This window comes from Chiloscyllium plagiosum, unplaced genomic scaffold (genome assembly GCF_037043375.1).
Source record: "Chiloscyllium plagiosum isolate Xiang-an unplaced genomic scaffold, Cpla_swu_hap1 HiC_scaffold_52, whole genome shotgun sequence".
Lineage (NCBI taxonomy): Eukaryota > Metazoa > Chordata > Chondrichthyes > Orectolobiformes > Hemiscylliidae > Chiloscyllium > Chiloscyllium plagiosum.
The window spans coordinates 15,119,574-15,263,752 of record NW_028270190.1 but is presented as its reverse complement, the minus strand read 5'-3'; the positions used below and the strand labels follow the sequence as shown (position 1 = coordinate 15,263,752).

Sequence of the window (144,179 nt, the reverse complement as noted above, 5' to 3'; positions counted from 1 at the left end):
GAGCTCTTCAACAGATTTGACAGGCAAGGCGGAAAGTGAAGTTCCTGTTGATGTTATGGATCTGGATTTCGAGAAGGCATTTGACAAGGCGATGCATGTAAGGTTAATCCATGATGTATATTAAAATACATTTAGAAGATACTTAGATCGAGACTTGGGTAAACAACAAAATGCAGACAGAACGAATAATTGGTTTCATAAATGTCACAGGGTGATAGAGTCATCGAGATGTCTAGCACAGAAATAAACCGTTCGGTTCAACTTGGCCATGCTGGCCAGCTATTCCAACCCAGCTAGTCCTACCTGCCAGCACCCGGAACATATCCCTCCAATTCCTTCCTAGTCATAGACCCATCCAGATGCCTTTCAAATGTTGCAATTGTACCAGCCTCCACCAACTCCTCTGGCAGCTCATTCCATACACATTCCTCTCCGTGAGAAAGGTTGCCCGTTAGGCCTCTTTCACATCTTTTTCCTCTCACCCTAAACCTATGCCCTCTAGTTCTGAACTCCCCCAACCCAGGGAAGACGCCTTATCTATTTATCCTATCCATATCCCTCATGATTTTATAAACCTCTATAAGGTCACCCCCTCAGCCTCTGATGCTACGAGGAAAACAGCATCAGCCCATTCAACCTCTCCCTGTACGTCAAACCCTCCAACCCCAGCAATATCATTGTTAATCTTCTATGAACCTTTTCAAGTTCCACAACTTCTTTCCGATAGAATGGGTACCAGGATTGCATGCAGTATTTCAAAAGTGGCCAAAGCAATGTCCTGTACAGCCGCACCATGACCTCGCAACTCCTTTAACCAATACTCTGACCTATCGAGGAAGGCATACCAAAAGCCTTCTTCACTGTGTGGAAGATGTAACGAGTAAGGCACCACAGGGTTTCAGTCTTGGAGTCCCCAACCGTTTGCAGTCTATATTCATGACTTAGAGACGGGATAGAAAATCATTTTGACAAATTATGATGAGACCGAATTTGGGGACATGGTAAGTTACAATGAAGAAACAAGACATATGGAAATTAATATATTTTTAATTAATTGAAATAATTATATAATTAATATGTATCAAAAGTTGTTTGACGACATAAACGTGAATAAGTATGAGATCATCCATGTTTGTCAGAGTCATAGAAGGAGGAGAAAGTGAGGACTACAGATGCTGGCAATCAGAGCTGAAACATCTGTTGCTGGAAAGGCGCAGCAGGTCAGGCAGCATCGAAGGAGCAGGAGAATCGACGTTTCGGGCATAAGCCCTTCTTCAGGAATGAGTTATAGAAGGTCAACTCATTATCGAAATGGAGAGAAATTTCAGACTGCTTCATTAGAAAGGGTTTTCGGTTCTGGATTAGTGGTGCTGGAAAAGCACAGCAGTTCAGACAGCATCCGAGGTGCAGTAAAATCGACGTTTCGGGCAAAAGCCGTTCCTCAGGAATACAGGCAGATTGCCTGAAGGGTGAAGAGATAAATAAGAGGAGTGTGGTGTGTGGAGAAAGGAGCATAGAGTACAATAGGTGAGTTGGGGAGAGGATGAAGGTGATAGGTCAGGGGGAGGGTGGAGTGGATAGGTGGAAAAGAAGATAGACAGGTAGGACAAGTCAAGGAGACAGTGCTGAGCTGGACGTTTGAGACTGGGGTGAGGTGGGGAAGGGGAAATGAGGAAACTGTTGAAGTCCACATTGATTCCCTGGTGTTGAAGAGTTCCGAGGCAGAAGATGAAGCGTTCTTCCTCCAGGCGTTGGGTGGTGAGGGAGCGGCGGTGAAGGAGGCCCAGGATCTCCATGTCCTCGGCTGAGTGGGAGGGGGAGTTGAAATGTTGGGTCACAGGGCGGTGTGGTTGATTGGTGCGGGTGTCCCAGAGATGTTCCATAAAGCGCAATACTAGGAGGCATCCAGTCTCCCCAATATAGAGGAGACTGCATTGGGAGCAACAGATACAATAAATGATATTGGTGCATGTTCAGGTAAAGCTTTGATGGAGGTGGAAGGCTCCTTTGGGGCCTTGGATGGAGGTGAGGGAGGAGGAGTGGACGAAGGTATTGCAATTCCTGCGGTGGCAGGGGAAGATGCCAGGACGGGAGGGTGGGTTGTAGGGGTGCGTGGACCTGGCCAGATAGTCACGGAGGAAACGGTCTTTGCCGAAAGCAGAAAGGGATGGTGAGGGAAATATATCTCTGGTGGTGGGGTCTTTTTGGAAATGTCGGCGGATGATTTGGTTTATGCGAAGGTTGGTAGGGTGGAAGGTGAGCACCAGAGGCATTTTTCCTTGTTACGGTTGGAGGGCTGGGCTCTGAGGGTGGAGGTGCAGGATGTGGACGAGATGCGTTGGAGGGCATTGTTAACCACGTGAGAAGGGAATTTGCGGTCTTTTCAGAAGGAGGCCATCTGGTGTGTTGTGTGGTGGAACTGGTCCTCCTGGGAGCAGATACGGCTGAGGCGAATGAATTGGGAATACGTGATGACATTTTTGCAGGAGGTAGGGTGGGATGAGGTGAAATCCAGGTAGCTGTGGGAGTCCGTGGGTTTGTAAAAAATGTTAGTGTCAAGTCGGTCGTCATTAATGGAGATGGAGAGGTCCAGGAAGGGGAGAGAGGTGTCAGAGATGGCCCATGTAAATGTAAGGTCAGGGTGTAATGTGTTGGTGAAGTTGATGAATTGCTCAACCTCCTCATAGGAGGTGGTGCTCATGCAGTCATCAATGTAGTGGAGAAAGAGGTGGGCAGTGGTGCCGATGTAATTACGCAAGATGGACTGTTCTAAGCAGCCAACAGAGAGACAGGCATAGCTGGGTCCCATACGGGCTCCCATGGCTACCCCTTTGGTCTGGAGGAAGTGGCAGGATTCGAAGGAGAAATTGCTAAGGGTAAGGGTGAGGACCAGTTCTGCCAAACAATGAGAGTTTTGGGTTTCCTCGTGTATGAATCACAGAAGACAAGTATGTAGATCTTGCAGATATTAGAGAAGGCGACTGGAATCCTTGCATTTATTATAAAAGGAATACGGGACAACAGTAAGGTGTTCCTGCCACAAATACACATTTGTGAAACGAAAACTGGAGCATCGTGTATTTTGATCGCTCACTTGAGTAGGGTTGAGTTGCATTGGAAACAGTTCACAAGATGTTCAGTCAAATCTGCCTTGTGAAGAGAGATTGAGTAGATCAAGCCTGCACTCTCTGCAGTATCGAAGAACGGGAGAAGATCTAATTTAGAAATTATAAAGTTGTAAAGGGCATTGACAAACTCGAAGTCAGGAGACTGTTTCCATGTATGGAGCAATCGAAAGCAGAGATCAAAGCCTGTGAATAAAGGGTAGCTGATTTTTTAAAACAAAGAGATGGTTTGCGAATTGGTACAATTCATTGCCACAGAGTGCAGTGCATTCGGGGACATTGAACAACTAAAGGATGATTTAGAGCAGGGAGTAAAGTGGAACTGAAGCAGGCATGACATCAGCCATGTTCGCCTTTATTGGTGGAGCAAGCTGGAGAGGCTGAATTGTTGTTGCATGCTCCTGGTTCTTAAGTGTTCATGTAACACAGAGCCCAACAAATGTGCCACAGAAGACTGAATGGTTACCAAACTGGAAGCAGATATTGGGAAAATCAATCTTGCTACGTTTGACGGCATAAGCCATCGTCCTAACATCGTGATCAGTGTTTGGTCCTCAAATATTTACAATCAACATCCAAGATCTTGATGAGTGGAACAAATGTAATGTAACAACATTTGGCAATGGCATCAAGAAATTAAGTTATTAAGAGGAAGTGGAAAGATTGCACATGAATATAAAGAGCTCATGCTCTGATTTACAGGAAATGGGGTTCGCAGAAAGTTATGGGGCCACTATAACTACATTGCACGAGGACAAAGGTACAGGTTCAGAGAGAGTGAGAGAAAGTTTGTGTGCGTTTGTCGGGGAGTATGGGTGGAGGGGACGTTGGTGGTGGTAGGTGTTGAAAGATGTTGATAGATGTTGTTTGAAAGAGAAGATACTGGGAGGAAACGAGTTTTAGTATGTAGAACTGCCAGAGGTTTGGAAAGAGAGACTGATGGAGGTTTCATAGACAGATGTGATGACGTGCTTGAGAATATTAAAATAAAGGCATCGCAAGACCCAGTTACAGGACTGAAATTAGCAGAACTGCACATGTTGTAACTCAGAAACAAAAACACAATTTTCGAGAAAAGCTCAGCACATCTGGCAACATCTATGGAAAGAAATCTGAGTTAAGGTCTCGGGCCGAATGTACAATCCTGGAATACCAATATAGATCAGTGCACACAGGAATAATGAATCGATGGGATTTTGGTCTGAGTTCAGATACGAGCTGTGGAATATCGACTCAGATTTACTTCTGCAGGTAGGAAGCTTGGAGAGTCAGTAGCAGATTATTAGTGTCATTAAGACTGCATTTGGTAGCTCAAGGATCAAATAGCAGATATTACCAGGCAGTGAATACTGTTCTGGATATATCAGTAGGTAAAATTAGGAATGGTTGGGTGTGATGTCAGGAGTACGGATCACCTTTTGGTTTCAACCTTTGTTAATGGCCCTGGAACGGAATAGAGTTAGAGGAAGAAAATGGAGTTTGTAACCAGAACAGAAGAGAGTGACCTCCATGCTCCTAATATTTAAATGACAAGGGGAACGATGCAATAAATCAAGGTTCTATGCGAAAGCTGAGTTGTTCAAAATTTAGATTCACGGGGGACACTGCCAGAAGTAAAGATGAAGAGAGTGAAAATTACGCTGATGCAGTTAGTAGTGGCTTCGAGAGTGAATATCTGGATTCAGAGCCTCAGCAGGCACAATTTCAGCCACAAGAACTAGAGAGCAAATCATTTAAAAAGTAATATAATTATACATGGTTTAAAGGAATAATAACGGGACAATGATACTTACCAGGGACACCAATGATACCCAGGATTGGATAATAAAAATGTTGAATAATGGAAAGTGCAACGAGGATCCGCGTTGATATTGACAATTGATCATAATACGTCGAAAACACCCACAAATTCCAAGATAAACTCCTGTGCATTGTTGTAACATTTGCATCGATGTTTCTCAGAATCGGACCCATTGTTAGAACATTCAAGTCCGTTACTCTGCGGATTGTTCTTTTGTTGGAATATTACCATGCAATTTCGTCAGACTCTGATCTCTCTTATTCCCTCACTTGAGCTGTTGATCCTTGTTAGTGTTGGTGCTCCCGCTCGTATTGTGGCAAAAAAACAAACTGAATGGAGCCCATTTATCATGAAAATATAGAAAGCTTCACTGGGGAATATGAGTCCATGGAAACTGACATTTATCACACTCACCGAACAAACAAGTTCAACTAACCCCTTCATTGCATCGACTTTTGGATGGAATGTATGAGAGTTGCTGAGGGATGAACGCTAAACTTTCATTTTTTAAAACCTTACTTGCTTGCGTATGGGAGTAATGCCAGAACACTACGGCATTATGTTTCACATTGTTTAGAAAAGGAGACATGAATTAAGTAACTGACCAGCTGCAAAATAAAAAGATTGGCAGCAATCTTTCTGGAGACCATAAAGCATGATAACGAGATATGTTTCGCGCTCTGACTTTGTGTAATGCTGCTCCTAAGACGAAGTGACCTGTTACCAAATCCTTGAATCTTGTTGAGACATCATTAAGATTGCTGCTCAGGAACTGAATGAAGTAAGTCTATCCTCATGTGACTGTTACAGTCGGACTGGAGGAGACCATGCATTCCAGACTAATGCACGACCACTTGAAGAGGTCGAGGCTTAAAGTTGCCTCATTTGGTAAAGGGAATCACTGAAAACATTAAAACAAAAAGTGACTGCAGTTGCACGAGATCTCACTGAGGGGACACAAAAAAATAGAGAATAATGAAAATTCCAGTACAGGAACAGGCCCTTTGGACGTCCATGCCTGCGCTGATCTCGATCTTCTATCTAACCCTGTCACCTACTTTTTAAGGGTCTGTATCCCTCTGCTCCATGCTTATTCATGTATCTGTCTGGATACATCTTAAATGACGCTATCATGCCCACCTCTACCACCTCCACTGGCAATGCGTTCCAGGCACCCATCAACCTCTGCATCAAGATTTTTCCATGTATTTCTCCACAAAACCTTTTCGCTCTCAATTTCAATTCGTGACCCCGAGTAATTGAGTCGTAATTTTGTCCGGAACGTGGACATGCCGCAACCCAAAGGACTAGCCACACATAGGAGCATTTCAGAACTGACAGCCAGACTACTGCGACCACTAGGACTTATAACAGCACACAAACCAACAACCACCCTCAGACAACAACTCACTAGAACGAAGGACCCGATACCCAGCATGAGCAAAACTAATGTAGTGTACAAAATCCCATGCAAGGACTGGACAAAACACTATATAAGACAAAAAAGGAAGACAGCTAACGATCCGCATCCATGAACATCAACTAGCCACGGAACGCCACAACCAGCTATCCTTAGTAGCCACACACGCGGACGACAAGCAACATGAATTCGACTGGAACAACTCTACCATTATAGGGCAGGCCAAACAAAGAACAGCCAGGGAATTCCTAGAAGCATGGCACTCATCCACACACTCCATCAACAAACACATCGTTTTGGACCCAATATACCGGCCACTATAGCGGACAGCTGAAACTGACAACCTGAAGCGGCAGGGACAGGCCACTATAAATGTCGGAGGAAACACCACAGAAGCGCTTCACAGGAGGCTCCCAAGCACTGAGAACGTCACCTAGACAGGGGATGAAACGTTTGCAACAAAAATTTCCAGCTCGGCGAACAGAACCACAACAAGCACCTGAGCTACAAATCTTCACCCAAACTTTAAATCAATAGATATTTGTGTGAGACATGTGTTCTTGACTGGGCCAGAGCACTCAAAACAGTCTTAAGCAAGCAGGCCCAGACCATAATTTTGCAAATTACCCGGAATAAGTTATCTCGTCGACCCATCCATTATTGTTAATAAATGGTTATTCTCTCTTTTTGTATGTGGAATGGGCCTACGCAATCAATCAAGTCTCTTGTGAAAGTTTCCTCAAATGTAGGAATAGGTGTTAAAGAGGCAGCTTTTATGGATCAGTTCATAAACACCAACCACTTCAGCTGTTAACCTTACTGTTTATCTCACTGCTCTTCCACATGAGTTCACACCACTTCCTTGCGAAGGATACCTTCAGCTTTTAACTCCAGTCTTTTAAGGTGTCTTTCCTATTTCAATGTCAGTTTCTCAAGTTAAAAAGCTCTCTCTTTTGCTTTCTCTACTGCTGCTCTCCGTGTTCCTCTCTGTTCTGCTGCTCTTGTGTTTTCCTTGTCTTCTGTTGCTGTCTCTTTTTCTCTCTCTTCTGCTTTTAATCGCGACTCAGAAAGTTTCATTTCTGCTTCCCTTTGCTCATCTCTCACTTTTCCATCAAGCCACTTCATTTGCCATTGAGTTCTTGCCATCTCTATAGATTTTGAAGGTTTCCCCAGAAAGTTTAACTGCTGACGTCCTGATGTAATTATATCTCCTTTCCTCACAAAAGCAGGCAGTTCCAACCCCAGCTTCTCTGCTAATTCATGCAAGTTAGTTTTAGTCACCTTTTGCAAAACGTCCAATGTCACCGCATCCAAATCTAGAAACCTTTGGCGATTCAAAGAACCATTACTATCCTATGCTATGTCTACCCAACCAAACTAACACCAGAAATAAAGACGCTAGCACCTACCACTCGCTGTTTAATATCCCGCAACGAGCTGCCAATCTGTTATGGACAAGGCCAGACCACTCAGAACATTCACGAGCAGGTAAGTCCAGATCATAACTTTGTAATTTGTTTTGGTAAGTGGACTATGAAAATTACCTGGAATAAGATAGCTAGGTTGACCTCTAGATTTCTTAGCAGACAAAAAGAAAATTCGCAAAATTTCACAATGAACCACAAAAAACAGAATAAGGAATCCCTATCGAACTCAATCTATCCAAACTGTAATTAAATTATGTTGTTCTGAATATGCACAACACTCCCAATAAGCAACCCCCTCAAAAACAGAGACAATGGGCCATATACTTACAAGGTAAAGTTAGAAGGACAGAAGGAGAGAGAGAGAGTCTTGCAGTCTGTTCCCATACAGCTGAACTGCTAACTAGATGTGCACTGAACTGCTCAGTTAGTGAGCCGACCACTCCCCTTTCATTATACAGGTCAATTCTAAAACATGGCCCATTTGTGCTGAAGTCTCATCTGTTCACGTATAAACAAAAAGGCCACTCAATACCTTTTAATCTTTGTAACAAACTAATCTAGTAAGAACCAGAAAGGTTTTATGACCCCTCTGAAAAAAGTCAAAGACACAGTATCCTTGAGAAAAGGAACAGCTTTTAGAAAAAAAACGGAACCAGATTTGTCACACTTCCTTGCTAACATTTTGCCTTTAAGAACATAATAAGACAGGAATACGCCCTTCAGCCAAGCAAGCCTGTACTGTCACATCTTGCCTTTCTAAAGTTAAAAAGAAAGCTTTGGCTTCTATGTATTCCCTACATACCCAACGCTGTGTGAAGACACCTTTCAAAAGTAACTTTTTTTAAATCTTCACCTCTGTCAGAAATTCCATGCACTTTCACATTCTGTCTGGAACAAAAACTTGCCTATCATATCTCACTTTAACCCTCTCCATTTTAACTAATGCTTCTGGCTCCTAGTCATTGATATTTATACTCTGGGAAAAGAAAAGCCTCTAACTTTACTTTATCTATGCTTCTGATAATTTTGAAAATGTATATCTGGTAACTCCTCACACATCATTCTCTTGGTGTGGCAACCATTACTATACACATGTTCCAAATGTGCCTGAACTACATTTTTATACGGCTGAAATATGGCCTGCCAACTTTTACATTGTATGTTCATATGGCTGTCCGCAAGTTTTCCATAAGTCTTCTTGACCACCCTATCAGCCCGTGTTGCCACTTTCAGGGAAATGTGGAGCTGTACACGGAGATCCCGTTGACTAATTGTTTTTCCATCTACTTTATACTTCACTGCTGCATTAGACCTTCTGAACTGCATCATATCACAACTGTCCAGATTAAACTGCATCTGCGTTTTCTCTGTCCAAGTCGCCAGCCAACATATATTCTTCTGTATCCTCTGGCCATCACCCTAATGATCCCAATCTATTAACTGATCTCCAATGACAAAAGCTCTCTTCCACTACTACTGTGTCTTCTATGACCAAGCATTTGTCTCTCCACCTTACCGACTCACTCTAATCCCATTTGACTTCACCTTCTGTTTGAACCAGCCTGAAGGATTCAAATCAAAGGCCTTACGAAAGTCCATATTGAGAAATTCCAGCTCCAGGCTCTCATGAATCACCTTTGTGACTTGTTCAAAATATTCAATCAAGTTTGTGAGATTTGATCTTGCCCACACAAAGCCATGTTGCCGTTTGCTAGTATGTCGATATGTTTCCAAATATGAGTCAGTTCTATCGATAAGAATCTCCAATACTTTTCCTGCCACTGATACATGAGTCACGACCTGAAATCACTTGTAATAACCCTTCTTCAACAGGGAAACAACATTACCTTTTCTCCAATTCTCTGGAACCTCTCCTGTGACTGAAGAGCATTCGACTAGTGTGCAAAATGCCTCAACAATTTACTCCCATCTTCCCTCAGTATTCTGGGACTGATCCTATGATATCCTGAAGACCTGTCCGCCTTCTTCCTGTTCAAAAAGCCCAGTGCATCCTCCATTGTTTTTTTTAATAACTAAAAACTCTGGAATATTAACATCACCTTCTATGGACTCATCATCCACCATGTCCTTCTCCTTTATGAATACCAACGCAAAGTGGAATTAGTTAAGGACGTCATCCAGTTCCTTCAGCTCCACGTATAAATTCCCACCTTTGTCATTGAGTAGACCGAGTCTTTCCTTGGCTAAATTCTTAATCCTGATAAACCGACTTGGAATTTTCCTTAATCCTGTTTGCCAAAGACATTTCCTGATGCCTTTTCGCCCTAACTCCTTGTTTACATTTTCCCTGTTTAGTTTTTGTGTTTTTAAGGCATTCCAATGCCACAAGTTTCTTACATGTACATCCTTTTTCGCTTTGACTGAGCTCACAATTACTCTTGTCATCAAAGGTTCCCAAAACATTCAATCATTACTACCTTCGAATATGTGGCGCTGGAAAAGCACAGCAGGTCAGGTAACATTCGAGCAGCAGGAGATTCGACGTCTTGGGCATAAGCCCTTCGTCAGGAAACGCCGAAAAAATTGATTCCCCTGCTCTTCGAATGCTACCTCACCTGCTGCGCTTTTCCAGCACCTCACTCGCTCCTCTGATCTCCAGCATCCGCAATCCTGACTTTCTCCATCGTTACCACCCTGTCTCGGCGACTAGATCTCATATTCTTAAATTCAGTAACATTGAGAATGGTCTGATGGGCTTCTCAGACAGTTCTCCCCAGATTCATCAAAATAAGCCAGACTGTTGAGCTCCCTTTCAGTTTCAATCCAAATGCAGAACCAAAACAAATTTGGACGTGTGGTTTCTCTTGTTTGCCTTTTATATTCCGAACACGTTTTCATTCTTTGTGTTGAAAAACAATCTGCTAAAGATCGCCTGATATTTCTCGCCATCATCATTTCACACATACTCTTTGCTTTCTAATTCCATTTTCAGTCTCACCCCTTCACAGACCACACTCCTATCAGGTTTCTGTAGTATTGAATTGGCACTGTCTGATGTCACCTTTCCTGTTCTGTGTGTTCCTAGATTTCCAGGAGTTATGCATTTAACACCTTTTTTTTACTTTTGGGAATATGTTTCGTCTGAGCCATAATAATCTCCCTCAGAATATCTATCACTCCTCAGATTCCGACTAATGTTGTCATTATTGTCTCCTATTCAATTAAATGAATCTCTTCTCAGCTTAATGAAACAAGACAGGGTCATACAAAGACTCCAGCTCTTAGTCTAATTGTCTCTTTACAAAACGCTTATTCGAATCAAATGAATTATGATCAATATTCCCTAAGTGCTGCTCTTTTCCTTCCAGATTGAATTGAATTGCAATTATTTTTACGTGTGCCAAGGCACAGTGAAAAGCTTTGTCTTGCGAGTAATACAGGCAGATCGCAAGATTAAGTAGTGTAGACAAGTAAATAATAGGTAAACAGCCGCAAAACAAAATATAGGTACAGGCGAAAGTTAATAGTTTGTGAGTCAATCAGTGCTGTAAAACAGTAGAGTTGCGACTGTTTCAAAACCGACAGGTGCGTGTGTTCAGTACTTCCTCCCCGATGATAGAGGTTGTAGAAAAACATTTCCAGGGCGGGATGGATCTTTGAGAATGCAGCAGCCTTTCCTTGACGGATAGGATTTATATATCTGATTGTCTGGGCTGAGTTCACCACTCTCTGTAACCATCTCCAATCTCCATCTCCAATGGTAATGAGTGTGGTAATGAGGGTGGAAGGTGCTGTCTAAGGAGTGCCATTCTCAAACCTTTTTACTGAGTGTCGGTCCTGGAGGGGGAGAGTGATTGTGGATTGGGATCATTCAAGTGGGCTGCTTCGTCTTTAATCGTGTCAAACTCTTTGAGTACTGTTGGAGCTGCAATTATTCATAAAAGTGGGGATTATTCCATCATATTTAAGTTGAACCTCAGAGATAGTAGACAGTCTATCGAAAGACAGGAGAAATGTCACTAGCAACAGAATACCTAACTTCTGACCTGATGTTGCAACCATCGCAGCTCCATGTTCTTAGAGAAACCTGATAATGTTGTTGCCAATGGACTCATCAATGGTGATGTGTTTGGATGTTGAATAGCGATGAGATAGCTGATGATGGCCCTAGTCTGATATTGGTGTGCCACGAATGTTACTTACCACTTTTCAGCCCCCGAGATTGGCTGTTGTCCAGGTCTTGCTACACTTGGACCGATTTTGTGATCTGAAGTGTTGAGAATTGTGAACTCATGAGCAAACGTCATCACTTCTGACCATATAAAGAAGCCAGTTCGTAAATTTTCCAAAGTACCTGCCTGTCTGTTCTTCTCGATGCAGTTGGTTTTGATGGTGGTGCCTGCTAAGACAGCAGTGAATCTTGTAGATGGTATACACTGCTACTGCTGAGGAGAAAGTGAGGTCTGCAGATGCTGGAGATCAAAGTTGAAACTTTATTGCTGGAACAGCACAGCAGGTCAGGCAGCATCCAGGGAACAGGAGACTCGACGTTTCGGGCACAGGCCCTTCTTCAGGAATGAGCAGAGAGTGTTCAGCAGGAGAAGATAAAAGGTAGGGAGGAGGGACTTGGAGGAGGGGCGTTGGAAATGTGATTGGTGGAACGAGGTCAAGGTGAGGGTGATAGGTCGGAGTAGGATGGAGGCGGAGAGGTCAAGAAGAAGACTGCAGGTCAGGAAGGCGGTGCCGGGCTGGAGGGATTCGGCTGAGACAACGTGGGGGGAGGGGGGATGAAGAAACTGGTGAAGTCCAAGTTCATCCCCTGTGGTTGGAGGGTTCCCAGTCGGAAGATAAGACGCTCCTCCTCCGACCGTCGCGTTGTTGTGGTTTGGCGGTGGATGAGTCCAATGACCTGCATATCCTCGGTGGAGTGGGAGGGGGAGTTGAAATGCTGTGCTACAAGGTGGTTGGGTTGGTTTTTCCGGGTGGCCCAGAGGTGCTCTCTGAATCGCTCCGCAAGTAGGCGGCCTGTCTCCCCAATATAGAGGAGGCCACACCGGCTGCAGCGGATGCAGTAGATGATGTGGGTGGAGGTGCAGGTGAATCTGTGGCGGATATGGAAGTTTCCTTTGGGGCCTTGGAGAGAAGTGCCCCTCACTTCTCTCCAAGGCCCCAAAGGAAACTTCCATATCCGCCACAGATTCACCTGCACCTCCACCCACATCATCTACTGCATCCGCTGCAGCCGGTGTGGCCTCCTCTATATTGGGGAGACAGGCCGCCTACTTGCGGAGCGATTCAGAGAGCACCTCTGGGCCACCCGGACGAACCAACCCAACCACCCTGTAGCACAGCATTTCAACTCCCCCTCCCACTCCACCGAGGATATGCAGGTCAGTGGACTCATCCACCGCCAAACCACAACAACGCGACGGTCGGAGGAGGAGCGTCTTATCTTCCGACTAGGAACCCTCCAACCACAGGGGATGAACTTGGACTTCACCAGTTTCTTCATCCCCCCTCCCCCCACCTTGTCTCAGCCGAATCCCTCCAGCCCGGCACCGCCTTCCTGACCTGCAGTCTTCTTCTTGACCTCTCCGCCTCCATCCTACTCCGACCTATCACCCTCACCTTGACCTCTTTCCACCAATCACATTTCCAACGCCCCTCCTCCAAGTCCCTCCTCCCTACCTTTTATCTTCTCCTGCTGAACACTCTCTGCTTATTCCTGAAGAAGGGCCTGTGCCCGAAACGTCGAGTCTCCTGTTCCCTGGATGCTGCCTGACCTGCTGTGCTGTTCCAGCAATAAAATTTCAACTGCTACTGCTGAGCATCAGTGATGGAGGAGATGGATATCCGTGGAAGTGATAACAATTAAATGGGCTCGTTTTGTCCTGGCTTATTCCTGGGATGCAATCCATCACAGGCTTTGGGGAATCAGCAGGTGAGTTAATGACTGCAGAATCCCTCGCCTCTGAACTGCTCTTGATGACAGTGTTGCAAATGTAGCCTGACCAGGGAAATGTTTGGTCAACGAGAGCACCAAGCATGCTGATGAACACCGTGCTGGGACATCCTGACAGTCATGCTATTTAAAATCAAAGAAGGATGTTTTAATTCTTCAGTCTTATTTGTCGAATATTTATGTGGCGTGAACATTACTTGCCATTTGTAAGACTGAGCTGGCAATGTGATCAGAAGCTGTGTGAGGTTGACAGGACACTAACTGCACATCCCTTAATAGGTTATTGCTGATTGATTACATTACTGCTGACAAATGTCCTTGTTGTATTTGAATATGGACTCTTTCAGAAATGGTATAATCAGTGAACATTCACACGTCTGACCTGATGATTGAACGAAGGCCATTGCAGCACCTGGAAAAGATTGAGCGTTGAACATTCTCGATCCTGAGAAATAGTTGCAGAGTTCTCCTGGAGTTCCAATTACAGACACTGACAAAAATCATATTTTTTCCGATGATAATTCCAAACAGGACAGTACCTCCCCTATATTCTAAATCATTAAAATTTTATTCGGGATACAACTGTCACACACTGTTAAATGGTTCCTCGATGTTAAGAGTAATTACTCCCACAACTGCTTTGTAATTCCTTTATTTCGAACTGAGCTGGCAATGTGGTCAGTAGCTATGTGAGCTTTGCGGGACACTAACTGAACTCCCCTGAGTAGGTTATTGATGATTGATTACATTACTGCTAACACCTTGCTTCTCATTAACATGGTCGAACATACACCGATGTGTCAGTGACTGGCTGCAATGCAAGGCGTCCTGCTTTTATTTACAGGACATAGTTGGGCCGTTTATCAAACTGTTGATAGGTGTCAGTGTTCTTGATGGAATGGAACAGCTTGGCTAGAGATGTGGCAATCTATGGAATTCAGTCACAGTTTCCAGTGTCTCGAGTCATTTCTTGATTTCGAATGGAGTGAACCGATTTGTCTGAGGATTGTGGTCTCTGACGCTGGGTCCTACTGCATGAGAGCGAAATGGATTACCTGCTCAGTCCTCCTGGCTGACGATTGAGTTTTTTTTCTTTCATTCATGGCTAGGCAGCATTTCTTGCCCATCGCTAATTGCCCAGTGAAAGAGTCAACCACCTTGCTGTGTGCCTGAGGTCACATGTAGGCCGAACAGGGAGGGATGGCAATTTTCTTCCCTAAAGGAAGAAAGGACATTCGTGGCCCAGATGGTATTTTTCTGACAATAACAATGGTCCATTTTAGACTCTTAATGCCAGATTCTTATTGAATTCAAAGTCCATCATCTGCCCAGGTGGGATTCAAAACTGCATCCCCAGAACATTCGTGGGGCCTCTGGATGAATAGTCTCTGGATGATAATACCGCGAGGTTATCACCGCCCCATGTTGTAAATACAACAATTTTATTTGTTCCCTGACGTCCCCCCATAAGCGGAGATTCCATTGTTGGAGAGAAGCCTCCTCCTCCAATGTCCATTATATTTTACGACTACATGAGGCAGGAACACAGATCTGAACCATTGTATGTGGGATCATTGAGCTCTGCCCAACACTTGCTGCTTATGCTTTTTAGCATGCATGTCGGCCTATTTTGTAGGTGAAGACAATAAGAGTTTCTCCAGTTTTACCCCACATTTCAAGGTCTGGCTGGCGCTGCTCCCGACATGTCCTTCTGAATTCTTCACTGACCCACAGTGGAACACTGCCTTAACGGTTGCCGCAGAGCGGGAGGTATGCTGAACCGTGAGGTTGCAGACTGTATGAGTTGTGCAGAGCACGATTTAGCTGCTGGCAAAAACGCACTTGCACCTCATGGACGCCTCGTCATTAGTTGCCCAATCTGGTTAAAGTCTGTCCATTCAGCATATATGTTGCTACATGGCATGGTGGGGAGGATCGACAAAATGTGAAGGTGGACCTTCCTACCCACAAGGTCTATACAGTGGCTAGTCTTGGCGATATATCAAATAGAGAGTTGTACCTACAGCAGTCCAATTGGTTATGATGAGGTCAAATATATGTTTCCCTTTTACTGATGCCCCCATAATCTGCCTCAGAACAGTCCAGCAGCCACAAGATCCAACATCAATGCTGAGCACCTCATTGACTATGTACCAAAGAGCTGCCTCCCTCTGCCTGGCTGCGTCTTGTCAGTGGGACAAACCCGACCAGAGAGGGTGGTGATGTTGTCTGGTATATATTCCTGCTCAGAGAATCCTGCATTACACACAATGTCTGACTGTTGTTTGATTGGTCTGTGGGAAATATATGGCAGGTCACTTTTACACTTGAAGAGATAATATCACATTATTTCTTATGTATTTTTTAAAAAATCAAACATCATTATTTTCGGACAAAATTGGTTGAAATGTAAAATAATTAAATTACCAGAATACACAGCTCGCTATGACACAATTCGTACTATTACACAACTCAGTGACTGTCGTAAACAGCTGATTCATGTTCAGATCAGTGAACACATCATCTTGCAGTCAGCAAAGTTGTTGAAAACGGCATTGATGAGAGCATCAATTAAGACACAGTGCCACTGAGCTTCACCACGATTTCTATGTGACCATCTACAAAATCTGTCCAAACAGCTTTCAAACTGGAGCTGGACAGTTATTCACACAATCCCTCAATACGTTTTATGACCATAATATGATGAAAGCCGTGTACAAATCACAGTAAGGGCCTTTCAAATGATGGGTCTCGTTATCACACCCAAGACTAAATTATTCTTAAGTGCAAGGACTTTGAAAATATACGAACATTTTGCTTGTACTAATATTGTGTGTTAATAGTCACACAAACATATTCACAGAACAGCAACACTGTGTGTTTGAACATTCTACAGTCGCATACGAATACATTTTCAAACGATTCTATCCATTTCACAACTCAGTGACATTAGATTAGATTACCTACAGTGTGGAAACAAGCCCTTTAGTCCAAAGAGTCCACACCGACTCTCCGAAGAGCAACCCAGCCAGGCCCATCTCCCTCTGACCAATGCAGAAACACGATGGGCAATTTAGCATGGCCAATTCACCTGACCTGCACATCTTTGGACTTTGGGAGGAAACCCACAGACACAGGACGAATGTGCAAAGTCCACACAAACAGTCCCCAAGGCAGGAATTGAACCTGGGACACTGGTGCTGTGAGGCAGCAGTGCTCACCACTGAGCCACCATGCCAGTCAATATGACATGTGAATGTCAGAGTCTGTGTGATTCTTAGTATGCAAGCCATGCCTCTGAACAATTGACAGATTGTTTCAAACAGAATATCACTTTAGCAATTCACAACAGGCAAGACACTGACTGGAACAAACCATCCTCCTCTCACAAAAAAACAAAACTCAGTGTCCAGTATTGATCATGTTTAGGCAACATTTTCCATTCTGATTTATTCATGGAAGGTCATTGGGCCAGTATTTACTACTTGTCCCTTGTTGCCCCTGAGAAAGTGGGGTTGAGATGACACGTTGAGCCGCTGGATGTGCTGTCGGTCATGAGTGAGTGAAGTTGAAAGAACAGCAGTGTATTTCCCAATCAGGGTTGGAATGGAACTTCTATATATCTGTTGCCCTTGTCCAATTATGATGGTCGTGGTTTCAGAGGGACTTTGTAAGGAGCCTTGTTAAATTTCTGCAGATTACCACGGAGATGGCAGGCACTGCTGCTACTGTGTGTCAGTGGATGAGGGGTGAACCTGCATTCAGCCAGACAAATGGGGGAATTGTGTATTAACACACATATTCAACTTGTGTCTTATAGATAGTGGACAGGCTTTTGAAAATCATGATGCAAGTTATTCCGGCCGAATTCCTAGCCCCTGACATTTTGTTGTTATCAATGAATGTATATAGGTCAAAATGTGGCGGGCTGGAAAAGCACAGCAGGTCAGACAGCATCCAAGGTGCAGGAGAGTCGACGTTTCAGAGATAAACCCTTCACAGACATGGAGAATTAGTTCATCTTGTCAGTCCAGTTCTGGTTAACATTAATCCCCGGGATATTGGTAGTGGATGATGGTTCAGTTCTGTATCGTGTGTAATGCAGATGTCACTTGTCACTTTTGTGCACACGCTTGCACGTTTTGCATACATGCATAATCGCGAACATTGTCAAATCGTGATCATTGTGCAATCATTGGCGAACACCCACACTTGTGAGTTTATGGTAGATGGATGGCTATTTATGAAGCACTTGAAAACTGCTAGGCCAAGGACATAGGGCACTCTTACATCTCACTGATAGTGTCACCCCATCAAATCTGGGAAGCTTTTTTTTTAAGATTCCCTACAGTGTGGAAACAGGCCCTTTGGCCCAACAAGTCCACACCGACCCTCCGAAGAGTAACCCATCCAGACTCATGTCCTTCTGACTAATGCACCTAACACTATGGGCAATTTAGCATGCCAATACACCTAACCTGCACATCTTTGGACTGTGGGAGGAAACTGGAGCACCCAGAGGAATCCCACGTAGAAACGGGGAGAATGTGCAAACTCCACACAGACAGTCGTCCGAGGCTGGGAGCGAACCCGGTTCCCTGGTGCTGTGTGGCGGCAGGGCTAACCACTGAGACACCGTGCTTGCTTCATGTTCAGTCTGCTCCAAAGCTGTGTAAAAGCATTACTAAAAAGATTAATATTCAAATATCTACCCGAAGGAGCTTCGTGGGGACTTGGTTAGCTCAATTCAGGTGGATGTCTAGTTTATCTTACAGGTTAATGCAAACAGTGTGAGTTCAATTCCAGCATTAACTGAGATAACTATAAGGAAAGTCCGAAATAACCTTTCCCTTACTTGAGGCATGATGACTATCCAGTTAAACTGCCACCAGAGGTCTCTGTCAAACGAAAGAACAACCCGATCAATCCTGAAGAGTATGGTGCCTTACTTTTCCATTTCCCAAACCCACCAAATCCTAACACCTTCTTTTGTACAAAGTATATCTTAAACCGGTGCAGCGTTTTCTCTGTATTCCCATTTGCTCTTAATCCTTGATGCCACAGGTTTTCAAAGGCAAGTATGATGATGTTAAGTGCAGTGACTCTTGCCTCACCTCTAGAATACAGCTGTGTGTTTTCTTGTTGTCTGTCTTTAAATCAAGGCTTCAATGAGGTCACAGGATGAGTGGCCCTGGCAGAACACACACTGCGCTTCAGTGAGTAGGTTAGTAATGAGAAGTTGCTGATGACGCCACTGTAGATGACATCTTCCATCAGTTTATGAATATGGATGAGGATAGGGCAGTTGACGTGGTATACATGGTAGGTTGTTGTAGAAAATGCAGAGACATGGAATTGAGGGTAATTTAGCAGTTTGGATTAGAATCTGGCTTTCTGAAAGAAGGCAGTAAGTGGTGGTTGATGGAAAATATTCGGTCAGTAGTCCAGTTACTAATGGTGAGCCACAAGGATCTGTTTTGGGACCACTGCTGCTTGTCATTTTTATAAATTGCTTAGACGCAGGCAAAGGTGGATGGATTAGTAAATTTGCAGACGACACTAAAGTCGGTGGAGTAGTGGACAGTTTGGAAGAATGTTATAGGTTGCAGGGGGAGTTGGATCAACTGCAGAATTGAGCTGAGAGGTGGCAAATTGAGTTCAATGCAGCTAATTTTGAGGTAATGCACTTTGGGAAGAATAACAGGAAGGCAGAGTACTGGGTATATGGAAAGATTCTTGGAAGTGTGGATGTGCAGAGGGATCTTGGAGTCCATGTGCATAGATCCCTGAAAGTTGCCACCCAGGTGGATAGTGCTGTTAAGAAGGCATATGGTGTGTTAGGTTTCATTGGTAGAGGGATTAAGTTCCGGAACCGCAATATCACGCTGCAACTGTACAAAACGTTGGTTCGGCCACACTTGGAATATTGTGTACGGTTCTGGTTGCCCCATTACATTAAGGATGTGGAAGCATTGGAAAAGGTGCAGAGGAGATTTACCAAGATGTTGTCTGGTCTGGAGGGAAGGTCTTATGAGGAAAAGCTGAGAGACTTGGGTCTATTCTCATTGGAAAGAAGAAGGCTAAGTGGGGATTTGACAGAGACATGCAAGATGATCGGAGGATTAGATAAGGGAGACAGTGAAAGGCTTTTTTCCTAGGATGGAGACATCAGCTTGTACGAGATGGCATAACTGCAAATTGAGGGGTGATAGATTTAAGACAGATGTCAGAGACAGGTTCTATACGCAGAGAGTGGTAAATGCGTAGAATGCCCTATCTGCTAATGTAGTCAACTCAGCCACATTAGGGTGATTTAAACAATCCTTATATAAGCACATGGATGATTTTGGCATAGAGTGGAGGGGGAGTAAGCTGAGAATAGTTCACAGATCGGCGCAATATCGAGGGCCGAAGGGCGTGTTCTGTACTGTATTGCTCTATGTTATTTGTTCTAAACCAATGTGACAATCATTGATTGTCTGATGTTCTGTCTCTGTGTGTCCAGTTTCCCAACATTGTCACGAAGGTGCCAGTGCTGAAGTCGAGCAAGAACAGCTTGAATGGAATGTTTTGAGGGCCCAGAGCCTTTGCATTCTCCAATCTCTCCAACCGCATGCCGATACCATGCAAAAATGAATCGATTCAGCTGAAGACTGTCATCTGCAGGAGACTAACATAGGTAATTGCATCGACACTTCTGTCTGAACATTTTTGTGAATGTTTCAGTTTTTTTTTCTAATGTTGTGCTGGTCTCTTCCACCATTGAGGATGGCAATATTTGTGGATCCACTTCCACGAATGAGTTGTTTGATTGTTCGCTACTGTTCACCTGACTGCATGTGACAGGATTGCAGACATTAGGTGTGATTCATTGGCTAAATCTTTGTATCACTTGCAGTTTACGCGATTTGGTGAGTATGCGGTCCTGTTTGGTAAATTCACCTCATTTTTAGGTGTACCGGGTACTGCTCTTGTCAGGTGCTGCTGTATTCTCCATTGAGCAAGGGTGAATGCACTCGCTAAAAGGTCAGTGTAAAGTGCAGCATATGCTAGGCAGTGATGGTCAAAATTGTGCTGGAGCCCAAATCTGCTGCTGTTGGTACTGTCCCGAATCATCACATACAGCCAAGAGTTGAGTTACTAGATCTATTCGAAATCTGCCCCGTTCAGCACAGTGAAAGTGTCACACAATGACAGAGGGTATTTACAATGTCAAAGTGGGACTTTGTCTCTACAAATGCTGTATGCGGTAGTCACTGTTATCAATAAGATCACTGAACAATTTGTCTGCAGCTGGTAGATTGAGGTCAAAGATGTCACCCCCCCCACCCCCCCACCCCCCCCCCCCCGCCTACCTTTGTCGCTCTCTCCCCATCCAGCAGGTAAAAACAATGACTGCATCGAGATTAGAGTGGTGCTGGAAAAGCACAGCAGTTCAGGCAGCATCCAAGGAGCAGTACAATCGACGTTTTGGGCAAAAGATGAAGGGCTTTTCCCCGAAACGTCGATTTTATTGCTCCTCGGATGCTGCCTGAACTGCTGTGCTTTTCCAGCACCACTCTAATCTAGAACCTCCCCATCCAGTGCAGACTCAATCTAACAGCTATGTCCTTTGGACCGACCATTTCGATGAGCAATACTGCTGCTGAGCACCTCTTGGTGGTGGTTTTGAAATGGCCAACCCAGCATACAGTTTCCACTTTCGCTACTCTCTCAGTGCTTCCTGTAAGTGTTTTTCAATATGGAGGAATACTGATCCTTCAGTTGAGGGAGGGGAGATAGCAAGAGTTTCTGTGTCGCTGTTTGATCTGAAACCTTGAAGCTGAGTGAGGGGAGTCAGCAGGAGATTTATGTGTCAGTGTTTGATCTGACAACGTGAGGCTGAGGGAGGGGAGTCAACAGGAGGTTTCCATGTCAGTGTTTGATCTGACATCGTGAGGCTGACGGAAGGGAGTGAGCAGCAGGTTTCTGTGTCAGTGTTTGATTTGACCCCGTGAGGCGAAGTGAGGCAAATCAGCAAAAGGTTCCCGTGTCAATGTTTAATTTGGCACCATGAGGCTCAGGGAGGGGAGTCAGCTGGAGGTTTCCGTGTCAGTGCTTGATCTAACACCAGAATGGTGATGGAGGTGAGTCAGCAGGAGGTTTCCATGTTCGTGTTTGATCTGACACCATGAGGCTGAGGGAGAGGGTTTACGAAGAGGTTTCCATGTCAGTGTTTGATCTGATGACAAGAGGCTGAGGGAAGGGAGTCAGCTGGAGGTTTTCGTGTCAGTGTTTAATCTGACACCATGAGGCTGAGGGAGGGGAGTCAGCAGGAGGTCTCCATGTGAGTGTTTCGTCTGACACCATGGGACTGAAGGAGAGGGGTTACCAAGAGGTTTCCGGGTCAGTGTTTGACCTGCCGCCATGAGGTTGAGGGAGAGGAGTCAGGAGGATGTTTCCATGTAAGTGTTTGATCTGAAACAATGAGGCTTCCTGAAGTCACACTGTTGCTTGAACAGTCTGTCAGGCAGCTCTCCCAATTCTGGCCCGAGCACACAGACGTTAGAAAGGAGGGCTTTGCGGTGTAGAAACGGCTTTTTACTTTTTACTTTAACTGAATGGACTCGCCTGTGCCGTGTGACATTGACTCTATGACTCTTGTGATTGGACCCTCTTTCAGTTACTTACAGTCCCTTGTCTGTTGAACAGATTCCTACGATTTGTTCTTCATTGACTCATTGTGGAATTCTATTTTCAAGCTGCCAATCTGGCCATCTGTATCTTTGCTTGCCATTGCCACCAGCGGTTATATCCATCTCTATCTCAGCAACCCAACTTATCTCCATAATATTCATCGTCTATCCCAGAACTATCGATCATCGAAAATTCCTCCAAAATTTACACTCTTCCCTAAATCTCCTCCTACCACCCTGGTGTTGAAGTCTTTCATGTCTTTCTAACTTCCTCCAATCCCTTTACCACTTACATCTCTCTGACACCCTCAGGCCTTCCCTACCTTTCTAACAACCTTCAGGCCCTACAACTCTCCCAATCTCTGCCACAGCTTCCAGACCCTAAACCTCTCCCTATTTACGTCATATCCTCCAGCCACTGCACCCATCGCTATCTCATTAAACTCTTTCCTGCCCTTCCATTTCTCCTTTTTCTCTGTCACCTCTTAGAGGCTCCACAACCCTCCCTATCTCTGTAACCTCTGCCATCTACTATGCCACTCACGATGCACAAATTCCTTCAAGGCGGACCTCCTCCAGGTCCTACAAGCCTGCCTACCTGTGTCACTTCCTTCAGCTCCGACACCAATCCCTATCCCTTTCTGTCACATTTACAAGTCCCTACACTCATACCTATCTCTCTCACATCCTTCCTATCTCTTTCAGCTTTTCCAGCACCTACACTACTCCCTATCTCTCTCACCTCCATGCCAGCTATGTCACTTTTCCAGCCCCTAAAACACTCCATATCTCTCTCACTTCCTCCCTGTCTCTGTCAGCTTTTCCAGCCCCTGCACCATTCCCTAGCTGTTTAACTTCTCACCGGTAAACTCCCTCTGAATCATTGTCACCTCTTCCAGCCAGTACACCCCCCTTTTTAACTCAGTAAACTCTATTACCTACACCCCTCCTTTTCTCTGTAACCAACTCCGACCCTTACAGCCTTTCCCTTCCTCCATAACCCATCCATCCACGACACCTCCTCCCTATCTCCGTAAACTCCGCCAGCCTTTACATCCTCTCCTTATCTCTGCTAACCCTTTCAACCCCGACACACCCTCACTTTCACTAACCCCCTCCAGCTCCAAGACCCCCGACCAATCTCTGTAACCCCCTCCAGCACCGTCACCCACTCCCTATCTCTTTAAGCTCCTCCAGCCCCGAAACATCCTCGCTATCTCGCATCCCCCTCCAGTCCCTCCACTACCTAGCTGTATCTCTGTAACCCCCTCAAGTCCCCACATCCCCTCTCAATCTCTGCAACTCCTTGCCGCCATCACACCACCGGTCTCTATAACTTCCTGCAGCCCGCACGCCCCCGCCATATCGCTATAACTTCCTCCAGCTCCTACACTGCTCCCTATCTCTGTAACCCCCTTCAGCCCCTGCACCCCCTCTCTATCTCTGTAACTTCGAACCTCTAACACCCCTCCTGTTCTCTGAAACCTCGAGCCCCTACACCCCACTCCCTCCCATTTCTCTAACGTTTTCGGTTCATTTTCAAAAAGGTGGTCCCTTTTTTTCTATAAGCTGTTCCCTTTCTGACAGAAACAGTGTCCTCGATGTTTTTCCTGGTGTCGTTTATAAAGTTCCAGCTTCGAAATGACTGATTTGAAACGGAGATCGAAGGGTTTACTGAGATGCCTTTTTGTTTATATGTGAACCGATGAATGAAAGGGGAGTGGTCAGTCCGAAAAGCTGAAGTCTTGTTTGAGTTAGTTCAGCAATGGAGCTGTGTGAAAACACGCTGGGAGACTCTCACTCTCCTTCTCCCTTTCTAACTTTGACTGGGAGTCTTTGCATTATTTTAACTTTGTGTTTAAGGGGGTTTGTTTTTTGGAGTGTTGTGTATTTTAGGAACAGCATAATTAAGTCTCGTTTGGAAAGAAACTGTTCTTTAAACTGTTCTTTATGTTTCATTCCGTAATTTTGTGAATAACGTTTTATCTGTTTAAAACCTAATGTGAGGAAAGATTAGATGATTTCAGCAGTAGTTCAGAATTTAACTTTGCTTCAAACACCATCAGCAAATGTAGAGATGGCAAGAATTCAACTGCAAATAAAGCAGTTTGAGTTAGAGCGAGAGAGAAGGAAACGGCAGCAGAAAACAAACGTTTGAGTGACGGTTAAAAGCAGAAGAGAAAGAAAAACAACTAAGAGATTTCGCAGAAGAGAAACAAAAAGAGAGGAACTTTGAACTTCAAAAACTGACGCTTCGAAAGGAAAATGCGCTTCAAAATATTGAGAATAAGACTGAAGGCAACTCTAGTGAGGAAGAGAGTGGGGCTCAGCAAATTCATGGTGGCCGAAAACCTGATGGGAAACTGTTTATGTGTGTTCAATCACTGCGTAAATTTGATGGGAAGGATGTCGAAGCCTATTTCATCTTATTTGAAAGAATGGCGAAGCAAATGCAGTGGACAGTGACCACGTGGGTTTTGTTGATCCAAACAACACATGTAGATCGTGTTCATGAGGTCTTCGCATTGCGATCAGACGATGCATCTGGCGAGTTTGAACAGGTGGAAAAGGCCATTTAAAGTACGTATTAGCTTGTACTAGAAGCCTATCGGCAACGTTTCAGGAATCTAAGGAAAGTCTCTGGACAAACCTCTTCTGAGTTTGAAAGGATGGGTCATACTAATTTCAAGAGATGGATTAGAGCTTTAAAAATAGAGCAAACCTATGATGCCCTTGGAGAAGTAATTATTTTGGAGGAATTCAAAAAATTCACTGCCTGAAAAGCGTGAACTCATGTGGAAGAGCAAACAGTTAAAATAGCAAGGTTAGCAGCGGAAGTGCTGATGATTATGAACTGGTCCATAAAACACGGTTTGGCTTCCAGAATCAATTTTAGTCCATGAGGGACAGAAACTGGGGTAAAGAGAAATCCTCAGGTGGAAAAGGAAAGGTTGATCTCAGTGAAGATCATAAGGATAAATTACCACAGGGTAAAAATTAAACGATTGAATAGGATAAAGAACGTAAAGAGCTCTGGTGTTTTTATTGCAATAAAGTGGGTCACACGAAATCACAGTGTTGGTTGGGTAGGATTAAGTCAAATGTCAGAAAATCAAACAGACTGGAAGTTTTGTTGGACTAGTACCAAAAAGCACAAGGGAAGTTAAACAACTGCGTCAGAGTGTACAGGCTGATCAGAGGTTGATGAAGGACGAAGTGTCAGATCTGCTCGAAATATACATGCAAGTGTCGTGTTTTTTTTTCGCATCGGCCAGGAGCAGTAGGTAAGGAGGTTACAACATGAAGAGACAAATGATCCTCTCACTCTGTAATGTTGAAGAACGAAAAGATACTTAGCCCTGAATGATTATTGCCAGAAAAGATATTGGTAAGTGGAATTCATGGTGAGACATAAAGCGCTCAATTATGAGAAGTGAGGCCAGAGAATCTAGAGAAGAGTGGAAAATTTGAGGTAGGAGTACTGGAAAAGTTCTCAGATCTAGGAATACAATTTGTCCTTGCAAATGATAAAACGGATTCCCAGTAGGTGTGATGCCTCCTCTCATTGAAAAGTCAGTGGTGATGCAGGCAAGTGAAAACCTGGAAAGTTTTTATCCAGGAATCTTTTCTGACTGCGTGATCACAGATCACAGAGGCATAAATTGAAGCAGGAGGGTTCAAAAGGCACAAATAAATAAACTGACTTCGTGTTATCCAAAACCTGTTTTGATCACTAAAGTGGAATAGAGAAGGAGCAAACCGGTTAACATGCACGCATCTTTTGCTTTACTAAGCTGATTGAATTACAGCAGCAAGTTGCAGAGTTAGAACACTTATATCAAAGCGCATTTACCGAGAGAGAAAATGAATGCATTCCTGTCTGCTATTACTTATAATATGATATCTTAATGAGGAAATGCAGACAATCATGCATTCAAGCAAATGATAATAGTCAGACATTTATCAAATCGTTTTGCCAGTCGGGTATAGAAAGGAGGTGCTGCTAGTGCTGCATGCGCTACCACTTGAGGAAAACACAGGCTAAAATACAATGACATTTATACTGGCCTGCACTACACAAGGATGTAGTTGCATTTTGCCAAGTGTTTCATCCTTGTCAGATAAACGGAATACCACAGGCAGAAATAAAATCTGAACGTTTAAAATTTGTTCCAGCATTTGAGGAACCTTTCACACAGTCTTGTTTGAGTTTTTTGAAGAAATCATAAAGAGGATTGATGAGGGCAAAGCAGTAGACGTGATCATTATGGGGTTCAGTAAGGCGTTGACAATATTCCCATTGGGAGACTGTTTAGCAAGATTAGATCTCACAGAATGCAGGGAGAACTAGCCATTTGGATACAGACCTGGCTTAAAGATAGAAGACAGAGAGTGGTGATGAAAGGTTGTTTTTCAGACAGGAGGCCTGTGACCAGTGGCGTGCCACAAGGATCGCTGCGGGGTCCTCAACTTTTTGTCATTTGAATAAATAATTCCGATGCGAGCAAAAGAGGTATGGTACGTAAGTTTGCAGATGACACCAACATTGGAGGTGTGGTGGACAGCGAAGGCGGATATCACAGGTTAAAACGGGGACTTGATCAAATGGGCCAAAGGGGTGAGAAGTGGCAGATGGTGTTTAATTCAGATAAATGAGAGGTGCTGCATTTTGGGAAAGCAAATCTTAGCAAGACGCCTACGCTTAATTTTAATGTCCCCGGGAGCGTTGCAGAACAAAGAGACCTTGGAGTGCAGGTTGAAAGCTTCTTGAAAGTGGACCTGCAGGTAGATAGGATAGTGAAGTAGGCGTTTGGTATGCTTTCTTTTATTGGTCAGAGTCTTGAGCTCTGGAGTTCGGAAGTCATGTTAAGCACATCGGTTCGGCCACGTCTGGAATATTGCATGCAATTCTGGTCTCCTTTCTTTTCTGAAGATGATGGGAAACTTGAAACGGTTCGGAAAAGATTTACAAGGATGTTGCCAGGGTTGGAGGATTTGAGTTATAGGGAGAGGCTGAACAGGCTGGGATTGTTTGCCCTTGCCCATCGGAGGCTGAGGAGTGACCTGATAGAGGTTTACAAAATTATGAGGGGCGTGGATATGATAAATAGACAAAGTTCTTTCCCTGGGATTGGGGAGACCAGAACTGGAGAGTGTAGGTTTCGGGTGTGAGCAGAAAGATATAAAGAAGACTTAAGGGGCAACGTTTTCACGCAGAGCGTGGTACAAGCATGGAATGATCTGCCAGAGGATGTGGTGGAGGCGAGTACAATTGCAAAACCTAAATGGCGCCTGGGCGGGTATATGAATAGGAAGGGTTTGGAGAACTATGGGCTGGGTGCTGGTTGGTGGAAGTAGATCGGGTTAGGATATTAGTCGACATGGACCGAAGGGTCTGTTTCCATGCTATACATCTCTATGACTCTATGGCCTCCCGTTCCAGCTGACAGTTCCTAAAGCTCGCATTCTCTCTCGTTCTATCTCCCTGTCTCTATCTATTTCTAATCATCACATGTGGCATGTGGCATCAAGCAGAGCATCAGGTAAAGGAGCTTAAAATGAAGCTACAGCAAGTTATCCAGAATGCTCGTGGCATTCTCTGATTCATTGCTGGAGGATTTGTACAAAAATAAGTAACATTGTTCTAACCTCTGTCACTATACCCGGATTCTCTCTTGAAACCCCTCGCTGATCCCATAATTTACGACAACACTGGGATAGAGATACAAAGTGAAGCAACACTGACCTTCCCATGAATGAATTTGAAATGTGAATTATTGTTCTTTCCCGATGTCTCTAATATGTCTCTAAGTAACACATCTCAAGCTGGGCCCACTGACACTGGACAGAGAATGTTTCACCCAAAGTCCATTCCCTGACTCGCACCCTGAATTTGCCCCTTTCAGTTTCTGCATGATGACTGGGCACCGGGCGTCTGATTATGGGAGAGGACGTTTCACCTTCCTGTTGGCTTTACCTGCTTCCCAGTGCAGAAAGACGAACTGAGATGTAGAGCTGAACTCCCGCATATCAAGACACGTTTTTATTACCTGCGATGTGAACATTTTCCTGAACCAACCAGGTGGAAATGACCTCGCTGTCTTCCCGAACAGCGGCAGTCATTGCCCAGAAAGTAAATTGCTGAACCGCGCCCAGATCAACGGGAACCGCACCGTGGCTCAGCTTTTCCAAACTTTACTGAATAACACAACCCAGCACAATAACCAGCCAGTGGTCTGTATCATTCTCTTCACCACCTACAGCCCATGTCTAGATCACTGTTTCAGTAACACGGGGAATTGTGAGTTCATCCCTGCCATGCAATGGTCCCCATTTCGGGACATATGGAATGAACCAGACATTAACAAGTATTTTGTCTTCAGTAAAATATTTGCACATGATGCGGATCAGAGCTGACATTAGGAAATCGGGAAAGCGGGCTGCAGTGGAGAATACCGAGTTTCATGTCAGAAGGTGTGATGTGGAATACCCAATCAGATGTAGAGAATGCTCCGCTCCAGAATACTGCATTGGACAGGCTCCAAGAATTGATTTAACATGTTAAGGGATCTGGGAATTTCTGCAAATGGGTGCCGTGCCTGTTCAAATACATCTATCATATTTCACTTCCGTGAAAGAAAATTACTAACATACATTGATATTGTTTCTACTGATCGGTAGTAGATGGCATCGGAGAAATAAAAGTCCGTTATCAACTCAATGCATTCAAGAATCCCTCACAATCAAAATCAATTCCATTCACAACCTTGCTTTCCCGTCAATCAACGCATCTGCAAGTGCAACCCAATACTGGCCTCACATTCTCAGTCTCAATCTTACAAAGAGAGATAGAGCATAGATGCAGAATGTTTGAGAGATCGAACTAGCTGAAAAAGATAGGGTGTGTTAGTACATAAAACAACACAGTGCAGTACAGGCTCTTCGGCCTTCGATATTGTGCTGACCTGTGAAATCAATCTGAAGCCCATCTATCCTACGCTATTCTATTATCATCCATATGTTTATCCAGTGACCATTTAAATGCCCTTTAATTTAGTGAATCCTCTACTGATGCAGGCAGGATATTCCACGCCCTTCCTAATCTCTGAGTAAAGAATCTATCTCTGATATCTGTCCTATATGCATCGCCCCTCAGTTTAAACTATGCCCCTTCGTGCTAGCAATCTCCGTCCGAGGAAAAAAGGTTCTCACTGCCTGCCCTGTCTATTCCTCTGATCATCTTGTGTGCCTCTGTTAAATCACTCTGTACCCTTCTTCTCTCTAAGGAAAACAGCATTAAGTCCCTCAGGTTTCTTCATAAGACCTTCTCTCCATACCAGACAACATCCTGGTAAATCTCCACTGCACCGTTTCCAAAGCTTCCAAATCCTTCTGATAATGGGGTGACCAGAACTGTGCGCAATCCTCCAAGCGCGGCCACACCAGTGTTCTGTACAGCTGCAATCTGACCTCATGGCTCCAAAAAGCAATGCTCCTCAATAAAAGTTAATACACTGCATGCCATCTTAACAGCCCTTCAACCTGGGTGAAATCTTTCAGGGCTCTAACATGGACACTGAGATCTCTGCTCATCCACCTACCAAGAAACTTACAGTTGGTTCAGTACTCTGTATTACTGTTATTCCTTCTATAGTGTGTCACCTCACACAATTCCACATTAAACACGATTTTTCACCTCTCAGCCCAGCTCTGCAGCTTATTTATGCCCCTCTGTACCTGTAACATCATTCAGCACTGTCCACAACTCCACCGACTTTACTGTCATTCACAAATTTACTAACCATCATTCTACGCTCTTCTCCAGGTAATTCATAAAAATGACAAACAGCAGCGGCCGAAATCAGATCTTGTGGTACATCACAAGTTCCAGGATGAATAATTTCCATGAACCACCACCTTTCAGCTTTCAGCGTTCAGTCTTCTTTCAGCTCGCCAATTTCTGATATAAACAGCCAAATTACCCTCAGTCCCATGCTTCTGTACTTTCTGCAATAACCTACCATGCAGAACATTATCAAACGCTTTACTGAAACTGAGCTGTGTGACAACCATGATCGAATGGTTTCACAAACGTTTTTCAAGGATGTTGCCAGCTTTACGGGGTTTGAGCTATCAGGAGAGGCTGAATAGACTATATTCCATGTGATCTCACCTGGATAACCAGCTTCCCATGAGGAACCTTTGCAAATGCCTTACTGAAGTCTATCCAGATCACATCCACCACTGTTAAAAACCATTTGGATGGGTATATGAATAGGAAAGATTCTGAGGAATATGGGCCAAATGCTGCAAATGGGACTAAATTTATTTCGATATCTGGTTGCCATGGACGCTTTGGACCGAACATTCTGTTTCTGTGCTGGAACGCTGTATGACTCTCTGACTGTGACTCTAACAGGAAGGATACGCAGTAACTTTCAAACCCAGTGCTGGAGATGCATGTGAAATAACTGCACAAAGGCTGGTTTACTTCTCCAAGTCACCCTTTATTTAAACATGAACCGTCCTTGAATATATTGCTGCCTCATTCAGAGACCGCATCTCTGACACTGACCCTTCTTATCTGTCAGCCAAGTCTCCCTACTTGGTCCAGATTAGCAGTCCCAATCAGGGAACTCATATTAGATTAGATTAGATTCACGTACAGAGTGGAAACAGGATCTTCGGCCCATCAAGTCCACAACGAACCTCTGAACAGCAACCCACCCAGACCCATTCCCCTACATTCACCCCCGACTAATGCACCTACGACGACTGGCAATTTTAGCATGTCCAATTCACCTAACCTGCACATCGTTGGACTGTGGGAGGAAACCGGAGCACCCAGAGGAAACCCACTCTGACACAGGGAGATGTGAAAACTCCACACAGATAATTGCCCGAGGTGGGAATTGAACCCGCCTCCCTTCCACGTATACTCAATAATGTCAAGCTGGCTGTTCTGGTCACAACCACCGCAGTATTTCCCCTGGAAATAAAGCACACGCTAAAAAGAAACAATTACATACCCGGGGTAAGGAAGGCATCAGGCCATGCTGGGATGGAAAGGGAGCTATACACTTTGGGTGACCCAGAGAACGTAAGAAAATCGAATGGGAAGGAGTCCAGTAAAGAATGATGAAGACAGATTTAATCGCCTAAATGAAGCGTTCCATTTGTGAAATGGTTTAATAGTTTGGGTGCAGAGCATGTCGTCAGTTTCCCCTTAACTGACCTACACTTTGTGCATCATTTCCAAATGGTCTCTATCCAATGTTGTACTTTTGGAATGATTTGAACAGCAGATAATTCATTTCTTTGCACAGTTGAATTCAGTGAAATGAGTTCCATGTAATATTTCTGCTTCTATTATATACATGTAAAATAAAGTTAACAGCACATTTCAACGGTAATCTCCTTACAGATGTATGATTTCTCTCATTCACCTGCCATCAATTACTGTCGCTGAGTCGTGTTTCTGTTTTGTGAAGAAATATGAATGAGTTGGAGAAGAAATGGCAGTGGCCATGGTGGGGATTCTCCAACACTGCAGCTAGATGGTGGTTTCAGGGAGGGGGGTGGGGGTCACAAGAACTATTCTGGAGGGAAAGGCAGAGACTCATGGTGTACGGGGGAGCACCAACGCAGTGAGTAGAATGAAATGCGGCCTGGAGAGATCTCTGGCTACAATCTCAAAGACAGGATCTAAATGGAAGAGGATAAAAAGGGTGACTCACAGGATCAGGCTAGGCTGACTGTGAAATAGGCAAGAGATATTGAGAAGTTACAGGGAGGAGTGTGAACAATTCAAGCTCACTGTGAGACTGTTAATAATCACCATATAGTTACTGGGAGGTATGCAGATGAGAGCAGGCTCACATACAGCAATGCCACTCTGAGACAAATTATCTTGGACGCCCCGGGGGAAGGGGTAAAACGTGAGAGGTTAGCCATCCTGCAGCATCTTCCACTGCTGCTGGCAACCTCCAGGCCGGTCGTTCTGGCCAAAGTGTTCAACTGCATCATCGATGTGGATGGACCATCCGGAGAGGCTGACAGCGAACTGGACTCCGGTCAGATTCCTGCTGAAACAGGTAGAGTCACCAAACTGCACGATATCTTCAGGACTCCCTGCAGGCGCAGCGCAACGTCGATACACCTGGTCACAACCAGCTGGGTCTATCCGCTCAAGGATAGATTTCCTGTTTGTGTACCACCCATTCTCGGTCAGATCCATTGACGTCAACTGGTGCTCTTCACTGACCACTGCCTCTTGCTGGCTCACTGTTACCTGCAGGACGACCGGGGGCTGGCAAGGGAACGTGAAATTTGAACATGAAACTGCTGACCCCAGAAAATGTTGAGACGAAGAGGGATTATACGGGTTGGACAACCGTGAAGCGCATATGTAAGACGCAAGTGGACTGCTGGAAAACAGTCAAAGGGGACATCTGGAGGTGTTTTATCATTAAAAGGTTTCAGAAGGTGGAGCCGAGCCGGGCAAGACTATCCAAATTCCAGAAAACCAAGCAGAACTCACTGCTGCTGTAGACAATTGGGGTCGATGTCACCGATGTGATGTGTCAGCAAGTCTCGCTCTTTACTTCGGAGTCCTTGAAGCTAATCTTCTGGGCAAGATTCCCACCAATGGAGCAAGATGAGACATGCTGGCGTTTCTTCTTCCCGAAGGTGCACAAGGAGAGCTCTGTGCTCAGCAGCTTGAAAGAAGATAATGGCTCAGTAACATCATCTCAGTCTGACATTCTGATGATCAGCAAATCCTTTGATCCCAGTCTCTTTGACACTAAGATCAGAGACAGTGCTCCCAATCGTTCCTGTCCGCTGCCACGGAGGTCTTTGACTGCAGCATGCAGGAGAGACTGGACCAGCTGTTATCTCTGGATGGGCTGACAAAGGCCCTCTCGTCATTAGAAAAGAATGATGCTCCTGGAACCAACGCCTAAAATGCTGATCTGTATTCGGTTCAGTGGGCAGTGATTGGCCAGGACATGCTAGAGGTGTACGACAGTATGCTTCTGACAGGTACAATAAGCAACTCCATGAGGAAAGGTAACATCTCCTTCATCGACAAACGGAAGATGGAGAAGGAGGAAATTAGAAATTGGCGACCAATGTAGACTGTAAAATACTGGCTCAGGTTATCGCCAAGCGAGTCAGGTATGTGTGCTGCACCAGACAGGGCCATCTCTGGGAGTCTCACACTCTTCCAGGATGCAATCGCCTGACGTTGAGTCTGCCTTTCGTTTTAATTTCAAAATATACTTTATTCATACAAAATCACATTGTGAAGATTGTGACAGAAACATTTTGGTTCTGTACAGGTGCATATCAAGCTACATTAGTTTTAAAACAGTGATATAAAAGCACACACCGTATCTAAAATGTAAAGTTTTAAATTGGAGGTAAGCCAGGTTTGATGGTATTTGGCAAGAACCGCCAAATGTTGATTGGGAGGCGGATATTTGCAGGTAAAGGGATGGCTGGATAATGGAAAGCCTTCAAAAATGAGATGACGAGAATGCACAGGTGGCATGCTACTGTTAGAGTGAACAGCAAGTCTGGTAAGTGTAGGGAATGCTAGATGACTACACAAATTGTTGTTTTAGTCAAAATAGTAAGGTATATGAAAGGGAAATACATTTGAGATTGCGTGAATGAGAAGCCTATGAAGGCAACACTTAAGAGGAAATTCAGGATGGCAAAAAGGGGGCATGCAATATCTTTGGCAAACAGGGTTGAGGAGAACCGAAATGGATTCAACAAATACATTAAGGACGAAATGGTAACTAAGGAGAGAATAGGGCTCATCAAAAATCAGTCATGTGTGTGACTTTATGACGTGGGTTAGTTACTACTTAGATTTAATTACTTACACTGTGGATATTCCGCCACAAAGTCACCAGCACCTCCACACACATCATTTATTGCAACCGCTGCACCCGATGTAGCCTCCTCGAAATTGAGGAGACAGGCCGCCTACTTGCGGAACGTTTCAGAGAACACCTCTGGGACACCCGGGCCAACCAACCCAACCACCCCGTGGCTCAACACTTCAACTCCCCCTCCCATTCCACCAAGGACATGCAGGTCTTTGGACTCCTCCATCGCCAGACCATAACAACACGACGGTTGGAGAAAGAAAGCCTCATCTTCCGCCCAGGAACACTCCAACCACAAGGGATAAACTCAGATTTCTCCAGTTTCCTCATTTCCCCTCTCCCCACCTTGTCTCAGTCAAATCCCTCGAACTCAGCACCTCCTTCCTAACCTGCAATATTCTTCCTGACCTCTCCGCCCCGCCCCCATTCTGGCCTATCACCCTCACCTTGACCTCCTTCCATTTCCAAAGCCATTCCCAAGTCCCGCCTCCCTACCTTTTATCTTCGCCTGTTGGAAACACTTTCCTCATTCCTGAAGAAGGGTTCATGCCAGAAACGTCGATTCTCCTGCTCCTTGGATGCTGCCTGACCTGCTGCGCTTTTCCAGCAACACATTTTCAGCTAAAGAAGGATACAGACAGAGCAAAGTTTGTAGAGTTGAGATGAGACGACAGAGGTAATCATATTGTCATGGGAGCAGTTTACAATGATCATGAGGGTCGTGAGAGATGATAACATTTTTGAGAAAGAGAATTTTGTAGGGACTGGGGAGAAGGTTACCGTCAAAGGGAGATTTGTACAAGTTAGGTGAGTTTACAGAGATAGGGACAGTTGGAGAAGTTTGAGGGGGTAACAGTGATGGGGAGTGTGGTAATGAATGGCGAATGTTAGTCAGTAAGTTCTTTCGGAATGGGAATAAATTGCCGTCATATGGATTATTGCAAGGAACGGAGAAGATTGCATTAACAAGGTGATTTTAGGGATTGTACAATTTACAGAGAGAATGTGGGGAGGATGGCCTCGGCCAAGTGAAAGAGAGTCGGATGACAGGACCAGAAGAAGATTAATTTAATTACGTTTTTTTAGAAAATACTTCAAAATACATTCATTGTGGTAGTGCAGTTTATGTAGTTGAAATGGACATAAGACCTTAGACAAGGTTCCATATTGAAGGCTGGTACAGAAGATAAGGGCCCAGGGGATCCAACGCAAGTTGACAAACTGGATTCGAAATTGCCTTGCAAAGGTGAGGAAAAGGTTGATGGTGGAGGGTTGTCTTAGGAACTTGAAACATGTGATCAGCAGTGTACCACATTGTTCAGTACTAGGACTCTTGGTGTTTGATATTTATATTAATGACTTGGGTGTGAATGTAGAAGTTTGCTGATGGCACTAAAATTGTTGGGGCTCTTCACAGCCAGGAGGATGGTCCCAGTCTGATATTGATCAGCTGATAAATTGGGTGGAATAATGGTAGAGTGAAATTAGGGATATACACAATGAATGTCCAAATCCTGGGGAGTATTTAAGGGACCTGATGTACAAGTCTGTACATCCATAAAGGGGTAAGTGAAGGTAGACAGGTTGAGAAAGCTGACATCCAGGATGCTTGACTTCATTACCAGAGATTTGAATGCGTGAATGAGCAAGCTTCTGAAAACATTGGTGAGACAACATCTGCAATACTGTGTGCAGTTCTGTTTGTTAATAAAAAGTAATTGCACTGGAGAGGGTGAAAAATAAGTTTCACCAGGATGTGGTCTGGGATGATAATGTTCATTTGAGAGGGGAGACTTAAATGTTGAGTCTGGTTTCGTTGGATCAGAGGAGGCTGTGAGAGGGATGTGACTGATGTACACAAAATTATGGGAGGTATAGACAAAGTAGATCATGAGAATCTCTTCCCCATCGTGAGGAGCAAGTGAATTGGAGGAGATTGAGAAAGAAGCTTTTTTTTGAACCCAGAGGGTGGTAGATAGTTGGAACGCGCTCTCTGAGAGGGTGTGGAGAGAGATACTCTCAGAATATTGAAGAAGCCTCTGCATGAATACGTAAAATACCAGGACATGGTAGACTATGGACCAAATGCCAGGAAAGGAGCTCAATGTAATTTACTGTTTGTTGTCTGCAGATACATGGTGGGGTGAAAGGCCTGTTTCTATGCAGTATGACACGAAGATACAAAGGTACAGATTGGATGAGGTAACATAGTTCACAACGGTGCAGGAACAGGAGGATGAAGCAGAAATATTATGTAGTGTAGAAGGAGCTTAATTAAATAGTGTTTTTTTGGAAAGATGGAAGAAGGTTGCAACAACGCAGATGTTTCAAGTGATTAGAAATATAGTAGTGGTTGCCGACGGGATGAGGTTAGTGATACTGAAGGTTGTGGACACTGGGCGAGTTTACACAGATAGAAATGGTTCGTCGGACTGAAGGAGGTTTCAACGAGACAGCTGTAGGGAATGCAGGTGGTTACATCAATCAAGAAAATGTTACAAGGACATGCATAGTTTTAGCTGCTGGAGCAGATTACAGCGTTAGGAAGCCTAAGAGTGGCTGGAGAAAGGAGAGAGAAGAAGCATTTCAGTAATTGGAGGAGGTCAGAGAGAGAGAAGGTTGTAGAGACTGGAGGAGGTAACAGATATGAGGAGGGTCAAAGTGACTTAAGAGGTTCACACAAATAGACAGGGAGGTACAGACTGGAGCAGGTTACACGGGAAGGGAAAGCTGTAGCCACTGGACACCTTTAAGCGGTTAGGGAGATTTGTATGAACAGTAGGAGATTACAGAGATTGTGCATTGTTGTTGAAGGGAGGAAGCCGAGTTGCAGGGACCGGAGGAGGATGTGCAGATGGGGAGGGTTTGCGGTATTGGAAGAGGTTTCCAGACACTGGTGAAGATGATAGAGATAGTGACTATGACAGTGACTGGACATCGAGATTGCTGTCATAAAGCATGCTGTAGAGACTGGAGCAAGTTACAAAGAAAGAAATTGCGGGTTTGGTTAGGAAGCAGATGGCAGGTATCGGCAGGAGTGGCCGAGTGAATTCTTAGAAAAGTATAAAGACAGTAGGAGTAAACTTAAGAGGGAAATCAGGAGGGCAAAAATGGGACAAGAAATAGCTTTGGCAAATAAAATTAAGGAGAATCCAAATAAACGAATGACAAAAAGGTAACTAGGGAGAGAATAGGGCCCTTCAAAGACCAGCAAGGCAGCCTTGTATGTCGCCACAGAAAACAGGGCAGGTACTAAACGAGTATTTTGCATCATTTTTTTACTGTGGAAAAGGACATGGAAGATAAGGACTGTCGGGAAATAAATGGTGACATTTTGCAAACTGTTCGTATTACAGAGAAGGAAGTGCTGGTTAAAAGTGGATATATCCATAGGACCTGACCAGGTGTAACCTAGAACTCTGTGGGAAGTTAGGGAAGTGATTGTTTAGCCTCTTCCTGTGATATTTATATCATCGATACTAACAAGTGAGGTGCCAGAAGACTGGAGGTTGGCTAACGTGGTACCACTGTTTAAGAAGAGTGGTAAGGACAAGCCAGGGAACTCTCGACCAGTGAATCTGACGTCTGTGATGGGCAATTTGTTGGAGGGAATCCTGAGGGACAGTATGTACATGTGTTTGGAAAGGCAACGACTGCTTCGGGGTACTCAACATGGCTTTGTGTGTGGGAAGTCATGCATCACAAACTTGATTGAGTTTTTTGAAGAAGTAACAAAGATGATTAATGAGGGCAGAGAGGTAGATGTGATCTATGTGGACTTCGGTAAGGCGTTCGACAAGGTTCCCTATGGGAGACTGGTGAGCAAATTTTTATCTCATGGAATACAGGGATAACTCGCCATTTGGATACAGAACTGGCTCAAAGGTAGAAGGCAGAGGGTGGTGGTGGAGCCTGTGACCAGTAGAGTGCCACGACGATCGTTGCTGGGTCCACTACTTTTCATCATTTATATAAATAATTTGGTTGCGAGCATCAGAGGTACAGTTAGTAAGTTTGCAGATGACATTAAAATTTGAGGTGTAGTGGAAAACAAAGAAGGTCACCTTATATTTCAACGAGATCTTGTCCAGATGGGCCAATGGGCTGAGAAGTGACAGATGGAGTTTAATCAAAATAAATGTGAGGTGCTGCATTTTGGGAAAGCAAATCAGGGCAGGACTTATACACTTAGTGGTAAGGTCCTCAGGACTGTTGCTGAACAAAGAGACCTTGAAGTGGAGGCTCATAGCTCGTTGAAAGTGGAGTCACACGGAGATAGGATAGTGAAGAAAGCGTTTGGTATGCTTTCATTTATTGGTCAGAGTATTGAGTCCAGGCGTTGGGAGGCCATGTTGCGGCTTTACAGGACATTGGTTACAGGCCACCTCTGCAATATTGTGTGCGATTCTGATCTCCTTTCTATCAGAAAGATGTTGTGATTCTTCACAGGGTTCAGAAAAGATTGTCAAGGATGTTGTCAGGGTTGAAAGATTTGATCTATAGGGAGAGATTGAACAGGCTGGGGCTGTTTTCTCTGGAGTGTCGGAGGCTGACGGGTGACCTTATAGAGCTTTATAATATCATGAGGGGCAGGGATAGCATAAGTATTTTCCCTGGGTTGGGGGAGTGCAGAACTAGAGGGCATAGGTTTAGTGTGAGAGCGGAAATGTATAAACGAGACCGAAGGGCAACTGTTTCACTCAGAGGGTGGTGAATGTATGGAATGAGTTTCCAGGGGAAGCGGTGGAGGCTCGTACAATTGCAACATTTGAGTGGGAGATGGATGGATATGTTTGTGGGCCTATAGCTTTGAGCTCTCTCATTTATCTCCCGCATTATCCAATATGAGTTACCTTCCCTGCAGGATTTATTAAATGCTGTAGGTTAGATTATGTTCCCTACAGTGTGGAAACAGACCCTTTGACCTAACAAGTCCATGCAGCATCCAAGGAGCAGGAGAATCGACGTTTCGGGCATAAGCCCTTCCTCATTCCTGAAGAAAGGCTTATGCCCGAAACGTCGATTCTCCTTCTCCTTTGATGCTGCCTGACCTGCTGCGCTTTTCCAGCAACACATTTTTCAGCTCTGATCTCCAGCATCTGCAGTCCTCACTTTCTCCTAACAAGTCTCAGAAGAGCCTCAGAAGAGTAACCCAACCCTCTCCGACTAATGCACCTAACACCTTGAACAATTTAGTGTGACAATTCATCTTTGGATCTCACTGTCTTTCTTTTTTCTGGCTGGTTGACTGTCTTCAATGTGGTACTGTATGATAAATGAGATGGGAATTCTGTTCCATCAAGAACTCCAAGTAGGTACAGGAGACACAGAAATAGGCAGACACAGAAAGGAAATTCATATAGTAATGATTACACATTTAGAATGGTACTGAGACTCTGCCAGATCTACAATACCTCCGTCTCCATTCCTGGCCTGTGCAACATCATCTCTCTGCTCTTCTGTCGAGAGTGGAGAATTTTGTTGGCTCAGGATCTAAAAGTAGTTACAACGGAAAATAGCAGCTACACCCACACAGTGATGAATACCACATGCAACGATACTGAGCGATATCACCAGAGTGCAGGAAAATCGCACATTCGAACAATGGTGTAAAAAGATTCAATAGAAGTGCAGCTGGAGAAGCACAGCAGGTCAGACAGCCTGGGAGGAGCAGGAAAGTCGACGATTCGAGCCGAGCAAGGAGTGGTTTTGATTCATGGAGCATTTGCATCATTACTCAGGAAAAGTGGGGTATTCCATTGTGATGGATTACATGGGAACTGTGCGGGGACCAATGTCACGGCCAAACATATGAATATAATTTTGGACAGTGGTTTAAACTAAAGTGAGGCAGGAGCAAGGTTCAAGTGAAAGGATATTTTCAAATACAAACACAAAGTTTGAAACATGAAAGAAGCATGAGAATGAGGTTGAAGAAAAGGGGAAAGGAACACGAAGGGACAAGTATAATTTAAGTGTACATTGTTCAGTTAATTTGCGACAGGAAGTAGTCATTAAAATGTAATTTATGTGTTCTTTATTTCAATGGACAAAGTATCTGCAAGAAGTCATATGGACATAAAGAAGTGAATGCCTTTGATCTAATCACCAGTCAGACTTGGTTATTATGAACAAAAGATGGGACATGAATATTTGAGATTCCTCACTTTTCCAGACTGGAATGCAAAGAGGAGGAACCTGTTAGCTAGAGATAACAAAATTAAGACTGTCGAATTATTTACCCTCAGATCATGAAAGCAATTTGGAAAGATGATGTGCCCGGAAATGCAAGTGGGAGAACAGTTTCTAGCCTGCCTAACAGCACTGTATTAAGCAAGAAATTACAGGAATTTATAAAAACACAAAATAATAATTGTGGGGGTCTTCAATCTTCATGTAGTCGAGTCAATTGCATTTGCAAGAGTGGTCCTGAAGCGGAGTTTGTAGAATGTTTTTGTCAGTGTGTGTTGGAACAACGCCATTATGCAATGACTGAGGATGTACCAGTTTCAGAAGCTGCATCATGAAGCTGCATCATGAAGCTGATTGAATGAGCCATGGCACAGTCTGAGATCCTCCAGCAAATTGGGAATAAGGTGAAATTCAAAGGTTTGATAAAGTTTTAAATTGATCCCCATAAATGACAAACAATAACTGGGGACCAGAAACAGATTGCCATGTATTGAGTCTGAGAGGGAGCACGACCCGAGATAAACAGGGAAACAGTGACATGTCTGGCTGCAAATGATCAGGGACAAACATGGGAAGGAACAGCCTCAAATATACAACAAAAAGGCACATTCTTCAGCTCTGGGCACTCTCACCATCTGTTCCCTCGGTCTACAACGCAAAGCCCAGAATTTTAGAGCATCTCCTTCCAGTTCTGACCAAGAGTTAGATCAGACTCTCGGCACAAACTTTTTCTCTCGCCACACAACATTCCTCAGCCATTCATTTTCCGCAGCACGCACTGTGTGGACTGCATGATCCGTGCAGCCCTTGTAGCCAGCGCCTGCGCAGTAAGGGCCGGCTACTTTGGTTTCCACAGGCTTGCATCGGGTTGCCTGATGGGATTTGTAGGTCTGACAAGCACTCACGAGCTCCTCGGCGCTGAACAACCAACGGCCGGGAGTTCGAAACCAGAGTCGAGATCAGAGTGGTGCTGGAAAACCACAGCATGTCAGGCAGCATCCGAGGAGCAGGAAAATCGACGTTTCGAGCAAAAACCCTTCATCAGGAATGCAGGCATGGAGGCTCCAGGGTGGAGAGATAAAAACATGGTAAAAAAAATTGTGGTTACATTGTATCTTACTGGAAATGGGTATAGCCTGGCATCTGTGTGGCAGGAATGTTACTTGCCACTATTCAGTATGAGTTTGGATATTGTCCAGATCTTGCTAAATTTAACATGGTCTGCTTCAGTATCTGAGAAGTTGTGAATTGTGCTGAATACTGTGTCATCATCGTTGAACATCCACACTTCTGGCCTTATCATGAAAGGAAGGTCATCGACGAATTAGCTGGAAATGTTTATGCCTAGGACACTACCGTTGGAAATTGAGCTCTTGTGGTACAGTGGTATTGTCTCTACCTTTGGTCAAGAAGATTTGTGTTCAAGCCCCACATGCTACAGGGGTGCATAATAACATCTCTGGATATGTTGATTAAAAATACTGACAATGAATCTGCTCCTGCAGAGTTTTCCTGGAGCTAAGATTACGGACATGCAATATACACAACCATTTTCATCTGCATCATCCTCCCTACCTGTACTGATACAAGTGAGAACATGTATGACAAAGGTGCCTTGATTCTCAAAGGGTTTTACAGCATGAATATTGTTTAAAAAGCCACACCCAACCCAACAAATGAAATATTCACTGGTTTGATCTGCACAGATGCAGCCAGATTTGCAGAGTGTATCCAACAGACAGTCTGTGATTTTCCTAAATTTATTTCAAACTCAGATCACGAGAAATGTAACATTAAATCATTTTGGCTCATTGTACATATGTGGTAGCCCACGAGGATAAAAGAAAACAGAAGCAGGAGTTGGCCATTCAGCCCAACAATGCCTGCTCAGCTATTTCATGTGATCATGGCTGATCATCCAACACAGTTCCCGTTCTACATTTACAACATCCGTTTCGCCCCAAGAATTGTATCTGTCTCTGTTCTGAAAGCTTTCAGTGCTATGGCCTCATCTATTTTCTGTGTCAGTGAATATCACAGGCTCAGTGCTCACTGGGTGAAGAGATTTCGCCTCATCTCAATCCTAATTGATCCAGCCTGTACCCTTAGATTGTGATCTCTGCTTCTGGGTTGCCTGGTCATCAGGAACATCCTTCCTGTGTTTACACTGTCTCGTCAGGTTGGAAATTTGCAGGTCATGAGATCCAACTTCATTCTTCTCAACAGCAATGAATATCGTCCTATCCAATATAATCTCTCTTCATAAAAATCCGTGCCATCCCAGGCTTCAATCTGGTAAACCGTTGTGCTCCCTCAGTAGCTAGAGCATCCTTTCCCAAATAAAGGAAAACAACACTGTACATAATACTACTCCACGGGGGTGATCTCAGCAATGCCCTGTACAACACCAGCAAACCCTCCCTGCTCCTGTGCCTGAATCCTCTCGCTATGCCGGCGAACATACCGTTTGCCTTCTTCTCCGCCCGCTGCCCCTGCCTGTGACATTCACCGAATGGTGTACAAGGACAGTCAGCTCTGACTGAAACACCCTCCTGTTCCCTGTCGAGCATCATTCAGTCAATAAATTGCCTTCCTAAAGGGGACACACATTTAACCACGTCTTCAGTCCCTGCTGCTCCTTCATGCTTACTTTCCCTGACAGGTGCACGAGGACACCTGGGTCTTTTTGTGCCTCACCATTTCTCAATCTCTCACCATTCTGTGAATAATCCACTTTCCTGTTCTTGCTCCCAAAGTGGACAAACTGATATTTACCTCCTCTCTACATCACCTGCCATGCATTTACCCACTCACACAACTTGTCCCAGTCAGACTGAAGCATCTCTGTCCGTTCCTCATAGCTCACCCTCCCACTCCGCATTGTGGAACCTGCCAATTTGGAGGTTTTTACATCTAATTCCGTCCTCTTAAATCGTGAACATATATTGTGATTAGCTGGGGCCCAAGCACTGATACCCACTGGCTGCCATTCAGAAAAAGACCCGTTCATTCCTACACTTTGTTTCCTGGCTGACAACCAGTTTTCTCTCCGTGTCAGTACACTACACCAATTTCATCTACTTTAATTTTCCTTTCTAAACTCTGACATGGGTCCTCATTAGCCTTCTGAAAATCCAAGTAAACCACATCCACTCGCGCCCCGACCAGTTCAATGTGAGAAATCCCAGGGTATTGCAGTAGTCTTGTCAAGCATGATTTCTCTTTTGTAAATCCATGCTGACAGTGTCCAGTTCTCGCACTGTGTTCCAGTTGTTCTGCTGTTATATCTTATATGATCGATTCCAGTATTTTTCCCACTTCTGATGTCAGACGAACCGGTTTGTCATTCTGTTCACTCCTTGCTTCAGTTACGAAAGCAGTAGGATTCTGTAGCTGCCCGCCAATCCATGAGAACGTTTGAGAGTCGACAGTCTTGATAGATGACCACAAATATATCCAATACTTCTCGGACCACTTCCATATGTAATGCAGCACTGGAAAAGCACAGCAGGTCAGGAAACATCCGAGGAAAAGGAGAGTCGACATTTCTGGCAAAAGGAATGTGGAGTTGGAAGGGACCTGAGAGATAAATAGAGGTTGGATCTGGGATGAAGGTGACAGGTGTGTGCAGGTTGGAGGTAATTCTGATCGGTGAGTGGCGATGGTGCAGCGGATAGGTGGGAAGGAAGATGCACAGGTATGACCATGTCAAGTGGGCGGTGCCGAGTTGGAAAGTTTGATCTAGGATTAGGTGTGGGCGAGGAGAGATTTGGAAACGATTGAAGTTACTGTTGATGCTGTGTGGCTGGAAGGTCCCAAGGCGCAAAGATGAGGTGTTCTTCCTCCAGTTATTAGGTGGCTTTGATGTGGCGGTGGAGGAGGCCCAGAGCTTGCATGTCCTTGGCAGAATGGGAGGGGGAATTGAAATGTTCGGCGACATGGCGGTGGGGTTGTGTGGTGCATTTGTCCCAAAGATGTTCCGTGAAACGTTCCACGAGTTGGCATCCTGTCTCCAAGATAGAGAGGAGATCACATTGAGAGCAACTGACACAGTAGGTGAGGTGTGCAGGAAAATCTGTGCCAATGTGAAAAGATCTTTTGGTGTCTTGGATGTGAGGTGAGAGTGGAGATGTGGGCGCAGGTTTTACACCTCTTGCGACGGCATGGCAAGGTGCCAGAAGTGGAGGGTGGGTTGATGGGTAGCATGGACTTAACGACGGTGTCACGGAAGGGACAGTGTCTGTGGAACGCCGATAGGGATAGGGAGGGAAATATATGTTTGGTGATAGGGTCTGATTATAGGTGGTGAAAATGGCAGAGGATAATCCTCTAACCGGAGATTACTGGGATGGAAGCTGGGGACCAGTGGGGTTCTATCCTTGCTGCAGTTGGAAGGATGAGTTTAGAGAGGAGGGAAATTGCGTCCTTTACCATGTGATCAACAATGCCCTCCAGCATATCGCCTTCACTTCCTGCATCTCTGCCCTTGAACCCCATCCACCCACCTCATCTATTGAGTCCAATGCTCTCGATGTGGTGTCCTCTATATCGGGGAGACAGGACGCTAACTCGCAGAGCATTTCAGGGAACATCTCTTGGATACACGCACCAAACAACCCCACCGCCATGTAGGCAACCACTTCAACTCCTCCTCCCACTCCCCCAAGGACATGTAAGTCCTGGGCTCCTCCACCACCAAACCAAAGCCACCCGAGAACTGGAGGAAGAATACCTCATCTTCTGCCTCGGGACCCTTCACCCACCCAGCATCAACATCGACTTCACCAGTTTCGAATTATTCACCCCTCCCCACCTCATCCCAGATCATACCCTGCAACTCGGAACCGCCCTCTTGTCCGGTTTATCTTCCTTCCCACCTATCTGCTCCGCCCTCCCTACCGACCCACCACCTTCACCCCCCCACTTGCATCCACCTTCCCACCCACCTTACCCCACCCCACTCCCAACCTCCTCTATTTATCTCTCAGATCCCTTCCTCTCCAGATTCCTGATGAAAGGCCTATGTCCGAAACATTGACTCCCCTACTCCTCGGCTGTTGCCTGAGCTGCTGTGCTTTTCCAGCGCCATATATTTCGACACTGACTCTCCAGCATTTGCAGTCCTCACTTTCTCCCACTGCCATAAGTGCCTTGCAAAGATCAGGATACGTATCCCAGCTCAAAGGAAGACTCAGTGAGAAAGAGATAGGGATCATTGGGACAGCATATTCAGAGTTTATTCAAGCTCCATCTTACAGCTAGACATTTATTCTTTATTTCCTGAGCTGTATCATTTCGGTTTTATTCAAGGGTACCGTTTCCAGATCTGTAAGGGTGAGTGACGAGGTGCTGCTGAGTGGAGATTGCTCTTTGACCCAGGATGAGGAGCTCCTGGAGGAGAAGCTGAGCTGCTGCATTGCCATCATGGTTGGAATCATGCAACTTTACGGGGGATTGGAGATAACTCATTCCATCTCACAATCATAGAATGATCCATACAGGAGAGGGGGCATTCCACCTTATCGTGACTGGGCTGGGCTTTGAGGGAGTTTTCCAGTTCTCCTCATTTTATGGTTTTGTTCCTAAATCCAATTGTTTTCAGGAAGTTGCTATTGGACCTGTTTCCAATTCACTCTCTTGCAGTGCTTGATGGGTGACAAGAGCTCACTGTGTAAAATATTGCTCTTCTTTAGGAGTTTGAATTCTGCCAGTAAATCTTTCTCTATTCTAAACAGAGCACCCTGATATTCCCTGAATTCCCAAATCCCTGAAACCGTTCTCATCAATATGTTCTTAACCTCCTCATGAATCGTGATGTCTTTCCTCATAACCGGGAAGGAATTAAAATTCCCCAGAATGGGCTGTAATCAGTATTTTATGCAATTATACAGCTAATTGTATGTATTTGACCCGTCCTACCTGTTTCATGTTTTGTTCGAACAAGTGAAGGAATTGAGTTTTGCTGAATTGGCCTTTGCAAAGGGTGTATTTCTCGGATGCTGTTACACTGGAACAGTTCTGAATAGCAGTTAAATCACACGTTATTTTGGGAATTCCCCTTTGTTTGCATTTGAAATGCAGTGTCAGGAAAGGCTGACAGCTCAGTCCTTTAACCAATCAAATCACATCTGGGACGCAGTACCTGACACTTGCTTTGAAATAAAAAAAACGGTAGAGTCCAGACTGACTCCTTGAAATGTTTTGAGGGGGTTTCATCTGGTTCATAACAAACGTTTTCAACTCGGCCTAACATTCTCTGAGAGGTGTACTCATCCTGTCAAGTCTCCCTAATGCTGCATTCACTTTGTTGTTGTTTCATTGACTTTCAATTCAATTATCAAACTCGAGAGTGTAGTGCTGGAAACGTACAGCAGGTCAGGCAGCATCCGAGGAGCAGGAGAGTCGACGTTTCAGGCCTAAGACCTTCACGAGGTCTGGAACATCGATTTTCCTGCTCCTCGGATGCTGCCTCATCTGCTGCACTTTTCCAACACCACACTTCCGACTCTGAACTCCAACATCTGCAGTCCTCACCTTCTCCTACTCAGTCATCAAACAGCCTGATTAACAAAGCATACAATAGGTCGAGAACTCTGAGACACTTTAACCTCTCACCTCGGGTTCAATTATCAACACTCAGTTCCCTGGATTTGGAAACTAGATTCGGCTCCTGTTCAGCGTGGCACAGTGTCTCATTGGTCAGCACCTCCTGCCTCACAGTGTTAGGGACCCGGGTTCGATTCCAGCCTCAGGTGACTGTGTGGAGTTTGCACGTTTTCCCCGTGTTTGTGTGGGTTTCCTCTGGGTCCTCCGCTTTCCTCCCACAATCCAAAGATGTGCGGCTTTGGTGAATCGGCCATGCTAAATTGCCCATCGTGTCCAGAGTTGTGCAGGCGAGTTGGATTAACCACGGGAAATCTGGATTACCGGGAAATGCTGGGGGGAATGTTTCTGGGTGGGATCTTTTTCGAAGGGTCAGTGTGAACTGGGATGGACCAAATGACGTACTCCCACACCATAGGGATTCTGTGAAAATAAGCATTGAAGAAATGGCTTAGAAAATGGTGACCTAATCTGAGCTCAGTTTTTCTTGATCTGGCAAACAGACAATAATTTCTAGGTAGGATTGCTGGGACAGTGTCAGTTCACTGTTTGCTACACACACTGATATAACCTCACTGTCTCATCTTCGTACTTGTATCTGAAAGTGCTGCTAACTTCTGGGAGAAATATTTCAGGCCTGCGTGATTCCACCAGACCGCAGAAATGTTCATAATCTAACAGGCGTTCAACAAATTAAAAGGAAGGTGAGAGGATGAAGGAGGGTGGAGTAGAAAATGGGACCATAAAACAACACTGGGGGAAACATTAATGCAGCACAGCTCACAATTCCTTTGCATCCTAATAAACAGGTTCTCAATAAATCCCTTTTCGAGCAATGACTACCCAAATGATAAAGAAAAATTTGTAAATATGAGGAGCATGCAATTTGTAAATGCTCTCAACGGGCTGTGTCACAGGGTATTCATATCAGACAGGGAAAGGTTATTCTAAAAGTCACAGTTATCATTTGAATATGATGAATTGAACGAAAACCACCATGGTGCAGCTCCAATGATTGGAGAAGTTAAACTGCTGGGCACTGCCTCGGGCCAGTCAATAACTGAGCAGCTCAGACATTGCTCTGGAAATCCCAAGGGAATTTTCTGGAAAGCTGTGACTCCGGCTCACCTGTCCATCCTCCAATCCTCAGATGCAATGTGGCAGCCTCTCGATTGGAGAATGTTGGATATTTCACAAACGGTTTTGTCAATGTGCAGGCACTGAGATGGAGACCTCGGTGTCTTTCCTGGTCAAGCAGCTGAGTTTGGATCTGCTAAAGCGACTGGTTAAAGAGACACAATGGAAAATAATTATTCCCCAGCCCTTTGTGAACCTGCAGCTGGTTATCCCACCACATACTGTGAGGAAGTGCATTCCACACCAGCTCCTGCGTTGTAATATCATTCTGTCTATGCACGGGGAGAGACACAAGGGAGTTTCTGGAAAATACCTCCTTTTTGTAAACCAGCAGTGCAGGTGCAGAAAAAGTAAAGTACCTAAGATAATGCAGACTGGGAGATTGTTCAGGAGCATGAAGATAAGTCAAGATAATGCACACTTCTTAAAAATAAAAGATAAATAATTAAACTCCCACCTCGAAAATGAGCAGAACTGATCATTCTGCTTTTCTACTGAACCGCTCACTTCCCTGAATCCCAGCCTGCGTGCTGTACATGAGCTGCTCAGAGTCTCTCCTCTGAAGGAGAAAGGTCACACTCTATGGAAACATACGGTCTGCATCTTCCTGTGTTGCCTCATACCAAAGGCTGCGCAAAATAACCCATCTGTCCTTCCCTGGGTTGGAAGTTCCAGAATACCCCTCTCTTCTTGCTGTAGGAGACCGAGATTGAGAACAAGTCACATGGTTTCCCTCCAGGCAAGACTCCAGCCCTGTCGTGGTCCCTATCTATTCACATGCTTCTTTAGGGCAATGTCCTACCCAACACAGGTCAGATTTTTATTATCTATAATTTTCAAAAAGATCATTTTGGACACTTCGTTGCAGCATTAACTTCACCTTCCCGATGGCCCCTAAGCCACTTAGCTGGTAATACCTTCAGTGAGCCATTCTTCCCTGCTCTCTTGGGAAGAGAATTCCACAGCCCCACAACCCTGCATGGGAAGGAATTGAGGTAGTATGGGCTGAGGTTCGAAACAGGAAAGGAGAGGTCACCCTGTTGGGAGTTTTCTATAGCCCTCCAAATAGTTCCAGAAATGTCGAGGAAAGGACAGCAAAGATGATTTTGGATAGGAGCAAGAGTAATAGGGTAGTTTTTACGGGTGACTTAACTTTCCAAATATTGACTGGAAATACAATAGTTCGAGTACTTTAGATGGGTCAGTTTTTGTCCAATGCATGCAGGATGGTTTCCTGCTACAGTATATAGAGAAACTAACAAGGGGCAAAGCCATATTGGCTTTGGTACTAGGTAATGAACCAGACCAGGTTTCAGATTTGGCGGTAGGTGAGCACTTTGTTGATAGTGAGAACAATTTGGCTATGTTTGGTTTAGCAATGGAAAGGGATAGGTAAAGAACGCAGGGCAAGAGAAATTGCTGGGTAAAAGGCAATGATGATGTAATTAGGCAACAGTTAGGATGCATAGGATGGGAAAGGAAACTGTAGAGGATGGTCACAATTGAAATGTGTAGCTTATTCAAGGAACAGCAATTGCGTGCCCTTGATAAGTATGCACCTGTCAGAGAGTGAGGAAGTAGTTGAGTGAGGGATCCGTGGATTAAAAATGAAGATGAATCTCTTTTCAAGAGGAAGGAGAAGGTTTATGTTAGCATGAGACGTGATGGCTCAGTTGGGGAACTTCAGAGAGATTAGCCAGGAATGAACTGAAGAGCTAAGTAGAGCCAGGAAGGCACAAGAGAAGTCGTTGGCAGCTAGGATCAAATAAAACCTTAAGGCTTTCTACAGGTTTATCAGGAATAAAAGAATGACAAGAGAAAGATTCGGGGCATAGTAGTGGGAAGTTGTGCGTGAAGTCCGAGGAGATAAGGGAAACGCTAAATGAATATTTTTTTGTCAGTAATCACACTGGAAAAAGACAATGGTGTCGAGGAGAATACTGAGGCGAGACTAGACAGGATTGAGGTTCACAAGGGGAATGCGTTTGCAATTCTGGAGTGTGTGAAAATGGTTAGGTCTTGGCCGGCTGTGATTTATCCGAGGATTCTCTGGGAAGCCTGGGAGGAGACTGCCGAGTCCATGGCTTTGATCTTTAGGTCGTCACCGTCTGCAGGAATAGTGACAGAAGACTGCAGGATGGCTAATGTTGCTCCCGTGTTCAAGATGGAGAGTTGAGATCACCCTGAAAATTGAAGGTCTTTGAGCCTTACTTCGTTTGTGTGCAAAATTTTGGAGAAGAGACAGGATTTATAATAATTGACAGAGAAATTCATTGTTTAGGGATATTCAACACAATATTGTGAAGGGTAGGTCATGCCTCACAAATCTTATTGAGTTCTTTGAGGTGGTGAGCACACAGGTGGATGAGGGCAAAGCGGTTAATGTGGTGTATATGGATTTCAGTAAGGCGTTTGATAAGGTTCCCTACGGTAGGTTATTGCACAAAAGACGGAGGCATGGGATTGAGGGTGGTTTAATGGATAGGATCAGAAATTGACGAGTTGAAAGAAGATGGTGGTTGAGGGGAAATCTTCATCCTGGAGTTGAGTTACTAGTGGGGTTCTGCAAGGGGCCACTGTTGTTTGTCATTTTTATAGATTCGCTTGATGAGCGCTTATGTTGGGTTAGTAAATTTGCCGGTGAGACTAAGGTTATTATTGGAGCTGTGGTCACTCCTGAAGGAACTTGCTGGTTACAGAGAGACATAGATAACGTCCAGAAATGGGCTGAGAGATGGGAAATAGGGTTTAATGTGGAACAGTGTGAAGTGATTCACTTTGGAAGGAGAAACAGAAATAGAGGGTACTGGGCTAATGGTGAGATTCTAGGTAGCGTAGAAGAACAGAAAGATCTCGGTCTCCATGAACATAGACCCCTGAAAGTTGCCACACAGATTGATAGGGTTGTTAAAATGACAAACGGTGTGTTCGCTTTTGTTGGTAGAGGGATCGAGTTTCAGAGCCACAAGGTCATGCTACAGCTGTACGAAACTCTGGTGCGGCCGCATTTGGGAGTATTGTGGACAGATCTGATCACTGCATTATAGGAAGGATGTGGACGCTTTGGAAAGTTTGCAGAGATTTAATGGCATGTTGCCAGGTATTGGGGGCAGGCCTTATGAGGAAAGGCTGATGAAATTGAGGTTTTTGTTAGAGAGAAGAATATTGAGAGGGGGGTGACTTAATTGAGGCATATACGATAATCAGAAGGTTATATAGGATGGACAGGGAGAGCCTTTCTCCTCAGAAGGTGATGGCCAGCACGAGTGGATGCAGCTCTAAACTGAGGGATGATAGATGTAGGACAGATGCCAGAGGTAGTTTCTTTGCTCAGGGAGTAGCATGGGCGTGGTGTGCACTGCCTGCAACAGTAGTAGACTTGCCAATTTTAAGGGCATTTAACTGGTCTTTGGATAAACATATGGATGAAAATACAATAGTGTCGGATAGATGGGCTCCGGACCATTTTCACAGGTCAGTGCAACATCGAGGGATATCGGGCCTGAACTGCGCTAGAATATTCTATGCATTTTCACTCTTCCTGTTCTTTGATGGGAGACTCTTTACTCTGAAGGTGTGCCCCCTGGTTCTTGTTTCTCCCACTGGGGAAACAGCCTCTCAGCATCACCACTTTCTCATCCTCACAGAATCCTCGGATGTTCAATCAGGGCACCTGCTATTCTGCAACTCTCCAGTCAAAACACAGAATGTGCTGGACTCATCCCCACAAGGGAGCCATCAACAGTCTGACACTGAGCGTGTCCTCATTGACACACCTCCCAGAAAGTATGATATCACTGTAAGCAGTCTCACAGTGAGTCTGGCCTCAACTACACATTCGCAGTAACTGTACAGTTAATGTAAACGGTCTGTCAGTGACCGTGGCCTCATCGACACACCCGCCAGTTAATATACCGCGATTGTAAACAGTCTCACAGTGAATCTGACCTGATCTACAGACCATCTAGCAACCACGTGATGACAGCAAACAATCTCACACTGACTCTGCTCCCAACTCCCAGTAACCATGTAGTCACAGCAAACAGTCTCATAGAGAGACTGTCATAAGTCATAGAGATGTACAGCATTGAAAAAGACCCTTTGATCCAACCCGTACATGCCGACCAGATATTCCAACGTAATCTAGTCCCACCTGCCAACACCCGGCCTACATGACTACAAACCATTTCTATTCATATCACCATCCAAATGCCTCTTAAATGTTGCAATTGTATCAGGAGAAAGTGAGGTCTGCAGATGCTGGAGATCAAAGTTGAAACTTTATTGCTGGAACAGCACAGCAGTTCAGGCAGCATCCAGGGAACAGGAGATTCGACGTTTCGGGCACAGGCCCTTCTTAGGAATTGTATCAGCCTTTACCACTTCCTCTGGAAGCCCATTCGAGGCACGTACCACCCTCTGTGTGAAAAGGTTGCCACTTAGGTCTCTTTTTTATCTTTCTCCTCTCACCCTTAACCTATGCCCTCTTGTTCTGGACTCCCCGACCCCAGGGAAAAAGACTTTGCCTATTTAACCTATCCATGCCCCTTATAATTTTGTAAACCTATATAAGGTCATCCCTCACCCTCCGACGCCCCAAGGAAAACAGCCCCAGCCTATTCAGCCTCTCCCGAGAGCTCAAATCCTCCAACCCTGGTAACATCCTTGGAAATCTTTTTTGAACCCTTTCAAGTTACACAACATCTACCCGATAGAAAGGAGACCAGAATTGCACGCAATATTCCAACAGTGGCCCAACCAATGTCCTGTACAGCCGCAACATGACCTGTCAACCCCTGTACTCAACACTCTGATCAATAAGAGTTTGCATACCAAACACCTTCTTCAAATGACAAAAAGTAGAGGAACCAGCACTGATCCTTGTGGCACTCCACTGGTCGCAGGTCTCGAGTCTGAAAAACAACTCTCCACCACCACCCTCTGTCTTCTACGTTTGAGCCAGTTCTGTATCCAAATGGCTCGTTCTCCCTGTATTCTATGAGATCTAACCTTGCTAATCAATCTCCCATGGGGAACCTTGTCGAACGCCGAACTGAAGTCCACATGGATCACATCCATCGCTCTGCCCTCATCAATCCTCTCTGTTACTTCCTCAACAAACTCAATCAAACTTGTGAGGTATGATTTCCCACACAAAAGGCAATGCTGATTATCTCTAAGCTGTCCTTGCCTTTCCAAATATATGTACATCGTGTCCCTCAGGATTCTCCCCCACATCTTGCTCAACACCAACGTCTGGCTTGTCCTTACCACTCTTCTTAAACAGTGGCACCATGTTAGCCAACCTCCAGTCTTTCGGCACCTCACCTGTGGCTATCGATGATACAAATATCTCAGCAAGAGGCCAGCAATCACTTCCCTTGCTTCCCACCGAGTTCTAAGGTACACCTGATCAGGTCCGGGAGATTTATCCACGTTTACCCATTTATAGACATCCAGCACTTCCTCCTGTTTAATATGGACATTCTGCAAATGTCACCATTTATTTCCCTACAGTCTCCATCTTCCATATCCTTTTACACAATAAATACTGAGGTAAAATATTAATTTAGTATCTCCTCCATTTTCTGTGGCTCCACACAAGTGCCCCTTTGCTGATCTTTGAGGGGCCCTATTCTCTCTGTGGTTAGCATTTTGTCCTCAACTACATACCTCCCAGTAACCATACAGTCACTACAAAAAGCCTCATAGAGAGCCTGTCGTCATCTACACACCTCCCAGTAACCATACAGTCACTGCAAACTGGCCTCATATACAAAAACTCCAATAAATATGAGCACTGTTCCCACAGTGAGGTGTAGAGTTGAAGGGTCAGCGGACGTGAAATGTTAACTCATGTTTTTCTTCACAGGCGCTGCCAGACTAGCTGAGGTTTTCCAGCAATTTTTGTTTTTGTCTCACACTGAGGCTCGCGTGATCTCCACAACTCCCAGTAACTATTCACTGAGTGTAATGAGTCTCACAGTAATTCTGCGCTGACCTGCACAGCTCCCGGTTACTGAAAACTGACTGTAAAAAGTCTGGCCTGATGTGCACAGCTCCCAGCAACTAAACACTGAATGGAAAGAGTCTGGCCTGATGTGCACAGCTCCCAGCAACTGCATAATGACTGTAAAGAGTCTCACAGTGAATCTGTCCTGATCTACACACGTCCCAGTATCTATACGCTGACTTTAAAGAATCTCACGGTGATTCTGACCTGAACTGCACACCTCCCAGTATCTGCACAGTGTCTGGAAACAGTCTCACACTGGGTGTGACCTCATTTACACACCTTTGTGTCACAATACAGTGCCTGTAGACAGTCTCACACTGAGTGTGGCCTCATTTACACAGTCAGTATAATACTGTGAAACAGTCTTTCAGTGATACTACCCTGATAAATGCACAACCCAGTTACAATATGGTGACTGTAAACCGTCTCACTGAGAGTCTGGCCTCATCTGCACACCACCCAGTTATTACGTGGCGATTGTGAACAGTCTAACACTGAGCATGGCATTTCTTTAAATTTCAAAATTATATTTAATTCATCAGAAATATGTTTCTGTATACATATAGTCACAAATGCAGTTTGGCCCTTTACAGTTGCATGTCATGTGACAATAAAGGATATTACAATAAAGAATATTCTGTTCAAGTAAACAAACAAGACATTGAAAATGACTTGAACCAAAAACCAAAAACGCTCTCTTACACGCACATAATTATACCTACGGGAATCACTGGGAGGGTCTGATAACTGAGCGAACCCCCATTTCCCTTCAGCAGGAAGACGTAAGATAGAGGATTTCCCAATGCATCGTGGAAGCAGCTGCCCCAAGTTCTAGTCCATCCCTCAGCACGTAGCCCTGGATCTTGTGATGTGTCAGTCTGCAACACTCAGTCAGGGTCAACTCCTCGCTCTGGAAGAACAACAAGTTTCAGGCAGACCAAAGAGCATCGTTCACTGAGGTGACGGTCCTCCAGGCTTAGTTGATGTTTGGCCCAGTAACTATATCTTGACTGGCAACAGGTTCACAGTGACGTTGTATTGTTCACCCTCCCAACAGTGTCTGTTGCCTGTTTCACAGTCAGCATAGCCTGATCCTGACTTCCTGTGAGTCAATCCTTTGTGTCCTTTTCTACTTAGCCCCTGCCTTTGACAAAGGAGCCAGAATTCCGTCCAGGCCGCATGCCATTCTCCTCACTACCTTGGTGTACAATGTCCACCACGTGTCTCTCCCTTTCCCTCCTGAACAGTTCTTGTGAACCCCAACCCACCCCATCTTCCAACTGCAATGATGGATAATCCCCACCATGGGCACTGCCATTACTTCTCCAGCTCGTTCATATTTCTTCAGAAAACAGAAATCATACAGATTGCTGTCCGATGGTGGAATTAACTTTATTTTATATGCATCAATCAAAAGCAGAAATATACATGCGACTCATTTCACTGAATACAGCAGTGCAAAGAAATGATATTTCTGCTGTTCAAACCATTCCAACAGTACAATATTGGAGAGAGAACATTTGGAAATGATCCAAAAACTGCAGATCGATTAAAGGGAATCTGAAGACATGCTGCACCCAAACTCTTAAACGATTTGGTAAATGGAATGCTTCATTCAGGCGATTAAATCTGTTTTACTCATTCTTTACTGTTTATGTTACTCATTATGTAACTGTTTCTCTTTAGTGTGTGCTTTATTTCCAGGGGACATACTGCAGTCGGTGAGACCAGGACAGCCAGCTGGATCTCATAGAATATGAGTTCCCTGATTGGGGCTGTTTATCTGGCTGACAGATAAGAAGTGTCAGTGTCAGAGATGTGGTCTCTGAATGAGACAGTGATAAAGGGAAGGGCTCCTAATGTGTAAATTAAGGGGACTGGAGAAGGAAACCAGCCTCAGTGCAAGTATTTCACATCCAACTCCAACATTGGGTTTGAATGTTACTGCATAACCTTCGTATTAGAGTCACAGTCAGAGAGTTATAGAGATATACAGCATTGAAACAGCCTTCCAGGTATCGTAAATATATCTAGCCCCATTTCCAGCATTTGGCCAATATTCGTTAAAACCCTTCATATCCATATACCCATTCAAATGTATTTTAATGGATGGATGAATGGGGACCAGATGAATCTCCGTAAGGAGTTCGACAGGGTTCCTCATGTGAGGCTAGCTCGCAAGGTTAGATCACATGGAGTACAATCTATTCAGCCTCTCCCTATCGATCAAACCCCGTAACCCTGGCAACACCCTGGGAAATGGATTCTGAACCGTTTCAAGTATTGTTGTCAAGCATATCTGTCTGCAGTGATCAGCTGGGTTTCAATAAGGCGAAAATGAGGACTTCAGATACTGGAGATTCGAGTCAAGATTAGAGTGGTGCTGGAAAAGCACAGCAGGTCAGGCAGCATCCAAGGAGCAGGAAAGTGGACGTTTCGGGCAGGAGCCCTTCATCAGGAATAAGACTGCTTAGGATAAGACTGACACTGAAAACCTGGGACCAGGATTGGGTTGCATTTGCAGATGTGTTGATCGATAGGAAAAATACGTTGTGAGTGCAATTGATTTTGACTGTGAGGGTTTCTTGAATTTATTGAGTGGATAATTGACTTTTTATCTCTGATCACATCTGGTCTGATTCATTGAATGACAAGCAGAAAGGATATCAGTGTAAGTTAGTAAATTCAGATTATTATACTGATTCACTGTTCAATGCAGTATTCTGGTGCGGAGCATTCTCTACATATGAATAGTTCTTTTCCATCACACTTTCTGACATGAAACCCGGTATTCTCCACTGCAGCCAGCTTTTCCCGGATTTCCTGGTGTCGGCTCTGATCTGCATCACGTGCAAATATTTTACTGAAGACAAAATACTTGTGAATGTCTGGTTCAGTCCATATGTCCAGAAATGGGGAACGTTGCAAGGCAGGGATGATCTCACAATTCCCCGTGTTACTGAAACAGTGATCTAGACATTGGCTGTAGGTGGTGTAGAGAATGATTCAGCCCACTGGCTGGTTATTGTGCTGGGTTGTGTTATTCAGCAGAGTTTGGAAAAGCTGAGCTGCAGTGCTGTTTCCGTTGATCTCGGCGGGGTTCAGCAATTTACTTTCTGGGCAACGACTGCCGCTGTTCGGGAAGACAGTGAGGTAATTTCCACGTAGGGAGTTCAGGAAAATGTTCACATCGTCGTTAATGAAAGGATGTCTTGATCTGCTGAGGTTCAAGTCTACAGGTCTGTTGCACTGGGAAGCAGGTAAAGCCACCAGGAAGGCGAAGTGATGTCTCCCATAATCGGTCACCTGGTGCCCAGCTGCTTTGCGGAAACTGAAAGAGGTAAAGTCAGGGTGTGAGTCAAGGAACAGACTTTGGGTAAGACATTCTCTTTGCAGTGTCAGTCGGCACAGTTTGAGATGAGATACTTGGAGCCATGCCCATAATATTAAAGAAAACGTGAAACCCTGCAATTCACATTTCAAGTTCTTGCATGGGAAGGTCAATGTTGATTTACTTTGTATCCCTATCCCATTGTTGTAGTAAATTCTGGGATCAGTGAGATGTTTAAAGAGAGAATCAGGATAATTGCCAGAGAGCAGAACAATGTTACTTATTTTTGTACAAATCCTCCTGCAATGAATCAGAGAATGCCACAAGCCTTCTTGATAGCTCGCTCTAAATTCATTTTAAGTTACTTTGACTGATGCACTACTTGATGCTGCATGATACACGGGATGGTTAGAAATAAACAGAGACGGGGAGAGAGAAAGAGAGAGAGAGAATGAGAGCTGTAGGTGCAATCAGTGGGAGCTGGATGTCGGGAGAATCCTGGAAGAATTGTTAACCAGAAAAATGTTTGGGGCATTCAGAGACAAACAGAACAAAAGAATTGCAGACTGACAGGAAATATGAATAATAGCAAAGGAGGCAGAGGGAGACAAAGCGAAACTGAGAGGTGAATGAGATGATTCAGTAAACAGTAAAATGTTGCTTGTGTTGGGGATTTGGACTTTCTCTTCAAAGCTCACTCCGATGTATTTCACTCTCTCCTTTAATTCGGGGTCAGCGGGTGCTATCGATTTCACTCTTCGAGATATGACCTCGGGAAATCTGGTAATAGTTTCCCTGGAAGTCCCTCCCTCTGGGAGTAATGAGAGTCCTGGTTAATAGGTTCAGACTTTTTTCCCACAGATACAGAGCACTCCCTATACCTGCTGTGTCCTCGCCATTTATTACCAGCCTGCTCCAGGCAACCAGGCTCTGATTTGACCTCAGATTGAGCATAGCCCCCAGATTACAGATATGGTCAGTTAAGATCTGGTTCACTGACACTTACTGATTGACAATGACACTCAAGGCATGGTCATCCAGTACAGCCGCATCTGACAAGGGGATTGTGAGCAGGACCAACAGGAACAGGCAGAGTGTCCGCATTTTGAGATTTGTCTGCATCCTTTAACCGTACTGAAAATACAAAAAATCTGAAAAGGATGGAAAGAAAACTTGTTCAATTCATACTACATTGGCAAGAGCATGAAAGATATGCAGGGACACACATGTCAGCAAACAGAAAATGTCTGTCTATCGTCGTAGGTGGTTCTTGCCCAGTTATTCAACAGATGTTCTGGTTATCTCCCATGGTTACGATTTACAGTGAAGATTGGAGTTTATTCTCGGAGTTTTAGGGTATAGCTAACCCATACCCTATTACACCTGGAAGAGGGGTGGGTGTAGGAGATGTGGAGGGACAGCGCTGGACAGTGAGCAAGAGAGAGCGCGGGACAGTGAGCGAGAGGGTGCGCGGGACAGAGAAGAGAGGGACAGCGCTGGACCGTGAAAGAGAGGGACAGAGCTGGACACTGAGCGAGACGGAGCGTGGGACAGTGAAAAAGAGAGAAGTGGGTCAGCGAGAATGAGTGCAGGACACCGAGCAAGAGAGCACATGGGACAGCAAGCAAGGGAGAGTGCAGGACAGCGAGCCAGAGAGAGCACGGAACAGCGGGAGTGAACGCGCTGGAAGATGAGCGAGAGAGAGCGTGGGACAGCAAGTGAGAGAGAAGGGGACAGCGAGAGAGAGTGCGTGACAGAGAGACAAGGGAGAAGGGAGAGGGGGAGACAGCGAGAGAGAGGGCGATACAGCGAGAGAGAGAGGGGAAGACAGCAAGACAGGGGAGACAGTGCAAGAGAGAGAGAGGGAGGGAGGTAGAGATAGAGAAACAGTGAAACGGACATATAGAAAGAGAGACAGCGGGAGACAGAGCAAGTGCAAGAGAGCAAGAGAGAAAAAGAGACGGAAAGCGAGAGAGAGGGACGGACAGCTAGAAAGAGAGGAAAGGACAGCAATAGAGGGAGGGTGCGACATCCAGTGGGAGAGAGAGAAAGAGAGACAGCCAGGGAGAAAGAGAGACAGTGAGAGAGAGAGAGAGAGAGAGAGAGAGAGAGAGAGAGAGAGAGAGGGCGAGAGAGAGAGACAGCAGGAGAGAGGAACAGACAGTGTGAGTGAGCCAAAGAGAGAGAGATTGAGAAAAATTGAGCAATAGTTTTGGGGAAGAGAGTAGTGAAAAAAAGAGATAGGGAGAGAGCGAATGAATGAATGAGTGAGTGAGTTAGTGAGAGAGAAAGTGAGACAGAGAAAGACACAGAAAGAGAATCGCAGTGACAGGAACCTGGAGAAAGACAGTCATAGAGGGAGATACAGTGGGGTACAGGGAGCGACAGTGAAAGAGAGAAAAGTGGGGGAGAGAAAGGGAAAGAGATACAGATAGTGAGAGGTTGGTAGAGGTAGCAAGACAGAAAGAGACAGTAAAAGAGAGAAAGAAAGAGAGATACAGAGAGAGAGAGATATGCAGAGAGGAAGACAGTGACAGAGAGACACGGATAGAGACAGAGTCAGAGAAGTTAAAAAAAGCAGGAAGGAGAGAGAGAAAAAGTGGGAGTGAAAGAGAGAGAGAGAGACTGGCAGAGGCAGTGGGAATGTCTTAGAGTCAGTGATAGAGTGAAAGATATTGTAAGAGAGAGTGAGAGAGACAGCATTTGAGACAAAGCTAGGAAAGAAAGACAGTGAGAGACAGCAAGACAGAGAGACACAGAGGGAGAGAAAATGAGAGAGACAAAACACAGAGAACAAGGCAGATGGAGAGACAGAGTGATAATGACAGAGACAGATAGATTGACTGAGTGATATAAAGAGTGAAAGAACAAGAGAGAGAGTCAGCGTGTGAGAGAGCGAGATAGTGAGAATGACCGAGCAACACAGAGAAGAGAGAGAAAGGGTGAGGGAGATTGTATCAAATGGAGACAGACAGAGAGAGAGACAGAAAAGATTCACCAACCTGAACCACCGCTTCTCTGAACTAGTTAATGACTCTGCCCTTGAGTCCTCAATTGATGTCACTGTCCCTGTTGGCCCATTCCTTCTTTTGATTTGGCCAGATGCTTACATATTGCAAAACAACCATCGAGGCCAGATGAACAACAAACATCCAGCCGCCTCTTGCGTCAACAGGGATTGAACGCAAAATGCAGAAGATACTTTCGATTCCAGTTGTATATTCCTTTCCTTCTGAAACACTCGATTTCTATAATCTGGTACCTGGTTCCAGACTCCCCCGAAAGAGATACGTTTATTCATCGTCCAAACATTCAATGGAAATGATCATGTCTGTGTCAGAAGGCAAGTACTTCATCTGACGAAATAGTTTTATGCTGATCTCTCCACTGGAAGCATAACCTTCCCTCATAAGATCAGCGATACTGTACACTATACTCAAAGGCACAAGCCAGCTGACATCTGGCAAGTAGACAACCTGACAGTGAAGCAATGCCTCCCCACTGTTCCTGATAATGCGACAATCTGTATACTCTGTAGTCTGGTTAGCTTCCATTTAAATCAAAGATTTTAATGATTTCATCATTTGTAACAAATTTGAGTTGCAAACATCAGCAAAAGCCTAAAAATATCTAATCATGGAATCCAGGGGAAGGTAAAGGATGTTGTTAATTATAGGAAGAGGTGTACAAAGCTGATGGTGGGTGGTGGGGAGCGTTTTCTGGTGCAGTGGTAAAGTACTAAATGTATAATATATATATATATATATATAAAGCTGACGTTAAACCCCGTGCCTGGAGACTCAGAACAGTTTCTAAGTCAGTAAGGGGAAGGGCTAATAAAATAATGCATTGTGAGAGAAAACACCATGAAATTAAACTAGTGAGAGATACAAATGTGTTTGCAACAGCTTTCTGCAGGTAAAGCAAACTGTGATCAGGAAAGTCAAATATGTGCCCTCGATTGGCAGCAGAAGAAAAACTGCAATTGGGACAAAGTAAATAACAAAGAAATAAAGATGATATTTTTGCTCTTTTTCTCAGAGACATAATTTCACTAAGCTTCTCAACAATAGAACAGACACGATACCCTCGTAACAATGAGGAGATAGATGAACTGGTCAGTCATGAACAGAAGTAGAACATAGAACATAGAAACGTACAGCACAGAACAGGCCCTTCAGCCCACGATGTTGTGCTGTGTATTAATCCTCATCTAACACAAAATAACCTAACCTACACACCCCTCAATTCACTGCTGTCCATGTGCATGTCCAACAGCCTCCTAAATGTCCCTAATGACTCTGCTTTCACCACCACCGCTGGCAACGCATTCCATGCATTCACAACTCTCTGCATAAAGAACCTACCTCTGACATCTCCGATATACTTTCCTCCTAACACCTTAAGACTATGACCCCTCGTGCCAGTCAATCCTGCCGAGGGAATAGTCTCTGGCTATCGACTCTCCATGCCTCTCCTTGTCTTCACTTTGAGTGCGAGCAGCAGCTAAGGTAAGACAGTTTGTTTTAAAATTACTTACCGGTAGCGGGCAGCGGTGTTTTTTTCTATCTTTACAGAAAGAGCGGGAGCAGCAGGGGGAAGTGACGAAGACCAGAGGGGGAGCCGGGAAGGAAAACAGTGAGTATAAATACTCACCCTTCGACGCCAACGGTCACTTTGAGTGCGAGCAGCAGCTAAGGTAAGACAGTTTGTTTTAAAATTACTTACCGGTAGCGGGCAGCGGTGATTTTTTTCTCTTTTTACAGAAAGAGCGGGAGCAGCAGGGGGAAGTGACGAAGACCAGAGGGGCAGCCGGGTAGGTTTGTGTTCCCTTTAAAAGCGCGCAGGAGAAGAACCCGAGGCACTACAGAGGTAGTGTCTACCACCCGCCCTCCTCCTCTAACCTAAATAATAAGACCCGTTGTGGTAAGGAGGTAGTGCTGCATTTTGCTTGTTGTATTCTTTAGACCCAGTTTTTTTTTTAAATAAAAGGTTACTTTCAGAGGGATGGCAGTGAAGGCAGTGCAATGTTCCTCTTGCAACATGTTTGAGGTGAGGGATGCCATGGACGTCCCTGCTGATTACATTTGCAGGAAGTGCACCCATCTCCAGCTCCTCCAAGTCCGTGTTAGGGAACTGGAGCTGGTGTTGGATGAACTTAGGATCATTCGGGAGACAGAGGGGGTCATAGATCGGAGCTTTAGGGAAGTAGTAACTCCAAATATGGCAGATAGATGGGTGACAGTGATGAGGACTGGGAGGAAGCAGCCAGTGCAGGGACCCCCTGCGGACGTTCCCCTCAAGAACAAATATAACGTTTTGGCCACTTGTGGGAGGGGGACGACTTACCAGGGGTAAGTAGCGGGGCTCAGGCCTCTAGCACGGAACCTGTCCCCGTTACTCAGAAGGGAAGGGTGGAGAAGAGCAGAGCAATCGTAATTGGGGACTCAATAGTTCGGGGCACAGATCGGCGGTTTTGTGGGAACGAGAGAGACTCACGTTTGGTATGTTGCCTCCCAGGTGCAAGGGTACGTGATGTCTCTGATCGTGTTTTCCGGGTCCTTAAGGGGGAGGGGGAGCAGCCCGAAGTCGTGGTCCACATTGGCACCAATGACATAGGTAGGAGGAGCACTGAGGATGTTAGGCAGGCTTTCAGCGAGCTCGGTTGGAAGCTCAAAGTTAGAACGAACAGAGTTGTTGTCTCTGGTTAGTTAAACGTGCCACGTGATAGAGAGTCGAGGAATAGGGAGAGAGAACAGTTAAATGCGTGGCGACAGGGATGGTGCAGGAGGGAGGGATTCCGGTATTTGGATAACTGGGGTTCTTTCTGGGGAAGGTGGGACCTCTATAAACAGGATGGTCTGCACCTGAACCTGAGGGGCACCAGTATCCTTGGTGGAGGTTTGCTAGTGCTCTTGGGGGAGGTTTAAACTAACTCTGCAGGGGCATGGGAACCCAGACTGTAGCTTTAGGGTGCAGGACCTGGATTGTAGGGAGGTTAGGAACATGGCATGAATTTCAAAGGAGGGTGCCTGTAAACAGGAAAGTGGCTTGAAGTGTGTATACTTCAATGCAAGAAGTATACGAAATAAGGTAGGTGAACTTGCAGCATGGGTTGGTACCTGGGACTTCGATGTTGTGGCTATTACGGAGACATGGGTAGAACAGGGACAGGATTAGCTGTTGCAGGTTCCAGGGTTTAAATGTTTTAGTAGGGTCAGAGGTGGGGGTAAAGGAGGGGGAGCTGTGGCATTGCTTGTCAAAGATAGTATTACAGGTGTGGAAAGGACGATGGATGAAGACTCGCCATCTGAGGTAGTTTGGGCTGAGGTTAGGAATAGGAAAGGTGAGCTCACCCTGTTAGGAGTTTTTTTACAGGCCTCCTAATAGTCCTAGAAACGTAGAAGAAAGGATTGCGAGGATGATTCAAGAGAAGAGTGAAAGTAATAGGGTGGTTGTTATGGGGGACTTTAACTTTCCTGATATTGATTGGGAAAGCTATAACTCAAGTTCGTTGGATGGGTCAGTGTTTGTCCAATGTGTGCAGGAGGGTTTCCTGACACAATATGTAAATAGGCCAACAAGAGGTGAGGCCATACTGGATTTGGTTCTGGGTAATGAACCAGGCCAGGTGTTAGAATTAGAGGTAGGTGAGCACTTTGGGGACAGTGACCACAATTCGGTGACTTTTACTCTAGTGATGGAGAGGGATAAGTGTGCACTACAGGGCAAGAGTTATAGCTGGGAGCAGGGAAATTATGATGCGGTGAGGCATGACTTAGGATGTGTGGCTTGGAAAAGTAAACTTCAAGGCAATGGCGTAATTGATATGTGGAGCTTGTTCAAGGAGCAACTATTGAGTGTCCTTGATAAGTATGTACCCGTCAGGCAGGGAGGAAAGGGTCGAGTGAGGGAGCCGTGGTTTATTAAGGAATTGGAATCCCTTGTTAAATGGAAGAGGGCGGCCTATGTAAAGATGAGGTGTGAAGGTTCAATTGGGGCGATTGAGAGTTATAAGGGAGCCAGGATGGACCTGAAGAGAGAGCTAAGAGCAGCAAGGAGGTGACATGAAAGGTCCTTAGTTGGTTGGATTAGGGAAAACCCTCAGGTTTTCTATTGGTATGTGAGGAATAAAAGAATGACTAGGGTAGGAATAGGTCCAGTCAAGGATAGTAGTGGGAAGTTGAGTGTGGAGGCTGAAGAGATTGGGGAGACATTGCATGAATACTTTTCGTCAGTATTCAATCAGGAACAGGACATTGTTATCAATGTGAGTACTGAGTCACAATTAAGTAGAATGGATGGCTTTGAGGTATGTAGAGAAGAGGTGTTGGAAATTCTGGAAAGGGTGAAAATAGAAAAGTCCCCTGGGCCTAAGGGCATTTATCCTAGGATTCTCAGGGAAGCAAGGGAGGAGATTACAGAGCCATTGGCCTTGATTTTTATGTCCTCGTTGTCTACAGGAGTAGTGCCAGAAGATTGGAGGCTAGCAAATGTGGTTCCCTTGTTCAAGAAGGGGAGTAGGGATAACCCTAGTAACTATAGGCCGGTGAGTCTCACTTCTGTTGTGGACAAAATCTTAGAGAGGATTGTAAGGGATAGGATTTATGAACATCTCGATAGGAATAATGTGATCAAGGATAGTCAGCATGGTTTTGTGAAGGGCAGGTCGTGCCTCACAAACCTTATTGAATTCTTTGAGAAGGTGACTAAGGAGGTGGACGAGGGGAAAGCGGTAGATGTGGTGTATATGGATTTTACTAAGGCGTTTGATAAGGTTCCCCATGGTAGACTACTGCAAAAAATACAGAGGTATGGCATTGAGGGTAAGTTGGAGGTTTGGATTTGGAGTTGGCTGGCCAGAAGACGACAGAGGGTAGTAGTTGAAGACAAAGGTTCATCTTGGAGTGCCGTCACTAGCGGTGTTCCGCAAGGATCTGTTTTGGGACCATTGCTGTTTGTCATTTTTATAAATGACCTGGAGGAGGGGTTAGAAGGTTGGGTGAGCAAGTTTGCGGATGATACGAAAGTCGGAGGAGTTGTAGACAGTGAGGAAGGATGTGGCAGGTTACAGCGGGATATAGATAAGCTGCAGAACTGGGCAGAAAGGTGGCAAATGGAGTTCAATGTAGCTAAGTGTGAGGTGATTCACTTTGGTAAGAGTAATAAAAAGATGGGGTACTGGGCTCATGGACGGATACTTGGTAGTGTGGATGAGCAGAGGGTGTCCATGTACACAGATCTTTGAAAGTTTCCACCCAGGTAAATAGTGCGGTGAAGAAGGCATATGGCGTACTGGCTTTTATTGGTAGAGGAATTGAGTTCCGGAGTACTGAGGTCATGTTGCAGTTGTATAAGACTCTGGTGCGGCCGCATTTGGAGTATTGTGTGCAGTTTTGATCGCCATACTATAGGAAGGATGTGGAGGCACTGGAACGTGTGCAGAGGAGGTTTACCAGGATGTTGCCTGGTTTGGTAGAAAGATCGTATGAGGAAAGGCTGAGGCACTTGGGGTTGTTTTCATTGGAGAAAAGAAGGTTTAGGGGTGACTTGATAGAGGTGTACAAGATGATTCGAGGTTTAGATAGGGTCGACAGTGAGAATCTTTTTCCACGTATGGAGTCAGCTATTACGAGGGGGTATAACTTTAAATTAAGGGGTGGTAGGTATAGGACAGATGTTAGGAGTAGGTTCTTTACTCAGCGAGTCGTGAGTTCATGGAATGCCCTGCCAGTAGCAGTGGTGGACTCTCCCTCATTATGGGCATTTAAGCGGGAATTGGATAGGCATATGGAGGATAGTGGGCTAGTGTAGGTCGGGTGGGCTTGGATCGGCGCAACATCGAGGGCCGAAGGGCCGAAGGGCCTGTACTGCGCTGTATTCTTCTATGTTCTATGTTCTTGTATACCTCAATTAGCTCACGTCCCTTCCTCCTCCTCTCCAGAGAGAAAAGTCCAAGCTTAGTCAATCTCTCTTCGGAAGACAAGCCCTCCTGTCCAGGTACCATCCTGGTAAACCTTCTTTGTACCTTCGACAAAGTCTCCGCATCTTTCCGATAATAGGGTGACCAGAACTGGACACAATATTCCAAGTGTGGTATCACCAAGGTTTTGTAGAGCTGCAGCAAAACCTCTCGGCTTTTAAAGTCGATTCCCATTAATGAAAACCAAAACACCATATGTTTTCTTAACTACCCTACCCACTTAGGTGGCAACTTTGAGGGATTTACCCACTTGAGCACCCAGATCCCTCTGATGCTCCACACTGCCAAGAATCCTGTCTTTAATCCTATATTCAGCATAAAGTTCAACCTTACAAAATGCATCACTTCGCATTCATCCAGATTGAACTCCATCTGTCATTTCTTAGCTCAGCTCTGCATCCCGTTAATGTCGTGCTGCAGCCTGCAACATCTCTCAACGGCACCTCCAACATTTCTGTCATTGGCAAATGTACTAACCCACCCCTCAACCTCCTCACCCAGGTCATTTATAAAAACTACAAAGAGCAGAGGCCAAGAACAGCGCCCTGGGGGACTCCACTCACCACTGATCTCCACGAAACATACCTTTCATCCACAAAAACTCTCTGCCTTTTGTCAGCCAACCAATTCTGAATCCAGAGAACCAAATCTCCTTGCATCCTATAGCTCCTGACTTTATGAATGAGCCTAGCGTGGGGAACCATATCAAATGACTTGTAGTACTGGAGAAAATAATATAATCCTGGAATCTGAAGATCAGCATCTGTGATTCTGCAGATTATTGGTGGTCTTGATGGTGCATAATCGTACATATGTTGCTGGTTATCTTTCCAAATTCTGGAAACTTTGGAATCATTCCTGCAGATTCTATGAAGTTGGTATTGCATCAACCCCAATGAACTATCAGAATGTATTGAAAACGATGATGTAAGTGGACGCTTAAAAATAAAATGGTCCGATTGGATGGAGTCAACACGAGTTTAACAAGACAAACATTGTTTCACAAACTCGATAGAGCTCCGTCTTTGAAAGAATTAATTGGCAGAATGCATACAATGTAAATCGTGAGGGTTTGGTATCCCGTATGATAGAGTGTGTAACTGTCGATAACAAACTGGTTAGCATTCAGCATAGTTAATTGGCCAGCAAACAAATAATAGGAATACGTAGGCCATTCTCGGGTTAGCTTGTTGTGACCAGAGTGTTTCCTAAAGGACCAGCCTTTTCCCACCATACATCCCCAATCCGAATGCATGGTTTGAACTTTGTGACCAAATGTGCGATTTCCAAGTTGGCTGATGATGTAAACTGTGAATGCAAGTTTCAAGGTGAGCATAAAAAGTCAATAAATGATTAATACAAGCTAAGTGTGGAGGAATAAAAGTGTGGAAAATGCAAACCAGTATAGTGCCAGAAAATAATGTTGTGGTGTTTCAGTGAAGATCTCATTCATGGTGGTGGTGGTGGGGGGGGGGGGGGGGGGGGGGGGGGGGTTGGGATGAGGAAGGCAGCACTGAATAATGTATTCCTGCTTCTAATTCCTGTCGGTGCAGTTATCCAGCAAGATTATCCCCACAGCTCATCATGAGCTGAGCACGTTGCATCTCACTTCAAGTAAAAGATTCTTGTTGTGCCTTTTCCGTCAGTGCGTCCGGCATGGTCAGCCCTGTATTGTGGAATCAGACATGATTAAACCTGGGGCAAATTCTAGGAAAGGGTGAACAGCATTTTGTGTCTCATTGATTTTACTGCATGGTTATTTCACTGACACCTGATTAATGCAGACACAGTCATTGTATGCCATTGTAGTAGAATTATAAACACGAGTAGAGAGCTTTCACACAATAGTACGAATTGAAAACTAGGATTCCAATTTCGAAGAAATGCATAAATCAACAGAAATGTGGAAGCAACGATCTGGTCAAATTGGATATTTGGTCTTGAAACAATGTTTCCGTGGGTTAGTCTCTAAGAATAAGTACTTATTTAAATTCATATGTCATTGGGCTAATTGGGAAGCATTCCACCAATCAAATTCATGAGGGCCTTCTGCAGTTTCAACTTTGAAAGCCCATTTCCAATAAATCGCATTCCCTATGGCCCTGCAAATTTATATTCCCCAAGTACCCATAAAATTAGGTTTGAAGTCAAAGCAGGATATGATTCTGCTCTGTAGATAAAATGCTTCTGGCTCGAAAAGGTACCTGAGAGATTTGACTTTCACATTTAACAGTGTAAGGTTACACAGGGCCAGAGAAGTACAATAGATGTCCCTGGATAAACAATTGCATCCACACGAAGAAAAAAATTACAAGTTGGGGTGTGAGAGCTTCGGCATCATGGGATCGTTAACATTTCACATGGTGGGTTCAAAAAATCCAAGCAAAAACACAACAACATTTTGCGGACATCATTCTTTGCACAAATACCATATACATTTGAGTAATAGTTGAACATTTCTGACTAGTTTTTATGTCCATGAAACTTCAAGCCATATCATGAGCAAGAAGACTGACATCTCTGTGAAGTTCCTCAGGTTGTCCAAGACCCAGCCATCTTCAGCTGCTTCATGAATGAACCTCCCTCAAAAACAGGGATGTCCAACGACGATATCACAATGCCCAGCATCATTCCGGATTCCTCAAATCCTGAAGTTGCTCATGTTCGTTTGCAAAAAGATCTGGACAATATCCTGACTTAGATTTAACAGTCATTTTTAAGATTTACACCAAAGAAATATCAGGCAAAATTATCTCCATTATGAAGCAATTTAACAATTGTCCCTTGATATCTAATGGTTTCACCGTCACTAACACCCTCACTCTCAGAAGAGCTGTATTGGCATGCAATTGTGTAATAAATTTTGATAAACTAATACGAAGGAAGAAGAAACAAACTAAGGTCAGGACAAGTCAATCATATCACACAAAGGAAGTCAAGGGCAGTAATAACAAATGAAGAAGTACACGTAGTGTTAGAGATTAGTGGGAAGTTAGGCAATTGTGAAGCTTTCAAAACCAGTAGAGAGTAACGGAATAGCAAAACAGACAGAATAACATGATAAGTGAGCAAATGCTGCTTACTAGTGGAAAAGAGAATTCCAAGAGTATTAGATACCTGAAAGGAAAGTTACAGAGTGATGAGAGTGAGCTACTAGCAATTGAGGCTGAGCACATCATCATGGGGCAAAAGAAACAGCAGAGGAAATGAACGGGCATATTGAGTTAGTTTTCATGGTGGAAGACTCCAGCAGCAAGAATCTGAGAGAGCTGGCCTGTGTGCAGGTTATCACTAAAGAGACAGTTCTTGTCAGCTAAAATGTCTGAAGGAGAATAAATTCCCATAACTGGACGGAATGAATTACAGAGTTCTACACAAGACAGCTAATGAAGTTGCTGAGGCATTGCTGGCGATGTATTAGGAATCGGTGAAGTGGAGGAGAGTGCTAGATGATTTGAAAATGACTAATGTAACAGCCTTGTTTATGAAGGAACGTCACTCGAAGGCAGAAACTGATGTCGGGTAGCCTGACCTTGAGTTGCTAACGTTTTGGAGCCTCTTCTTAAGAATAAGATGGGGAGAACTTGAAAGAGACGAGTGAAATGTCGCTAAGATGTTACTTGGATTATTGGGTGAATCTCCAACAATGCATAAATAATTTCCACAGAATCCATTTCGAATCAGGTCTCCATGATTGCCAACACTTCCAGGAAAACTCATTGCCACCACGATTGATTGTACAATTTCGACAAGTTGTACCAAATTTAAGGTACACTGCAAAAAGTCATCACGGTTCCTCAGCCTGCATATTCTAAAATGAAAGCCACTATGCTCTCCAGGGGCAGCGACTCTGTTACTTGAAAATATCACGAATACGAATTCTCCACCTTACTCAAAATCCTTACTTTTTATTATTATGTCGCTCCTTCACTTTTGCTGTGGCAACATCTGGGAAGCTTTCCCGTGAGAACAATGTGGTTTTCTGTACTCCACTTGGATAGACAATTTTATAAAGACTATTCTCACCATTACATATTGCAGGCAACTAGCGACAGGCAATAAATCCTGGTCCCACCACTGATGTCATATCACAGTCACCATTCAACTACCATGACTATTGAGGAAGAACTGGCCGTTTTTTTAATGTCTGGGATGCTTATTTAGACTGTGATTGATAACAGCGAAGGGCCGTTGTGTTGGTGAGGGCATGTTGACATTTGGCAGTTCATGAGTGTTGGGTGATAACGTTTGGATTTGGCAATGCTGTGTGGCTCTGAACGTGCTTGGGAACGTCGAGATTGGTCATCGTAGAGCTCTTATATTTTGAAGCCTAATGATCTCAGTACATAATTTGCGCACATAAGTAAACTACCTGAACTTTGAAAAATAAAGTAACTTAAACTTTAAAGACTCAGTCATTTGACGGTTATGTTCTCAAACCTTCGACAAAACTTCACATATGTAAGCATTATCTTTCCGTGCTGTATGTCAGCTGCTATGGTGCCCTGGTGCACCTCTTTGTCCTATGCACTGACAGTTCACCTGCTAAAACATAGTAACTTGTGATTAAGGATCCGCCTCTGCCAAGTATTGCTCAATAACGAATATTCAATAGAACAGAACGCCTACTCTATGGAAGCAATTTATTCAGCCCAAGAAGTCCACATCGATCCTCCGAAGAGCATCCCACCACATCTATTCCGCTAGTATTTCACTTACATTTCCCAAAGTTAACCCAGTTAATCGACAAATCCATGAAGACTAACGACAGTTAATCATTGAAATCTAGCCAACTTGAACAACTGTAGAGTGAAGCAGGAAACCGGATGGATCACCAGAAATTCTCAACGACACAGCGGAACGTGTGTAACATTTGTGGTGTGTCAGATAATTCACAGAAATCTGAGTGACAAAGTACACATGCACTTGGAAAGATTGGATTTGATTAGAATTAGTTTGCATGTCTTTATCCATGGGAGATCATGTGTCACAAATATGTAAGAGTTCCTTGTTGAAGTTTCTCTGAAGATCCACAGTGGCTTGGCAGGAGTTATAATCTAGGGATTTTTATAAGGCATCTGATATAATTCCACATATTAGGACGTTATGTAAAGTTAGTTTGCAAGGAAATCATGTCGAGCTAGAAAATTGGATAAACAATTAGCTGAATGGAACATAGCAGAGGGTGATCGTGGAAGGATGCTTGGCAGACTGGAGGCCCGTGCCTCATGGATTATCTCAATCGTGGGTGCTGGGACCATTGCTGTTTGTTCTGTAAATCGGTGATTTGGATGAAGATGTGCAAGTCACTGAGTTTACTAATGACACTTAAAGAAGCAATACCGCGAACGGTAAGGAAGGTTGTCGTAAATTGCAGCAAGACCTTCATCACTTGTGATTCGGGAGATGCCAAATGTAGTTTACTGTGCATAGTGTGAGGACTTGCATTTTTGAAAACACACAATGATGTAAACGTTTCATGGTGAATGGCATGACCATAACGATTGTAGTGGAATAGAGGGACCTTGGAGTTCAGGTCCAGAGTTTTCTGAAAGTGGCTTCACAGGTATCCAGCGCAGTGAAGAAGGATTTTGGAACACTGGCTTCCATTCGTCGAGACATTGAGACAGACGTTGAGAAGTTTAGTTAATTTGTGCAGGGCGTTGGTGAGGGTTCACTTCGAGTATTGTGTTCAGTTGTGCTCACCTTGCTAGAGGAAGCATTTATTAATGCAGAACAAACGTCGAAGTTGCCAGGACTCAACGGTCTGAATTATAACGGGAGGTTGGACAAGGTGCACTTTTTTTCTTTCGTCCGTTGGAGACTCATGGGGGCTTTATCCAAGTGTGTAGGACACGGTGGCACAGTGGTGAGCAGTGCTGCCTCACAGCGCCAGAGACCAGGCTTCAATTCCCGCCTCGGGCAACTGACTGTGTGGAGTTTCCACATTCTCCCCGTGTCTGCGCTGGTTTCCTCCGCGTGCTTCAGTGTCCTCGCACATTTCAAAGATTGGCCATGCTAAAATGCCTGTAGTGTTAGGTGACAGGGTCAATGTAGGGAAATGGGCCTGGGCAGGTTGCTCTTCGGAGGGTCGGTGTGGACTTGTTGGGCCGAACGGCCGGTTTCCACACTGTAAAAAATGTAAATGTATAAGATCATGAGAGGCATGGAGAGGATGAATAGACTCAGCTACGCCCCCCCCCCCCCCCCCCTGTTTTAAAAAATTCTCAAGGTCAAGGACCAGGCTCGCAGGAAAGTAGTCTGACACAGAACAAACAGCCAAGAGGCGAGTCTGCTAGAATATAAGTGTTTTATTCCCCGCAGTGTCCCCACAACCAGTCTCGTACTTACAACGGGTCTGGCTTATACTCACTCTACATGTTACCAAAACTGGGAGCCGTCAGTTCTCGTAGAGCGGTTGCCAACAACCCACGCTCGGCGGTTAAACGTAACCCCGGAGCAGACTCTACCGAACTGGAGACTTCTCCAGCTGATATACCCTTTTCCAGATATAAACATTCATGTGAACAGCAGAGCAAGGCTAAAAAACACATTCCATTCTGGTTACATACAGATAAGAAGATTCACACGGGAAGGTGTATAACAAGATTCACACGGGACTAAGCGACACCTTCCATTTTCGGTTAGAGCAGAGCAAGGCTAAAAAACACATTCCATTCTGGTTATTCACACGGGAAGGTGTATAACAAGATTCACACGGGACCAAGCGACACCTTCCATTTTCGGTTAGATTCACACATGTATTGGGACACAATTTTAACCCTTTCACTACATTCCACTGCTTGGCCCAATACATGTGTTGCATAATGATTCACACATGTATTGGGACATAATTTTACACCACATTCCACTGCTTGACCCAATACATGTGTTACATTATGCCCATATGTATTCTTTCTAACAAGCGCCTACGTACACGCCAAATATACAAGCAAGTCAGGACATTACAGCATGTTAAAATCACCAGGACCGCTACCAGGATCGACAAGGGTGGGAACAGGAATGTCCCCGCAGTGGAGGACATACCACTCAATATGTCCCACCAATGATGAGCTGACTCCACGTCCACTACACGGGCAGCATGTACTACCTCCTGTCCATGTATAAAGGTAGACACCGTAACCTTGGTGACATTGGTTTGATGCTTTCGTAATATCTGCTTAAGCTCCTCGGATCGGTCCAATGCTCGCTTAAACCGATCCAGGGAAATGTTCCAAGGATTCATCAGCACTTTCCACTGCACCTTGGTAAAGTGGCGAGCACTGCTATAAGTGGTCAACAAATAGGTGTGATTCTGCCAGTGCCACTGATAGACATTTGAGAGGCATCCCGAGAACGGTGCTGAGGGAAGCATAGGATGTGGATTATTGGTAGCCACACAGAGCGTGTGTGGCCCAATCTGCCACATCATGTCCCTTGGAGTCTCAACAGTCCATTCGCACAGGGCCGTTCCCTTAGTCAAGCAAGGGTCCCGATACCTGTCCATCAGTAGGCAAGTTTTCCCCTGATCAGTCTGTTCACAAGCGGACAGATCATAGGTAATATTGGTATCTGGGCTAAACCACTGTCCCCTTGTCTTCAGAAAATAATATCCAGAAGATGTAATCACTGGTAATACATAATATCGACAGACCGTAACAGTGTGGGTTACATTCATGGTAACAAAGTATCCGTTACACATAGTTGCGTTACACCATGTTCGCTCTGGATGGGTTATCATCCACAATTTCTCGGATACATTCCATAGTCCCCTCCACGCCTGTACATTGGGGGATGTTACCACACGCAAAAAGCGTTCTTTCTGTATTTGAGCATGCAACATTTGAATATGACAGGCAGTCCAATTTAACTGAGCCGTAATGTTCTCAAACAGTTCCTGAGTGGCGCCCCAGACATCCAGTTCCCATTGCAGAGATCGTATCATTATTTCAGCTGTCTCTCCTTGAGTCATCATTACGGATGGCATCCACCTTCCAATAGTATGTAGTCCTTGTGAGGTGGCCTGTCCCGTGTTAGATAATTTAGTACGGGTTACCTCAGAGTCAATGGCATTCGAGATACCCATCACAGTTCCTGCGCCTCCCAGCAGGGTGTCGTACCACGCTCGTCGCCGCCTCTTGGTATGACACTCGGGTATGAGGGGCAACTGTACCCGCCAATGAACATCAGTGTGCAGTACCGCCCGGGCCATCTGTTGACAAGTTGACATAATAGGGGCCAACTGTGTTCGATGCGACCGCACGCCCCCCGTGGCACCCCTCTTCGGTGCTGGCCCGCCCCGCGTGGGGTTTAATAACGCCTCAGACGGGGCGTTCGTCGAGGGTAGTACCATTATTAACCACATGAATCGATGACGATTCCGAATATCGGTGGCATTGCGCAGCCACAGATCTTCCCCCCGAGCTGTGACGCTCCAATGAGTCCCCGTTGTCCCGCATGTCTGGGTGCGTCGGTCCCACAAACACGTCTTGACTTGGGCATTTACCACCAGGGTGCAATTAGGCGGTATGAACGATATGTCATATTTTTCCCCATCCCGGCGCATGTAGCACTGTGTACACGTGTACAATTGACAGTCGCTGGTGAGAGTCAGAACAACGCACTGCTGACCGGGTTCACATGTAAAGTCGTCCTGCGTCCGTCGCTGGCTACTGGCCTCCCACCGCACCTCATGGCGGGCGACCGGTACCAGCGTCCAGGCCGTGATACCGATGCCCTGGAGTGGCCATCCGATCGCGAACATCGCCAATAGGAGTCGCAATCCCCATGACCACCCCATGTTCAAGGCGGAGGGTCAGCCTGCGGGTGCATAGCAATTACAACATTATTTAGGTCTCACGTAAGTAGCACTGGTTCGCCGGGACGTTTGCCCAGGTCGGGTCTCCGGGGTACATAATGGTGACCAGACTGTCCTTCCCCTGTGCTATGATTTCGGCCGGCCTGGGGGGGCCGGTCGTCTGGCGCACCCATACCTTGGCCCCCTTAGTGTCAGTAGACCCAAATCCCCCCGTCCCACGCTCAGTAACCGTAACGGGAGCTCCCATCTCTTCCACCGTTGTAAGGTTACATGGCTTAATGACCAATTGCGCTATTCTGTCCCCCTTCTGTATCACGTAAGGTTCAGCGGTGATGTTGACCAGGATCACCCCCAACTCCCCTTGGTAGTCTGCGTCAATTACGCCTGCCATCACATCAATCCCCTTTAGTGACAGTCCCGACCGCGGGAGGATATGCCCATAGGTTCCAGGGGGACAAATCAATCCTAACCCGGTCTTAATCACCGTAGGTTTCTGTTGGATCAAAGTCTGGGCAGTTAGTGCTCGTAGGTCCAGTCCAGCCGAAGCCGGCGTGGCCCTTACGGGAATATCAGCTTCCTCAGCGAATTTCCACATTTTAATAGGCTGAGTCTTTGGGGTATCACATACTCGTATCATCCTATTCAAGGGTGTTACCCCATTTCCTAATGGGCGGTTATTAATTTGTTTCACCACCCGAATTAGTTGCTTCCTCCAACCCGTTAAGTCATTGCAACCTCCTGCTTTTCGTAGTGAGGACTTCAGAAGCCCATTCATTCGTTCTATAAGTCCCGCAGCTTGTGGGTGATAGGGTACATGATAAACCCATTCCACGTGGTTATCGTGACACCACTGCTTTACCACCCTTCCTGTGAAATGGGAGCCATTGTCACTCTGGACCTGTATGGGCAATCCATAAAATTGTTCAATCAAATCTAAACATCGCAAGGTAGCCTGTTGATTGTTGTGACGACAGGGATGGGCTACCAAAACCCCAGACATAGTGTCCACAGCTGTACATATGTGGTTACATCCTTGTGAGGAGGGTAAGGGACCCACAAAGTCCATTTGCCAGCTCTGTCCCGGACCATCCCCCCGATGGATATGTCCCATCATGTGTTGGGGCACTCCCTGCCGCTGATGTTGACACTGCTCACACTGGTTTACTGCAGTCTTAACATCATCTACCATAAGATCTATTCCTCGGTCTCGAGCCCAGTGCAAGGTTCCTTGCACTCCCCAGTGCCCAGCCTTAAGGTGTGCCCATCTAGCTAGGTCCACTGAGGTGCCCCTTTGCACCATCATGGTTCGGACGATACCATCCACATATCGGTTATGTAGAGCTTCCACATCATTTCGAGAGGTATGGGCATCTACGTGGGTGATGTATATGACCAGGTATTGAGCTTTCTCCCATATATCCTCCCATAACTGTTTACCCCACACTTCCCTATTCTGGATCATCCACTGATTGGCCTGCCAAGTTGGCATCCATTGTGTCATGCCGTTAACCACTGACCACGAGTCAGAGAACAAACAAACTCCCATGACCCCTGCTTGCATGACTACCATATGCACTGCCTTTAATTCTGCCCACTGACTACTTTTTCCCTCCCCTAATTCTTCTAGGGTAGTGCCTTGTTTTGGGTTAAAGGCGGCAGCTTTCCATCTACGCTGTCCCGCTTTCCATTGGGCTGACCCATCTACGAACCAAGCCGTGGCTTGTTCATCCGGGGTCAGTTCATCATACCGTTTTCCCATCTTAACGGGTGATTCCTTGTATTCAATCACCTCAAACCGCTTTTCCCCTTCCTCAGGGGCCTCCGCCACTTGCTCATGTAGGACTGACACTCCTTTCTGTCCAGTCCGCACTCTCTCCGACACATACCATTTCCATTTAATGATGCTGCTCTCTTGGGCAGTTCCTATTCGGTGGGTAGTGGGGTCACTAAGTACCCACGGAAGAATAGGGATAGCTGTTCTCATGATCACTTCATGTCCAATGGTCAGGGCTTCGGTTTCCACCAAGCCCCAGTAGCATGCTAATAACTGTTTCTCAAAGGGGGTATACCGTTCCCCTGCCGGGGGTAATTTTCGGGACCAAAATCCCAGTGGATTACGGGTTCTTTCCTGTTTTTGCCATAAGCTCCAATTGGCATAATCCCCCTGTGCTGAGACTTGCAGTTCTACAGGTCCTGACTGTATCTTTCCCAAGGATACAGCTTGCTGTATCGCTTGCTTGGCCATTTCAAATGCAGTTTGATGGACCTCCGTCCATTCGAACGCTGCCTTTTTCCTCGTAACTCGATACAAAGGTTTTAAAATTTGTCCTAAATGGGGAATATGCTGTCTCCAGAATCCGAATAACCCAATAAATTGCTGCACGTCCTTCTGGGTGTGAGGGACGGCAAAGACCTGAATCTTATTTTTAGCTTTCGCAGTGATTTCCCTTTCCCCCTTGTTCCACACGATTCCTAAGAATTTTACCGTTTGTGAGGGACCCTGGATTTTGGCTGGGTTGATCTCCCACCCATATCCTCGCATATGTTGAACCAGTTGGTCCAGCAATTCCTGAACCTGCTTCTGACTTGTCCCCTGTATCATCATATCGTCAATATAGTGCGAGATCATCACTTCGTCAGGCACTTTAAAGGCAGCCAAGTGTTCTGCAACTATCCGGTGGCAGATAGTAGGGCTATGCAGATATCCTTGGGGCAGTCGTGTGAACGTGAATTGTCTACCCTCCCAAGTGAATGCGAACTGTTCCTGCCTATCTTCGGGAATAGGAATTGTGAAGAAGGCATTAGCCAAATCAATTACTCCGTACCACACCCCTGGATGATGTTGGATTCGTCCTATAATAGTGACGGCATCCGGGACCGCTGCCGTCAAGGCCGGAGTGTGACGGTTTAGTTGCCGATAATCTACCGTCATCCGCCATGACCCATCGGCTTTATGTACGGGCCATAAGGGGTTATTCCACGCCGTGGTGCATGTCCTAAGCACTCCCGCTTCCAAATAATCCTTAATTGTGGCGGATATTTCTTTATGTCCGCCGGGAATCCTATACTGTCTAAGACTTATTACGCGATCGGCGATCGGGATGGGGAAGGGGTCCATCTTAACCTTTCCCACTAACACCGTCCTACAGCGCAAAGCCATTTTCGTGATTCCAAATTCAAACTTCCCTTGTTGGAGGTGAAGTGTTAAACCGGCCAGAATGTCCATTCCCAGGATCCATTCTCTAACCGGTGTAATGATAATTGAATAAGTTTTAATGGGCATTGCACCTATCTTTAGGGGCAATTGTACTGTTCTTCCTTCAATCAGATTACCTCCCAGCCCAACCAGCGTGACTGGGGTTCCTTTAAACTTATGGGGCGTCCCATAGATTAAGGTGGCCTCCGCCCCTGTGTCCACTAGAGCCATAACGGTTTGGACGGATTTGCGCCAATAGATAGTCAATGATACATGAGGTCGAATGTCGTCTGCTGACCATTGGCTCGTTCGTGGGCAAACCCTTGGGGCTTGGCCCGATTCCTATTGTTCCTCCCATTCATCTTCCCCAGACAGCACTGGGTAAAGACGTTTGCCTCGCCCTTCTTTGTTCTTGCCTTTCTTACTAGGTTTCCGGCCACGCCTATCCACTTTATAACACTCTCGGAGGGGAGGCCGTACCTCCTCCTCCTCCTCGTCCTCCGAGGATTCCCACCGCTGGGAAGTGGAAGTTCTACCCCTTCGAGGCTCATTAACAACCGGACCCCGTGTCTGACATTTTTGTGTTAGTAATTCCACTAGGTCTTCCATAGTGGGTCGGGACTCCGTCTCTACCCGGGACACCTTCAGTCCCTTTCGTCTGCATAAGTCTTTTAATTCCGGTGTAGGTAGGCCATCAATCTCCGATGCTGGGACCTGCGCCCGTATCAAAGCTTGCCACAAAGCACGCCGTGAGGGGCCTTGGTTACTTCCTTGATTAGGGTTTACTTTTCCCCCTGCCCGAGCCTCAGGGCGACGCCCCTCCGTGCCCCCCTGAGAAGCACGGGTTGTGGGTCCCCAATCCCCCAAACCACCCATCTCCCTCATCATACTACGGGCATCTCCTAGGGTTTCTCCCCGTCCACTCAACATTATGGTTAATAACAGTGGTTTATAATGGGGGGGGGGGGCAGTCTTCACTAGATGGTCTCTAGTCTGTCTACTAACATTTGTGTTATCTACCTCGTCCAGCACTCCCAGCAACAGGGCATCCCGCACACACAAACGGGTTAGCCTCTGAACCCCTTCCTTAATCGTTGCCCAAGTTCCTTCCAAGGGGGGCCAATCGGACGGGAAGGGATACTGTTCGGCCACTGCCCTGGCATACATCCCAAATAGGGTCCCCATACTGCGATCTATTACCATATCCTTGGCTTGGTTGCGGTACCCCAGGTCTATGGCAGCATCCTTTGCTAATCCACCAAACTTGGGAGCATCCTGATAGTCTACCTGCACTTGTTGCCCCCCTTCCTCGAGGAGCCGAATTAGCCATAGCTCTAACGGCTCCCCAGGATTACGTCGGGTTTTCTGGGTGATAAACAGCACCTCATCGGTAGTGAAGTCTTCCGTTAATTCAGAGAATTCTGCGGGAGGCTGAGCCCGCGGTAATTCATGCATAATTGCCTCCCCTTGTTCATTCCGTATAGGGTTTCCTTTCTCATCTAACATTACCTCCCGTTGCACTGGGAGACGTCTCTGAACCTACTTTCTCCTAACCACTGGTTTAGCTTGGAGTACGGGTGGGTCCTCTTCGTACTGATCATCTAAATCTCCCCAAATGTTCCCATCCCAATGATCGATATCCCACTGATCCCCGTTATTTAACTGGGCTACAAACGCCCGTACTTGTACCGGGTCCGGGGTTCGAGGGACCTTCCTTTTCTCTTTCCGTTTCTTAGCAGACAAATACATAATAGTTCGTCCTGCTAGTTCAGTTAATGCTGTCAATTCAGCTTTTAACTTCATAATTTCCTGCCTCAACATAGAGGCATCTCCCGAACTGAGTCCCTGCTCATGTTTCAGGAGGGCTAATTCTGCTTCAGCTTTTTGGCGCTTGTCTGACTGTTGTCTACAAGCCGCCGCACAGGCCCACATCCTCCGCTGTACCCCAGGCAATGGGTTCTTCGGCAGGACTGGGATCCTCTCAAGGGTGGACAGCAGCGACCCTGGGGTTCCTACGCCCTCGGCCTCCCAGTCCTCCGGTCGCCCCCCACCATTTCTCAAACAAACTGCCACGCCATGCCACGGCCCATGCCATCCCGGGACGGTCAGGACCTCCACAGTTTGTTCCTCTGGTTTCTTAGCCTTTTTCCAAAACATTGTTCTGTATCAAAATCTTTCCTCAATTGCGATTGATCCTGCCGGCTACGCCAAAATGTTTTAAAAAATTCTCAAGGTCAAGGACCAGGCTCGCAGGAAAGTAGTCTGACACAGAACAATCAGCCAAGAGGCGAGTCTGCTAGAATATAAGTGTTTTATTCCCCGCAGTGTCCCCACAACCAGTCTCGTACTTACAACGGGTCTGGCTTATACTCACTCTACATGTTACCAAAACTGGGAGCCGTCAGTTCTCGTAGAGCGGTTGCCAACAACCCACGCTCGGCGGTTAAACGTAACCCCGGAGCAGACTCTACCGAACTGGAGACTTCTCCAGCTGATATACCCTTTTCCAGATATAAACATTCATGTGAACAGCAGAGCAAGGCTAAAAAACACATTCCATTCTGGTTACATACAGATAAGAAGATTCACACGGGAAGGTGTATAACAAGATTCACACGGGACTAAGCGACACCTTCCATTTTCGGTTAGAGCAGAGCAAGGCTAAAAAACACATTCCATTCTGGTTATTCACACGGGAAGGTGTATAACAAGATTCACACGGGACCAAGCGACACCTTCCATTTTCGGTTAGATTCACACATGTATTGGGACACAATTTTAACCCTTTCACCACACCCCCCCGCCCCCCATGATTGTAGAAACAAAGACTAAAGAGCAACAGATTAAGTTTAAAGTGGAAAAATTAAAAGAGAACCTGTGGGGCAACTTCTTTTTCCAGTGCATTTGCAAAGTCCTGTGAGCAGAAGTAGTTGAGCTGATATCATTTAAAAAACTTAAAGGTCATTTTCTTTATAACTTGTAAAATACTGTATTTTCTTGGAATTGTGTGCGACTTCGTTCTGAACGAAGATATAATTCCTCATGGCCATGGAATAAATGGTTGTTAATTCCTCAAATCTCCTCTCCTCACTCATTAATATGTTTTTTTTCCCAACAATGGTATGGGACAAGCACGGGAGATCGCGATAAGCGCACTTTTACTGTTAGTTACGTTGGTGTGGAGTTGATGATATCTGCAGAGTAACAAGTTGTGAAACTACAAATCTAGGAATACGTTCGAAATTCATGTCCAAACCTTTCATATAGATGACAAGAAGTGATGATACAAAAACCAATCCTTCTAGAACACGACTGCACACAGCCAGCCAGTGCCAAACAACAACCATCTATGACTACTCTTTATTTCTATCTTCAGGCCAGTTTTGCATCTAAATGGTCACCTTACTTTGGATCATATGTGATTTAATACTGCTATACGATCGGCATGTGGAATCTTGGCAAACGCTTTGCTGAAGGCAAGAAAGAAAAATATAGTATTCTGCCTTCATCAATATTCTGAGTCACTTCTTCAAAACACTGCTTCACATTGTGAAGGAGCAAAAATGATCCTTAGGACAGTGATATGCGCTTCTTCGCAGATATGGCAGTTCAAGGAGAGTTTACCGCTTACTAAGGATTATATCTTCAATAAATGCTGCTGGTTGCGATTCCTGTCAGAGCGGATGGATCGGTTGGAGAGATAGAAGCAATAAGGAATTTGCAACTGCAACAGTATATGATTGGTGGCAGTTATAAAAAGGGGGGAAAGTCTCAGATACAGTCACATAGATGGGTTAAATCCAGAAAACGTAAGAAAGGTTGGCTGTTAGTTCAGGAGTCTTCTGTGACTATCCCCATTTAAAACAAGTATGCAAATTCGAAAATTGTAGAGACTGATGAATTCTCGGGGAACATAGCACGAACAGCCAAGTTTCTGCTATTGAGATTAGCTCTAATGCAATGAGGGATACGTCGGGTTCCAAGAGATCAACTGTGTTAGGGCTCTGTCTAGTCCGAGGTACAGACAGACGTTTCTGTGACCAGCAGCAAGAAATCAGAATGGTGCGTTGCAACTCTGGTGCCAGGATCAAGGATGTCTCAGAGAGGGTGCAGAATGTTCTCAAGGCGGAGAGGGGGCAGCAAGAGGTCACTGTCCACATCGGAACCAACGGTATAGGAAGGGAAAACCTTCAGATTCTGAAGGGATATTACAGAAAGGTAGGCAGGTATTTAAAAAGAAGATCCTCGACAATAGTAATATCTGGATTCCTCTGGGCGCTACGAGCTAGTGAGGGCAGAAATACGAGTATACAGCAGATGAATGCATGAATCGGAGAAGGACTAACATTTGTGGATCATTGGTACGTCTATTGGCGTAGAAGTGACCTGTACATGAGGGACTGATTGTATCTAAATTGGAAGGGGGCTGATATACTTGAAGACAGATTTGCTAGAACTGCACTGGAGGATTTAAACTAGTAAGGTGGGGTGGGGCTAGGACTCAGGGAGATAGTGAGGAAAGAGATTAATCTGAGACTGGTAGAGTGAAGGACAAAAGCGAGTAAAACTGTCAGAGCAAGCAGGGAAAAGGTAGGACGAACAAATTAAACTGCATTTATTTAAATGCAAGGGGCCGAACAGGGAAGGCAGATGAACTCAGGGCATGGTGAGGAACGTGGGACTGGGATATCATAGCAATTACAGAAACATGGTTTAGGGTTGTACAGGACTGGAAGCTTAACGTTCCAGGATACAAAGGCTACAGGAAGGAGAGAAAGGGAGGCAAGAGAGGAGGGGAATTGATGTTTTGAAAAGGGATACCATTACAGCTGGTACTGAGGGACGATATTCCCTGAAATACATCCTGCAAATTTATTTGTGTGGAACTGAGGAATAAGAAAGGGATGCTCACCTTATTAGGATTGCATTATAGACTCCCCGATTCGTCAGAAGGAAATTGAGAAACAAATTTGTAAGATCTCAGCTATCTGTAAGAATAATAGGGAGGTTATGGTCGGGAATTTTATCTTTCTAAATATCGACTGGGGCTGCCATAGTGTTAAGGGTTGAGATGGAGAAGAATTTATTAAGCGTTCACAAGAAAATTTTCTGTTTCAGTATGTGGATGTACATAGTAGAGAAGGTGCAAAAATTGAACTACTCTTGGGAAATACGAAAGGGTAGGCGACAGGCTTCAGTGGGGGAGCAATTTGAAGCCAGGGACCATAACTCTATTAGGGTTAAAATACTGATGGAAAAGGAAAAAACAGATCTGAAAGTTGAATTCTAAGTTAGAAAAAGGCCAATTTCGATGGTGTTAGGCAAAATCTTTCGAAAGCTGATTGGGGGCAGATATTGACAGGTAAAGGGACGGTTGCAAAATGGGAAGCCTTCAAAAATGAGATGAAGAGAATCCAGCGAAAGTATGTTCCTGTTAGGGTGAGAGGAAAGGCCGGTGTGTAAATGGAATGCTGGATGACCAAAGAAATTGAGGGTTAGTTGATAAAAAGAAGGAAGTTTATGTCAGGTGTAGACAAGATAGATCGATTGAATCCATATGAGAGTAGAAAGGCAGTAGGTTTATACTTAAGAGGGAAATCAGGAGGGAAAAAAGGGGACATGAGATAGCTTTGGCCAATAGAATTACGGAAATTGCAAAGGGTTATTACAAACATATTAAGGACAAAAGAGCAATTAGGGAGAGAATTAGGCCTCTTAAAGATCAGCAATACGGCCGTTGCATGGAACCGCAGTAAATGTGAGATACCAAATGAATATTTTGCATCAGTATTTACTGTGGTAAAGGACATGGGAGATCCAAAATGTAGGAATATAGATGGTGACATCTTGAAGAAATGCCCATATTGCAGAGGAGGAAGTTTTGGATGTCTTGAAGCGCATGAAGGTGATTAAATCCCCAAGGGCCTGATCAGGTGCAGCCGAGAACTATGTGGAAAGCTAGGGAAGTGATTACTGTGCCTTGTGCTGAGATATTTGTATCATCGACAGTCACAGGTGACGTGCCGGAAGACTGGAGGCTGGCTAACGTGGTGCCACTGTTTAAAAAGTGTGGTAAGGACACGCCAGGGAACTATAGACCAATGAGTCTGACGGTGGTGTGGGCACGTTGATGTAGGGAATCCTGAAGGAGAGGATGTACAATTATTTGGAAAGGCAAGGATTGATTAGGGTGGTCAACATGGCTTTGTGCGTTGAAAAGTATGTTTCACAACCTGATTGGGCTTTTTGAAGAAGTAACAGATGATTCATGAGGGCAGAGCGGCAGAAGTGATCTATATGGACTTCAGTAAGGCATTCAGCAAGTTTCCCCATGAGCGACTGGTTGGCAAGGTTGGATCTCACTGAATAAAGAGAGAACGAGCCACCTAAGGGGCAAGTCTTTCATGCAGAGGGTGGTACGTGCATGGAAGGAGCTGCCAGAAGATGTGGCGCAGGCTGGTAAAATTTCAACATTTGAAAGATATTTGGATGGGAGTATGAATAAGACGAGTTTAGAAGGATATGGTCTCGGTGCTAGCAGGTAGGACGACATTGGGTTAAGATATCTGGTTGGCATGGACAGGTGGGACCAAAGGGCCGATTTCTGTACTGTACTTCTCTTTGACTCTTTGACTGTAAGTGAAGCGTGATTTCCGACGCAAGAAATCATATTGACTGCAGTCCTTGTTATTCGAACCTCATGAAAAATGTTCCCCTCAGAATCTCCTTCAATAATCGATCTATCACTGACGTCAGGCAGAGATGGCTGTCGTTCCCCACCATTTCCTTGCAACCTTTCGGAAATAATGGCACAGCATTACCTGTCCTCCAGTCTTCCAGCACCTCACCCGTGACTGTCGATAATACGGATATTTTGGCAAAGGATCCAGCAATGCCTTCCCTGGATTCCCACAAGCATCTGCGATACAGCTATTGCAGACCCGAAGACGTATCCAATTTTATGCCCAATGAACCGACTAACACTAAATCGTCTGTAATGTGGATTCTTCTCAAGACCTTACTATTAATTTCGCAACGTTCTAATAACTTCTATGCCGTTCTGCACATTAAAAAAATAAGTGAAATAATCATTTAGTGTCTTACCCATCTCCCGTAGTTAAGCACGTAGAAAGACTTGTTGATCCTTACACAGGCTATTGTCTCCATATTTACTGTTTTCCCCTCCTGTATTTGTACAATCTCTCTGCATTCTCTTTAACCTTATTTTGCATGGAAACCTTTTATCACCCTTTTACTGCCACTGTCTGCAATTTTCCCATAATGTAATGCCAGGAATTCCAAAATGGGTCAGTGGCTAATGCGCATTCATGCAAACTATTTCGTGATAAAGAAAACATATATTGTAATTAAATGAAATATATTTACCAGAATCCGTTTCTCTCCATCAAATGACCGAATGAAAAGATGTGACCTCATGACTGATGGACCAGTTATAATATTGTAAGTTACCTCGATTTGGGAACCCTTTCTGAAAATTATGATAACAATTAGCATGTCATGGCGGCTCAGTAATGAATTATTAGTTTTTCCAGTAGTGCATACACTCTGGGAGTGAAATTCTATCAATGCATGGGATGGTAACCCTAGATTTAAAAATAACAGCAATTGTACAAATGCCAGTGAATGTTGCCTCAAAACGTATTGGCTGATTTGAAATGGAACATAATTTATTGGAGATCAAAATTGCTAGACAACAATAAATATTAAGAAATGAGAACAGGTTATTTATATAGTAAATATCAAAGTAGACTGAAAACATTGATAAAGTTGTTTGTGAAATAGTGCCAGTAGATTTGAAAGAATCAGTGAAGGTGTGGTTAAATGAACTCCTGAAATCAAAGATACGCTTCAACCCAATCGAAAAAGGTTTCCAAAAAGTAGGAGACAGCAATCACAATTAGAAAAGGGGGTGGCGATGGTTTAGTGATATTATAGGTGGACTGTTCATCCAGAGACAAAGTTAATGTTCTGTGGACCGAGAGTTAGAATTCCACCTTAAAATGAAATCTGACTTCAACGATCTGGAATTAAGAGTCCAATTATGTCCATGGATTAATTTTTGACACTCGGAAGAAAAATAATGCTCTGGTTGATAAATAGCGTTTGGTGAAGTATAAAGCTAATCTTACCCGCTCTGGCCTACACGTGAAGTCAGACTCATAACAATGCAGTTCATTAGAAAGAAGAACGGTAAAATGAAAAGCTGTGCTGTTGCAGTGATCAGCACTGTTGACTGATTTAACTCTCGTCCCAAAGCTGGTAGAGCTTGTACGTTACTGGATGGTCAGCATTCTTCCAACAGGTCAGTGATAAGAATATAAAGTGATTTGGCCTTGCTTAATTGGTCCGGAATATAGTGTGTTAGGTTGGTTAACTATGTAAATGTCAGTATTTCATAACAGGGTGGGATGCTTCTCGGATTGTCGGTGCAGATGTATTGGGTCAAATGACCTATCTGTGCACATTACAGTAACGGTACACCTTCAGGGATGTTTTGTCACGCTTGAGGAAATTACTCCTGCTTGTTAACGACAGCTCAATGCAAAATAAACTGGTTTGAACAAACCGACCAGATTCTGGTAAAGCATTTGCAAGATAACATATGAAGGTTGTTTTATGGATGTGGGGGGCAGGGGTAATTGTTCTTGTAGTGGGATGCATTGTCCCCTGTAATAATAGATAATTAGCATCAAGGCTTGATCTTATTTAAGACAGGAGATTTCCCGTTGCAGATTTCTCAGATCATACTTGCCATCAAATTATTTTTATGCGTTATAACATAGTATCAATCAAGTCGATATCACACAACTAAAAATGTGTAAACAAGATGAACAATATCAAATAGATAAGGTTGCTGTGAGGAAGTAGAACATTTATCATGCACATTTTTATGTTTGATATAACAATCAATAAAATCCATATTGACCTATTCCACAATGATCAATACCATTCACTTTGCAGAATTATTTCTGCGATGAGTACGAGTGAATTCGAAGCCTGGTTCCTCTCGTGTCATGCAAAAATCTTCAATCAATGATTTCACAAATAAATTGAATGATAAATGAATTTCTACTCCTCACAGGTCAAGTGCGAAGTGGAAAGTGATTCGAATACTTCACAGAGAATCAGCTTAGACATAATGGGCCAAGACACTTCCTTCTGCAGCATAAGTGAGTGAAAACCATGACGTTTGTTCTTAATCTGTAATTTTCTTAACAGTGGTGAATAATATAGTTCTTTTCTCATCCACCCAGTCTCTCAAACAATAAATTAAAGTAACGTATGCAATTTCCCACCTCTCAAAACTAAGAAAATAGAGTTCAAAAGGCTAATATTTGTTGTGGCAAAGAACTCCCTGGACAATAAGGCTCATTTTAACTAGTTGTTTATATTGAAAGTACATTCAATTTTTCCGAAGCGAATTGCACCGACGTGATGACTGATGTACCAGCTCGCACAATGTTTTAAGTTGAAATTAATCTTAAAGATACATTCAGGCAAGAACCATAATGGACAATTTAGCGTGGAATTGTTTCTTATTTCTCATACAATACGTGCGAAAAGATTCTTCCCATTTGCCTTTTAGGAGGTGTTGAGTTGCGACTGCAATATTCGCAATATTTGGGGTGGCATGGTGGTTCAGTGGTTATCTCTGCTGCCTCACAGCACCAAGATCACAGATTCGCTGGCAGCATTGGATAACTGTCTGTGTGGAGCTTGCACATTCTCCCCGTGTCTGCGTAAATTTCCAGCTGGTGCTCCGGTTTCCTCCCACAGTCCAAAGATGTGCAGGTCAGGAGAATTGGCCATGCTAAATTATCTATAGTAATAGGTGCGTTACTCAGAGGGGAATGGTTTTGAGTGGGTGACTCTTCGGAGGGTTGGTGTGGACTGGTTGAGTCGAAGAGCATGTTTCCACCCGATAGGAATCTAATCAAAAATACATTCAGCAAGATCTTCGCAAAAAAAAACGAAATACGTTGACGCCATCATAGAATGTGTTGAGTTCGAGTCAATAGTCGAGTATAACGTTTCCACTTGTCTAACGTCTCGAGAGCTTATTGTAGTCATATATTAGTCCGGAATTTGATTCAAGACACGTATGATCAAAAATGATTCAGAAAACTGGATAATAGCACATCGAAAAGCAAGCAAAACCAAATAATTCTGAACTTGAATGTATTTCAGTCTTCACGTTGTCAGAAAAATTCTAATATACAGAAAGAATGAAAAATTCACGATGAGCACTTTTCTTGAAAAAATTGATTTAGTTTTCCCTTTTTTCTGTATTTATTTTCTCATTTATTGTCTTCATGTATCGCAATGGAGTTGATCATACATTTCAGTTATTCTCTGAACTTCTTTTGGGTGGCTGCATCGTAAATGAGTTTCGAAAACAACTCCAACACTTTCGAAAAGCTGCACATTTACTGGCGATATAATTAGGGTTTTTGTGGTCAGCCTGGTAATAATTCGTGGTGACAAATCTGGTAATCACATAATTCACAGCATTTGTCAACCAGAGCAATATACAACTTATTGGTACAGAGAGGAGGAATATGTTGGATTTCCTTCCGTCCTCAGTCTCTGGGTTACTTTGATTCTCATTTCCACAAGACCGACACCAGTGAGATTTCTATTGGTCTTTAACGATTGTCGAGCAGTTATTGAAGTAAACAATTAGATCAGACAAAACGGAAACTAGATGACTGAGGTGGTGTAAAGCCACACAAACGCTATTTCTGCGGGTGAAAGGTAATAAGCAGATCTTTGGCGACAAACCCACTGCACTGTATTAATTATTTGGTAAGGTACCAGTTGAAATAAGATTGGTATTTCTTTAATATACTAAGAAGACAAAAGGTGACTACAAACGTGATTGCTGTTATTTGGTGAAATACTGTGTTTGAAATTTCTGGCAGCTGATTACGACAAATTGCTCACATGTGAAGGACAAAAAGCTCCAAACAGGTAAATCGAGTGAGTCAGCATCAGATATTAAATGACACTGCACACCGATGTGTAGGACAAGAACGAAAATGAAGAGATGGTACACCATAAATTTGATAATAATGACGAGTAGATACGCTATTGTCATTGCCACAAATGAAATAGAGATACACTTGGAAGATTCCTCTTGTCAGAATCAGGATTGTCATCAAGTTGTCTGTAAGAGAGATGGAGCAGACAATTGATATTCCAGTGACAGAACCGTCGGTAACTATTGACAGTGCATGAATCCACTCAGTGTAACTATCAAAATGAGCGAATGATCCACATATCGAATAAGATAAATAAGATACAGGAGACATCTGCCTGCACTGACTGACAAGATGGTCGCCAAATCCTGTATATCCTTCGTCCAGGCACTTTAAAATTTTAAATATCAAATCTATTTAAAGAGTGATGTGGATATTACAGAAACAGAATTGATGCGTTTATTCCACTAATAATTCACTCATGTCCAAAATGAAGAGTGAACAAGAAAACATTGAGACAGTGTAACAACTTACATTTTAAAATATCTCACCAGGAAGTCCACCCGATACAAGAACTGGGTAATAATTCACTTTCGCCTGAACAGTAGCTTTGTATATTTCTTTGAGAGAAAAAGTGTTTTTTTCCTGTAATAGCTGAAGGACTCTGATTGATGCATGCCTTAAGTAAAAGAATGATCTCTGTATTTGTACCAATGTCACACCTATCGGGAATCAAGCAAGTTGATGCAGCCTTGACATTATTAATGGCATTTAACAAATGTAATCGTGGAAATTATGTCCACCGAGGAAGACAACACTGGATTTGATCTAACAGTGTTGAATAAAATATTACATTCAACTCAAAAGAGCAGTCTCGTGGTATTGATTGGCAGTCTCCTTCTTATGATTGAGCGATGGGAGGTCCTTCCATCACTTTACATATGGTAAGTATCCCACTTTTATCACGTCAAATTACAATCTTGTACGTATAACACTCTCTACTTCAAAAATTTTAGAGCTTCTACACACTTCATTTCCTGCTTCTTCAGTTGTCGTGATCGTAATATATTTTCTTCACTGGTAAGTCTGCGACTGCCTGAGTGTTAATCATTAAATTTGGCTGAGCTTTAATTTGGAAGAGGAGATGGTTCGAGTGCAGGCAACTTACAATCCCTCAAATGGGGTAAAAAAAGAAAGGAAATCCAGAGTGCCTTTGACGAGGAAGAGATGCTATCAGTCCAACAGTTGCAGTGTTTTGCGATTTGCAAGAGTTCACACGTTATAGTGTTCCTGACAATCGTCTCGACCTTTCTTCTATCACATCTTTGCAAGTGCTTCTGTGCCGACTTTATTTGACCACAGATGGATTGGTTGGAATGTGGTACATCGAAGTTCATGAAAGTTGCTCCATACGTGCAGTCACATGTTGTAGAATGAAATTCTGCCATCTTTGCAGATCCAGTGTGAGTGGGAACAGCAGTGGAGGTAAGGCGAACCAGGAAGACTACAAGTAAGGTTAGGGAGATTTTTAAAATTACTTACCGGTAGTGGCCAGCGGTGTTTTACCTCCACAGTAGGAGTAGGAGTAGCGGCAGAAGTGACGTGGACCAGAGAGTCTGCCGGGAAGGAAAGGAGTGAGTATAAGTACTTCCCCTTTGACGCCAGCGACGCTTTTGAGTGGGAGCAGCAGTGGAGGTAAGGCGAATCAGGAAGGCTACAGCTAAGGTAAGGGAGATTTTTTAAATTACTTACCGGTATGGCCAGTCGTGTTTTTCCTCCACAGTCGGAGCCGGAGCAGTGGCGGAAGTGACGCGGTCCAGATGAGCTGCTGGGCAGGAAAGTGAGAGACCATATATATTCGCAAGGCGGCTAAACCCGTGGCACTACAACTGTAGTGTCTCCAACGCTCCCTCCTCCTCTAACCAACTTAATTAGGTACGGTTCATTTCTAAACTTCCTTTATTGAATATAAGTTTATTGCATAATTTTGTAACAATTGAATTAAGATTTCTTGTTTAGTATTATATGGGCGTTCAGATAAGTGGAGTATGCATGCTAGGGCAGTTGCTTGCTCCTCGTGCAGCATGTGGCAGGTGAGAGACATGGACATGTCTCCGATGGCTACATCTGCGGGAAGTGCACCCAACTCCAGAACCTTCAAAACTGTGTTAGGAAATTGGAGCTGGAGCTGGATGAACTGCAGATCATTCGGGAGGCGAAGCGGGTAATTGAGAGGAGGTACCAGCAGTTGGTCACTCCTGAGGCTCAGGATAAGGATAGATGGCTTACAGTCAGGGGGAGGAAAGGGGACAGACAGACAGACAGACAGTGCAGAGATCCCCTGTGGACATTCCGCTCAGCAATAAGTAAATCATTTTGGATACTGCTGGGGAGGATTACCTACCAGAGGAAAGCCATAGTGGTCAGTTCTGTGCCACTAAGCTTGACACTGTGGCCGAGAATGGAAGGGGGCAGAATAGAAAAGCGCTAGTGGTAGGAGATGCGATTGTTAGGATAATTGACAGGAGACTTTGTGGTCAGGATCGGGATTCCCGGAAGGTATGTTGCCTCCCTGGTGCCAGGGTCCGAGACGTCTCCGATCGGGTGTATAAGATTCTGAATGGGGAGGGCGAACTGCCAGAAATCGTGTTACATATTGCCACCAATGATATGGCCAGGAAAAGGATTCCGGATACAAAAAGTGATTTCAGGGTTTAGTACCGGTGCCACGAGATAGCGAGGCGAGGAACTGGGGGCGGGCGCGGCTGAACACGTGGCTGTGCTAATGGTGTAGGAGAGAGGGCTTCAGATATACAGATAATTGGGTTGCCTTCTGGGGAAGGTGGGATCTGTATGTGAAGAACGGATTGCAACTGAACTGGAAGGGGACCAACGTCCTGGGTGGAAGGCTTGCTCGAATGGTTCAGGAGGGTTTAAACTAGTATGGCAGGGTGGTGGGAACCCGAGCTATATACTGGTGGTAAGAGTTCATGGAGATGAGGCAATAGCAAGAGGTAGCGCAGCCAGTGGGAAGGAATTTCTTGGGAAAGTACCAAGGGATCAGTTAGAGTGTGTTTGCTTTAAAGTAAGGAGTATCAGGAATAAAAATCATTTGCTTAGAGCATGGATCAGTACCTGGTGCTATGATGTTGTGGCCATGACAGAGACGAGGGTTTCTCAGGGGCAAGAATGGTTCCTGGATGTTCCAGGGTTTTGAACATTTAAAAAGAATAGGGATGTGGGACTGCTAATCAGAGAGGGGTATCACAGCTACAGAAGTTACCATTATCGAGGAGGGTCTGCCTTCTGAGTCAGTATGTGTGGAAATTAGGAACAGTAAGGGGGAAATCACCTCGTTAAGGGTTTACTAAGGCTCCCAATGGCAGCAGGGAGATTGAAGAAAGTATAGGTCGGCAGATTTTGTTAAAATGTGAATGTACTAGGCTTTTTGTAATGGATGACTTCAAATTTCCCATTATTGATTGGAAACTCCTTCGAGCAGATGGTTTGGAAGGAGCGGTTTTTTCAAGGTGTGTTCAGCAGGGTTTCCTAACTCAGTACGTTGACAGGTCGACAAGGGGAGAGGCCATTTTGGATTTGGTGCTCGGCAATGAGCCGGGGTAGTTGTCAGATCTCGTGGTGGGAGAGCATTTTGGTGATATGACCACAACTGCGTCATAATCAACATAGCTGTGGAAAAGGAGAGAATCAGGCACAATGGGAGAACCTTTAATTGGGGAAAAGGAAACTATGATGCTATCAGATGTTTGTTGGGAAGCATGGACTGGGAGTAGTTTATCCACGGAAAGTGCACTATAGACATGTTAAGATTGTTTAAGGAAAAACTGTTGCGAGTGATGCATAAATGTGTTCCTCTGAGATACGCAAGAAGGGGTAAAATAAAGGAACCTTGGATGACGAGAGCGGAGAAGTTTCTCGTCAAAAGAAAGAAGGCAGTTTTCTTCAGGTGGAGGAAGCAAACTCAGCTCTAGAGGATGACAGACAGGCGAGGAAGGAGCGCAACAATGGTCTGAGGAGAACCAGGAGGGAGCACGAAAAGGACTTGGCAGGAAGGATTAGGGAGAATCCAAAGTCATTTTACACATATGTGAGGAATAAGAGAATGATCAAAGAAAGAGTAGGGCCGATCAGGGATAGCATAGAAAACGTATGTATAGAGTCTGAGGAGGTCGGGGAAGCCCTCAATGAGTTTTTTGCTTCTGTCTTTACTGAAGAAAAGGACCTTGCAGTGAATGAAAACATTGAGGAGCAGGTAAGCATGCTGGAAGGATAGAGATTGAGGAAGCTGATGTGCTGAAAATTTTGACAATCATTGCAAGTCGCCAGGACCAGACCAGATTTGTCCTCGGCTGCTTTGGGAAGCGAGAAATGTGATTGCTTCGCCGCTTGCGAAGAGATTTGCATCCTCGTTCTCCACCAGAGTCGCACCTGAGGACGGTAGGGAGACAAGTGTAATTCCGGACTGGAGAGAGGCAAGTGTAATTCGTCTCTTCAAGAAAGGAAATAGGTCAATCCTCGGCAATTACATACCAGCCAGTCTCACGTCTGTCGTCTGAAAGGTATTAGAAAGGATTGATGTATAGGATTTATGACCATCTGGAAGAGCCTGGCTTGATTAAATGCAATCAGCACGGTTTTGTGAGGGGCAGGTCATGCCTCACAATACCTATTGAGTACTTTGAGGAAGTTACTAGACAAGTTGATCAGGATCGAGCGGTGGGTATGGTGTATATGGACTTCAGCAAGGCATTTGATAAGGTTCCCCATGGTCGGCTCGAACAGAAGGTCAGAAGAAATTGGATACAGGGAAATGTAGCTGTCTGGATCCAGAATTGGCTGGTCGACAGAAGACAGCGAGTGGTAGTGGAAGGAAAGTATTCTGCCCAGAAGTCAGTGGTGAGTGATGTTCCACAGGGCTCTGTCCTTTCGTCTCTACTCTTTGAAGTTTTTATTAATGACAAATGCGGAGATTGGAGGATGGTCTAGCAAGTGTGCAGACGCCACAAAGATTGGAGGTGTCGTTGACAGTATGGAGGACTGTTGCAGGCTGCAGCGTGACAATTTCAGGATGCAGAGATGGGCTGAGAGGTGGCATATGGAGTACAACCTGGATAAATGCGAAGTCATGCATTTTGTTCGGTCAAACTTGAAATTTGAGTACAGGATTAAAGATGGAATTCTTGGTAGTATGGAGGAACAGCGGGATCTTGGTGTGCAGGTGCATGGATCCCTTAAAATTGCCACCCAACTGGACAGGGTTGTTAAGAAAGCACATGGCTTTCATTACCAGTGTGATTGAGTTTAAGAGCACTATAAAACTTTGGTCAGACCGCAGTTGGAATACTGTGTCCAGTTCTGGTCGTCCTATTAAAGGACAGATGTGGATGCTTTGGAGAGGAGTCAAAGGAGGTTTACAGGATGCTACCTGGAATGGAGGGCTTATCTTACGAGTAGAAGTTAACTGAGCTCGGACGATTTTCCTTGGAAAAAAAAGGAAGGGAGGGGAACTAATTGAGGTGTACAAGATAATGAGAGGCATAGATAGAGTTGATAGCCAGAGACCTTTTCCCAGGGCAAAAAATGTTAACACGAGGGTCATCGTTTTAACCTGTATGGCGGAAGTTATAGAGGGGATGTCAAAGGAGGATTCTTAAAGCAGAGAATTGTGAGAGGATGGAATGCGTTGCCAGTAGCAGTTGTGGAAGCGAGGTCATTGGGGATTTTTAAGACACTGCTGGAAATGCATGTGATCACAGAAATTTGAGGGTTCGTACATTAGGTTTACCTTACATGAGGATCAATGGTTGGCATAACATCGTGTTATGTGCAGTTCTGTTCCACGTTCTATGTTCTAAAGATTATAGCTGTTACATGCTATCACTTGCACGTACAGTGAGCATTCTCCGTCTTTAATCTCAGAGTGTGATATCGTCAAAGACATAGAGATTTAAACATATAAAATATTCCTTAGGTGACCTCGTTCTTGTTGATTAGATGTCCTAAATTAATCGACCCACATTTCCCTGCCTCAAAGTCTCTCAACTATTCCTATTCTTGGATTAGAGTGGTGACAGAAAAACACAGCAGTTCAGGCAGCATCCATGGATCAGGGAAATCGACGTTTCCGTCAAAAGGCCTTGATCAGGAATACAGACAGTGTGCCTGAAGGGTGGAGAGATAAATGAGAGGAGGGTGGGGGTGGGGAGAAAATAGCAGAGAGTACAATAGGTTAGTGGGGTTGGGGATGGAGGTGATAGGTCAGGGAGGATGGTGGGGGAAGGTAGCAAAGAGTACAATGGGTGAATGGGGGTAAGATGAAAGTGATAGATCAGAGAGGAGGGTGGAGTGGATAGGTGGAAAGGAAGATAGGCAGGTAGGACAAGTCATGGGGACAGTTAGAGCTGAACTGGAAGTTTGGAACTGTGGTGAGGTGGGGGAAGGGAAAATGAGGAAACTGGTGACGTCCACATTGATGCCCTGGGGTGGAAGTGTTCCGAGGCGGAAGATGAGGCGTTCTTACTCCGAGGCGCCGAGTGGTGAGAAAGCGGCGGTGACGGAGGCCCAGAACCTTTCCTGTTCATGTACGTATCCAGTTGTCGTTTAAAAATATAATTCAGCCTGACTTCAGTACTTCCTCTGGCAGGTAATTCCATGGATGGACAAAAATCTGCGTGTAAGTGTTGTCCCTAAGGTCCCCTTCATGATTTCCCAGAGCAACTTACAGCAAGGCCCTCTAATTTTGGCATCCCCTACACTTGGAAAAACAAGACCTCACCTAATCATTGCATTATGGGCCAGGCCAGACGTCCTCAAATCATTTCAAGAATGGACCCGAGATCCTAAATCTGCTCGTTCTTCGAAGCAAGCATCAGTGGATATTTCACGAGTGATGCAGCTGGCCCAACCACTTAGATTTTAACAAAATACAATTGATTCGAATCGAACAGAAAGAAAAGAGAACAGAATGTGGAATAACTTAAGCTATTCGAAGACCGAACTGAAGATCACAAATTAATGATGTTGTCCTAAACTTCTGCAACATTCCCCGTAAACATACCTTAGAAAAAAGGCAAAATCAAACATAGGGTCTAAGAGGAGAGAGATGTCACAGAGATTCAGCATGGAGCAACTTCCCCAATGTATTTTTTTTTCATTTGTTTAGCATCCGCAAAAAAACAGCTGACGGTTTGTGAAAACCAAACCAAACCAAACCAGAATAAACCTGAGATGGAGGAGCTGTTAACACCACTGTCAGAGTGCATTTTTATTTTAAAACTTTCAAACGTGTTTTCTGAATCAGAACCTGTTAGCTATAATGAAATTGGCTTAAAAACCCTCCAGACAACATACTCCAGAGACTGTGTCTACACGAACGTTCTCAAACAAAGCAACAAGAACAACAAAAACATATTAAATGATGTCACAATGCTGATCTTGTTAAAGGTGACTTTGTCCTTGAGTTTTTCTTTTCAAAAAACGGGTAATTGCCCATTGCCCGTTTTGTTTGAAATTCGAATTCTTCATTGTGGCCTTGCTGTTAGCGAACAGGTAGTTTCAGGCCAGAAGGTTAATTCGTTCTTTTCAAAGCTGATATCGACAACGTGGCAAGGCCAACTCTCCAGCTGAGCAATTCAATTCAGTTCGAGTGTGAGTTCAATAAAACACACGGGGCAACTGGAAGTCTTCCCTCTGTGCTTCTGCCTTTCTGATTTCGAGCATTATGATTCCTGTGTCATTTTAATTACTGTTTGTGCTAATGTACTTCGAACCAGCTAATGTACTCCGGGAATGTCCAATAGTCTCCTGTTCACTGGATGCTGCCTGACCTGCTGCGCTTTTCCAGCAACACATTTTCAGCTCTGATCTCCAGCATCTGCAGACCTCACTTTCTCCTCAAAGATGTCCAATATGCACCAAGCTGAAGGCAAATAACAATGTTACGGTCTGGGCTACCTGCTTAAAAATGTTTTGAGAGGTCAGTTCTGGTCGACAAAGATTGAGAAGCCGCCCAGTATTGAAACAGCGAGGAGGAGATGTTCGAGTTTTTAAAAAATATTTTGGCGTTGATTTGGGTCATTTAAACAGCGCGCGGAGAGCAATGACTTTTAATTTTTGGAGTTTCTGGACGTGGAAGAAGTGACCTTTGGAAGAGAGGTAGGTAAACCTCTGTCTCACCTGGAATGACTGTTTGGGACTCTGGATTGAGGTGAGAAGTGGTGTACCGGTCGGTATTACAAAAGGCTAACAAGACCAAGCTACGAAAATTAATAGACAAGCCGTGGTTGATTTTACCTCTTACCTTGAGGGAAGATGAGATAATTTCAGCAGTCGATTGGCATTTAGGTTTGCTGGAAACGCTATCAACACCTGTACAGATGGCAATAATTCAAATGCAAATGAAACAGGTTGAGTTAGAAGAGAGAGAGGTATAAAGGGCAGCAGAAGTGAAACAGCGTGAGTTATGATTAAAATCGGAAGATAGAGGAAAGGAACGAAGAGAAAGAACGAGAGAGAACTTGAGCTTCAAACATTGAAGCGTAAAAAGCGAAGTCAGCTTAAAAGGCTTTAGATAAAGGCTGAAGGGATATTTATTGTGGAAGAGCAGAGAGCTAAAATGGCATGGTTAGCAGAGAACAGGCTGAAGTCAGTGGGTTGGTCCATAAACTACGATTTGGCTTCCCGAATCAATGCAAATCCATGTGAGATAGAATTTAGGCAAATGGGAAATCGTCACGTGGGAAAGGAAAGCTGGCTCTTAGTGAAGATGATAAGGAGAACGGACCACAAGCGAAAAAGAAAATCCTTGCAGTGACAAAGGAGGTAAAATGTTCTGGTATTTTCCTTGCAATAAAGTAGGCCACATGAAATCACGGTGTTGGCAGTCATGAAAAGCATAGGAAAGCCAGGCATGACAAGTCAGGATACGTCTGGAAGTCTTGGTGGAGTGGGAAAATAAGTCACATTGGAAACCATTGTGAGAATGCACAAGCTTATCAGCGGTCGTTTCAGGACGAAGTGCGAGATCTGCTTAAAAATATACCCACAAAGGAAAACAATATTTACTTAGACCAGGATTAGCAGGGATAGAGTTTACAATATTAAGGGACATACGATCCTCTGAGTCTGTGATGTTGAAGGATGAAGAGACATGCATTCCTAAAACCCTTTTGCCAGAAATGGTACTGGTAACAGGAATGCACGGTGACACAGAAACTGGCCAATTATGTAAGGTGTTGCTCGTGTGTCCAGAAAAGCGTGGAAAATATTTGGGAGGTGCACTGGACAAACTCTCAGTCCCAGGAAGTCAATTTATTCTTACTGAGTCATTGTCTGAAATCTGAAGTGGATAGAGACTTCGGAGTTCTACTTCAGGATTCTCCCAAGGTAAATTTGCAAATGCAGTCAGTCGTTTGGAACAAGAGATTTAAAGGAAAACTGAAGATTGCCGGTCTCCAAGGTCGAAAAGGAGGAGACTGATAGAAGCAAACACGCCAGGGATTATTTGGAAGTGGAGATGTCAACATGTCGTATGTAACCTATCTTCAGGAATGGGTTTGGGGTGAGTGGAGCCGCACCAAAGAGGGCATATGAAGTAGGGAACGGGGTGTTGAAGTCAGGATTGGTGAACACAGGTAGAGAGATGTCTGGCTGGTTTCTGCAAGGACGAGTCGATCAATAGAATTGAAGAAAGGAGTATGTGTGCGAAAGGGAGGCGGGGAATGGAAAGGTAGGTTATATGAATTTTGAGTACTCAATGTTGAATCCTCTAGGCTGTAGGTTGCCCAGGCAGAATATACGGTGTTGTCCACCCCTCCCGACTCCACAGCCAACACATCATCCTGAAACGCTTCCACCAAATCCAACTGGACAACACCACCAAGAACATCATCGAGTTTCCACGCCTCTCTGCCTTCCTCAAGGACCGGTCCCTTTAGCCACTTTTTTGTTCACGCCGCCCTCCCCACCAACTTGCTTGAATCCCAAGGTACCTCTCCCCACAACTAGAAAAGATGCAAAACCGACAGGTACACCACTTCTCACCTCCATCCAGAGCTCCAAACAGTCATTCCAGGTGAGACTGAGGTTTACCTACCTCTCTTTGAAAGTCGTTTATTGCATCATGTCATTCTGACGTGATCTTTTCTGCGTTGGGAAGACCAAACATACACTTGGAGAACGGTTCGAAAAGCAACTCAGCCGAGGCGGCAAGGGTCGACCCGACCTCCCAGTTACCGTTCATTTTTGTTGCGCCACCCACCTCCATTCAAACATCTTTGGTTTCCTCCATTGTGTTCTGAAGGTGCATATGAAACTGTACCTTTAAGAGCTTTGATAGGCTAGCAAGGACTCAAAGGAGAACACAGTACTGGAAAACATAAAATGTGAAATTTGTTCGAAGAGCTAGGTTCTTGCTCTGAGACAAAAACAAATTCAGCCAATCGGTTTAAACTCTGCCCGAATATACCAACCTCCAATCAAGTTTGAATTCATTATTTTGCAATATTAAAACCAATTAACCGATCCAATGTTTTGTGACATAAATATCAGACATTTTGAACAGTTAGCCAGAGCGGTAAAGAGAACTGCCAAGCACCAACAAGTAAAGAGAGACTGCTTTCAGAAATGTCTGCTCCCTCAAAGGTACATTTATCTATCAACGACCTGTCAAACAGAGTCCATATGAAAATGAAAAGAAGACGAAGAAGAAATAGAGAGGAAACTCGCCAAGCTGACTGGGTTTTAACCGTGTTTATGCCTTTTATAAATCGGAATTTAAAAAAGAATCCGAGCAGTAATGTAAAGGGAAAAGTAAAGGATAGGTTTGGCGAAATGAATTGTAAATAATAGGTGGTTAATTGTATTTGTTGAATTAAAAAACAAAGTTGTTAATTTTTATTTTAAACATGAATATTCGGGGTAGATCGCTGCCTCTCGAACTTCAGCAGATTACAGCACGGTGTGGATCTTTTCTGTGCATGCTGCCTTAAATTAGCAAAGAGGTTTACCCGTGTCGTAACAGTTTGCAGATGCGTCGTCCGAGACTTGGACAGTTTGAGTCTCAGATTCGTGACTTGAACACATTTCGACAGATCCAGTCTGAGATTTGTACAGATTTGAATAGATGTCGGTGATGAAAAAGCCCAGTAGTTTTTAAAACCTGCAAGATCGTGTCCTAGATCTTTAAATGTAACATAATTGAGACAAGTTGTTTAAGTTCGGTGATTTGTGGTTGATTAACTTAAACATGATTTTAATGGTTCGGAAAATTCCGGAAGAGGTTATGGGGTTTAAAGATGATTCTCAAATTTGCCAAGAATTTTTAGGAGGAAAGAAAATAGCCAAACTTCGAGAATTGCCAAAGAAGTTCGATTTGATTTTAACCAAGGAGAAAACAAAAGCTGAAATTATATGGAAATAACTCGAACACATAGGCGTATCAGAGAAACAGACAAGTGCAGTCGGAACAGAAAAGTTTAAATTACAGTTGAGGAAAATGTAGTTAGAAGATATACTGGGGGAAAATAAAAGAAAAGAGAGAGACACAAAGACAAGGAGAGAGAAGAAAGGGAGAGAAGAGTTATGGGGGAAGGGAAGAAAGAGTGAAGGTCCTTAGTGGGGCAAACAGAGAGAGAAGAAGGGGAGAGTCAAAAGCAGAGAGAATTTGAAAATGAGAAAGTGCAACTTTTCAGTAAACTTAAGGTAACAGGATAGAGATTAAAAGAGAAAGCCGTGACATTTTCAAATACGTCAAACCTCTGTCTCATTTTGATGATAAAGATGTTTAAGCCGTCTTAATTTCATTGTTATAAAATGCCAGGTAGCTGGAGTGGTCAGATGTGTAATGCTAGTTCAGTCTAAACTGGCAGACGGAACACATTATTTATTTAATGCACTCTCTGCTGAGGGGTCAACAGGTTATGAAGAGATCAAACAGGATATTTTAAGTGCTTATGAATAGGTGCCATAAGGGAACAGACAGCGGTTCAGGAACACAAAGAAGGATTTCGAAAGACTTAAACAGAGATATTTTGAGTGAAGTTGCATGCTTCAAAGGTAGCTAAGCATTTGAGGCTTCAAGAGGGATTATCCTGCTGGATGATTTTAAAATCTCACGTCCAGAGATCGTAAGAACTCACGTGGAGGAACAGCAAGTTTAGGAATTGAGACGGCCAACAGAAGTAGCAGATGAAAACACGTTTTAATCAAAAGACAAGCTTCCGGCCAAAATATCGTCCTGTCAGTGGTGGGAGGTGGAAGAAGGGGATATCCTACACTTCCAAACTAAATGGAGAGAACACTGGCAAGTGTTTGCCAAAATTAAAAAAAAAAGAATCTCAAGAGGGTGGAACAGAAGTGAAACTCCTCAGGTTTTTTTCAATGTAATGGAGTGAGAAACAGAAAGTTATAGTACCAGTGGTTTCAGAAGGGCGCTGAGAAAATGTGTTTTCATTGCCGGCAGGTGGGACACGTAAAGTCACACTGGTGTTCGTTAAAAAAAGGAGCTGTGCAATAAGATGTGCTGAAAGAAGCTAAACCAGTGGCACGAGTGCAGGTAGTAAAGGAAACCACAAGAAGAACCGAGGAAATGCAGGAGAGTGCAAAGTTGAGGCAGGGGCTAAGTATGAAATTAGTACCCGGTCTCTACAAAGAATTCTAATATCTGGGTAAAGATAAATTAGACAGAATAAGTGGAGAAGGACTGGAAGATATAATTTTGACAGATACAGGATCAAGACAGTCGCTGATATTAAGGGATGAGCGAATATATGCCCTTTTTGATCCGATACACGAAAGTGTGGTAATTATTTGGATAGATGGACAGGCATCCAGTGTTCCCTTATAGAAGATCAGGTTGGAGTGCCAACTCAAGACTGGGGCAGTTGCAGTTGGAGTGATTGACAGAATGTCAGTTCAAGAAATTCTGTTTGTACTTGGGAATGATTTGGTAGTTTCCAAGGTGGGGGTGACAGCTCTTGTTGTGGAGAAGCCAAAGAATGACACACAATCGGAGGCGGTAAAACACAAATATCCTGGTATTTTCCCAGACTGTATAGTAAACAGATCCACTATCCTACGTCACAGCACGAAGAGAAGACGAAAGTGAAAGATGAAGGAATCCAGGTTTAGTCAGCGGACACCCTGCTGATGCAATGGTGCAGGAAAATCTTGGACATCAGAGGGTTAGAGAAAAGGGTTTCTTTCTGAAAGGCTCAGAGACTTGCAACACCAAGACAGGACGATATTGAGGCAATGAATATTCCAGCCGGTCATTATTTGAATGATAGAATCCTAAGGTGAAATGGAGACCGTGACAGTGAAGAGGAGAAATGGGCTGAAGTGCACAAGTTTGTGTTGCCAGTAGCATACAGGTATGAGGTGTTACGCGAGTGCACAAACTGCCTGGAGGTCACCTAAGGGTACGACTGACTCAGGCTTAGGGTCCAAAGTCATTGATATTGTCCGGGAATGCACAAGGTTGTAGTTAATTTTTGCCATACGTGTCACACATGAGAAATGGTATGTCAGCCACAGACGGTAATACAAGGAGCACCTTTGTTGCTAATTACCACATTTGACGAACCGTTCACTTGGGTTATAAGTGCTTATGTAAGTTCCCTCCCGAGAACTAAGTGATGGAACGAGAACATTTTAACATAACGGAGATGTCTACCACATTTACGGAGGAAATTCCATTGCAGAGTTCCAAGGCAGGAAGGGTTCTCCAGGAGTACGTAGCTCTCTTCATTATGAGCTACCCAGTGGGATTCGTCAGAACAAGGATCTATTTTTACTGCTCGGCGGAATAAGGACGTGTTGGGTGGCTAATGTTTCTAGCACTGGAAATCCTGAATCGCAGGGAGCTTTAGAAAGGTGGCATCAGACCTTGAAGACGATACTGTCAGGATTACTTGAATGATTGGTATAAACGTATCCCATGCCGCAAATGAATCGACTCAGTTCACTTCCTTTCAGTTAATTATCGGACATCAAGTGAGAAGACATTTAGAGTTAATTAAAGAAAATTTTATAGGACCAAAGCCGGAGATTTCACACTTAATTTGTGTATAGGAGGTGAGGAAGAGGTGAAATCAAATTATGTGAGTGAGCTAAACAGGACCTTAAAAGGACGCAGTATAGAATGAAGCAGGTGGCAGTAAAAATATCTGAGACTTGGAAGATTTTCCAAGGTGGTGAAGTGTTCGTACTGTTCCAAGTGACTAGAGATCCCTCCAAAGCCAGGTTTCGTGGTCCCCATCAAATTGAGAGAAAGATCAGTCAGCTGAACTATCTTGTCGAAAAGTAAGGCATCGGGTAGATCATGTGAACATGTGACAGCATATTGTACTCGGAAGAAAGAACTAAAGATTCTTATGTTAGTTACTGTCCCGCAGTGTGAGAAATCAAATCTTGATGATGTCGATTTTGCTGTATCTCAAAATAGTTTTAAAAGATGAAGTCCTTGAGGAGTGGGATCGGATAGTCAGCTAACCATTTCATGAACGTAGAATGCAATTGAAATGTTCGTTAGTGCAGTATAAGAACATATGTAAATATCAGATCTGGAGGACTAATTCTATTGTTCATAACGTAGACTTGTGGAATACTGCTACAATAAAAAAAGGTTTTATCGACTTAATCCTTTCCAAGCCAGACGGGTCCAGAAGGATGAGGCGGCCATCCTCGATGAGGATATGGTGGAAACAAGCTGGAGCGAGTTGAGGTTGCTGATCGTCTTAGTTCACAAACTAAACAGTACTTAACTATTCTACATGGATTATTGGAATCAACGCCGAATCAATTCCAATGCGTCGATCAATGCAGTTACAAAATCGGACTCCTATCCAAATTCACACAAGCCAGTTACAATACGAAGTTGGCTGTATTACCTAATTACTGGCAGGTATCTTGAGCAGAGGCAGCAAAGTAATTATTTGCATTTGTAAACCTTAATGGGCTATATCAGTACAAATTGATGCCCTTAGCAATGAAGAACTCATCTGGCACATTTGAAAAACTCATGAACAGAGTTGCGGCTGGGTTTAAAACTGGGCAGTCTATTGGAATAATGTCGTGATCTTCAGCAAGTCCTGGAAATATCACATGGTACAATTGGCAGAGATCACTGAACGACTGTGAGAAGCAAAACTGATAATAATCGTTAACAAAACTGAATTCGCAAAATCTGAGATGATATTCTTGGGATATAATATCGGCGATGGAAGGTTGACCCCACAAAACGCAAAGACGAAGGCCATCGAGGAATTTCCATGACCAACCTCGACGAAAAGGTACTTCACTTCTTCCTACTCAGTGGATTCAATTGGACGTGTGCTCTAAATGTCGGCAGTAAAGTGATACCGTCAAGGAATCTGCAGAAGATGAGCACACAGTCTGTCCATTAAGTGAACATATGAATGCCAGTCGGCCTTTGACCGTTTAAAGACGATATTAACCACCTCAGTAGTTATAGCTGCACCAAACATTTCAAAAACTTTTAATGATGCCATCGATGCCAGTGATATCGAAATTAGCGCTTGACTGAAGAAGATTAGGACATGATATTATTGAAAGTTGGTTACTTTTCGAAGAAGCTCAACAGCCAGCAGAAGAAATACTCCACGAAAGAAAAAGATGTATTGTGTTTTGTACTGGCCTGACAATATGTCAATGTCTATGTCATGGACAATGTGACAGAGACAGTTGTGCACACAGATTTCAACACGCATACATTCTGAGAACGGTTCGAAAATAAGAATACGAGGCTCTTTCATTGGAATCTTATGTTGCAGACTTTTAATGCAAAAATCATACATGCTGCGTGTCATAGGAATGTAGTTGCAACTGTGTTATCATGGAATTAACTGGGAAAGTTTAGATGAGACTTGTACTTTTCCAATTTTTTTTTACAAACGCACACACACAGACAAACAAATTAAGGAGGACTTATATTTAAGTTATCTGCATGTTATGGTAATGTATTTGAAGAACAGAAAAAAAATAAAGGCCCCTTTTCATTTTTTTGTTTCATATTTTCATAAGGCGTGAGATCGTCTCAAGATTGTGAGGGAAATTGTGCATTTAAAAGAGTTTCAAAGCGGGCAATGACTTGGAGAAGAACACAGAATACTGGAAAATTTGTAATGTAACATCAGGTTGAACAGTTAGCAGTACCTGTGTTGTGATGAGACAAAAACAAGTTCATATTTGTCTAATCATTTCAAATTATGCCCCACGATAAAACAATCCAAATATGTTTGAATTTAGTAATTTGACAATATTAAAACCAATAAACAATCCGTTGTTTGGGTACACAGATCAGACATTTTGAATAGTTACCCAGAACAGCAAAGAGAACTGCCAAGCACCAAACACCACAGAGAGACTGCTTGCAGAAATATCTGTTTCTTAAACGTACATTTATCTATCAACAGACTGTGAAACAGAATCGCTATGAAGAAAGAAATAACATAGAAGAAAATCTACAGAGAACAGTCGACTAGCTGACTGGTTTGGAAACGTGATTATATTTTTCGTAAATCGCAATCGGGATTTTTCTTTTATCGGACCAGTATTGCAGAGGTGACGGGAAGCTACAGTTTGGAAGTAATGGCTTGTAAATAGTTGTGAGTTAATTATTTTCTGTTAGACTTTTAAAAAAATGCAGTTATTATTTTTTCCTTGAAATAATGACTTTTTTTGTGATAGATATATGTTTCTCAAATTTTAACAGACTAAAGCATGGGACGAATGCATTCTGTGCTGCTGAATTAGCAGGTTTAAATTAGCAGAGGAGTTCAACCCGTGTCATAACAATTGTCCAAACAAACAAAACCGCAAACTGGAGAAACATCATCTCATCGTCTGCCTGGGCAACCTCCAGCACGGAGGACTCAACACGAGTTATCCCATTAAGTGTAACCTCGCTTTACTGTCCCCTATTCCCCATCTAGCTCTCTCCTTCCCTTCACTCCGCCAAGCCACCAGCCGAATTAATTCCTCCCATTGTACAACTCGGTCGTGCGCTCCACCTCTGTTCTCGTATCCTTACTTCACCATCCAGCCCCAGCACCCCCTTTACCTGTAGCAACTCCCAACCAAACCCCAGTCCTGAAAAAGGGTTGTACCAGAAGCGTTGACTTCTGCACTTCCTGATGCTGACTGAATTGCTGTGTTCTTGCAGCTTACTTCTTGTCTAACTTAGTAGTTATGAATGGAAATGCAAAGATGGTTTTAATGTTGAGAGGCCCTCATATCTCAGGAAAGATGTACTGGCCATGTGGCGAATTCAGAGGACATTGACGAGATTTATCACGGGAAAGAAAAGTTTAACACATGAGGAATGTTTGAGGACTGCGGGTTTATATTCGAGGGACTCTTGAAGGTAAAGGAGCAATCTAAGTACGACAAATAGAACAATGAATGACCTGTACAGAGTAGGCTTAAAGAAGATGTTTCCATTGGTAGGAGAGACTGGAACCCATGGGCATAGTGTCAGAGAACACAGGAGACCATTTTGAACAGAGATAAGGAGAACCTTCTGCAGCCAGAAAGTTTTGAATCCATTACATCCATTACCACAAAAGGCTGTGGAGGCCAGTTCATTGTATATGTTTAAGATTCCGATAGTTGGTTTTCAGGTGTTATGGGGAGAAAACGGCAGAAAGGTTTTGAGAAATTCTTCCAACCTGTTTGAATGGCGGAACAGACTCAACAGGTTTCATGACCTAATTTCTGTTCCTGTGTCTTACGGTCTAACAGGCTTAAGTCACTTAAAGCAGAGTAGATTCAGGAGGAAGTGAACGCGACGGTGCAAGAAGATATCATCAAGCCGAGTGAAAGTGATTGGAGTTCGCCGATCGTGCTTGTTAACAACGTGAGTGATACTCAATGATTCTGCTGAGATTATCGGAAGGGAAATGCAGTGAACAAACCAGTCTTATAACCAATACCAAGGTTTCAGAATTGTTTGGAAAAATTATGATAAGCTACTTCCATCGCAACGTTGGAATTACTTTCCGGTTTCTGTTAAGTACTTTTGTTCGAGTGAACAAAATAATTTTCTGCTTTTGTAACCCCAAACGAGCCGCATCCATTTCGGGCAGGTCAGGCAAAATCCAAGGAACAGTAGAGTCGATGTTTCAGGCATAAGGACTTCAGCAGGAAAGTTTCGTATTTATGCCCATATATCGACTTTCATTCTTCTCAGATGCTGCCTGACCTGCTTTGCACTTCCACCACCACACTTTTCCACTCTTACTCTCAAGCAGGTGTAGTCCTCACTTTATCCTGTATCATTATAAAGTAAGTCCTTTGGAACGAAAAATGCACCAGCTATTTTTCAAAGACTTATGAACACTGTTGTGGTAGGATTGACTTGGTGTGTTGTCTACATATATGACTGAATGTTCTTTAGCCATTTGTGGATACATGGAGTATATCACAGAGCTCTTTAGGAGACTACAGAAGACAATGTCGTTCATATACATCGCTGGAACGGAATTGACAAATGTGGAATCGACGTTCTCAGTTCACAACGTCAGACACGGATTGATGACACTGAGGATCGTGAATACGAAGACCATATAGGAATTTCCAAGACCATCACTAATGAAGGAAGTGCGAGAATTTTTGGGATGAAGAGGATTTTACCAGAAGTTTGTACCAAACTGTAGAAACATGGTGGCACCACTGACGGACTAGTTTTAAGAAAAACACAGCACAGTTACTTTGGATAGAACAATTACAGGAAGCATTTGAGAATGTGGAAGCACTGTTAGCCACTGCATCAAGTTTTAGCCATGGCAATTTCTGGAAACCCTTTAAATTTGCAATCGATGCAAGTGATTTTTGGGTTGGAGCTGTGTTGTTACAGAAGGATGAATGTGGTTTTGCAAGGCCAATATATAAATATTGAAAACACCTCAACATTCAACAGAAAATAAAAAAAACCTACCACTGAAAAAAGTTGTTGAGTTTTCTAATGTCCTTTCATCATTTTAATATTTACTTTGCAAATAATGCACCAGCGATGGTCATGTACACTCATCATAAGCTTTTGACGTTTCTGGAACGATTGAAGAACAAGAACATCACATTATTCCATTGGAGTCTTACGCTACAGAATACAATTTACATATTGAATATGTTGCAGAAAATAATACTGCGCACACTTCAATCACTGCTTTAAACGAAAAGCAAAGAGGTTTGCATGAGAAAGAAGTGGTAGAGTTCAGTGTTAGATGTACATAGAATAAGCATGAAATGCGTAAATCTAGATTATGGATCTCACAACAAATGTATTAAATTTAAATAAAAAATAAAATGAGCCATGTTTTCACAATAATGATACTACGTTTAAGGAGGGGAATGTTGCGATGTTGCGTCGAGTACTTCTGGACTGGGTGGCAGGATGTTAGAATTCGGTGATTATAAAATATTGATGTTTTTAAATTGCTGAGTGGAAGCAGCGTGCTGCGCCTTTAAAAGATGAGGTGTTTTTTTTCGATCCTCAGTGATTCAGAAAGGATGTAGGTTTGAAGGTGCACAGAGAAACAAAGACTGTATAGTTAGCAATGCAAGCCACAGTTTTATTTTTTTTTGGACGACATCACGTGTTGAATTTAGCCAATTGATTAAAACCAGGGGCATTGAGGCTAAAAACACATTAAATGTAGATCTGATAGATTTCACAATGTTGCACCAATCCCATTGTATGTTGTCAAGAGTATAAAAGAAGAGGGCAACTGGACAAAGAGCAGAGAGCCATTGCCATCCGCGCAGTGAACAGCTTTCAGCTCTTAGAGAAAGACTAACCGAAGCCAAAGGTCCCTATCAATTAGGCAGTTCATGTTTCTGACAAAATGATACGATGGAGAAAGTGTTCCTGTCAGAAAGATTCGACGAGAAAGGCACAGAACATGCTGCAAGACGTAGCCTGGCTGCAATTTAGAGAGATTAATTTCGCATTTTTACATTTATGTTATAACTAATAAGTGGGACCTGGATTTATTGAAACAGTATACCATTAGATTAAATTACTTACAGTGTGGAAATAGGCCCTTCGGCCCAACAAGTCCACACCAAGCCGCCAAAGCGCAACCCTCCTCGGCGCATTTCCCCACATTTATCCCTTCACCAAACACTACAGGCAATTCCAATGGCCCATCCACCTCACCTGCATATTTTTGGACAGTGGGAGAAAACCGGAGCATTCGGAGGAAACCCACGCAGACACGGGGAGATTGTGCAAACTCCACACAGTCAGTCGCCTGAGGCGGGAATTGAACGCGGGTCTCTGGCGCTGGGTGCTAACGACTGTGCCACCGTGTTTTAGTTGGGAGCATAGTTTGAAGGGATTTATTCGGTTTGTTAAGAGTTTAGTTATTTTGTTCTCTGTTATAAATAAATGAAATTTATTTATCAAATGCAAAGTGAGTGTCGGGGTTTATTATAATTGCCAACTTCTTTCTGCCAGTTTGGGAACTGTTTCCACAGGTTTCAGGTTGAGGTGTTCCTCTCTGGGTGTTTCAGTTTTAGGCTTTTGTGAGGGAGAGGGTTTCGAACTGCGCTTTATAACAACGTTTGAGAAAGTGACACTGATATGGAGAGTGTTTAAGGATTGCAGGAAGTTAGAGAGATTTCGAAAGGCTTGCATTCAGGCGGGAATTACAGAGGTAAGAATGGTATACTGGCTGGAGGTGACAACAGAATTATGAAGGAATATTGGAGCAAGCATCACATATAGGAAGAAGTGTCGATGTTGGAGAACGATAGAGGAAGATGTACCGCTATCGTGCTGCTGGACGTTACAGAGACAGAAAGAGCCTGAACATGTTACATTCATGGGGATGTCTGGAATAGCCTGTGGAGTTCACAAAAGTCGGTGTGTCAGGGTTGCAAGATGGAAACAAAAGTTAGGGAAGCCTATAGGTACTGGAAGGATTTACAAAGATCGGGAGGCTTGTTGCAGGTGGATGAGGTTACAAGGTTAAAGTAAATTGTAGGGGCTGGAGAATATTATAGGCATCAGGAGGGCTGGAAGAGTGTTTACGAGTTAGAGTAATACAAGGACAGTAAATGCGAGAAGAAGTTACAAAGATAGGAAGGAGATGTATTGGCGTGAGGAGGTCACAGGTTTAAAGATGGTGTAGCAGCTGGAGGAGTTTGTAGCGACAGGGAATGAGGTAGATTTTGCAGGAGGTATGGAAATAGGCCAGGATGAGGCTGCTGCTTAATGATACTGAGATAAAGATAGGTGTAGTTGCTGGAAGATGTCAGAGACATATGTAGCTGTAGTTGCTGGCAGAGGCTGCAGAGACAGGGTGGAGTTTCGGGTTTAGAGGAAGTTCCAGGAAGATGGAAGTGGGTGGATGCTTGAGACAATGACAATTATACAGACGGTACATAGGGGTTGAGATTAGAGATATAACAGGGGATATAACTGTTAGAGGAAGTTACAGAGGTAGGTAGAGAGCAAATGGTAGAGGTATGGAGGGCTGTACATGTCAAAGCATGTTGCGAAGGTGGGGGGTATAGGAGCAGCAGGATATGATAGAAACAGTGATGTACAAGTGCAGGAGGAGGTTACAGAACGAGGGAGTTGTGTGGAGTCTGGAAAGTATCTGGAAATATGGAGGAATGCAAAAATGTTTTGAAGATATGGAGATAGGGAGGTATGTCTGGGCTGGAGAACAATACAAAGTTGGAGAAGATTATACGGTTCTGGAATAGTTTTCAGGAGTAGGCAGTGCTGTTCAGACTGGAAAAGCCAGGAAGATATGGAGTGGTGAATGGGCTGGAGGAAGTTACAGAAATAGGGTTGATGTACATGCTTATGGATATTGCAGAGGGAGCGAAGACTGTAAAACCTGCGAGAGTTGACAGCTATGGGGGTATGTATCGGCCTGCAAGATGTAACAACGTCACAGAATGCCGTAAGATCTGGAAGAAGTTATGGAGATCAGGTGTATGGATCGGAGGAGGTGACAATGTTAGCGTGAGTGTACAGACTGGAAGAGTTGACTGACGTGGAAATGGGACATGGACTCGAGACAGTAGAATAAATAGTGAGGAATGCAGATGATGGAGGAGGATAAAGAAATAGGATGTGGCTGGAAGAGAGTCCAGATGTAAAGAAGGGTATTGTTGCTAGGGGAAGGATACAGAAATAGGGACGGTCTAAGTTATTGCAGAGATTGGAGTGATAGGCATGGGTGTGGGGGAACATGAAGGTTACGGAGATCCGAAGGGGTGAAGGTGCTGGAGGGCATTTTTCATGCATTCACCGAATATTGGCCTGGCCTGCTCGCATCTGTTCCCTACCACTAGCTGTTCCGTGAGAAGGTAGTGGTGTGATTGAATCACTGCCGCCCTGCATTCTCCTCCCTCAAATGATGGTCATTACAAGATCGATTGAAAAGTGTGACTTGGCAACAGCACAACTGGTTGCGGTATTTGGGTTCTGAAGGACATAGCGGCAGGACTGGTACGGAAGTCGGAGTTAGGGACAGGACAGCGCAGCAAGCGCTATGGCTGGTATACGTATAAATGTGATGAAGTAACCGAAGTGGCCTTCTGACACATCAGAAATCATAAGCAACAGAAGACAGATCGATGAAAGCGAACCCACAACTTAGAAATCTAACCTAATTGATGCACCCCTGTCCCATAGAGTCATGAATGTTGGTGGGCAATCAATCAACTTGCTGGAGATGGTTCCACAAACATAGCTCTCCTCAATGATTGATGAGCACAGGACAACAATATAAAAGATAAGGCTGAAACATTCATAACAACGTTTAGACAGAAGTTTCGAAAGGATGATTTAATTCAGGCTCATCCAAAGATCCCCTGCATCACAGACAGCAGTCTTCAACTCATTTGATTAATCTCGTGTGATATCTCCGAATGGCAGGAAGGATTGGACAATGCAAAGGTTGTGGGGCCTGACAACATTGCATTCAAAGTATTCCTGCTGGGCTACAACACTAGATAATGTGAAAACGATCTGGATGTGTCCGGTCCTTAAATACATGCATGCAAAGACACATACACACACACACACACACACAACCTTATAAATAATTACTGCTCCACCTGTCCATTCTAGCTCATTAAAAAAGTGGTGAAACATGTATCCTACAGTGTTATCAAACAACACTTTCTGAACAACAATCTGATCACTAAAGCTCAGTTTGGACGCTGCCAAGGCTACTGACCTCATTGAAGCCTTGGTTTAGAGATGGAGAACATGCAAAAAAACAAAGGTACATTCCAGTGTTGTGGTCAGAACAATTGCAGTAGTCATTACAGATGCATTTGATCTAGTCTGGCATCAAGGAGCAATGTAAAACTGGAGCCAATGGCAAACAGGGAAATGTATGAACTGCCTTAAATCACACGATGTTCAAACAATAATGTCGGTGATTAAATGAGAGCAGCCAGCTCAGCTCCAGGCCTGCCCTGCAGCCGTTCCTCAGGGAACGTGTTTGTGAGAAAATTGTGGATGAGAAATGAAAAGCTGAGGCACCATAGTCCTAGATGATGATGGGATCGATCTCTGGTTAGACAGAGACGAGTGGCGGTAGTTTCACTGGAGAGTCACGCTGCTTCATGCAAAGGAAGATTGTCAGATGGACAGTCTTTTATATTCACCCCAGTTCGTGGAGGAAGTGAACCCACACCCTTGACATTACTTTGTATTGTCAACCATACATCCAACTGACTGAGTGAATCAAGCCTGAGAGCAACTACTTTCCGTCAATGATTTTCAATCTGTCCAGGGATGTTCTTGCACACAATTGGAACAGGTGGAACTTGAATGTACATAGTGGACAATTGAAAAGTGGGTATTATCAAAGGATGTCGAACATTCAATAATGACTTAGATTACTTTCAGTGTGGAAACAGGCCCTTCGGCCCAACAAATCCACAGACCCGTTGAAGCGCAACCCACCCAGACCTATTCCCCGACATTCACCCTTTCCCCGAACACCACAAGCAATTTAGCATGGCCAATTCACCTAACCTGCGCATCTCTGGACTGTGGGAGGAAACCCACGCAGACACGGGGAGAATGTGCAAACTCCACACAGACAGTAGCCCGAGGCTGGAATTGAATCTGGGACACTGGTGCTGTGGGGCAGCAGTGCTAACCACTGAGCCACCGTGCCGTATGGTACTTGACTGTTAATAGTTAGAGCAATTCTGAAAACATTAACAAAGAATTTTCCGTCTCAAGTCACAGCCATGGATGAGAAGGGCGATCAATGCAGTTGGACAATCCTGCTTGAATACTGACGTTGTGGGGCTGGTATACAATTAATATAGTTTATGAAAGATTGAGTATAAGACGCTTTTGCTGCACGAGTCCATCAAATTTCTTAGAGCTTTTCTCATGATCAGGTCCTAGGTGTAGAATTAAAAGCTTATGTGGCATACCATACGTCATCAGCAAAGATAAACGTGTGACGCATGATTGTTGGGCGGATCATTTGTAGAAATGTCCAATTGCATTTGGATCAGCCCTGAGCCCTGTGATCATCCATTGACCAGTTTTCCCCATGCATTCCCTATTCTTTCCGAGCTGATTACAACTGGACTGTTTTTAGTAATTGTGAGAATTACTGCTCAGGTCCAGTTTGAAAGTTCTCTTGCCAGGTTTTGGAGGTAGTGATGAGGTTTGGAGAACTATGTATGAATTCAGCCTTTTAAAAAAGCTATTTTGAACAGATTTGATGACTGCAAAGTGGTGAGTTTACGGATCTGAACATAAATCAACTGTTTACTACAGTTGCTGAATTGTGTAATAGGCGTGTGCACCGCTCATGTAATTCTTGCTCACTTCAATTGTTTTCAGCTGAAAGGCAATGATGTTCAGTTTATTTTAAATATTTAAGAAATAAAGTGATAGTAAGTCTTTATTGTACAATATGTAAATGTAACCTGCCATATATTTCCAACAGACTAATCAAGCAAGAATCAGACACTTTCTGTAAAGCAGGATTCTGTTAGCAGGACTGTGTCCCAGGCAACATCATCACCTTTCCTGGTAGGGTCCTATTGACAAGACAGAACTAGGAAAATGTGGAGGGGAGTTCCTTGGTAAATATTCAATACAGTGCTCGGGATTGGCGTTGGATCCTATGGTTGCTGGTCGGATCTGCGGCAGATTATGTGGGAATCAATGTGGGAATCAATAAAAATACCATTGAGTTTATCGTCGCCAATCCGCCTGCTGCAGATACACCTCTCCAGTTAATAGATCAGATAGAGTGCTCACTGCACAGTTCTTGTGGGGAGGATGGGCCATCTTCACGTTTTGTTGATGATCCATCATGTTATGTAGCAAATCTTGTGCTGAATGCAACACATGTTAAACAGGCAGAGCAACGAATGACGAGGTGTCCATGAGGAGCAGTAAGCCATCAGCAGCAGCAGAACCGTGCTCCGTATAATTCATGCAGTTTACAACCTCTCGGCCGGACATATCTTCCACTTTACTGCAACTATCAATTCAAGGATCCAAACTGGTTCAATGCGGAATGCCGAAAAATCAAGTCGGGAGCATTATCAGACAGGCCGAGATATGAGGGGTCGGCGTGGAAAATCTTTTATTATCTTCAGTGGCAAAACAGAATGACCCGCACAGTAAACAGCATAAGCAGTAAGTGAGGAGAACACTCAGTGATCCTACAACGAATGGTTCAGAACTATAGCTCTCATCTTGTCACATGTCGCCAGAGAAAATGTTGGACAATTTCTGAGATAATTAGAGGAGGTTGCTGAGCAGCGGAAATGAAGTACAATTGATCAGAAATTCATCTAGACTCACCACATAAATGCAATGCTTACAGGAGCAGGTTATTTCAGCGTGGAAATAGACAGTCTCTTTCTCTCCCACTCATAGACACATACCCTCACATGAGCAGGCACGCACACACACACTCACACACAGGCACTCACACATTCACATGCACACACACACACATTCACAGATGCACACTGTGACTACTCTGTCACAGACACATACGCACAAACTCTCTGATGGACACTCTCTCTCTTTCTCACACACACAGACACACACAGACACACATACACGCATACGCACACACAACATACATTCACAGAAACACAAGCTCTCACACACTGCTATGACATGGGGTAAATCCTCCTGCTTAATTTAGCAGCAGCAAAGCAGAAATGCTTTATCCCGTGCAGTAATCTGTAAAAATATTCTGAGTGTCCAAGATGTATTTAAAATAATAATGATCAAATTTATTTCTTAAATTATAGCAGAGAATAACTAACGAACAACTATTCACAAGTCCTTAGTCTAACTTATCTTTTGTTTTCCCTACTATGACATGACTCTGAAAAACTCCCAGTAAGATTTTAAAAAGAAAACGTCTTATCTCAAAACCAGGCAGCTTTTGTTTCTTCTATTTGCATCTTCCTGTGAGTTACTTTCATTTTCTGAGGAATTCTACTTCACAGTTTACTGATTGATAAAGGTGCTTTGAAGAGAGATAGTTTTCAAACTGATGCGCCTAATTTGATATTTTTTTGTTTTTTTCAGCTACTCCAGTTTGTTAAGTTTTGTCTTATTGCGTGAACTTGGTTCTATCACTGTTAGCTTTTAACTTTCTTAAAAGGTATTATTTACTCACATATTCATAACACCGACCTCTTAAGAATCAAAAGAACCATCATAATGAAAAGAAAGCTTCATTTTGTTCTCTACTTTTTAAACATAACGATAAATTTAATATAAGTTCGCCCATCTGCTTCCCACCTGCATATACATAAAAGAAATAAAGACAGATTTCATCTAAACTGGATCAGTGAAATCTGCGATAACGCATCTGCAATTGCATGATCCACAGCATGAATGAGATTTAAATTAAGAGTCTGCAACATCATACTCCGATGAAATAATATCATATTCTTATCTTTAAAGCGTTCGAAGAATATATGCAGATAGTGGTCAGTGTACACAACCGTGTCTGACACATTGTTCGTGACATACACATTAACATGTTATTAGGCTAGTACCAAAGTCCATCGTTCTTTTTCGATTGTGGAGTATTTTCTCTGGTGGATGATGACATTTTTCGAAAAGCAACCAACTGTCAGTTCAATCCCGTCCTCGTTTTCATGTCGTAGTAGGCTCCACCTCCATTGTCACGAGCATCGATGGCGACTTTAAAAGTTTCTGAACCATTTGGTACAGGTAAAAATGGTTTGGTAGTTAATATTGATTTCAAACGGTCGGATGCCACCTGACATGGTTCAGTCCATCAGAACTTTGTGTTGTTCTCAGCAAATCGGTTGACGGTTCCACTACACTGCTGAGGTTTGAAACAAACGTCCGATAGAATCCACTGAGTCTGAACAATTGTGCCACATCTTTCTATGAGGTTGATCGTGAACATTCCTCGATGGCCTTCGTCTTTGCCTTCCTTGGGGTCAACCTTCTTTGACAGATGTTATGTCCCACAAAATTCAACTCTGTTTTCGTGAAATCTGTTTTGTTTAAGATTATCACCTGTTCGACTTATCGTTGTACTTCAAAGAGCTCTGCCAACTGCACCATTTCATTTTATACGGACAGAGCAAAATCACGAAATTATCCAAATAGACAGCACTGGATGTCAACCCAGCCGCAAGTTTGTTCATGAGTCTTTGGAATTTGTTGGGTACGATTTTCATTCCAAATATTTTCACTTGAAACCGATATGGCCCGTTTGGGGTCACAAATGCAGAAATTTCATTCTCCATCTCCGATAAACCTACGTACCAGTAACCTCGCATGTAATCCAAATTGATGATATAACTGGCTTTTCCGACTTTCTCGATACAGTCCTGCAAACTCGGAATTGGATATGAGTCCGAATTTGTAACGGCATTGACCTTCCACTAATCCACGCAGAATTGTTGTGTCCCGTCCGGCTTAGGAACTAAGTCGATTAATGAACTTCTCTTAATCTGGCGTGTATCGATAATGTCCTCTTCAAGTATGGTTTCCAGCTCCTTCTGGACCTTTCCGGTTTTGAAGTATAATCCGGATAGGGGTGGTATTTTATTGGAGCAACACATCCTTCGTCTACTTCATGTCCAATGGCATTAGTCCTCCCCACGGGATTCTTACATACGTGTTCTGCAGTAACAAATCTTTCAACTCCGTTCTATGCTCCTGTCACAGACAGCTTACTAACCTATCACACTCCTCAAGAACTTCTTCATTTTATAAATCTATTTTGAAGCGCTGCAAATTGTCGTCTCAATTTGATTCCTCACGCTTCGGGGCAGTAACGAACACATGTTTCTCCGGTCCTTTCTCTCCAGTATAATATGGTTTCAACATGTTCTCATGACAAGCTCAATAACTTTTTTTTAAAATCTGGAATCTTTACTAAATCGTTCACCTGACTCATTTTATTCTCTACTTGATAGCGACCAGTTACCTGGTTTTGAAGGGATCTCCTATTACTGGTAACAGCATGAACACGTTATCCCCTTGGCAAAAAGTCCGAGTCGCAGAGCTTTTAACTGCTACCCGCTTCATTCTACACTGTGACCTCTTCAGATACCGTTTAGCTAACTCATCTACTCAATTTAATCACTCCCTCACGCCCATGTATAACATAAGTGTGAGATCTCCTGCTTTGGTCCTGTCAATTTTTCTTTCATTAATTTAAAAATGCCTCTCACTTCATGACCGAATATTCTCTCAAAGGGAGTAAACTGAATAGATCCGTATGGGACCCTTCTATTTGCAAACAATAAAAGATGGGATTCCTGTATTCCAATGATTCGTGTAATCCAGACAGTATGCTTTCAACAAGCGCGCAGCTCCAAGGCCTAGGCCTCACTCTCTCAGCGGAGCAGGTAAGGGCTGTTTGGCAGTGGCTGCTTGAAGGCTCGGTGACGTTTGTTTAACGGTTTAAATTTTTGAAAGATTTTTTTTAAAAGAAAGTGCAGAGCAGACCTGGAAGCTGGTGTAGCGCAAGCTTACCTGTGTAAGTTTTTTTCCCTATAAAAGCACGCAGGTTCTAGGGATTAAATGTTTTAGTTGGGTCAGAGGTGGGGGTAAAAAAGGGGGAGGTGTGGCATTGCTTGTCAAAGATCGCATTACAGCGGTGGAAAGGACGATGGGTGAAGACTCGCCATCTGAGATAGTTTGGCATGAGAATAGGAATAGGAAATTTGAGGTAACCCTGTTAGGAGTTTTCTACAGGACTCCTAATAGTCCGAGAGACGTAGTGGAAAGGATTGCGAGGATTATTCAGGAGAAGAGTGAAAGTAATAGGGTGGTTGTTATGGGCGACTTTAACTTTCCAGATATTGACTGGGAAAGCTATAGCTCGAGTTCATTCGATGGGTCAGTGTTTCTCCAATGTGTGCAGGAGGGTTTCCTGAAACAATATGTAGTCAGGCCAACAAGCGGTGAGGCCATACTGGATTTGGTTCTGGGTAACGAACCAGGCCAGGTGTTAGAATTGGAGGTAGGTGAGCACTTTGGGGACAGTGGCCACAATTCGGTGACATTTACTTTAGTGTTGGAGAGGGATAAGTGTGCACGGCAGCGCAAGAGTTATAGCTGGAGGCAGGGAAATAATGACGCGGTGAGGCACGACTTAGGATGCGTGGCTTGGAAAAGTAGGCTTCAATTGATAGGTGGAGCTTGTTCAAGGAGCAAGTATTGAATGTCCTTGATAGGTATGTACCTGTCAGGCAGGGAGGAACGGGTGGTGTGAGGGAGCCGTGTTTTAATAAGGAATTAGAATCCCTTGTTAAAGGGATGAGGGCGACCTATGTAAAGATGAGGCGCGAAGGTTCAATTGGGGTGATTGGGAGTTCTCAGTTAGCCAGGAAGGATCTGAAGAGACAGCTAAGAGCAGCAAGGAGGGGGCATGAAAAATCCTTACTCGGTAGGATTAGGTAAAACCAAAAGGCTTTCTATAGGTATGTCAGGAATAAAAGAATGACTAGGGTAGGAATAGGTCCAGTCAAGGATAGTAGTGGGAAGTTGCGTGTGGAGGCCGAAGAGATTGGGGAGACACTGAATGAATACTTTTCGTCAATATTCACTCAGGAACAGGACAATGTTGCCGATGTGAATACTGAGTCACAATTAATTAGAATGGATGGCTTTGCGGTATGTAGGGGAGAGGTGTTGGAAATTCTGGAAAGGGTGAAAATAGGTAAGTCCCCTGGGCCTGATGGCAGTTATCCTAGGATTCTCTGGGAAGCAAGGGAGGAGATTGCAGAGCCATTGGCCTTGATTTTTATGTCGTTGTCTGCAGGAATAGTGCCAGAAGACTGGAGGATAGCAAATGTGGTTCCCTTGTTTAAGAAGGGGAGTATGGATAACCCTAGTAACTATAGGCCGGCAAGTCTCACTTCTGTTGTGGGCAAAGTCTTAGAGAGAATTGTAAGGGATAGGATTTATGAACATCTGGATAGGAATAAGGTGATCAAGGATAGTCAGCATGGTTTTGTGAAGGGCAGGTCGTGCCTCACAAACCTTATTGAATTCTTTGAGAAGGTGACTAAGGAGGTGGACGAGGGTAAAGCTGCAGATGTGGTGTATATGGATTTTAGTAAGACGTTTGATAAGGTTCTCCATGGTAGGTTACTGCAAAAAATACGGAGGTATGGCATTGACGGTGAGTTGGAGGTTTGGATTAGGAATTGGCTGGCTGGAAGAAGACAGAGGGTAGTAGTTGATGGGAAAGGTTCATCTTGGAGTGCAGTTACTAGCGGTGTTCCGCAAGGATCTGTTTTGGGACAATTGCTGTTTGTCATTTTTTTAAATGACCTAGAGGAGGGGGTAGAAGGTTGGGTGAGCAAGTTTGCGCATAATACGAAAGTCGGTGGAGTTGTTGACAGTGAGGAAGGATGTGTCAGGTTACAGTGGGATGTAGATAAGCTGCAGAGCTGGGCAGAAAAGTGGCAAACTAAGTTCAATGTAGGTAAGTGTGAAGTGTTTCACATTGGTGAGAGTAACAAGAAGATGAGGCACTGGGCTAATGTTCGGATACTTGGTAGTGTGGATGAGCAGTGGGATCTCGGTGTCCATGTACACAGATCTTTGAAAGTTGCCACCCAGGTAAATAGTCCTTTGAAGAAGGCATATTGCGGACTGACTTTTATTGGTAGAGGAATTGAGTCCCGGAGTCCTGATGTCATATTGCAGTTGTATAAGACTCTGCTGCGGCCGCATCTGGAGTATTGTGTGCAGTTTTGGTCGCCATACTACAGGAAAGATGTAGAGGCACTGGAACGGGTGCAGAGGAGGTTTACCAGGATGTTGCGTGGTATGGTAACAAGATCGTATGAAGAAAGGCTGAGGCACTTGGGGCTGTTTTCATTGGAGAAAACAAGATTTAGGGGTGACTTGATAGAGGTGTACAAGATGATTAGGAGTTTAGATAGGGTTGACCATGAGACCCTTTTTCCACGTATGGAGTCAGCTATTACGAGGGTGCATAGCTTTAAATTCAGGGGTGGTAGGTATAGGACAGATGTTAGGGGTAGATTCTTTACTCAGCGAGTCGTGAGTTCATGGAATGCCGTGCCAGTATCAGTGGTGGACTCTCCCTCTTTATGGGCATTTAAACGGGCATTGGATAGGCATATGGAGGATAGTGGGCCAGTGTAGGTTAGGTGGGCTTGGAACGACGCAACATCAAGAGGCAAAGGGCCTGTACTGCTCTGTATTTTTCTATGTTCTTTGTTCTATGTTCTACTTTTCATCATTTATATAAATAATTTGGATGCGAGCATAAGAGGTGCAGTTAGTAATTTTGGAGATGACAATAAAATTGGAGGTGTCGTGGAAAGCGAAGCAGGTCACCTTATATTTCAACGAGACCTTGACCAGATGGGCCAAGGGCTGAGAAGTGGCAAATGAATTTTAATCAAAATAAATGTGAAGTGCTGCATTTTGGGAAAGCAAATCAGAGCAGGACTTGTACACTTAATGGTAAGGTCCTCGGGACTGTTGTTGAATAAAGAGAACTTGGTGGGTAGGACATTGGTTAGAGGCCACTTCTGCAATATTGTGTGCGATTCCGATCTCCTTTCTATCAGAAAGATGTTGTGAAACTTCACAGGGTTCCGGAAAGATTTACAAGGATGTTGTCAGGGTTGGAAGATTTTATCTATAGGGAGAGGTTGAATAGCCTGGGGCTGTTTTCCCTGGAGCGTTGGAGGCTGACGGGTGACCTTTATAATATCATGAGCTTTATAATATCATGAGGGGCAGGGATAGCATAAATATACAAAGTATTTTCCCTCTGTTTGGGGAGTCCAGAACTACAGGGCATAGGTTTAGTGTGAGAGCGGAAAGGTATAAACGAGACCTAAGGGCTACTGTTTCACTCAGAGGGTGGTAAATGTATGGAATGAGTTTCCAAAGGAAGCAGTGGAGGGTCGTAAAATTGCAACATTTGAGTGGCAGCTGGATGGATATGTTTGTGGGCCTACAGCTTTGAGCTCTCTAATTCATCTCCCACATTATCCAATATGAGTGAACTTCCCTGCAGGATTTATTGAATGCTGTAGATTCGATTAGATTCCCTCCAGTGTGGAAACAGGCCCTTTGACCTAACAATTCCATGCAGCATCCAAGGAGCAGGAGAATCTATGTTTCGGGCATAAGCCCTTCCTCATTCCTGAATAAGGGCTTATGCCCGAAAGGTCGATTCTCCAGCTCCTTGGATGCTGCCTGACCTGCTGCGCTTTTACAGCAACACATTTTTCAGCTCTGATCTCCAGCATCTGCAGTCCTCACTTTCTCCTAACAAGTCCACACCGAGCCTCAGAAGAGTAACCCAACCCTCTCCGACTAATGCACCTAACACCTTGAACAATTTCGTGTAACAATTCATCTTTGGATCTCACTGTCTTTCTTCTTTCTGGCTGGTTTACCGTCTTCAATGGTGGTACTGAATGCTAAATGAGATGGGAATTCTGTTCCATCAAGAACTCTAAGTAGCTACAGGAGACAGAGAAATAGGCAGACGCAGAAAGGAAATTCATATAGTAATGATTACGCATGTAGAATGGTACTGAGACTCTGGGAGATCTACAATACCTCCGTCTCCATTCCTGGCGTGTGCAACATCATCTCCCTGCTCTTCTCTCGAGAGTGGACAATTTTGTTGGCTCAGGATCTAAGAGTAGTTACAACGGAAAGTAGCAGCTGCACCCACACAGTGATGAATACCACATGCAACGATACTGAGCGATATCACCAAAGTGCAGGAAAATCGCACATTCGAACAATGGTGCAAAAAAAATCAATAGAAGTGCACCTGGAGAAGCACAGCAGGTCAGACAGCCTTGGAGGAGCAGAAAAGTCGACGATTTGAGCCGAGCAACAAGTGGTTTTGATTCATGGAGCACCTCTATCATTACTCAGGAAAAGTGGGGTATTCCATTGTAATGGATTACATGGGAACTGTGCGGGTACCAGTGTCACGGGCAAACATATGAATTTAATTTTGGACAGTGGTTTAAACTGACGAAAGTGAGGCAGGAGCAAGGTTCAAGTGAAAGGATATTTTCAAATACAAAGACAAAGTTTGAAACATGGAAGAAGCTTGACAATGTGGTTGAAGATAAGGAGAAAGGAACACGAAGGGACAAGTATAATTTAAATGTACATTGTTCAGTTAATTTGCGACAGGAAATAGTCATTAGAATGTAATTTATATGTTCTTAATTTCAATGCACATAATATCTGCAAGAAGGCATATGGACATAAAGAAGTGAATGCCTTTGATCTAATCACCAGTCAGGCTTGGTTATTATGAACTAAAGATGGGACATGAATATTTGAGATTCCTCAGTTTTGAAGACTGGAATGCAGGGAGGAGGAACCTGTTAGCTATAGATAACAAAATTAAGACTGCCGAATTATTTCCCCTCAGATCATGAAAGCAATTTGGAAAGATAATGAGCCCAGAAATGCAAGTGGGAGAACAGTTTCTAACCTGCTTAACAGCACTGTATTAAGCAAGAAATTACAGGAATTTATAAAAACACAAAATAATAATTGTGGAGGTCTTCAATCTTCATGTGGTCGAGTCAATCGCATTTGCAAGAGTGATCCTGAAGCGGAGTTTGTAGAATGTTTTTGTCAGTGTGTGTTGGAACAACGGCATTGTGCAATGACTGAGGATGTGCCTGTTTCAGAAGCTGCATCATGAATCTGCATCATGAAGCTGATTGAATGAGTCATGGCACAGTCTGAGATCCTCCAGCAAATTGGGAATAAGGTGAAATTCAAAGGCATGATAAAGTTTTTTATATTGATCCCCATAAGTGACAAACAATAACTGGGGACCAGAAACAGATTGCCATGTATTGAGTCTGAGAGCGAGCACTACCCGAGATAAACGGGAAACAATGAAATGTCTGGCTGCAAATGATCAGGGACAAACATGGGAAGGAACAGCCTCAAATATACAACAAAAAGGCACATTATTTAGCTCTGGGCACTCTCACCATCTGTTCCCTCCGTCTACAACACAAAGCCCAGAATTTTCGAGCATCTCCTTCCAGTTCTGACCAAGAGTTAGATCAGACTCTCGGCACTAACTGTTTCTCTCTCCACACAACATTCCTCAGCCATTAATTTTCCGCAGCACACACTGTGTGGACGACATTAACCGTGCAGCCCTTGTAGCCAGCGCCTGCGCAGTAAGGGCCGGCTACTTTGGTTTCCATCGGCTTGGATCGGGTTGCCTGATGGGAGTTGTAGGTCTGACAAGCACTCACAAGCTCCTCGGCGCTGAACAACTAACGGCCGGGAGTTCGAAACCAGAGTAGAGATCAGAGTGGTGCTGGAAAACCACAGCATGTCAGGCAGCATCCGAGGAGCAGGAAAATCGATGTTTCGGGCAAACGCCCTTCATCAGGAATGTAGGCATGGAGGATCCAGGGTGGAGAGATAAAAACATGGCAAATAATTAAAAAAGTGGTTAGATTGTATCTTCCTGGAAATGGGTATAGCCTGTCATCTGTGTGCACAAATGTTACTTGCCACTATTCAGTATGAGTTTGGATATTGTCCAGATCTTGCTAAATTTAACATGGTCTGCTTCAGTATCTGAGAATTTGTGAATTGCGCTGAATATTGTGTCATCATCGTTGAACATCCACACTTCTGGCCTTATCATGAAAGGAAGGTCATCGACGAATTAGCTGGAAATGTTTATGCCCAGGACACTACCGTTGGAAACTTGAGTTCTTGTAGTACAGTGATAGTGTCTCCAACTCTGGTCTAGAAGATTTGTGTTCAAGCCCCACATGCTACAGGGGTGCATAATAACATCTCTGGATATGTTGATTAAAAATACTGACAATGAATCTGCTCCTGCAGAGTTGTCCTGGAGCTAAGATCACGGACATGGAATATATTCAACCATTTTCATCTGTATCATCCTCCCTCCCTGTGCTGATACAAGTGAGAACAAGTATGACAAAAGTGCCTTGATTCTCAAAGGGTTTTACAGCATGAATATTGTTTAAAAAGCCACACCCAACCCCAGGCTTAAAGAGTTGCCAACAAATGAAATATTCACTGGTTTTATCTGCACAGATGCAGCCAGATTTGCAGAGTGTATCCGACAGTCAGTCTGTGATTTTCCTAAATTTATTTCACACTCAGATCATGAGAAATGTAACATTAAATCATTTTGGCTCATTGGACATATGTGGCAGCCCACGAGGATTAAAGAAAACAGAAGCAGGAGTTGGCCATTCAACCCAACAATGCCTGCTCAGCCATTTCATGTGATCATGGCTGATCATCCAACTTAGTCCCCTGTTCCACTTTTACAACATACGTTTCGCCCCAAGAATTGTATCTGTCTCTGTTCTGAAAGCTTTCAGTGCTATGGCCTCATCTATTTTTTGTGTCAGTGAATATCACAGGCTCAGTGTTCACTGGGTGAAGAGATTTCTCCTCATCTCAATCCTAATTGATCCAGGCCCCTGTATCCTTCGATTGTGATCTCTGCTTCTGGACTGTCTGGTCATCAGGAACATCCGTCCTGTGTTTACACTGTCTAGTCAGGTTGGAAATTTGCAGATTATGAGATCCAGCTTCATTCTTCTCAACAGCAGTGAATATCGTCCTAACCAATATAATCTCTCTTCATAACCATCTGTGCCATCCCAGGCATCAATCTGGTAAACCGTTGTGCTCCCTCAGTAGCCAGAGCATCCTTTCCCAGATAAAGAAAAACAACACTGCACATAATACTCCACAGGGGGGTCTCACCAATGCCCTGGACAACAACAGCAAGCCCTCCCTGCTCCTGTACCTGAATCCTCTCGCTATGCCGGCGAACATACCGTTTGCCTTCTTCACCGGCGCATTGCTGCAAGCGTGGAGCGGAGGATATTGATGGAGAACCGTTGCTGGTGTTTTTGAATCTGTAATCTGTACTGTTTGTCCTGTTCGGGTCCGAACTCTGCTGGTTTAAAGGTGGTCCGGAGTCCGTGTGGGGTGAGTTGGTTACGGAGACAGGCACTGAGGAAGCAAATGTGGCTGTGATACCGAGTTTGTTTCAGGACATGGTTGAAGAGCTTCAGGGCTGAGGAAATGACCTGGGAGTTGCAATGAGAGAGAGACTCCCTGAGATTCTTGTAGAGAGAGGAGGAAAACTTCTTCAAGGCAGGCATCCTTGCAAGAGGATTCGCAGTAGGGTTAAAATCAACGAGGTAAAAACAATGACTGCAGATGCTGGAAACCAGATTCTGGATCAGTGGTGCTGGAAGAGCACAGCAATTCAGGCAGCATCCGAGGACAGGCAAAATCGACGTTTCGGGCAAAAGCCCTTCATCAGGAATAAAGGCAGAGAGCCTGAAGCGTGGAGAGATAAGCTAGAGGAGGGTGGGGGTGGGAGAGAGTGGCATAGAGTACAATAGGTCAGTGGGGAAGGAGATGAAGGTGATAGGTCAGGGAGGAGAGGGTGGAGTGGATAGGTGGAAAAGGAGCTGGGCAGGTCGGACAAGTCCGGACAGGTCAGGGGATCGAGTTTCTGGAGGTTAGAAGCTAGGATGAGGTGGGGGAAGGGGAAATGAGGAAACTGTTAAAATCCACATTGATGCCCTGGGGTTGAAGTGTTCCGAGGCGGAAGATGAGGCGTTCTTCCTCCAGGCGTCTGGTGGTGAGGGAGCGGCGGTGGAGGAGGCCCAGCACCTCCATATCCTCGGCAGAGTGGGAGGGGGAGTTGAAATGTTGAGCCACTGGGCGATGTGGTTGATTGGTGCGGGTGTCTCGGAGATGTTCCCTAAAGCGCTCTGCTAGGAGGCGTCCAGTCTCCCCAATGTAGAGGAGACCGCATCGGGAGCAACGGATACAATAGATGATATTAGTGGATGTGCAGGTAAAACTTTGATGGATGTGGAAAGCTCCTTTGGGGCCTTGGATGGAGGTGAGGGAGGAGGTGTGGGCGCAGGTTTTACAGTTCCTGCGGTGGCAGGGGAAAGTGCCAGGATGGGAGGGTGGGTCGTAGGGGGGCGTGGACCTGACCAGGTAGTCACGGAGGGAACGGTCTTTGCGGAAGGCGGAGAGGGGTGGGGAGGGAAATATATCCCTGGTGGTGGGGTCTGTTTGGAGGTGGCGGAAATGTCGGCGGATGATTTGGTTTATGCGAAGGTTGGTAGGGTGGAAGGTGAGTACCAGGGGCGTTCTGTCCTTGTTGCGGTTGGAGGGGTTGGGTCTGAGGGCGGAGGTGCGGGATGTGGATGAGATGCGTTGGAGGGCATCTTTAACCACGTGGGAAGGGAAATTGCGGTCTCTAAAGAAGGAGGCCATCTGGTGTGTTCTATGGTGGAACCGCTCCTCCTGGGAGCCCGCTGCCCCTGCCTGTCACATTCACCGAATGGTGTACAAGGACAGTCAGCTCTGACTGAAACACCCTCCTGTTCCCAGTCGAGCATCATTCAGTCAATAAACTGCCTTCCCAAAGGGGACATACATTTAACCACGTCTTCAGTCCCTGCTGCTCCTTCATGCTTACTTTCCCTGGCTGATGCACGAGGACACCCGGGTCTTTTTGTGCCTCACCATTTCTCAATCTCTCACCATTCTGTGAATAATCCACTTGCCTGTTCTTCCTCCCAAAGGGGACAAACTGATATTTACCTCCTCTCTACATCACCTGCCATCCATTTACCCACTCACACAACTTGTCCCAGTCAGACTGAAGCGTCTCTGTCCGTTCCTCATAGCTCACCCTCCCACTCCGCATTGTGGAACCTGCTAATTTGTTTCCTGGCTGACAACCAGTTCTTTCTCCGTGTCAGTACACGACACCAATTTCATCTGCTTTAATTTTCCTTTCTAAACTCTGACATGGGTCCTCATTAGCCTTCTGAAAATCCAAGTAAACCACATCCACTCGCTCCCCGACCAGTTCAATGTGAGAAACCCCAGGGTATTGCAGTAGTCTTGTCAAGCATGATTTCCCTTTTGTAAATCCATGCTGACAGTGTCCAGTTCTCGCACTGTGTTCCAGTTGTTCTGCTGTTATATCTTATATGATTGAGTCCTGTGTTTTTCCCACTTCTGATGTCAGACTAACCGGTTTGTCATTCTGTTCACTCCTTGCTTCAGTTTCAAAAGCATTAGGATGCCGTAGCTGCCTGCAAACCATGGGAACTGTTTGAGAGTCTGCAGTCTTGAAAGATGACCACAAACACATCCAATACGTCCCGGACCACTTTCATATGTAATGCAGCACTGGAAAAGCACAGCAGGTCAGGAAACATCCGGGGAAAAGGAGAGTCGACATTTCTGGCAAAAGGAATGTGGAGATGGAAGGGACCTGAGAGATAAATAGAGGTTGGATCTGGGATGAAGGTGACAGGTGTGTGCAGGATGGAGGTAATGCTGATCGGTGAGTGGTGATGGTGCAGCGGATAGGTGGGAAGGAAGATGAACAGGTATGACCATGTCAAGTGCGCAGTGCCGAGTTGGAAAGATTGATCTAGGATTAGGTGTAGGCGAGGAGAGATTTGGCAACGACTGAAGTTACTGTTGATGCTGTGTGGCTGGAAGGTCCCAAGGTGCAAAGATGAGGTGTTCTTTCTCCAGTTCTTGGGTGGCTTTGATTTGGCGGTGGAGGAGGCCCAGAACTTGTATGTCCTTGGCAGAACGGGAGGGGGAATTGAAATGTTCGGCGACATGGCGGTGGGGTTGTGTGGCGCATTTGTCCCAAAGATGTTCCGTGAAACGTTCCACGAGTTGGCATCCTGTCTCCAAGATAGAGAGGAGACCACATTAAGAGCAACTGACACAGTATGTGAGGTGTTTGGATATGCAGGAAAATCTGTGCCAATGTGAAAAGGTCTTTTGGTGTCTTGGATGTGAAGTGAGAGTGGAGATGTGGGCGCAGGTTTTACACCTCTTGCTACGACATGGCAAGGTGCCAGGAGTGGAGGGTGGGTTGATGGGTAGCATGGACTTAACGACGGAGTCATGGAAGGGACAGACTCTGCGGAACGCAGATAGGGATAGGGAGGGAAATATATGTTTGATTATAGGGTCTGATTATAGATGGTGGAAATGGCAGAGGATAATCCTCTGTAACCGGAGATTACTGGGATGGAAGCTGGGGACCAGTGGGGTTCTATCCTTGCTGCAGTTGGAAGGATGAGTTTCAAGAGAGGAGGGAAATTGCGTCCTTTACCATGTGATCAACAATGCCCTCCAGCATATCGCCTTCACTTCCTGCATCTCTGCCCTTGAACCCCATCCACCCACCTCGTCCATCGTGTCAAATGCTCTCGATGTGGTGTTCTCTATATGGGGGAGACAGGACGCTAACTCGCAGAGCATTTCAGGGAACATCTCTTGGATACACGCACCAAACAACCCCACTGCCATGTAGGCAACCACTTCAACTCCCCCTCCCACTCCCCCAAGGAAATGCAAGTCCTGGGACTCCTCCACCATCAAATCAAAGCCACCCGAGAACTGGAGGAAGAATACCTCATCTTCTGCCTTGGGACCCTTCACTCACCCAGCATCAACATCGACTTCACTAGTTTCGAATTACTCACCCCTCCCCACCTCATCCCAGATCAAACCCTCCAACTCGGAACCGCCCTCTTGTCCGGTTTATCTTCCTTCCCACCTATCTGCTCCACCCTCCCTACCGACCCACCACCTTCACCCCCCACTTGCATCCACCTTCCCAACCACCTTCCCCCACCCCACTCCCAACCCCCTCTATTTATCTCTCAGATCCCTTCCCCTCCAGATTCCTGATGAAAGGCCTATGTCCGAAACATTGACTCCCCTTCTCCTCGGCTGTTGCCTGAGCTGCTGTGCTTTACCAGCGCCATATATTTTGACTCTGACTCTTCGGCAATTGCAGTCCTCACTTTCTCCCACTGCCATAAGTGACTTCCGAAGATCAGGATACGTATCCCAGCTCAAAGGAAGACTGTGAGAAAGAGATCATTGGGACAGCATATTCAGAGTTTTTTCAAGCTCTATCTTACAGCTAGACATTTATTCTTCATTTCCTGAGCTGTATCATTTCGGTTTTAATCAAGGGTACCGTTTGTAGATCAGTAAGGGTGAGTGACGAGGTGCTGCTGAGTGGAGATTGCTCTTTGACCCAGGATGAGGAGCTCCTCGAGGAGAAGCTGAGCTGCTGCATTGCCATCATGGTTGGAATCATGCAACTTTACGGGGGATTGGAGATAACTCATTCCATCTCACAATCATAGAATGATCCATACAGGAGAGGGGGGTCATTCCAACTTATCGTGACTGGGCTGAGCTTTGAGGGAGTTTTCCAGTTCTCCTCATTTTATGGTTTTGTTCCTAAATCCAATTGTTTACAGGAAGTTGCTATTGGACCTGTTTCCACTTCCCTCTCTTGCAGTGCTTGATGGGTGACAAGAGCTCACTGTGTAAACTTTTGCCCTTCTTTAGGAGTTTGAATTCTGCCAGTAAATCTTACTCTATTCTAAACAGAGCACCCTGACATTCCCTGAATTCCCAAATCCCTGAAACTGTTCTCATCAATATGTTCTCTAACCTCCCCATGGATCGCGATGTCTTTCCTCATAACCAGGAAAGAATTAAAAATCCCCAGAATGGGCTGTAATCAGTATTTTATGCAATTATACAGCTTATTGTGTGTATTTGACCTGTCCTACCTGTTTCATGTTTTGTTCGAACAAGTGAAGGAAATGAGTTTTGCTGGATTGGCCTTTACAAAGGGTGTATTTCTGGGATGCTGCTACACTGGAACAGTGCGAATAGCAGTTAAATCACACGTTATTTTGCGAATGCTTCTTTGTTTGCATTTGAACTGCAGTATAAGTTTACAGCCCAGTAGTTTAACCAATCAAATCACATCTGGGACGCAGTACCTGACATATCCAGAGACTGACTCCTTGAAATGTTTTGAGGGGGTTTCATCTGGTTCATGACAAACGTTTTCAACTCGGCCTAACATTCTCTAAGAATTTTACTTATCCAGTCAAGTCTCCCTAATTCTGCATTCACTTTGTTGTTGTGTCATTTACTTTCAGTTCAATAATTAAACTCGAGAGTGTGGTGCTGGAAAAGTACAGCAGGTCAGGCAGCATCCGAGGAGCAGGAGAGTCGACGTTTCAGGCCTAAGACCTTCATGAGGTCTGAAACATCGATTCTCCTGCTCCTCGGATGCTGCCTGATCTGCTGTACTTTTCCAACACCACACTCTCGACTCTGAGCTCCAACATCTGCAGTCCTCACCTTCTCCTATTCAGTCATCAAACAGCCTGATTAACAAACCATACAATATGTCGAGAACTCTGAGACACTTTAACCTCTCACCTCTCCCTGGAGTTGGAAACTAGATTCTGCTCCTGTTCAGCGTGGCACAGTGTCTCAGTGGTCAGCACCTGCTGCCTCACAGTGTTCGGGACCCGGGTTCGATTCCAGCCTCAGGTGACGGTGTGGAGTTCGCACGTTCTCCCCGTGTTTGTGTGGTTTTCCTCTGGGTCCTCCGGCTTCCTCCCACAATCCAAAGGTGTGCAGCTTAGGTGAATCGGCCATGCTAAATTGCCCATCGTGTCAAGAGATGTGCAGGCGAGCTGGATTAACCACGGGAAATCAGGATTATCGGGAAATGCTGGGGGGAATGGGTCTGGGTTGGATCCTTTTCGGAGGGTCAGTGTGAACTGGGATGGACCAAATGACGTGCATCCACACCATAGAGATTCTGAGAAAATAAGCATTGAAGAAATGGCTTAGAAAATGGTGACCTAATCTGAGCTCAGTTTTTCTTGATCTGGCAAACAGACTATAATTTCAAGTAGGATTGCTGGGACAGTGTCAGTTCACTGTTTGCTACACACACTGATATAACCTCACTGTCTCATCTTCGTACTTGTATCTGAAAGTGCTGCCAACTTCTGGGAGAAATATTTCAGTCCTGCGTGATTCCACCAGACCGCAGAAATGTTCCAAATCTAACAGGCGTTCGACAAATTAAAAGGAAGGTGAGTGGATGAAGGAGGGTGGAGTAGAAAATGGGACCATAAATCAACACTGGGGGAAACATTAATGCAGCACAGCTCACAATTCCTCTGCATCCAAATAAACAGGTTCTCAATAAATCCCTTTTCGAGCAATGATAACGAAAAGTTTGTAAATATGAGGAGCATGCAATTTGTAAATGCTCTCAACGGGCTGTGTCACAGGGTATTCATATCAGACAGGGAAAGGTTATTCTAAAAGTCACGGTTATCATTTGAATGTGATGAATTGAAAGAAAACCACCTATGGTGCAGCTCCAAAGATTGGAGAAGTTTAACTTCTGGGCACTGTATGTCCACTCAATAACTGAGTAGCTCAGACATTGCTCTGGAAATCCCAAGGGATTTCTCTGGAAAGCTGTGACTCTGGCTCACCGGTCCATCCTCCAATCCTCAGATGCAATTTGGCAGCCTCTCGATTGGAGAATGTTGGATATTTCACAAACGGTTTTGTCGATGTGCAGGAACTGAGATGGAGACCTCGGTGTCTTTCCTGGTGAAGCAGCTGAGTTTCGATCTGCTAAAGCGACTGGTTAAAGAGACACAATGGAAAACAATTATTCCCCAGCCCTCTGTGAACCTGCAGCTGGTTATCCCACCACACACTGTGAGGAAGTGCATTCCACTCCAGCTCCTGCCTTGTAATATCATTCTGTCTGTGCACGGGGAGAGACAAGAGGGAGTTTCTGGAAAATACCTCCTTTATGTAAACCAGCAGTGTAGGTGCAGCAAAAGTAAAATGCCTAAGATAATACAGACTGGGAGATGTTCAGGAGCATGAAGAGAAGTCAAGATAATACACACTTAATAAAAAATAAAAGATAAATAATTAAACTCCCACCTCGAAAATGAGCAGAACTGATCATTCTGCTTTTCTACTGAACCGCTTACTTCCCTGAATCCAGCCTGCACGCTGTACGTGAGCTGCTGAGAGTCTCTCCACTGATGAAGAAAGGTCACACTCTCTGGAAACATACGGCCCGAATCTTCCTGTGTTGCCTCATACGAAAGGCTGCGCAAAACAACCCATCTGTCCTTCCCTGGGTTGGAAGTTTCCAGAAAAACCCTCTCTTCTTGCTGTAGGAGACCGAGATTGAGAACAAGTCACATGGTTTCCCTCCAGGCAAGACTCCAGCCCTGTCGTGGTCCCTAGTTATTCATATGCTCCTTAAGGGCAATGTCCATCCCAACACAGGTCAGGTTTTTATTATCTATAATGTTTAAAAAGATCATTTTGGACACTTCTTTGCAGCATTAACTTCACCTTCCCATGGCCCCTAAACCACTTAGCTGGGAATACCTCCAGTGACCCATTCTCCCCTGCTCTCTTGGGAAGAGAATTCCACAGCCCCACAACCCTGCATGGGAAGGAATTGAGGTAGTATGGGCTGAGGCTCGAAACAGGAAAGGAGAGGTCACCCTGTTTGGAGTTTTCTATAGCCCTCCAAATAGTTCCAGAAATGTATAGGAAAGGACAGCAAAGATGATTCTGGATAGGAGCAAGAGTAATAGGGTCTTTGTTATGGGTGACTTTAACTTTCCAAATATTGACTGGAAATACAATAGTTTGAGTACTTTAGATGGGTCAGTTTTTGTCCAATGCATGCAGGATGGTTTCCTGATACAGTATATAGAGAATCCAACAAGGGGCAAAGCCATATTGGCTTTGGTACTAGGCAATGACCCAGACCAGGTGTTAGATTTGGCGGTAGGTGAGCACTTTGTTGATAGTGACCACAATTTGGCTATGTTTGGTTTAGCAATGGAAAGGGATAGGCATTTAACGCAGGGCAAGAGTATTTCCTGGGTAAAAGGCAATGATGATGCAATTAGGCAACAGGTAGGATGCATAGGATGGGAAAGGAAACTGTAGAGGATGGTCACATTTGAAATTTGTAGCTTATTCAAGGAACAGCTATTGCGTGCGCTTGAAAATTATACACCTGTCAGACAGAGAGGAAATAGTTGAGTGAGGGATCCGTGGATTAATACAGAACATGAATCTTATTTAAAAGGAAGGAGAAGGCTTGTTTTAGGATGAGACGTAATGGCTCAGTTGGGGCACTTCAGAGTGACAAATTGGACAGGAATGAACTGAAGAGAGAGCGAAGAAGAGCCAGGAAGGAACAAGAGAAGTCGTTGGCAGCTAGGATCACAGAAACCCTTAAGGCTTTCTATAGGTATATCAGGAATAAACGAATAACGAGAGAAAGATTCGGGGCAATTATGGATAGTAGTGGGAAGTTGTGCGTTGAGTCCGAGGAGATAAGGGAAGCGCTAAATGAATATTTTCTGTCAGTAATCACACTGGAAAAAGACAATGGTGTCGAGGAGAACACTGAGGCGATCTAGACAGGATTGAGGTTCACAAGGAGGATGCGTTTGCAATTCTGGAGTGTGTGAAAATGGATAAGTGTGGACCGGCTGTGATTTATCCGAGGATTCTCTGGGAAGCCTGGGAGGAGACTGCCGAGTCCATGGCTTTGATCTTCATGTCGTCATCGTCTGCAGGAATAGTGTCAGAAGACTGCAGAATGGTTAATGTTGCTACCTTGTTCAAGATGGGGAGTTGAGACAACCCTGGTAATTGAAGACTATTGAGCGTTACGTCGTTTGTGGGTAAAATTTTGGTGAAGAGATAGGATTTATAATAATTGACAGAGAAATACGTTGTTTAGGGATAGTCAACACCATACTTTGAAGGGTAGGTCATACCTCACAAATCTTATTGTCGTGGTGACCAGACAGTTGGATGAGGGTAAAGCGGTTAATGTGGTATATCTGGATTTCAGTAAGGCGTTTGTTAAGATTCCCTACGGCAGGCTATTGAAGAAAAGACGGAGGCATGGGATTGAGGGTGGTTTAATGGATAGGATTAGAAATTGGCGAGTTGAAAGAAGATGGTGGTTGAGGGGAAATCTTCATCCTGGAGTTGAGTTAGTAGTGGGGTTCTGCAAGGATCTGTTTTGGGGCCACTGTTGTTTGTCATTTTTATAAATTCCCTTGCTGAGCGCGTAGGTTGGGTTACTAAATTTGCCGCTGAGGCTAAGGTTATTATTGGAGCTATGGACACTCCCGAAGGAACTTGCTGGTTACAGAGAGACAAAGATAAGGTGAAGAACTGGGCTGAGAGGTGGGAAATGGGGTTTAATGTGGAAAAGTGTGAAGTGATTCACTTTGGAAGGAGTAACAGAAATCAAGAGTGCTGGGCTAATGGTGAGATTCTAGATAGCGTAGAAGAACAGAAAGATCTCGGTCTCCATGAACATAGACTCCTGAAATTTGCCACACAGATTGATAGGGTTGTTAAGATGACAAACGGTGTGTTCGCTTTTGTTGGTAGAGGGATCGAGTTTCAGAGCCACAAGGTCATGCTGCAGCTGTACGAAACTCTGGTGCGGCCGCATTTGGGAGTATTGTGGACAGATCTAATCACTGCATTACAGGAAGGATGTGGAAGTTTTGGAAAGTTTGCAGAGATTTACTGGCATGTTGCCAGGTATGAAGGGCAGGCCTTATGAGGAAAGGCTGATGAAGTTGACGTTGTTTTTGTTAGAGAGAAGAATATAGAGAGGTGACTTAATTGAGGCATATACGATAATCAGAAGGTTATATAGGATGGACAGGGAGAGCCTTTCTCCTCAGAAGGTGATGGCCAGCACGAGTGGATGTAGCTCTAATCTGAGGGATGATAGATATAAGACATATGCCAGAGGTAGTTTCTTTACTCAGAGAGTAGCATGGGCGTGGAGTGCACTGCCTGCAACAGTAGTAGACTTGCCAATTTTAAGGGCACTTAACTGGTCTTTGGAAAACATATGGATGAAAATACCATAGTGTAGGATAGATGGGCTCCAGACCATTTTCACAGGTCAGTGCAACATAGAGGGATATCGGGCCTGAACTGCGCTAGAATATTCTATGAATTTTCACTCTTCCCTGTGTTTATGGGAGACTCCTTACTCTGAAGGTGTGCCCCCTGGTTCTTGTTTCTCCCACTGGGGAAACAGCCTCTCAGCATCACCCCTTTCTCATCCTCACAGAATCCTCGGATGTTCAATCAGGGCACCTGCTATTTTGAAACGATCCAGTGAAAACACAGAACGTGCTGGTCTCATCCCCACAAGGGAACCATCAACAGTCTGACACTGAGTGTGAACTCATTGACATACCTCCCAGGAAGTATGATATCACTGTAAGCAGTCACACAGTGAGTATGGCCTCAACTACACATTCTCAGTAACTGTACAGTTAATGTAAATGGTCTGTCAGTGACCGTGGCCTCATCGACACACCCGCCAGTTAATATATCGCGATTGTAAAGAGTCTCACAGTGACTCTGACCTGATCTATAGACCATCCAGCAACGATGTGAAGACAGCAAAAATCTCACACTGACTCTGCTCCCAACTCCCAGTAACCATGCAGTCACAGCAAACAGTCTCATAGAGAGCATGTCCATATCTACACACACACCAGTGACCATACTGTCACTGCAAACAGTCTCATTCAGAGCCTGTCATAAGTCATAGAGATGTACAGCATGGAGAAAGACCCTTTGATCCAACCCGTACATGCAGACCAGATATTCCAACCCAATCTAGTCCCACCTGCCAGCAGCCGGCCCACATGCCTCCAAACCATTCCTATTCATATCACCATCCAAATGCCTCTTAGATGTTGCAATTGTATCAGCCTTTACCACTTCCCATGGAAGCTCATTCCAGAAACGTACCACCCTCTGTGTGAAAAGGTTGCCACTTAGGTCTCTTTCATATCTTTCCCCTCTCACCCTAAACCTATGCCCTCTAGTTCTGGACACCCCGACCCCAGGGAAAAAAGACTTTGCCAATTTAAACTATCCATGCCCCTTATAATTTTGTAAACCTCTATAAGGTCATCCCTCACCCTCCGACGCTCCAAGGAAAACAGCCCTAGCCTATTCAACCTCTCCCGAAAGCTCAAATACTCCAACCCTGGCGACATCCTTGTAAATCCTTTTTGAACCATTTCAAGTTATACAACATTTACCCGATAGGAAGGAGACCAGAATTGCACTCAGTATTCCAACAGTGGCGCAACCAATGTCCTGTACAGCCGCAACATGACCTCCCAACCCCTGTACCCAACAATCTGACCAATAAGGGAAAGCATCCCAAACGCCTTCTTGAAATGACAAAAAGTAGAGGACCCAGCACTGATCCTTGTGGCACTCCACTGGTCGCAGGGCTCCAGTCTGAAAAACAACCCTCCACCACCACTCTCTGTCTTCTACTTTTGAGCCAGTTCTGCATTCAAATGGCTCGTTCTCCCTGTATTCTATGAAATCTCACCTTGCTAATCAATCTCCCATGGGGAACCTTGTCGAACGCCTAACTGAAATCCACATAGATCACATCTATCGCTCTGCCCTCATCAATCCTCTTTGTTACTTCCTCAAAAAACTCAATCAAACTTGTGAGGCATGATTTCCTACACACAAGGCCATGTTGACTATCCCTCAGCAGTCCTTGCCTTTCCAAATATATGTACATCATGTCCCTCAGGATTCTCTCCAACATCTTGCCCAACACCAACGTCTGGCTTACTGGTCTATAGTTCCCTGGCTTGTCCTTACCACTCTTCTTAAAAAGTGGCACCTTGTTAGCCAACCTCCAGTCTTCCGGCACCTCACCTGTGGCTATCGATGATACACATATCTCAGCAAGAGGCCAGCAATCACTTCCCTTGCTTCCCACCGAGTTCTAAGGTGCACCTGATCAGGTCCTGGAGATTTATCCACATTTACACATTTTAAGACATCCAGCACTTCCTCCTGTTTAATATGGACATTCTGCAAATGTCACCATTTATTTCCCTACAGTCTCCATCTTGCATATCCTTTTCCACAAAAAATACTGAGGCAAAATATTCATTTAGTATCTCCTCCATTTTCTGTGGCTACACACAAAGGCCGCTTTGCTGATCTTTGAGGGGCACTATTCTCTCTGTGGTCATCCTTTTGTCCTCAACTAGATACCTCCCAGTAACCATACAGCCACTGCAAACTGGCCTCATATACAAAAACCCCAATAAATATGAACACACTGTTCCCACAGTGAGGTAGAGTTGAAGGGTCAGCGGACGTGAAATGTTAACTCAGATTTTTCTTCACAGGCGCTGCCAGACATGCTGAGGTTTTCCAGCAATTTTTGTTTTTGTCTCACACTGAGGCTCGCGTGATCTCCACAACTCCCATTAACTATTCACTGAGTGTAATGAGTCTCACAGTAATTCTGCGCTGACCTGCACAGCTCCCGGTAACTGAAAACTGACTGTAAAGAGTCTGGCCTGATGTGCACAGCTCCCAGCAACTGTACAATGATTGTAAAGAGTCTCACAGTGAATCTGGCCTGATCTACGCACGTTCCAGTATCTGTACGCTGACTTTACAGAATCTCACGTTGATTCTGACCTGAACTGCAGACCTCCCAGTATCTGCACAGTGTCTGGAAACACTCTCACACTGAGTGTGACCTCATTTACACACATCTGTGTCACCATACAGTGCCTGTAGACAGTATCACACTGAGTGTGGCCTCATTTACACACCTCCCAGTCAGTATAATATCAGTGTGAAACAGTCTCTCAGTGAAACTAGCCTGATTAATGCACCACCCAGTTACAATATGGTGACTGTAAACCGTCTCATAGAGAGTCTGGCCTCATCTGCACACCACCCAGTTACTCCATGGCGATTGTGAACAGTCTAACACTGAGCATGGCTTTTCTTTAAATTTCAAAATTATATTTTATTTACCAGAAATATGTTTCTGTATACATATAGTCACAAATGCAGTTTGGCCCTTTACAGTTGCATGTCATGTGACAATAAAGGATATTACAATAAAGAATATTCTGTTCAAGTAAACAAACAAAACATTGGAAATGACTTGAACCAAAAACCAAAAACGCTCTCTTACACGCACATAATTATACCTACGGGAATCACTGGGAGGGTCTGATAACTGAGCGAACCCGCATTTCCCTTCAGCAGGAAGACCTGAGATAGTGGTCTTCCCCACTGCATCGTGGCAACAGCTGCCCCAAGTTCTAGTCCATCCCTCTGCACGTAGTCCTGGACCTTGAGATGTGTCAGTCTGCAACACTCAGTCAGGGTCAACTCCTCGCTCTGGAAGAACAAGTTTCAGGCAGACCAAAGAGCATCGTTCACTGAGGTAACTGTCCTCCAGGCTTAGTTGATATTTGGCCCAGTAACTATATCTTGACTGGCAACAGATTCACAGTGACCCTGTATTGTTCACCCTCCTACCAGTGTCTGTTGCCTGTTTCACAGTCAACCTCGCCTGATCCTTACTTCCTGTGAGTCAATCCTTTGTGTACTTTTCTACTTCGACCCAAACTTGGACAAATGAGCCAGATTTTCCTCCAGGACGCATGTCATTCTCCTCACTGCCTTGGTGCTACAATGTACAACACATGTTTCTCCCTTTCCCTCCTGAATAGTTCTTGTGAACCCCAACCCCCTCCCTGACCCCATCTTCCAACTGCAACGTTGGAGCATCCCCACCATGGGCACTGCCATTTTTTTCTCCAGCTCGTTCATATATCTTCACAAAAGAGAAATCATACAACTGCAAGCAGATTGCTGTCCAATGGTGGAATTAACTTTATTTTATATGCATCAATCAAAAGTAGAAATATCACGTGTAGTTATACATGCGACCCATTTCACTGAATACAGCTGTGCAAAGAAATGATATTTCTGCTGTTCAAACCATTCCAACAGTGCAATATTGGAGAGAGAATATTTAGAAATGATGCAGAAACTGTAGATCGATTAAAGGGAAACTGAAGACATGCTGCACCCAAATTCTTCAACGATTTGGTAAATGGAATGCTTCATTCAGGCGATTAAATCTGTTTTACTCATTCTTTACTGGTATCCTTCCCATTCGATTGTTTTCCACTCTCTGAGTCACCCCAAATGTGTAGCTCCCTTCCCCTCCCCAGCATGGCCTTATCCCTTCCTTTACCGCGGTTATGTAACTGTTTCTCTTTAATGTGTGCTTTATTTCCAGGGGACATACTGCAGTCGTTGAGACCAGGACAGCCAGCTGGATCTCATAGAATATGAGTTCCCTGATTGGGGCTGTTTATCTGGCTGACAAAGAAGAAGGGTCAGTATCAGAGATGTGGTCTCTGAATGAGACAGTGAAAAACGAAAGGGCTGCTCATGTGTAAATAAAGGGGGACTTGAAGAAGGACACCAGCCTCAGTGCAAGTATTTCACATCCAACTCCAACATTGGGTTTGAATGTTACTGCATAACCTTCGTATTAGAGTCACAGTCAGAGAGTTATAGAGATATACAGCATTGAAACAGCCTAGCAGGTATCCTAAATAAATCTTGCCCCATTTCCAGCATTTGGCCAATATTCGTTAAAACCCTTCATATCCATATACCCATTCAAATGTCTTTTAATGGATGGATGGATGGGCACCAGATGAATTTCCGTAAGGAGTTCGTCAGGGTTCCTCATGGTAGGCTGGCCCGCAAGGTTAGATCACATGGAATACAGTCTATTCAGCCTCTCCCTTTCGATCAAACCCCGTAACCCTGGCAACATCCTTGGAAATGGTTTCTGAACCCTTTCAAGTATTGTTGTCAAGCATCTCTGTCTGCAGTGATCAGCAGGGTTCCAATAAGGAGAAAATGAGGACTGCAGATGATGGAGATTCGAATCAAGATTAGAGTGGTGCTGGAAAAGCACAGCAGGTCAGGCAGCATCCAAGGAGCAAGAAAGTGGACGTTTCGGGCAGGAGCACTTCATCAGGAATAAGACTGCTTAGAATAAGACTGACACTGAAAACCTGGGACCAGGATTGGGTTACATTTGCAGATGTGTTGATGGACAGGAAAAAGACATTGTGAATGCAATTGATTTTGACTGTGAGGGTTTCTTGACTTTATTGAGTGGATAATTGACTTTTTATCTCTGATCACATCTGGTATGATTCATTGAATGACAAACAGAAAGGATATCAGTGTAAGTTAGTAAATTCAGATTATTATACTGATTTGAAATGTGATAGATGCATTTGAACAGGCAGGGCACCCCTTTACAGAAATTCCCAGATCCCTTATTATGTTTAATCAATTCTTGGAACCTGTTCAATGCAGTATTCTGGTGCGGAGCATTCTCTACACCTGAATAGTTCTTTTCCATCACACTTTCTGACATGAAACCCGGTATTCTCCACTGCAGCCAGCTTTTTCCGGATTTTCTGGTGTGGGCTCTGATCTGCATTATGTGCAAATATTTTACTGAAGACAAGATACTTGTGAATGTCTGGTTCAGTCCATATGCCCCGAAATGGGGAACTTTGCAAGGCAGGGATGATCTCACAATTCCCCGTGTTACTGAAACAGTGATCGAGACATGGGCTGTAAGTGGTGTAGAGAATGACACAGCCCACTGGCTTGTTATTGTGCTGGGTTCTGTTATTCAGCAGAGTTTGTAAAACCTGAGCCGCTGTGCGGTTCCCGTTGATCTGTGTGGAGTTCAGCAATTTACTTTCTGGGCAACGACTGCCGCTGTTCGGGAAGACAGCGAGGTAATTTCCACCTGGGTAGTTCAAGAATCCGTTCACATCGCATTTATGAAAGGATGTATTGGGCTGCCGGGGATCAAGTCTTCATGTCTGTTGGTCTTTCTGCACTGGGAAGCAGGTCAAGCCAACAGGAAGGCGAAGTATTTTCTCCTATAATAGGTCACCTGGTGCCCAGCTGCTGTGCGGAAACTGAAAGAGGTAAAGTCAGGATATCAATCAAGGAACAGTCTTTGGGTAAAACATTTTGTTTGCAGTGTCAGTGCGACCAGTTTGAGATGAGTTACTTGGAACAATGCTCATCATATTAAAGAAAACGTGAAACCATGCAATTCACATTTCAAGTTCTTGCATGGGAAGGTCAATGTTGATTTACTTTGTATCCCTGTCCCAGTGTTGTAGTAAATTCTGGGATCAGTGAGGGGTTTAAAGAGAGAATCAGGGTAATTGACAGAGAGCAGAACAATGTTACTTATTTTTGTACAAATCCTCCTGCAATGAATCAGAGAATGCCACAAGCCTTCTTGATAATTCGCTCTAACTTCATTTAAAGTTCCTTTGACTGATGCATTACTTAATGCCGCATGATACACGGGATGGTAAGAAATAAATAGAGACGGGGAGAGAGAAAGAGAGAGAGAGAGAATGAGAGCTACTGGTGCAATCAGTGGGAGCTGGAGGTTGGGAGAATTGTTAACCGGAAAAATGTTTGGGGCAGACAGAGACAAACAGAATAAAAGACTTGCAGACTGACAGGAAATGGGAATAATAGCAAAGGACGCAGAGGGAGACAAAGGGAAACTGAGAGGTGAGTGAGATGATTCAGTAAACATTAAAATGGTGCCTGTGCGGGGGGTTTGGACTTTCGCTTCAAAGCTCACTCCGATGTATTTCACCCTATCCTCTATTTCGGGGTCAGCGGGTGCTATCGATTTCACTGTTAGCGATATGACCCCGGGAAATCTCGTAATAGTTTCCCTGGAAGTTCCTTCCTCTGGGAGTAATGAGAGTCCCAGTTAATGGGCTCAGACTTATTTCCCACAGCTCCAGAGCACTGCCTATACCTGCCGTGTCCTCACCATTTCTTACCAGCCTTCTCCAGGCAACCAGGCTCTGACTTGACCTCAGATTGAGCACAGGCCCCAGCTTACAGAGATCGTCAGGTAAGATCTGTTTCACTGACACTCACCGGCGAATAATGCCAATCAAGGCACGGTTATCCAGTCCAGCCCCATCTGACATGGGGATTGTGAGCAGCACCAACAGGAACAGGCAGAGTGTCCGCATTTTGAGATTTGTCAGCACCCTTTAACCGTACTGTCGGAAAAACACAAGAATCTGAAAAGTATGAAAAAAAACTTGTTCAATTCTTTCTACATTGGCAAGAGTGTGAAAGATATAAAGGGACACACATGTCGGCAAACAGAAAATGTCTTTCTATCGTCCTAGGTGGTGCTTGCACAGTAATTAAGCAGAAGTTCTGATTATCTCCCATGGGTACGATTTGCAGGTGAAGATTGGAAGGCAAAATGTCCTCTCCCAGAATCAAACGCCCGGTGCTTACCTGCTCGGAGGAAACTGAAAGGGGTAAAGTCAGGGGGTGAGTTAAGGGGCGGACTTTGGGTGAAACATTCTCTGTGCAATGTCAGTGGGCCAAGTTTGAGACGAGTTACTCAGAACAATGCCCATTATATTGGACACATCGTAAAAGACAGCAATTCACATTTCAACAGTTTGCATAGGAAAGTCAATGTTGATTTACTTTATTTCCCTGTCCCAGTGTTGTAGTAAACTCTGCGATTAGCGAGAGGTTTAAAGAGAGAACCAGGGTAATGTGACAGAGAGCAGAACATTGTTACTTATATTTGTACAAATCGTCCTGCAATGAATCACAGAATGCCACTAGCTATCTTGATAACTCACTGTAGCTTCATGTTAGTGTCCTTTGACTGATGCCCGACTCGATGCCCCAACAGATAGAGACGGGGAGAGAGAAAGAGAGACAGAATGAGAGCTTCAGAAACAGTCCGCTGGAAGGGGACGTCAGAGAGTCATAGAGATGTACAGCACGGAAACTGAACATTCTGTCTAACTGGTACATGCTGACCAGATATCCCACTCAAACTAGTTCCACCTGACAGCACACAGCACATATCCCTCCAAACCCTTCCGATTCGTATATCTATCCAGACACATTTTAAATGTTGCAGTTGTACTCGCCTCCAGCACTTCCTTTTTTAGCTCATTCCATACTGGTTCCATACAGTGTGAATAAAGTTGCCCCTTAGCTCTCTTTAATATCTTCCCCTCTCACCCTAAACCTCTAGATCTGGACTCCCCCACCCCAGGGATATGAATTTGTCTACTTATCCTTTCCATGTCCCTCATAATTTTGTGAACATCTAAAAGGTCACCCCTCAGCCTCAGAAAAT

The 144,179-nt window shown here is 44.4% G+C and overlaps 1 protein-coding gene across 1 annotated transcript; it reads right to left on the bottom strand.

Annotated features, from left to right (window-relative positions):
- Positions 1–56,103: 56,103 nt before the first annotated feature.
- On the bottom strand, positions 56,104–58,724 carry LOC148134809 (uncharacterized). Its single transcript, XM_087985306.1, has 2 exons — positions 58,557–58,724; positions 56,104–57,550 (listed from the first exon to the last, which is right to left on the bottom strand). Exons 1-2 carry the CDS (start codon positions 58,670–58,672, stop codon positions 57,226–57,228), a joined length of 441 nt encoding a protein of 146 aa, XP_087841432.1. The 5' UTR covers positions 58,673–58,724; the 3' UTR covers positions 56,104–57,225.
- Between the last annotated feature and the right edge of the window lie 85,455 nt (positions 58,725–144,179).

Excerpts from the sequence above, each read along its gene's own strand:
- LOC148134809 (XM_087985306.1), bottom strand. The coding sequence starts at position 58,672 with ATGCAGACAAATCTCAAAATGCGGACACTCTGCCTGTTCCTGTTGGTC. Across the intron at positions 57,551-58,556 it reads TTGAGTGTCATTGTCAATCA|TTTCCGCAAAGCAGCTGGGC; the intron begins GTAAGTGTCAGT and ends TACCTCTTTCAG.